This window comes from Meleagris gallopavo, chromosome Z (assembly GCF_905368555.1).
Source record: "Meleagris gallopavo chromosome Z, MGAL_WU_HG_1.1, whole genome shotgun sequence".
Lineage (NCBI taxonomy): Eukaryota > Metazoa > Chordata > Aves > Galliformes > Phasianidae > Meleagris > Meleagris gallopavo.
In genome coordinates, this window is record NC_139435.1 from 33680151 (window position 1) to 33824329 (window position 144179).

General features: G+C 38.4%; 4 protein-coding genes across 11 annotated transcripts in view; 2 read left to right on the forward strand and 2 right to left on the reverse strand.

Moving 5' to 3' along the window:
• The first annotated feature begins 8556 nt into the window (after window positions 1-8556).
• Window positions 8557-84002, forward strand: DENND4C (DENN domain containing 4C). 4 transcript variants are annotated; one of them, XM_085214372.1, is made up of 34 exons: window positions 8557-8698; window positions 9024-9163; window positions 28567-28884; window positions 35675-35927; window positions 36750-36819; window positions 38030-38199; window positions 39602-39843; window positions 40717-40783; window positions 41383-41441; window positions 42689-42833; window positions 43192-43367; window positions 45923-46023; window positions 47899-48117; window positions 49045-49190; window positions 49994-50029; window positions 50378-50508; window positions 51901-52033; window positions 52517-52723; window positions 53373-53501; window positions 55005-55149; window positions 55474-55620; window positions 57765-57890; window positions 58270-58410; window positions 59574-60721; window positions 63199-63379; window positions 64721-64830; window positions 69566-69741; window positions 70493-70675; window positions 72199-72388; window positions 73243-73488; window positions 74725-74842; window positions 76493-76646; window positions 77700-77764; window positions 79161-84002. In XM_085214372.1, the coding sequence occupies exons 4-34, from the start codon at window positions 35925-35927 to the stop codon at window positions 79295-79297; spliced, it is 5301 nt and encodes a 1766-aa protein (XP_085070498.1). In that variant the 5' UTR covers window positions 8557-8698; window positions 9024-9163; window positions 28567-28884; window positions 35675-35924; the 3' UTR covers window positions 79298-84002. The 4 variants fall into 4 exon arrangements, with proteins under 4 accessions (XP_085070498.1, XP_085070499.1, XP_010723997.2 ...); XM_085214373.1 differs by lacking the exon at window positions 9024-9163 and having other exon boundaries at window positions 8560-8698; XM_010725695.4 differs by lacking the exons at window positions 8557-8698; window positions 9024-9163 and adding an exon at window positions 18678-18818.
• A 2768-nt stretch (window positions 84003-86770) lies between these two features.
• Window positions 86771-91909, reverse strand: RPS6 (ribosomal protein S6). The gene is made up of 6 exons (XM_010725698.4): window positions 91759-91909; window positions 90883-91014; window positions 89801-90011; window positions 89071-89217; window positions 87531-87688; window positions 86771-86908 (listed from the first exon to the last, which is right to left on the reverse strand). Exons 1-6 carry the CDS (start codon window positions 91762-91764, stop codon window positions 86813-86815), a joined length of 750 nt encoding a protein of 249 aa, XP_010724000.1. The 5' UTR covers window positions 91765-91909; the 3' UTR covers window positions 86771-86812.
• Window positions 91910-94567: 2658 nt separating this feature from the next.
• ACER2 (alkaline ceramidase 2) lies at window positions 94568-114747 on the forward strand. 2 transcript variants are annotated; one of them, XM_010725699.4, is made up of 6 exons: window positions 94568-94758; window positions 100852-100966; window positions 101882-102023; window positions 105696-105833; window positions 110734-110871; window positions 111546-114747. In XM_010725699.4, exons 1-6 carry the CDS (start codon window positions 94651-94653, stop codon window positions 111730-111732), a joined length of 828 nt encoding a protein of 275 aa, XP_010724001.1. In that variant the 5' UTR covers window positions 94568-94650; the 3' UTR covers window positions 111733-114747. The 2 variants fall into 2 exon arrangements, with proteins under 2 accessions (XP_010724001.1, XP_085069512.1); XM_085213386.1 differs by lacking the exon at window positions 94568-94758 and adding an exon at window positions 94783-98539.
• A 17270-nt stretch (window positions 114748-132017) lies between these two features.
• SLC24A2 (solute carrier family 24 member 2) overlaps window positions 132018-144179 on the reverse strand; it is a 110888-nt gene continuing 98726 nt past the window's right edge. For all 4 annotated transcript variants that reach the window (XM_085213304.1, XM_085213305.1, XM_085213302.1 and 1 more), the window contains 3 exons: window positions 141934-142023; window positions 141348-141514; window positions 132018-139302 (listed from right to left, as the gene is read on the reverse strand). In XM_085213304.1, coding sequence (XP_085069430.1) covers window positions 139053-139302; window positions 141348-141514; window positions 141934-142023 — 507 coding nt within the window. In that variant the 3' untranslated portion in view covers window positions 132018-139052. The remainder of the gene's footprint in view (window positions 139303-141347; window positions 141515-141933; window positions 142024-144179) is intronic.

Here is a 144179-nt window from a genome sequence, read left to right on the forward strand (position 1 = left end):
TGTGTGTATTTCTGGTGCTTTTGGGACATGCTTCACTTACCAAATTTTTGGTATTTCCTGAAAACATATGCATGAACAACATATACATGGAGCATGTCTGCATATTTCATCACCAAATAACGACAAAATAATAATGTAATTAGGATGCCTCTTGGCCATGTGATAGGTAACAAAATTGAGAGAGAAGTTGAAAACTAACAAAGATTTAGGGGAAAAAAAAAAAAAGCACAACAGTTACTTTTCTAAAAGGAAAAAAAGAAGAAAATAAAAGAAATATATGGAGTAGAAAGAACACACACTTTCAAGGTCATGACTGGAACCACCACCCATGGTAAACTGCAGAGAACTCTGTTTATTTACTTCGGCAAGATGAAAGGCTGAGTCACTCATGAGCCAGTGACATAAACCTTGGGTAGGGTGATATCCTACCTCATTCCTCACTCATCTGATGCCAGAAATATGTTACAAGCAGGAGGTATAAAAACTGAGCAGACAAGTCTCTGGGAAAGCTGTGGTCTTTTGTGTTCAGATGAATACAAAACCTGTAAAGCTTGTGAAAAGCTGTGAAAAAAAAAAGTCTGGTTAGCATTCAACTAGCTGTTTACCGTTGGGGCTCTAAAAGAGAATAACTTCTGCACTTGAACACTCTCCAGTGAGAATAAACATTTTACATCTACATACAAACCTGCCTGTACACCCAGCCTTTCAGATCTGACCTCCCACTCTTTTCCCAGTAAAGAACCCTAGTAAATTGGAAAGGATCAGTTAGAGGAAAAATAAAACCACAAACACACCCACTTGATGTATTTACATATTCTCTGGACCTTGGGACCAAACTCCATTATTCTCACTGACTGATTGTTTCTGCCTTTGAGGGAAAAGTCTCAGGTGGATGCTTCCAGATCAAAATATCTAAGTCCACTTATACAATTTACTCTAAAGGTAAGGATTTTTTTTTTTTTTCAATAGAAACCTGAGCTGTGTGAATGAGGCGGATCTATCTGATGGCTCACACCTCAAACAGTGCTTATCTGCCTCCTCAGTACAACTGTGAGTATGCAGCTGCTTTTTTTGGCATTTTTTGAAGGACAACTTAAGCTGACATGCTAACTTGGGAAAAGAATGCTTCTGCCCATGCTGATACTTTTCTTCTGCTAGCAAAAGCACTTGCAAAGGCAAAAGAAAACTAAATTTGTTCTCTCTTTTGTCGTAGGTTAGTTGCTTGGTTTTATTCACTGCACACGTATGTCTCTTTTGCCAGCATAAAGGAGGTAAAACGAAAACAGTTGACCAGGAACTGTGATGTGATGGAGGCCTCCTCCTTTGGCTTGAAATATTTGTGCAATCACAGCCTGATTTAATGGGTCGCAGACTGCAATAAGACATCTGTCTCTGCAGACATACTAAATCCAATCTCTATTACTATGTGGCCAAACATCCCAGCATGAGAACAGCTTTCTCCCTCTTAAGTGTCCCTGCAGATACTTAAGATATTCCTACTTAAGTGGGAAGCTGAGGTTAGATAAGAAGTTGCAGCAGGGAAGATTTGGCTAGGGAGAAATACTGAAGCCGAGAGAAAGCTACAGTAAAGCAGCAGAGGTCTGTGATTAACTCACAGGGAGAAAACGTCCCACTCCTAGCAAGGAGTTACCAATGCAATACCATTTTCCAGAAACCTGGATTCACAAAAGGCAACCTTAACAACAGTTCCAGTTCCCAACCATTTCCACACTCCCTTCTCATATAACATTTTGTATGTTTTTAGTGTAACAACTACTGCTCCTCTAATTCTTGAATGCAAACAGCATGTGTAGGGTTTATGTGGGAAGATTTTGGTAGCAGAGGGACTGTATGGTTGGCCTCTGTGGAAGACCACAAAAGCTGCCCCTTGTCAGGTAAGAACCAGCTATAGCTGCTCCAAAAGGGATCTGCCAATGGCCAGAGATGAGTGATGAGCAATACTGAGTATACCACTGGAAGAGCACATTGAAGAAAGGGAAAAACAGCAGCTGGGAGAGAGGAGTAAGAAACTGTGAGAGAAACAGCAGCCTGTGGTTAGCTCACATTGGACCTATCAGAAAGTACGGGAAAGACCCCACAACGGAGCACTGGAAGAGTGAGGATGAAAAGTGGCAGTGATGAAGCACTGTGAATTGACTGCATCCCTGTTTCCTAGAGTCTCTTGAGGGCAGGAGATAGAAAAGATGAATAGGATGGTGATTTTAGTTTGCTTTCAGTAATCACTGCTCTTGCTTTTTACTAGTCGGCAGGAAATTGCACTAATCTTCTCTATGCTGAGCCTGTTTTGCCCACAGTTGTAATTGGTGGGGGATCTCCTTGTCTTCAACTCAATCCATGAACTTGTCCTTGCTATTTTTCTCCTTCTTTCCTTTTGGAGGAAGGGAAGTGAGAGAGGTCCTGCGTGGTGCTTAGCTGCCCCTCAGTGTTCAGCCACAACACATAACATAATGGTAATGTTTTTCCATGCTTCCTCTCATTTCATTTTCTTTTTTGTTCAGTTTTGTAGGAGCATGCCCATTTCACCAGTATTCCAGGAGTCTTAACAAGAAACACGCTATTAATGTTTACAAAGCCTTCCACACATATCTTTTACCTTTCTTTAAGGTTTTTTATTTTATTTATTCTTTTAAGAATAAATAAAATAGCACATGAATTTTGCTCTGTGTTATTCATTCCAATCAGTCCTCACCAGAATAACAAAAGGCTAGTTATGCAGGCTCTATTTCAAAATAAATAAGTTGAATGTTGGGAGCTAATGATAGATGTTAAAGCCAAGAAAAATCATGAACTCATATCACTTTCTTTAGTCTACAGAAGTAAACAACATTTTCCAGAAAACTATCCAGATGTGAAATATCTACATTTTCATTTGGTTCCATTGTTTGTTATCATACAGTAAGAGGTAAGAAAGTGTGTAATATTTCTCCGCTGAATTTGTATGCCATTATGTTCAAGATATTATTTCTTATGTCTCATTAAATGAAAAAGCCATGAATACTCTTTGTGAAGGTTCTTATTTATTTTGTCAAGACAACCCAGACCACATGACAAACAGTGCAAAACCACTCAGACTCTCCGTAAGACATTTCCTGAAGGCATTTTTTGTATTCTTGCCTGAAATAATTACATCTCTAAACTAACCTATGTACCTATCTTATCTCACACTGCTCTTTTCAGTATTAAGTGCCAACAATCTTGGCAAAACAGTAATCCCCAAGAACTGAGAACCCTTTCTTCCACATTTCATCATCTTCTGTTTAACATGAATTGATAGCATATTCTCCTTACCTTGATTGTTACTTTCTGTAGCTGTACTTCACATTATATAAGGTGATTACAAGTGTAACAGAACCTGAATCAAGTTCATAATCCTCTAGTTCAATGCTCTTTGTTGTCCTCATTTTATAACAGAAGTTCAAATGGGACAAATATAGCTACCCTCGATGTCTATTCTGACAAAAACAGTGGAGACTTTAGATCACAAGAACTATCAGAGCCTACAGAAATGATTCAAGTAAATGAATTTTCTTGAAAAATATAAAAGAGGTCATATTACTCAACATGAACAATAAGACTTAGGTAATTACCTAGAGGTCATAAGTGAGACTAGCTAGGCATAAGACACAGAGAATCAGCATAAATTGACTATAATTTAAAACAAAAATTGTGTTCAAGATATTCCTACTAACATATGATAAATTAAGTGAGCAATTACAGACAGATTAAAAGTCATGTAAGTCATAAATCTAAGCATACTTAAAAAACTACTATCTTTTGGGTATTTTCACTCTCTCAGGTTGAATGGTCAGGATCAGCATGCAGCAGTATATGAAACATTCAGTTGAGAAGAGTGAAGTAACAATTGTGTAACAACTAATTCATGAATGCACTAAAAAAAAAAAGGAGGAAAAAAAAGAGAAAAAGTCAACAGTGAAGACCAGAAATGGAGATTTGTAGAAGAAAGAGATATTAGAAAAATCTTCTGCTTATTAAAACTTTTTGCTTCAGGTTAACAAAACCAAAAGGTACTGTACTCCATACTTCTTAGTAGGAGTAAAATAAGCAAGTGTAAGGCCCATTATTTTCTATGCAGGACACAGAGAGACAGTACCTGAAATTTTTTAGTGGGAAAAAGAATACAACAACAGTTAAAAAGTAAAAAAAGAGAAAGGAAGATAAAAATCTTAACAAATCCTGCCACATTTAATGCAGAGAAGATAAAGATAACTTGATTTTGTGTACGATTTTAAGGTATTCCTCAGTTGAAGCCAGTATTTCAAGCAGCGTCTGTTAGTTATTTGAAGAAGACTGTGTCAAGAAAGGAGTGTCTCTGTTCCCTGGCTGGTATTTATTGCCTTCTAGCAAGGCAATCCTGTCTGACTAGGTATTTGATACTGCAACACAATAACAGGCAGTGAAATTCTGACAATTTTATACATGGATTGATGAAATTGCTGGAATAGAGCTGTCAACTACAGTTACACTTCTAATTGCAGTGAATCAGGTATAGATTTTAAGCTGGACCAATGTACAACAATAACTGTTATGTTTCTGTATGTCATTGATTAAATGAAGAAAGCCAGGAAGAACAAGTGAATCTTCAGTTCCTTTCTATCGTACAATCCAAGTAATACACTGTGAAATCATAACGAGCTGCACAATAAGATCAAACACTTAAGTCTCAGAGCCTTCTGTCATACACAGCTATTCAAAAATAAACAACGAGAAGGATTTTCCACATATTACACTGACATCATTGTTTCAAGCATTTTTTGAACTGATCTCGGCTAGTGCAATTGCTTAGGACATTTGTTTCATCTCCATTTTCCACTTTGTGGACAAAACATTCACTCCATACAACAGTTCCAAAGGCCAGAGGTCATGTGGTCATGCTCATAATTCATATAACTATAAAGAAGTGGATTAAGGAATGAAAACATGTATGAAATTAAGAAATAATCAGGTGCTTAGTCAGGAATCTGTAAAGAGAATTGCATTTCCAAATCGAAGGACTCCAAGTAAGGTTATCATAGGCCCAGCCTGCATAAACACTCATTTATGCATGTCAGAAGCAGCAAGAGTAAGCAAATCACTTGCTCCAACAGGGCTAAAAGATATCAGGGCTTTCCAGAGTTGTAGATGTGGCAAATTAATTTCACTGAAATTGCTTGCAGATTATCTAAACCTACCTTGAACACGAAATTTTGTGATATTGGAATAATTGAATCATTTGCTATAATGTTAAGATTATTAAAATACAGAGTTTCAGCATGTCAGCAGCTGTCTGGCATATGCATGCTACTGGATATGGGAATACAAGAAAAACTGCTGAGAGCAGAAGCTGTGGAGCAAGATAAACAGCATGAGAACCAAGGACACCTCTAGAAGAAGAAAGAACTTCTCACGGCTCTGATTGGATAAGCGCCTTTGTGAACGGTTGAAGAGTGTTTTGTAGAATGCTCTGTTGACTTGTAAAGGTGGATGGGAAAGTTGTAGGGGTGGATGGGAAAGCTAGAAAAAGAAAATTTGTGAAGGTATATAAGTGATGAGAGAATTGTAATAAATGATTTGGATCATTCGCATCTGAGTCCGTGCATCAGATGCTGCAACTGGGTATATTGCTTCTTAGAGTAAGTGTTCCTGCTAAAGACAAATAATGATGAATCAAGAAATCTGTGATGTTTCGGGGGGGGGGAAAAAAGTATTCCTCTAATTGCAAGGATCAGAGCTTAATTCTCTGGACAAGAGAGGCACAAAAGGACATATATTAGCTGCCTCTGTCTTGACCTTGTTCTCTCAGTTGGATAGGTGGAATTTAACAACGATTTGAGCAATACAGTCATTGCTACGAAAAGTATCTCATTTTCATCTCATTTTCCATGCCAGTTCTGCTACTCAGTGGCTGACTGGGGACTAAACCAGCAATGTGTGTTGAATTTCCTATTGTGTTAGTAAATTGAATGGGCTTACTGCAAGTTCTGGTGACTGTCAAAACTAGTATAAGGCCACGTAAACGTATGGCTAGAAGAAATGGGGAAGTCTGTTTAAGACATGTCTCTAGTAATTCCCACAAAGTCTCCAACACTAATGCACTCATCAAAAGTGAACAAGTCCTCACAGGAACTTGTCATTGTGAGCTGTGTACTTCAACCAGTGTCTATTTCTCTGTTTTCTCTGAGACAAGGAATGCTACTCCTTGTTTATATTGGTAGACTGAAATATCTTTAAGACTGTGTGGATGAACAATTCTTGCAGTACTGCATCCTCATCTTCCACAGGGACAGTAGATTTTGCAGTAAATTTGGCTCTGCAATGTTGCAAAATAATAGTTAATGAGCAAGGCTTAGCCTTTAATTAAAAAATGTGACCTTAACTAGTAAAATAAAAGGAATATTTTTAAACTCTAGTACTTTTTCACTTTACATAATTTAAATATAATTGTAATGTTTGAAATATTAGAATAAAAGCCTGCTAAAGCTAGAAAAATGTACTAACAGAAAGTAGTCAACATACATTTCCAGTATATTTGGCTCATGAACAATGACATCCTGGCTTGTAATAGAAATAATATAGCCAGCAGGAGTAGTGAGGTGACTGTCCCCCCTTACTCAGTACTGGTGAAGCCACACTTTGAGTACCATGTTCAGTTCTGGGCCCTTCACTACAAGAAAGACAACAAGGACCTGAAGTGTGTCCAGAGAAGGGTAATAAAGCTGTGAAGGATCTGGAGCACAGGTATTATGTGGAACAGTTGAGGGAACTGGGATTTTTTAGTCAAGAGAAGAGAAGGCTCAAGGTGGGCCTCATCCCTCTCTACAGCTCATTGGAAGGAGGTTGCAGCTAGGTGAGAGTCAGCCTCTTCTCCCAGGTAACAGTGATTGGACTGGAGGTAATGGACTTAAGTTGCAGCAGGGAAGATTCAGGTTGAATATCAGGAAAAACTTATTCTCAGAAAGAGTGATAAGGTATTGGAACAGGATGAATGCCCAGAGGTGTTCAAGAAATATGTAGATGTGGCACAGAGTGGCATACTTTAGTGGGCATGGTGGTAACGGGTTGATGCTTGGACTAGGTTATCTTAGAGGTCTTTTCCAACCTTAATGATTCTATGATTCTGCACTGATTATCAAGCAACACTGCTCTAGTTTGTGTATTTTCTTTCATTTTTAGTATCTGATAGCAAATACCAGTATAGATGACAGTACCAAGCCGTAGCCTCTTAACGAATGCAAAGTCTGCTCCGATATGTTCCATATAAATACTTTAAGTCTTGTAAAATCACAATCTTCCAGAGCACACCCTACAAATTTTCATAAATATTAAATCAAGAAAAGTTATTGAAACAGTCATTGCCTTGTAGCTCATATGATTTATCCTTCTGTATGCTGGATGTAAACAGAAATCCTTACACTGCACTTTTAAGAACAGTTAGTGGGCTACATATTAGCCTTAAATGTGGCCCTAAAACTTCCATCACAGCTATGATCTGGAGTAAAAAAAAAAAAAAAAAAACAACTCTGCCTTTCAAGTATCATATTTTACGTACAATACAGCCCATGGCTTGTTACTTAAGGCAGGGCAATTCTGATTTATCTTGTCCAAAAAGCTACCACGACAGCATGCTGCAGTGGGGTGAGGCATCTGCTTGAATAGGGAGTGCAGCCACTTCTGCACTCCTGGCCAAGGGTATGCAGCATAACCCACCTAACTGGTGAGGCAAATTCATGCATCAGGCACTCTATCAAAAAATACCATTCAGACTCTTGAGGGAGGGATTGCAAAGTGCTGTTCTGCTGGCTCTGAGGCGGGAGATCAGCTACAGAAGGACAAGGTAGCGATAGGACAAAGGGAGATGGTTTTAAACTAAAGGATGGGAGATTTAAATTAGATGTCAGGGGGATGTTTATCACTGAGAGGCACTGAAACAGGCTGTCCACAGACGTTTGGATGTCCTGTCCCTGGTGGTGCTTCAGATGAGGCTGGATGGGGCCCTGGGCAGCCTGATCTGGTAGGGAACAGCTCAGCCTAATGCAGGGGGCAAGAACTGAGTGGGCTTTTTAAGAACACTCTGCAACATGAACTTCCAACCTCCTGAGAAATACCCCCCTAAACAAGTACAGCCCTACGCCTTCCTCCCTCATGGAAATAAGGGTAAGAAACACCACCTATGAAGCAAACACTCTTGCCTGGGCAGGCAGCTAAAATGACCCACTGAGCTGAGGTACCAACCAACACCGCAAAGAAGACCTGGCCGGGACACACACCCACTCCAGTTCAAAAAGGGACGCCCGCTGAACCCCCACAGCCCGGCACAACTGCCCGGCGCGGCGCGCCCCCAGTCTCGGCCCCACGCGAGGTGCGGCCTCGCTGCGCGCTCCGAGTTCCGAGCTCCGGCTAACCCCGCCCCGCCGCCGCCCTCGGGCGCCCCCTGCCCGCAGCAGCCGCTCCCCTTGCCCTGGCCGCCGCCACCGCCTCTTTTGGGCGGGCCTGGACCCGCCTGTAGGCGTTTGCGGGGAAGAAAGTAACATGGTGGCCGTTTCCTTCGCAAACAGGAGCGGCGGCTCCGGCTGCTCCTGAGGCGGCGGCAGGAGCGGGGAAAAGCTGCGGGCCGAGAGCGCCGCAACCGTTGGCGCGGGGGAGGGCGTCGGCGACTCGGCGGCCGGAGGGCAGGCGGCAGGTGAGCGGCCGTAGGCGGGCGGGCGGGCGGGCGGAGGCTGACGGGCAGAGGCTGACAGGCACGGAGCGGGACCCGGCGCCTCGTCCCTCCGCCCGTGGCAGGAAGCTGGTGGGAGCACCCCGTTCGCTGGGCCCTTCCCCTCGCCTTTCCCAGAGCTCGGGAGGAAAGCTTTCTACTCGTCGAGGGGGCACGGAGGTGCGAGGTGTCTCCTCGGCGCCCGGGAAAGGCTCCCGTCTCCTCGTCGCCGGGGCGAGCCGTGACACCGAGCGGGGCGAGGAGGGCGGGGGCGTTTTCTGAGCTTTCCATTTTATTTTTCCTTTTAAAGTGCTCACGACTGGTTTCACGTTCCCTCTCGCCAGCTGTCCCCTGGAGAAGTCTTTGGCCCCTGCCGTCCTGCGGGCGCCGTGCCCCAGCCGAGGCGGGCGGCTCCGGAGTGCGGGAGGGCGGGCGCAGGTGGCCCCGCAGGTGAGCCGGGCCCGCGGGCAGCTCCGAACTCCTTCCCTCCCTCCTTCCTCTCAGCCCTTCCATGTGCCAGCTCCTCCCCTGGGCCCCACGTTCGTGAGTTTAACCCCCGCGGGCGGGGGGGTGGTGGGGCATCGGCGTCCCCCCCCTTCGTGACGCCCGGTGATAAAGGTTGCTAACAGCCACGCGGTGTTTGTGGAGCTGATTGTATCAGCGTCGAAACTAGCTCTGTTCGGCTCTGCGGGTTTAAGGAGCACCACCACCAACAAAAAAGTTGGAGCCGTGACTATTAATCATCCTCTGCCATTGTCTGGGGGTATCTGGTGTGTCCTTGCAGCATGGCTAGATTGTCTGTGAGCATCAGGGTTTGCTGAAGCATTCGTGTCTTTATAGATCAACATGGGAAAACCATCTCCACAAGCTATATGGCTTTCTAAGTGCTGTGTAAGCTGACATAATGCTATCTTCCTAAATGTCCATAAGTATAAGCTAACGTATTGTCAATGCAGCAATTGCAGAAAAAATCCAGAAGTTGAACAAAACTATATTAAATTCTTCATCTGCGTGGATTGTAATGCACTTTTCTTTCTCTGCTATGATCAAGTGCATTCCAAACACAGACTGTTGGGCTGATTTCAAACTCAATGCCTGTGGCTAAACTTTTAGACCTGCTGCATGAGGGCTTAGATAGTAAACAAACAGGATGTTTGATCTGCTTTCTTTTTTCCCTAAGCTCTGTTAGTGTGACTTCTGGGGGACTGGTGCTTTCTTGTATTTGTACTATTTTCTTGGCTCATTGAGGTGGTTTAGAACAAGCTAAACTCGAGCCTGCATAAGCTGATAAAAAGAAAATTATTTCCTTATAGTTGCTTTTGTTAGTTGTTTTTTTTTTTTTTGGTGTTTAATGAACGCAAGGTTAGTAGAAGTTTTTGCATCACTCTTTTTAAGGTATACTAGAAGTTAAGGGAGTAAACATTCTCCCTTTTTTTAGTGGGGGGAAAAATGCTGGAATGCAAATTACTTCACACCTATTTGGAAAATGAAAGTTATTTTGACTTTTCTGTGAAGGCCTGCCATGACCAAACTTAATTGACTGTCCAGACCAATGTATGTATTTCAAATGCTTGGCTCTAGGAACGCCTCTAAATAACCAGTCAACTACCACCAACAACAGAAAAAACCTGTTAGATAGCTTGAATACTTCTATTACGTGTGATGATTATAAGTTTTTTAAATAATTTCTTTAATAGTTGGCTGGCTGGTTATTACCATTCTGGTGAAACTGAAATGCTAATGCATTCTGCCTTAAATATTCCCCTTGCATGATTCCAGTAGAAACCAGAAATTTAAATATTTCATACTTACATGTAAATTTCCATGTTAAAATGGTTACTAACATGCATAATAATAATAGCTGTATAAAATAACAAAAAATCGATTTTTTTTTTTAAATATTAGTGTATAAATTAAGGTAGGCATTTTCTTAAATACATATGAATAAGAGTAATGTTACATTCGATTGTTCATTTTTTGATTAAGATCTGGCTCTGCGTAGCCTAATGGAATTGAAATGAGATCTTCATGGACTAAATCTTGTGTGCTTGTATTTTTGAGTGTTTGAATCATCAAAGATTGTGTGTGACATTTTTTTCTGATTAATTCTTTGGATCTCTTATTAACGAAGATGTTCACTACAGCTGCATTACCATCTAGATGGAGCAAAACTGAGATATCCAAATAATGATCTGGATAGCATCTCTGACTCAACATGTATGAATTCTCACTTGAGGTAGCAATGCCAGTGTTGTTGAAATATAGTTTTTTGGAATGGAATCTTTACGAACATGATTCTTTCTTAGGTGTGTCTTTGACAAGTAGATAATTTTATTTGGAGTTCAATCTCTGCATGCTGTAGGACAAATAGGTTCCGGAGTTAGCTTTGAGGACATATTTGAATTTGCTTAAACATATAGAAGGGTTAAAGTCTCAGTAAAGTGATGAAGGAAGAGTATTATTGCCAAAGATGCAAGAAGAAGGTAAGGGGGCCTTTTTACTGTAACTTAAAAATTATTTCTCTTAATTGTTGAGGTTTCAGATACGTTTCAGTGGCAGCTACAAGCATAGAGCAGTATGTGGAAAGACTGATATGTTCAGTGGTGTGTATATATATATACTGTTTTCATGTAGCAGTACCTCCTTTTCTGACACAGCCTTTTGAGTTAAAAAAAAAAAAAAAAAAAGGGAGCAAAAATTAACCTCTAATCTGGCATCTTTTTGTTTAAAGGTAACGTGAGCTATAGAAATCTGTCTCATGGAACCTTTTTTTCATGTAGTGGCCTGTTATCCCAAAGCAGGGAATGTCTACCTTCAGTATACCTTCTTTCTGAATGGTGTTTGAGATACTGCAGATCTTGATGTGGACAAACTGAAATATTTTATGGGGTTCATAGTCAATGTTTATTAAGTTACCTCCCATGTGAATTGCTAGGTAGTTGTCCATTTCTGCTTCTTCACATTTGTTAAACAAGTATCACTTTGCTGCATTGCAGCATGCGACCTACTTTTCTCAAACATTGTTTCTGTGAGACTGTAAACTGAAGCCTTTGCACTTTCTTCTACTTCTTAACTTCTGTCTTGCTACAGAAATCATCCCTGTCACAAACTCTGATTCTCAAAGGCACTGTCTCTGGTTATACAGAAATGCAATGCTGCTTCTTCCTTATGAGGTAAAGCAGTGTTGGAAATACTCGGTTCATATGATGATAATGATAGTGATTTGTTTCTGCAAAATTGTGGAGCTGCTGGCTCTCAACGTTGTCCTCTGTTATTAGAACCTTAGCAGGTTAGTTCAGGACTGTTTTTGGACTACAAAATAGCTTCTGGTGAAGTGTGTCTGTTTCCAGCTATTCCTTTGACGACATCTGTTATAAAAAGTATGCATGCAAACTTACTTATTTTAAAGTTTTAGGAAACACTTATACTGGGCTATATATTCCAAAGTGAAATAGAGCAGAAGGCTGGGTCTTGGTTAAATACATCTCACTGTATTTCTTTGTTTTTCCAGATTCTTCAAGGGTATATCTGGGGTCCTGGTGTTTACTGTTAGCTTTGGGATGCAGGAAACTTGAAAACAGTTCTCAGGATAGCAAATATCGTAATGGTATTATTTTTTATCCATGTGACTTAGCCTTCACTTTTTTAATAGTAGCAAACTGAGGATTGCAGGATTGTTGATACAGAAAACAGTAAAAATATACCTACACTTTCATGTCTAAAGTTGGCTTGTATGTCATTAAATGTTTCATTTATTTTCTTTCAGTTAAATATAATGAAGCAGTGCTGCCTCATTCTTTTCATCGTCATTTTGTGCCATTACAGCTTCTTTTCTTTATTCTAAAAGAATTCTGAAGAGCCTTGATGCATTTAAAGCATCAACCAAGAGTCTTTTTCTGGGGAGGGGTTCGGGGGGAGTCTGTTTAGAAGATGTTAAAAATAGTGTAAATCAGGAATTGACTTGCAAATTAAGCTGTTCAGCTCTGGCAGCAAAAGCTGAGTTTACAATTACGAGTCTCCAAGGTAGCTGAAGCTTTCTTCCTCTTGAAACGAAAGTGTTTTCTAGTTCTGAACGAATTGCAACTCTACTACAAAACTTAACAGTTTTCAGTAGAGAGGCAAAGAACTTCATGTTTTTGCTTTCTCGTGAACCTGCCCATTTCAGTGATGGCTTTTGTCTTTCTAATTAATTACAGACTTTGATCAGTAGTGCTTGAACTAAAGTCCAGCCACTGATGCATTCTTTAGTGCTCCTCTTCCCCTTTGCAAGTCTTTTGTGTTGAGGCATTGTGTTACTGGTGAAAGCAAAACTTTTTCCCCCTCGCCCTTGGGCAACCTAATGATCTATTCTTGGTGTCACATAACATGGCTCTAACCTTTTTTGTTATTCCTTGGGGAAGAAACTGAACTCTTACCAAGATAAGAAACCTGATATAGGTAGAAGTCTTCAAGTAAGATATCCTCTTGCCTCATCTCTGTAATGTGTACACTGCATATTACTGCTTTAAGAGGACACAAAAATGTGGTTGAAAATGGGAGAAAGACAACTACAACTTGAGAGCAGTTAGCTGGAAGCAGAGTATGAAGAAGTTAAAGCACTTAATGTTTCAGGAAAAGCGAGAAATCAAGGTGAAGTATGACTGGATATCTAAGCCCTGAAACTTTTACAGGATATCTGTCTCAGAGAAAGTTGTAGAAAGGAAACATAAAGCAAACTGCTGAGTCACAGCAACAGGTTACTCAGTCAGTTACTTTTAATCATTGCGTGAGACTATCTGGAAGCAGGTGCGTCCAGTTTTTCACTATTTGATCAACCAGCCATCCTTGGAAATAATAGCAATAGCTTGCCTAGACTAGGGCATAATTTAGACCAGTACTTTCACTGTTTTCTCTACACTTTGAATTCTTCTGCTTAAGTTTTAAGTAGTGAATGACCCTAATGAGAGTATGTTGGCTATCTAAATCTAGGTAGCAGAAAATTGTTTTGCTTGAAGATAATGTGAACCTTACTACACTGAGGTTTTTTATTTGTTGACTTGTGATTTTTTTGTTTGTTTGTTTTTAATGTGAAAGCATAGGCAATATCTTTTGCAGGATTCCATAAATCGTTAAAAGTATGCCATGTGTTTGCCAAAGGAAATCCCTTCAAGGGTATGGATAGTCTGAAAAATGTTTAATGCTTGTAAAACATGTATGTCTTGCAGCTGTTAAGCTTCTGAAACCACTGAGGGTGTGACTAAAGAAGAATATTTACAGAAGTTAGTTTTAGCTTTATAGGGAGCATTTCCCAGTAAAAACCTCACTGTAGCTGCACTGAATTAGCCTTTGAAGCTGCTCTTTGCAGTTCCTGTAGAAAGAAACCTAGGAAAGCTATTTGAGGTTAGACTTTCTTTTCTGAATAGTTCCCACAAACATCTACAAATAAAAACGTGGATTTAGCAGGAGGGGGAAGAGTAAAGTCACTTTCTTGTAAATTTTTCTAAGTCATGAATTATAGTGATGTATAAATGTGGTTTGTTAATGTGTGGGATAGAATACTGAAAATGTAACTGATGCAGCATGCCTCACTGTTGGTTTTTTTTTGCTGTTCTGAATATCAAAGTGTAAGCAGAACGTAACAAGGGAGAGCTTCCTAACTGCATAAGGAAATTATTGGTTTCTTGAAGTTCTGATAAAACAAGAAAAAACAAGTCTGCATGTCACCTTTACAGTGTTAACCTTACCCCTGAAGTGAGTTCTTGCAGTTAGACTGATCAGTGAAAGACTCGACTGTGTTCCAACCTTAAAATCATGCACTGCACTGGGGAATGCAATGGATCTTTTTTGCTGTTCTGTTTGTCTGTTTGTTTTTCCTTTTGTGTCTTAAGCTTGAAGTAGTAATTCTTACTATGTAAAACTGTTTGCTTTGTTCCCTGGATAATATAGAAGAAGAAAATAACTAATGTTTTCTATATTCATATGTAAACAAACTTGAAGCCCCACTGATATAAGAAAGTCACAATTCGTAAGTAGAAACAGACCTTGCAAATAAAAATTTGGTTTTGATTTTGTTCTACACTGAAACTTATACCACAATACATTTGTGTCTTTTCAGATAACTATTTTTTGTTCAGTCCTGGCTGAGCTAGTGCAACTCTTCTGGGTAAAAACAACAACAACAACAAAACAACAAAACAAAAACAAACCAACAACCCAGGTCTACATAATGCTTAGTATATGAAGGAATAGGTTGTGCAGGAATGAGTAGGTCAAAGAGAAAGATTGCCTTTCAAAATCACTTTATGTGCCTCATGCATATCCTTTTCTAAGTCTGATGTATGTGTCATTGCCTTTGTGCTTCTAACTTTTGTTGTATACTTGGTCTTGTAAGATAATTATATGTGAAGGCCTTAAATTCCTTTGGGTTATGATGACTCATTCACTGTGAATGTAGTGAGTAATGTGACATTTCAGTTTAATTTAAAGAAAACAGAACAAATGCTGCTCATAGTCATTTTCTCCTTTCTTCTTTGTGAGATTCATAGTGCATGTACACAGCATACACTTTTAACTTCAAAACCATTGGTCTTTAATCTTCCTGATTGAACCAATTCTGTTAGGGGGAAAAAGTCTTAAAGATAAGTTCTCTAACTTTAAAATACTTCCCTAGCTGTACTAACTGGTGATGCACAAATCGGAGAAGATTGTGCTTTGAGCCTTGAGTGCTTGTTGTGTCCTTTAAAAAAAATCCTTAACTTGTGTTTGCCTGCTTGAGAGAAATGAAAATTATTTTATAGCGTTGTGGCATTTATAGCACAGGTAAAATACTTTCCAAGCTTGAAATATGGCCTGCAATACTTCCAGCAAAGTTGGTGCTTCAGATGGTGCTTCTATTGATTTGTCTATCTATAGATAGAAGTTTCTTTCAGGTTTTGCTGTCAACATTTGGTTATCCTACCCAGATTTTTTTAATCCTTGGAGATTTGTCACACCTCTGTTTTGTGTGCTGACTTTCCTTAAACAGAAGAAGACTGGGTTGAACATCTGAGTTAGAGCGCCTGCTTTTGAATTGTTGGAGTGATAAGTACAAAGTTACTGCACATGACTCTATTTGTGTCCCTGCTCTTTTTGTCAGCACTCAGTGTTGTTGCTGCCCTAGCCCTGTTAACAGATGACAAAGGAAGAAAAAAATCTCATAAGAAAGGGAAGCATTAAAATAACTGCACTTTATCAATGGAGAAGAATGAAGATGTTACAACACGGTATACTTGGGAGGAGGTTGTGATAGCTGATGCAGTTTTTTTGTAGAGTGAGAAATTGTGAATTTCATTCCACTCTGAATGTTGATGTCCCATGTGAGCATATACCATAGCAGCTGGGCGTAGGTGGAGGGATGGGGCTGTGCTGATGAAAGTCATGTGGGAAATACTGTCTGACTTTTTTAAAAGAGTTGAGGAAACAAAACAGGTTTGTTTTTATTTTTAAGAGGGCGTATTTATTTTCATTATACTAAATTGTTTGCAACTAAATAAAAATCATTTATGAAGAGTATTTTACATTGGAGTACATACCTATCCTTCTCCTTGATATACATACATATCAGGGAGTTGGACTCAATGATCCTTATAGGTCCCTTCCAACCCAAGATATTCTATGATTGTGTGTTAATATACGCAGAAATGAATGTGTTAAAATTTGACAAAAAATAATAATGAAGAGTAATAACAATAATGTGAAGAGCACAACAGTTTTAAACAGTAAATCCATACTGATTTTTTGCATTGTTTCCTTTGCACTATGGATTCAGTACTCATCTTTGCTTCCAGAATGTTTTCAAAGTCCTATCATAGATTAGCTTTGGTTTCTCCGAAGGGATAGTTCTCCAGATTTTTAGATATGTTGGACAATGCTAATAACGTTGGCTGAAACCTTTAAACATGAGTTTCTTCCCTGCTTTTTGTGTGTTATTAGCTTAGCTGGTATGTTCCTTGTAATGATCTGACTTAAGCACTTTTGCTATTTAAAGGCTGTATATTTATTCCCAGAAAATCAAGTTTATAGTAAATGTTTTGTCTGAGAACTCCACCAATGTGGAGTAACACAGCAGAGATATTTTGATTGTTAGATGATATTATAAGGAATGTCTAAATATGGGTCAGCCTTCTCATTTACTTGCCAGCTGGTGAATAATAGTGTTTCATCACAGAATCTCAGTCTTGCTATTCTTCAATAGCTTTTTGTTGCTTGAGAAAAATGTTTATTGATATATTTGTCTAAGTAGTATCTTTATTATGCATAATCTTTCACGAATGTTTTCTTTGGGAGTACATATAATGATCTCACATTTCACATTCATTCAGGCTTTAATGGATACAGATATTCAGTTCTCCTGTATATATGCTTAGGGCTATAAGAAAGCACAGCAGGAAACAGAGGTAGGTAACTAAAGGCTTTCAAGAGATGGAAATGCAAGTTTTTAAAAATATGTTGCAGAGTTGAGAAGAGGGAAGAAGATTCCTTGGTGTTCTTGATGAGCTTCTGTGATTTAAAAAAAAAAAAAAAAAAGTATGTATATTTCTTGTTGCCTCACAAGTAACAGAACAGTTCAGCATAAAAGAAATAAGCAAATATACATTGGATATGCAGTGGTAATATTCTTATCTGTGATTGAAGGTTATCTTTGTCAGTGTAAATTTCAGTAATTTCTGTTTTTGGAGAAAGAAATGTGGGGGGCAGTTGTTGACTGTTAATGCTATTTCTGAGGTTGCTGTTACCCATTTCTTTATTATTCTTTGTCTGCAAAGGTTTTTCTTAAACAGTTGACAATGCAGAAAGCAGTTCTGAAAGCCGAAGGCACCCACTTTAAGGCATTTATGTTTGATTTGTGTTTGTAGTAATTTCACTGTAAGGTGACCTGCGAAGTGGTTGCTGCAGTGGAGTTGCAGAAATAGCATATAGGCTAGGCCTTGGAGCATTCGCTGCAGAAGGGCTAGCACAAACCCTCACTGCAAAACTGCTGCAGATCAAGAGTTTGATAAAGGCTGGTGCTGCATAAAGAACAAAAAAGACAGCTCCTCCTCTAGGCTCCTTATTGGTGAAGCATAAAACTAAAGCCATGAATATTCAAACTGCTATCAACCATGTGCTTTGGACTTTTCTAAAGCCATCTTGGCAAAAGAGTGTTTCTTAATGAGAAATTGGCAAGAGGATTAAAAGACAGTTTTTCTGAAGTGTTAATAAGCTCCTGCCAAGCTTCAAAAGCAGCAGAGAGAATGAAAATGCTGACATGAAACCAAGTGTTTTGATGCTGCTGTCATAAGCTGGATAGAAATGGGAGTCATCCTCTCAATAACTGGGAATGTGTTCAGTGGGGTGGGGATAGGCTGTGGAGTTCTGTAATTGTAGATGAAGCAACTTACGCTTGTTGTGATAAAATTTTCAGTGGAGGGATCTATAGAGAATGACAATCTACTGTTTGCTAATGTGTTTGTACTCCCAAAGATGAGAAGCTGTAAAACAGTGTTCCTCAAAATCAGCAAAAGGGATATTTTAAACCTGTGGTATCAGGAGATTTTCAAGAAGCATGTGCTTTTCCTTATTGAGAATAGCTAACAGAAACAAAATGGAAGTATGATTCTACGATCTGGCAAATCCATCTGTAGAGATTCTAGCAAAATAGTGTTAGTTCTAATAACTTTAAATGCTTAGTAGAAAGAACAATTATCAGACTTTTTCAGTTTTCTTTGGTTAACGTCTGAGCTGCATTTGAAACAGGACGTCTTTTTGTACCTCCTTTTGACCTCTCCACACAAACACTGTCCAGCCCTACCTGCTCAAAAAACAGTGAAGAAAAGCCATGGAAAAAAAAAAAAAAGCACCAAAAAATCCTACAAAAAAAGTCTAGGAGATTTGGGCTCCCAGATGGCACTTAACTGCTGGACTATTGTTTCTTGACTTTTTCTTCACTGTTTTATTTTTGTTTCAGGCTACTATATTTGACTTTGCTCCAACAGAGTTTCCAATTACAGAAAGCGTTCTCTAACAAAGAATGTTTCCAAGGCTGCAGATGTTTCACTCATTACATAATACTGAGCATGGCTAACCTTTAAAGCTTGCAACTGGGGCAGTAAGTACACTTTATAATGTACTTCCTTTGCTCTGAGAACTATTACTAGTTTTTTTATTATTAATGTTCTTTTGATATTTTTATTCCTAGTTTTCTCTTTTGTGCTTTTTTTTTTTTTTTTTAACCCAGTGGTTGGGTGGTTACTTTTTGTCATTGAAAGAACAGCCTGGTGAAACTGGCTTATTAAATGAGTATAGTTGAACTGCTTGCTGATCATCGTTCTTTCTTTCTCACATATCTTCAATTTCTTTTTTCTGTCCTTGGCTGTAGAAGTTCATTTACTGGTATCAAGCTTGTCTTCAATTGATTCCAGCTGCTGTTCCTCCAGTCTCTGAAGGTCACGTCAGAATTTGTGTTTTGGCCTCATAGTCTGTAACCACTCCAATTTTTGTACCATTGGACAGTTCATAATTACTGTTCCAAAAGAATAAAAAAATAAAATAAAAAAAATTGAACTATACAGTATGGTAAATATAGCCTGGATCAGGTTTTAGTTCTTTCATGCCCATTCCTCTACTCTGCCTCCAATTCGCTTTCCAAATAGGATATTTCTGAGTGGCATCTTCGTAGTCCTGACCATCCTGGGTCACAGGGTCTGTTAACCTAGTGACTTTGTCACTCAGTTGTAATTCATAAGGGTTCAAACCGTAAATGCAAAAGTGTGGTTCAGAAAACTTTTTTTTTTTCGTGTCATATGAGCATTTACATTTTAATGTCACCAACTCACTGTTCTGCAGCAACAGTAACTGGATTTGCTAACACCCTTAAAAAAAAAAAAAGTTTTGCATCCTAAGACAGAATATGATGTTTTCAAGTTATCTTTAATTTTTTTTGCTGAATAATTTCTATTTATTAAATATAAAATTGAAAATTTAACTAGTTTCCTCTCTTCTTTTGATTATTTTTTGTTCAAGCAACGCAAGGAATTGCACATAAGGCAGGAAAACGGAATGCAAGGAAAATTCAGAGCAATAGAGATCAATAATATATTTTTGTATATGTCTTGCAAAACTAGTTAATTATTGCTAGGTAATTATCACTTACTACAGTAGTGGATTTACAAAACTAGATTCATTTCATCATCACTCCTTCATAATATGAAGCACACTGCTGTGTCATTTCAAAGCCCACGGTTTGAAACTGGAAAGAAAAGCTACGTTGGCAGAGTAGAGAGACTTGTTTCCAATTATTTGTTGTGCATTTGCTACTGATGCTCATGGAAAATCTCAGTAATAAATCCTCAGAGATACCAAATGTCTGCCCTAGTCAAGCTTTAAAAAAACTATAGATATCTTTAGTTATATTAAATGTTATAGCTGTGATATTTTATTTAGCCTTTGGTCTTTGGGTTTAAAGTATGTCTTCTGATTTGGTGCTGGGTTTTCGTATTTCGTGAAGTTGTAAAATGCAGTTTATTTTTCAGTATTTCAGAAGCTTAAAGCAAAAACGTTTTTATTCTCAAATATTCAGTTTGCAGAACTAAGAACCTGACTGTTTCTTGGGGATGGGAGGAAGGCAGTTGTTTCATCTAGTTGTATTCCAAGACTTGGTGCCCTTACTTACAGAGCTGTTTTTCACCTGAGGTGATTTTGGTCTGATTTTTCTGCTTTCTTCCTAGTGTAGGGCTCTGATGTACTTGGAATGTTTTAGAAAACTTTCTCACTAAACTGGCTGCATTCATTTTGATTTTTATGCATATATTGCCATCAGGGACACAACTAGCTAGTACAGAGTTAACTTTTTTCTTTGACTTGTGCAAATTTCCTATGGTCTAGCGTAAAAAGCCATTTGAGGTTATTTGTACTGCCGAGCGTTGACAGAACTTGTTTTCTGGATGAATTTCAACTAGCTGATTTAAAAAAATATAAAAAAAAAAGAAGAAAAAACAAAACGATGAAACGTGCTAGAAGAATACTTCATTTAAGTAATTGACATGCTGTTTATCTCTTACTTTGTCGTCAGATTTGTTTTTGTGGTAATACAGACAACTATGAAATAGTCAGCTTGTGTTTTGTAACCTTCGTAGTTATGCAGCCATTACATTCTCAAGTGTTCATTTGAAAACTTTATGAAGGAATAGTCCCGTATTTGCATATGTGCGTGTTCAGACCCAGTCACAAGTGACATCCAACCATTCTTGTTCCACAGCTGGCTGTGTTAGGACAGGTAGGAGGTGGGCATTGCATGTCTGTGAAATTGTTTTCTTAACTTTGTTTTTAAATGAGCTTGTGATTTAGTCGAGTGACTGTTTCATTTCACAATTGAAAGTTTGACAATATAATATGCATTCTAAAAAAGAAAGTTTTTAAATGCGTATCTGGGGGTTCTTTTTGTTTGTTGCAGATTGCATGTGACTAATAAACTGTTAACTGTTAATGTGAACATGTTCAACATTGTTGAATGAGTCTATAATGTTCCATTCTGTAATAGTTTTAAATTGTCCACAGGTCATGTGAATGCCCGATTTCTGCTATTGCACACACACCAAACTGAAATGCATAGGAAAAGAATTCTTTGGGAACCCTGTATGCATTGTGCTGTGCATTTTGGTTCTTAAATTACTGGCGACTCTTATTATTTGTGCCAGTTACACTTAATCCTATGAGGGTACATCTGTGTGGTGCAATCACATCTGCATTTTGTGTTTTAGAGAAGAACGAGCTTTGGTTGCCAAGTCCATTATTGTATTCTTCGTTACTTTTCAAAGCAACTTCAATTATTAGTTTTCACGTATTAAGATCTCACTGAAGAAATACAGAATTAGAGTCACTTAGAATGAAAGCTTTTCTTGAATACAGTTAGTATTGAGAACTACCTTTCTTACTATGGGTGTGGAATGGAAGTAGGGTAGAATGCAGCCTGAAGAAAGTTCTATTGTTGGTTCACTGTTATGTTGTTGATGCTATTCCACCATCTGTGGATTTGTAAAAATATTGTACTAACTGTATCAGTACAAACTTCATGAGAGATAGTGGTTTCATCACAATTGTATTTCAGTTTGATTTCTTCCTTTTTTTTTCTTTTTTTTTTTTTTTAAACAACTTGAGACAGAGCTCTTAGGTGTCTGCATCCTCACTAGTGATCTAATGTACTAAGTTCAGGCCTTATGGATCTGCTTTCTCCTGTTCACAGTAACTAAAACGTATTGTTGTGATTTAATATCACTAATATTTGCAAAAATTGTTTTTTCTAGTCAATGCAGTTAACTTCTTTGCACAAATTTTGTCGTGCTTTTATCTTTGCAACTGCTGCAAGAGATTACATAGAGACTTTGGTATTTGAAATGAGTGCAGAAAGAAGAGGAGGTGCAAGCTGAAGGACTAGTGCAGCCTAGCTTTATCTCTTTGCTGTGCTTTGCCAATTGTGTATTTAGCTTCATGAAAGGCAATTATAAATCTTATTTTACCTTCTTTCCATTTTGAATTTTAGTGTATTGTTACTAGTTCAAGAAATAAGTTGACTTGCTAGTTACATATATAAACTCTTTGACAGTAGTTTGCTAAGTAGTTTTCTAATGTGAATCAGGGATGTTTCCAAAGTGACTCATTAAAAGAAATTCTGCACTGTTTGCAGTGAAAAAGGTTAAGATTTCTTAACAAGTATAATGAAGATTCTTTTACACAAAGGGAAAATAAATTGTTCTTCCCATTCCATAACCAATAATACCATTTACTCTTGAACAAGCCACTATGAGTAGAGAACAAGATTGCAGATATCTTCCCCCTCTGTACCGGAGAAGGGAACTTTTCTTTTTGAATTTTCAGGTTTTTTTTCCCCTCTTCTCCTTGTTTCACTGGAAACAGTGCATAAATTGTAAGTATAAAGACTTATTTGAATAGCTTACTAAGTTCTGTATTGTGGAGTTGGTTGTGTATGATTATCCCTTTTTGGTCTATGAAGTTTTGTTTCATGCAGTGGCTGAAAAAGCAAAGTAATGCTTCTCTCTACAAATTTCCCAAGTGTTGCATATGACCTGCTGGCAAGCCATCTTGTCCAGCATCTTTGTCTTTTAAGCTAGTTTAATAAATTTGCTGTCTTCCCTGGTCTTCAGGACAGCTTATTTTAGGAATAAATCAAGAGGATAGAGTGGAGGTACATTTTTCTTCTATCTCATTTACTGACAGTATTGAAGTATGATTCATTTGCAAAACTTAGTGTTTGTGTAGGACTCTTAAGTTGTGCTTAACATCTGCTTTGCTTAAAGATCTTAAGCTGGCTGCTGGTTGGCTGATTGCAGAATAGATCTTTCAGACAGAGCACAAAAAGTGATGAGATTTTCTTGAGTCTGGAGTGAAACTTAATTCCTTACTGGTCTTGTTACAAAAATATCTTCTGTTTTGAGGAAAGTATGCCATCTAAGTTGATTGGTCATTAATGTGCATGCAGTGTGCGTGCACACAAATAGGTGTAAGTAGTAGATAGTTTCCATACACGTTTCTTTGGTACCATCACTGTCTGAAAGAAGGTCGAAGTAAGTTTAATTGTTTGCTAAGTCATGCATTAATCATTTATTGCATGCAGAAATACCTTTAAAATTTCAGTTCTTTGACCATCTCTTCAGTGTTTTCAATTAATTAGATTTCTGGATTTGAATTACAATGAAAATAGGCTTTATTTTTGTCATTCAGGATCAAGAATATTTCAGTTCTTTGTGTTCTTGCGGGTAATGAAGGAAAGGTGATCAGTGTAAACAAATAGTCGATCTATCTTGTAAGCCTTCTGCTTTTTAAGGGAATTGTTGATGTTCATAGTCAAATCACACTATGCTAAGAAGTAAAGTGGGTTTCTTTGATTGCAGGAAGACTTGCATATGTTTTGTCTCTAAAACTGTCTGTTTTCTATTGAATGTTAGTCTTCTACTGTTCTGATTTCAGTTCTTCCTAGTGAACAATTCTTTAGAATTTGCAGATTTTTTTATAAAAAAAGTTTAGCTTAATTTAATGTATTTTTTTTTACTGTGTGCGATGTAGGCTTGGAAAGAACTTAGAAAATTCAATTTGAGGATATTAGTAGGTATTAAGTTTTCTTTGTGGGCAGTAGAGTATTCAAAGATGAGTAAATAAGAGGCTTTTACAACCAACTTGATTTTTTGTGTGTGGGGGGGTATATGCTAGTTGTCCTAGTGAGACTTTACTAACTTTTTGAGAAGATGTAAGATAATCATTTCAGTTAGATGTTAACTGAGTAAACCTTCTACATCCACACACACGCATTCTTGGCATAGTTTCATTTTAGTCTTCGCCTATGTTGATACCCAACATTTGTGCTACTTATTTCTGGAAGTTGGAAGAATCAAGTAGTGAAGGATTTGCCTGTGCATGAGCAGAGGACAACTGCTTGTGTACCCACTGCATGGGTGGATATTATTACTCCCAAATGAGTGCATACGCACAGATTTCGAAGGACAGCTTCTCTTTACTAGCATCAAGTATAAGTACGGATTTCTTTAAGTCTGCTTGCCCAAAAGCACTTTCTCCTGTTCTGTTGTTGTTGTTCCTGGACTTATGCTAGGTTACCAATCAAATTTTAGAGAATAATTGAAAACTGATGTTTTAGAATTAGGGATGACTTATACTTTGAATTAGATCATTTTATCACCTTTTCAAAGACAGATATCGTGAAGTGCATTGTAAGTTTTGTCACTTCATTGATGGAAAAACTCTTCTAGAAAAAGGGTCTCTAGTCTTTACTAGGATGAAAGTTCCTGGGAAGTACTGGACAAATTTTATTTTCTCCACCACTCTTTTTGAGCAGATCTAAACTATACTTTAAAAGCAGGTAATAAAACACTGAAGCAGTTTTGATTCAGCACAATTGGCTCATTTCATGTTGGGGCAATGTGTTACAGTAACAGTGTTTGATCCTGGAGATAAGACACTTGAAGTTCTATTTGGAGTTTTAAAACCAATGTTAAGTTTATACACTTGTGTTGCTTCTGTTTCCTGAGTTGGCTCTGCATCTGCTCTGCATAACACTGTTTGCTATAAACTTGGATTTTGTTGTGTGGCTGTCCAAAGTGTATTTTAAGTGCTTTCTGAAATACTTAAAAATCTTTTGAGATAAAAGCTTCCCTGCATAATACTCCTCCTAGCATCATTTCCAAGAATCTCTTATTAGTATTTTGTTTTCGAAAATAAATGAGATTATCTAAAGTTTTAGCAGGGTGAGTGAATCTTACACCTCTGTTACAAGCAAACATTCTTTGACTGCAAGTAGTGGGCATAGCAGTAAAGCAGATTATGTCATAAATGAATTCTATGCGGAAGGATCTTGGGAAAGCAGTTCTGCATCCAACACTGTTAAGATAAATATTTACTGTTACTCAGATTATGGCATGTTGAAGTTAAGAATTGCCTCCTTTTCCCTTTGTTTTTGTAGGTAATACAGAGTATAACTTTTTTTTTAAAAAATACATATTTATCTAAAGAATAGAAGTCTTCAGATCTGCTAATCTATGTAAAATGAAGGCTGAGGACTTTATCTCAATTTTGGAATTGAAAAGCTTATAAATGTATAATAAAAGCAATATAGCTATGAAATAAAATGCAAATGCAGTACTTACTTTTTCATTTTCACTTCCTTGTGACTGGTTGTATTTTACTCTCCATTTTTTTTTATTTCTTCACAAGAATGACTCTTGTTGCAGTTATAGCTAAATGTAAATTGAGAGAGTTGCAGTGTAGCTGTGTGGAAAGAAGCTTGTAACTGAATGCTTGGGGTGCTGCCAGTAAACACTGAAGCTATTTCTAATAATTTAGCCTTTTTTCATAATTGTGTCTTAGTGAGAAACCTTTCTCCAAAAACAATTCTACTATGAAATCTCCTCTTAAGAAAGGCTATGTTCTATATGAAGCTGATAGCTAACTTTTTATATTTTAGATATAACATTATAGAAGCATCATAAAAGTTACATTCTGGTTGTTAGGAAAAACTGTTGTCTTTTTTAGAAAGTTAAACCTAATGTGGACTGTATTTCTGACTTTGAGCAATGAAAAAAAAAAAAGTGTGCTTTTCTCTCTTCGTGTTTTTTGCTGAGCTACGTAGCCTTTGGCTTATATTGAGGTGTCCCTTTCTATGGTGTGGATCATAGATAATTTATGTGCCCAGTGACGTTCATATAAGGGTACTAAGAGTAGCATGTTTGCTAATTCTTGTATGAGGTATTACAAAAAGAGTGGAAAATGGCAGTGAATTCATCTTGAAGCCCTACAAGTTGTACTTTTTTGGTTGTGTTTTTTTTTTTCTTCACTGCAGTTCAGAAGGCAAAACTTCCTTAGAGTAACTGAAGTCTGAAGATCTGTTTCTATTTGTTTTGATGGCTGCTAATTTGTAGCTTAGTCTGCACTTACATTTATAAAGTGTTGCAATGCAGAAGATGCCCATGCATTGGTGAGATAGTTTTATAGCTTTTACTAAGCCATGGCTAAGATTCCTCTTGAGAAGCCATTTTGCTTTAAATCTTTGAAATGGGAAAACATTCTCAAATAACTGAGTTGTAGTGTTTACTTGAAACCTTATCATTTTGGAGAAAGGAACTTTAGAACATCTAAAAAAATTCCATAAATATTGTGCTGACATATGAAGCTTGTATGCCAAGTGTCTCAGCTGAATTGTCAGGTGACTCTGACTTCTGCCTGCCACATTACACAGATTTTCTATGAAATAAATCATAACCATAGCTAAGAAAAAAGTGTAAAATCATAGCTGTATTTGTGTGCTCCTTAGCAACATATTGCTACAGTTCATTGATCCCCACTGGAAAAATTCTGGAAAGGATTCTCATAATTTCCATTCTAGCCTTTCATATTTTAGTATTTAATTTTTTCAAGTCCTTTTCAATTAATTTCTTCTGTTTACTAAGGAAACCTACATTGCTCAATTTTAAATAACATCAATGCAATTTCTGTTACGACAGCTGTGGTCAAAAATAGAAACTGTTGTGAGCTTTTTGGCTTTGTATACTGTTACTGTTTTATTTCCTTCTCTATGTGTAAGCGTTTTTTAACACTGAGAGAACATGATGTTGGGCATTGAGTACTTGTAGGGGGTAGTAAAAGACTGGATAATTTTAACAAGAAATTTGACTTAGAAAAGCCATGCCAATCATTTTGGCTCAGGACTTCTTTTTTTTCTTTTCTTTTTTTTTTTTTTTGAAGGGAGAAGTTTTTCCCATTTACTTACTAATTTTTTTGTGTGGACAAGTTCAAGCATCTTCAGAAGTAAACTGAAACATTTTAGAATCTCAGTTTTATGATTAATCCAGTGCAAGTCAGTGCAGCTGCTGAAAGCTGCTGCTTTTCTGTTGAGATAAAGTCACCGCATAATTACTCTGGTTGAACACTAGACAGTCCTTGCCAGGTTAACGTTCAGCCAGAACAATTCTTCTTCCAGTTGATTTTGTAATTGCATAGACTCTGTTTCTGGTCAAAAGTGAGGTGGGAATGAGTAGTAACAGTATGAGGAGAGTCTTTTTAATGGAAACACTAATTTATATGAGGTTAACCTGAAGCCATTAGCCTGTGCATTTCATGATGACTTATGTACCTGCAAAGAGATTTATCACTAGTTTAATGCTGTTTATGACAGTAAGGAGGATGAATTGCAGTGAGCTGTGAAGTTGAAAGTCACTCAGAAGCTTCACAAGCAGATATGGCATTGAGGTCATTTTCTTGTTCTTCAAGAGATCTGGGGACAGAACATCTGACAATTGAACTAAACTGGAGAAAGGAGGCAGAATAGGCGTATACACCCCGACCACGTTTCTGTTAGTGGATGTTAATGTCTGCAATTACAGTGGCAACAAGGATCTTGTAAATAAGAGACACTTCTCAATTTTGGTGCACTCATGCACAGAATTGTAGAGATTGGAAGGGACCTCTGGATCATGCTAAATATTTCTCCATCAGCATTCAGAAGGATAGGTATTTAATGAAAACTGATACTTGAAATTGTACTTTTGATATTTAAGTGTAGTCTGCCAGATAGTTTTGCTCATAAAATAAATAAATAAATACATTCCACTGTTTTAAAATCAGGTGTTAAGTGAACATGCTGAGTATTTGGACAACAAATCTTTCCAAATCTAGAATGTGCAGCTGAACAGTGATATATACAGCCTAATCAGCTGATGAAATGTGGGCTTGGATATGTGATTTCTGTAAATTATTTCCGAATGTTCAAGTTGCCTGCTGAATGTGTCAAGACGCTGTTATTAGGCCTAAAATATGGAACAAAATGGGTGAAATATGCTGATGATAAACTAGTGAGCATATACTTTAAATTGTTCTCTTTTCTGAGAGGAAAAAAAAGTAAATATGATTCTGTAGACAAATTACTTAGTAAATGATGCCAGAAAAATATAGATCGTTTTCGTTAGGGGTACCTGCTTTTATTTATGGCCTGTGAAGAGCTTGAATGATCTAATAGCTAATGCCAAGCAATTTTTCTGTGCAGCTGCTGTGTTAGGAACTTTGACCTCTATATCTCACTTAAACTTCCTTGTGCTAAAACACTTCTGTTACAGTGCTAGGATTGGAATGTAATTGCCTGCCTATCGTTGAGTTTTTTTGTGTTTTTTTTTCTGGAGTTCCCCTAGAATTTTCTTGAATTCTCTGAGGACTATATAGAATTTTTTTTATTTGCTTAATTTTCTTAAATATTTTAAATAATGATAGCTTGACAACTATTTAGGAAGAAGGTTTTAGTTTGAATGCAGTGTGTTTGATTTGTTTCTCTTTATTTTCCTTAGGAGTACTTTCATAACCATGATAGAAGACAAAGGCCCACGGGTAGCTGACTATTTTGTAGTGGCAGGACTGACTGATACAGATACTTCAAACCTCTTGGACCAAGAATAAAGCCGTCATGAAAGCGGTCCGAAGGCTCCAATCACTGACATTGCTGTGATAATTAAATCAGCTGGTGAAACTGTCCCAGAGGGGTACACCTGTGTTGAAGCCACCCCTACAGCCCTCCAAGCCAATCTAAACTATGGAAGTCTTAAGAGTCCTGAACTTTTTCTCTGCTACAAAAGAGGCCGAGACAAACCACCTCTTATTGACATCGGGTGAGATATTTGTGACTCTTTAATTCCTCTTGCAGTGATGATAAAATCCTGCTCTTCACAGATGATACTGAAAACAGATATGCAAAAGCTAATCAAACCATATAGTTTGGAATATGTATTACTTGTTTCGTGTATCTGTGTGGCATTTTTATTCTAAAATAAGTTGTCAGTCTTCTAGTGAACTTGTCTTTCTGAAAGGAATGAGAAAGCTTTAACTTGACATTACACATATACCTAAATATGGAGCAAGTCAAATAGGAGAAATAAAGTTCTCTGCTGCAGGCTTTATGAAAGGTAAGATAACATTATAAAATCAAGGTATATGAGTGGTATTGTGCAAACTCAGAAATGTAATCTATTTCACCTGGAAGTGATAACTTAAGAAAAAAAAAAATCAGTTTTAGCTCACTTTAAGGTGAAAGATTTCACTTTAAAATGGAAGTACAGTGAAAAAAAAGATCTAAATTTAACTACTTAACCAAATGTCTTGAAGCCTGCCTTAGAAAGAGGTGAGAGATTTTACGAGGTTGCTTGTAAGTTCTGCCATAATGAGCTGCAAACAGTTTATATAGTCTGTTGACAACTCTATTCAGGCTTGTATCTCCAAAACAAAACAACAAAAAAAAAACTATTTTATTTTTGCCCAAAGTATAGATTTCTACAGGTTTACCAGTATACTGTAGTTGTAAGCCTTTAATATATTGTACTGTATCATGGCGTCTATGACATTTGCATGCTTCCTGAAATTATTCATTTTCTCTTGATTACATGTGATAATTTTTAAGTATATGCTTAAATAACTCAAACCTTTTTCATCTTCCAGAAATACAAAGGTTTTTTTTTCCCCTGAAGTCTAAACCGCAGCTTGTTTTAAGTCAGTTAACTTTAATCAGTGCTGACTTTCAGAATGGAAAAGTTACTGCTGATCTCCAAAACTTTTTAAAATATTAGGCTTACTTCTGAAATGAGCTTGAAAGTTGTACAGATGAGTGCTGTCTTTTTCAGTTTCAGTCTCTACAATACAAATATTTCAACTGCAATATATGCAAAATTGGTGCTTAATAAATGAAAGGGAGTTTGGAAGCTCTGAACTAATTTTATATTTAAGGGATTCCAAGTTTCAAATTTTAAGGTGTGTGATCAAAAAATCCCCCCAAAGTTTTGAGTTTTGAGGTGGTGAGTGTAATAATTTTGTACCATCTTGAGAAATGCTTCATCTGTAACAACTCATGCAGCACTGCAGTATTGTCCAAATTGCTCCATGTAGCACTGTTTCTTTGTTCCTCTGGTAAGGACATTGTAGAATTACTAGGAAAACAGAATTAGTAGAGCAAAAGAAAATGGAAAATTGGTGGGGGCAACTGCTACAATGGTGGTAATCTAATAAATTTGTTTGCTTTTCCTCATTTAGTAAATAAGCAATTAAGAATAAAGTAAAATCACATATCTTTGTCGATGGCAAAAGTAGTTAATGTCATTTATAAGCTTAAGCATGTCAAGCACAATGACTACATACTCTTTGGACTTAGAGTTTGTGAATACCAGCTGATGAGCGGAGTTGAGTTTGGGGAAAAAACTAGTAGTGAAATCTTGGTAACAAAGTGAGTTACGTGACAAGATCTGTGATCTGAAGATCATAATACAAGTTATATAGTTAACCTTATGTATTCAAATTTTAGTAAATCTTGGCTATCTAAACTATGTCCTAATGTTCTTCAGTGAAACTGTGATTTTAAAATAGTTGTTTTCTGTACGTGTGCCTGAAACTACAGGATAACTGTTGTGATATGTAGAACTGCAGTTTGTGACTGAGTTATGTGATAAACTCCACTAAGTTTCAGCAGGAGGAAAAACTTGCAGAGGAAAATTGTTGAAAGTGATATCTAAACCACCAGCCTTCATCCTATGCTTCTGTGGCAGGGACTCTACTAGTATGTGTTTATTTTCATGTCCCTTCAACTTTTGGAACTTGAGTGCTTGGATCAGCTTTTTGCTTATCAATTGACAAGCAAAATAGAGGAATATCTGTCTACTATGAGCTTTCCAGGTAGATCTGTTCTTTTTAAATTATTGATATTTGGCAAGTAGCTTTTTATTCTGTACTTTGTTATGCACAGATCTAGTAAGAGTGTCACACTTAATAAGTAGTGGCAGACTTTTCTCTCTGAGCAGTGGTGCATATGAATGTTTTTCCCTGCTGCTCCTGCTTTTTTGCAACTATTTTCAAAAGATGGTTCGAGCAATCTGCTTTGTGAATTTCAGTGTGTCCAAATACAAGTGAAATTTGGACAAGAGATGTATTTTAGGCCAAATGTACTCTCTGAAGGCTAATTTATTCTGTTTTGTTGTGGTTTTTTTTTTTTTCAGTTGGAAGTTATGTGTGAAAGAATGTTTTAGCTTTAATCGTCCTTTGAGTCAGCTGACACACTAAATAGACTTAGTAGAGGAAGATTATCTCCTCAAAAGGGTTAAATCCATAGTTGGATATTGTTTTAATGTGTAAACAAACAACTTTATAATGTAACATATACTACTATAAGACAGGCATATTCATTCAAATGATGAATATTTTTACTTATCTCACCATCTGAGCATTCAAATAAACATTGTATATGTGTGTGTATGTGTATATGTGTACAGTAGTCCTGAAAGATTTATATATATTTTTAGGGAAAAGGATTAAAGAAATGCTGCTTGGAGGAATGTGCGAAGTGAAAGCGTTGTTCTGCTGTTTCTTTGTCATCTTCCTCGTGTTCTGTTTTTCTGTGCCTTCTATGCTGTTTCCATCCCATTGTCAGACCTTCCTATTCTTCTCCTGGTTCTTAAGCTGTAGGGTCTGTAAGCTGCTAGCGACTTCCTATTATAGCTGCTCACTTTCATATTGTCTGCCAATCATTTGACTTGCAACTGTGATTGTTTTTAGTTGGAAGAATAAAGATTTTATGCTAGGTCAAGGATCTGTAAGGTCTTTTTCTTTGGTACAGTTTTAAAATTCAGTACTTTAAGTGTATGCATTGGTAAATAATTCAGCTACTAGTCATTCTGTTGCTTTCTTCCCAAATATTTTTCTTGATATTCCAAAAGTCAGCAAGAACTGAGATGTGAGGTTTGTTTCCGTTTAGGTACAGCGATACATTGAAATAAGATTTCTCTGGTGAGGGAGATGATTGTCTCCCTTTGTTCTGCCCTTCTGAGGCTCCAGCTAGAGTACTGTGTATAAGACTGGGGCCTCCAGAATGGAAAGAACATGGAGCTTCTGGAAAGGGTCCAGAGGAGGGTCATGAAGATGATCCAGGGCTGGAGCACCAATCCTATGAAGACAGGATGAAGGAGCGGGGCTTCTGGAAGAGAGAAGGCTGTGGGAGGAGACCTTACTGTGGCCTTCCACTATGTAAAGAGAGCTTATAGACCTGAGGGAAATGAACTTTTTACATGGGTAGATAATAGGATGAAGGGGAATGTTTTTGTACTAAAGGAGAGGAGACTGAGATTGCATGTCAGGGGTAGTTTTTTACTGAGAGTGCTGAGCTGCTGCAGCAAGTTGCCCAGAGAGGCTGTAGGTGCCCCATCCCTGGAGGTGTTTAATTCCGGGTTCAGTGGGCCCTGGGCAATTTTATATAGTACTTGATCTGGCAGCTGGCAATCCTGCCTGTAACATGGTGGTTGGGACTTGACGACCCTTGAGATCCCTTCCACCCAAGCTGTTTTGTGGTTGTCTTCTCACTGGATTTCAATTGTTAGGCATAGAGGAGAATTCCAGAAATGGTTTCTCACATGGAGGGAAAGCTGACAGATAAATGCATTTAAGTATAAGTGATTTTGATCTTTGTAACACTTTCTGTAGAAGAGATCAAACAGAGTCCTAAATTTCTTTCCTTAAGCAGAGTTTTTACATTACTGAGTAATGCTTAAGTTTAGTAACTAATGCAAATAAATATATGTAAATAAATACTAAATTTATTAATTAAATTGGAAGCTTTAGTTTGGTTAGAGCTTCTGTGTCAAGAGTGCATCTCATTCTGTGTAACTGTTTTCTGAAAGTCTGCATGAATTGATTGAGCTAATACTTTTCTTTATTAAAGATGTGAACTTGAGTTTCAGGGAGCTTGAGATAAAATGGAGATTATCTCACCAGCCAACATCTTCCATTGTTCCTTAAAACCCACTAGTGTGACAACTGCAATAGAGTATTTGGAACATCCCAGGATAATAAAGTACACTTACATGTTTAGATAAATAGTAATAGTAGTGCCAGTAGAAATAGAAGGTAACTCTTTTCCCTCTGCTTGACCCTAATTCTGACCCCCATTGTACATAGTGTATTTTCATTCTATAATATTTGTATTCTGCTTTATCTTAAATGAGATAAGAATTATGAAGAGTTATTTTGCATAAGGACTCTAAAGGACAGAAAAATAGTTGGAATTTCAGGACAGCTTTCATTTTTTCTCTTGCTTTATGGGAGAAGTGATTCCACTGTTACAGTCCTGAAAATTGGTTAGCCTCTTATATTCTAGAAGCATTTGTGCACATCAAGTTCAAGAAATTCAACAAGACCAAGTAATGGGTCCTGTACTTTGGCCACAGCAACCCCAGGCAGTGTTACAGGCTTGGGGCAGAGTGGATGGAAGACTGTGTGGAAGAAGTAGACCTGGGGGTGTTGGTTGACTCTCAGCTGAACATGAGCCAGCAGTGTGCCCAGGTGGCCGAGGAAGCCAATGACATCCTGGCTTGTATCAGAAATAGTGCTATGTGCAGGATATTCATTTCCCTGTACTCGGCTCTGATGAGGCCACACCTTGAGTACTGTGTTCAGTTTTGTGTCCCTCATTATAAGAAAGGCATTGAGGCCCTGGAGTGTGTTCAGAGAAGGATACTGAAACTGCTGAGGGGTCTGGAGCACAAATCTTATGAGGAGTGGCTGGAGAAGTGTGAGTGTTCAGTCTGGGAAAGAGGAGGCTCGAAGGAGACCTTATAGTTCCCTACACAATAGGGGAGGTTGTGGCGAGGTGAGGGTTGGCCTCTTCTCCTGTGTAGCTAGTGATAGCACTAGAGGGAATGGCCTCAATTTCAATAGGGGAAGTTCAGATTAGATTTTAGGAAGAATTTATTCTCTGAAAGAGTGGTCTGGTGCAGGAATGGGCTGTCCATGGAGGTGATTGAGTCAGCATCCCTGGAGGTGTTCAAGAAACATTTAGGTGTCGTACTGAAGGACACGGCTTACTGGCGAATTATTAGTGGTAGGTGGAGGGTTGGACTAAATTATCTTATAGGTCTTTTCAAACCTTGGTGATTCTATGTAAACCTGTTACATTGAACTGCCAGAGTCATCTAATTAATGTGATCTTCCATCTCAAAAGATGTCAGCTGACAGGTTTTTTTGGATAACTTTAAGTTGTTGTGTTCTAACGGAAATGCATTTAATTGAAATAAAATGTGACTGAAACTTCCGTTGGAGAATGGTCTGTTAATATTCTCTTTAGATACATTTAGTGGAGTACTATTTTGGAAGTGACACAGCTCAGAAATACTTCTGGTATGCTCTTTTTGAATCCAGGGTTACACCTTGAATTAAATGGAACAAAAGTGTGTTGAGCCAACTCTTTACGTCTTAAAGAATTATTGAAGGTGATCATGTTGTCTCCCATGAGCTAACCGAATAGATTTGTATTGCAGGCTAATGACTAGCAAATTGTTTGATCTCTTTGTTTTGTTTAAGAATTACAGGTTTATAGTTCTCATCCTCAGTACTATGACAGGATGTTTTGTTATGTGGAATCTGAATAAACAGTAATATTTATGTATGCATATATATAAATGCCTCTATATACATACTGTTTTAAAAGTGGTCAACAGTCTTGAAAGAGTTTTGAAAGGTATGTTATTTTGGTAGTTCAGAAAATTATTGTATTGTATTGTAAAAAGAACTTTTTTAGCTTATATCTCTGACTACCTTGAGCTTTCAACTAGTACTTACTAGCAGCCTGTCAAACATTTAGGACCATTTAACTTTAGGAACGTTAAAGATGCCTGCCTTCCTGTGGGAAAACTGCAGGTTGAATCTTTGAAAACTGAAAAACATCCATTACAGTTTCATTACATTTTTCCTAAATTTTAACATGAAAAACAGTTTGAATATGTCAGGTACTCTGTAGGTACTCTAGAGAATAAAGTCATTGCTATTTGGAATAAGGAGTGGAACACTGAGCTTGTCTTAATGTTTGTATGTTTAAAAGTACACACAGATGTGTAGTTTGACTTCCAGTGTTTCTTGTCATAGTCAGATTTCAAGGGCTGCATGTTCAGAAAGGACAGAAGTACAAAACTTTATCTCATTTAGGTAAGAATACAGCAATGTAAGCTATTGATCTGGCTAAAAAAGATCCAGATACTGTTTGAAGGCTTCAGTATGGGTGTTTAGGATATATATTCTGCTTTCTAGGAATACAGTCAGCTCTAGTTATTATGTATTATTTTTTCCTTCTCTGTAGCGTTGGGCATTTTTTTGGTGTGCATGTGCCTGCTATTTGTTTATTTATTCATTTTTGTTATAGCCTTGGAAATACTAACCAAACTATGAATATAAACCATTACTATCTTTTTTCCCCCATAGGAAGCAGACTTCTGTATCTCTTACATCTACACAATTTTTTAATAGGAATTGTTTCTAAGAAGTACTCAGATGTACTGTGTGAAGCAGATGCTACTGTCTACTAGTTCTTACATTTGCCTACATAGTTTTGTACGTACCTGAATGCAAGTAATATTTTTGTTTCCTTCCTGTCTGCAGGGTTCTATATGAAGGGAAGGAACGTATCATTTCAGGCTGCGAAGTGGTTCAAGCTACTCCTTATGGTCGTTGTGCTAATGTTAACAATAGTTCAGCTTCTTCTCAACGGATCTTTATCACATATCGAAGGGCTCCTTCAGTACGACCTCAGAATTCATTGGCAGTGACAGATATCTGTGTTATTGTTACCAGCAAAGGAGAAACTCCTCCTCATACATTTTGCAAAGTTGATAAGAATTTAAATTGTGGTATGGTGAGTATTTAGACGTTTTAAGTTTTGTTTTTTTTCTTTAATTGCAAATGAAGTAAGAGAAAAAAGAAAACAATCGCAAAAGAGGTAGTTCTTTGGAATCTTCTTGCCACTGCTCAGTTGGTGTTCTATGACTGCATAATTCTCTCTCTCTTTATACCATGTGTATGAACAATTTTATAGTATTTATTATTCTGATTTTTTTTTTCCTTTTCTATTAAAAGAAATTTCTTAATAAATTGTTTCTATTGATACATAAGAATGTTAGTTACTGCTTACACTTTTTTTTTTTTTTTTCAGTCACTTCATATTTATTTAGTCTGTTTTGTATTTAGTTTTCTCTGGCTGCAGTATGCAATTTTTTTTCCTCAAATGGTAGACAAACTACAAAAACAAAACAAAACAAAACACAAAACCCAAACCCTGTGTAAGTAGTCAGTTTATGGTAGTACGTTTAAAGCTTCTAATGATCTTGTTTAGAATTTTACCACCATTGATGAGTCTGCCTTTAAGTAACCGAGAGAACTGTGTGTGTGAAAGCTGTAAGTGATCTGCTTCACAATTCTATGTTCTGACATGGTAATAAGTCAAAGAATAGTGTGGTGGTGTGATTATTTTATGCAAATACACAATCTCTAAAAATTTGAGACTGGCAAATTCTTCATTCTATGAGTAAAATACACTCAGTAGCCAAACAGTAGTGTTTGTTCTGTAATACTTTGTTTCTGTTCTGTTTGTAAGTGGGAGTATATTCAAATGCTTATACTTCATTTCTTGCCTATTGTCATCTTTGTTGGTTCTTACCATGAATTTTGTGCCTTTCAGTGGGGCTCCAGTGTATACCTTTGTTATAAGAAGTCTGTGCCAGCTTCTAACTCTATAGCATACAAAGCTGGTAAGTAATTTCAGAAGCAGACTGTCTGAACGTATTAGCAGAAGAATTCAAATACCTTCTGAAATAAATAAAAAATTCTAAAAGCTCAAGTGTTATCTATTGTAATTGTCTTCCTAGAGCATGTCAGTTGAAATCAGCTCCTTTAATGCTTCCTCTGCTCAACTCAGTTTTTCCCAGAGGAATGGGGGAGGGAAGCCTTCATAGAAAGAACATGTTGTGTTTATTTCATTTATATCATGACAGAATAGGTAGCTTGGGAGTTTAAATGGACTGCATAGCAAGTACTGCATGTGTAATGAATTACTTCATATTTTGTGTTGTGTTGGTGGTGATGGAGTAGGAGTAATTGAGAATTCCAGTCAGCCTTATTTGTATTTCCTTTAATGTTTCATACCAGATCAACATCTTTCAAAGAATTTGCAAATTAAATGTGTTCATTTTAAGTTCTACAACTATTCTCTTATTTCATAGTAAAGGAGGGTAACAATAAATAAGTGACAGGAAAGCCTTTTAAGTTTGGGTTTTATATGTATATTTAATTTATTGCTATTGATTTTTTTTCCTGAAGAAGTTGAAAAAGCTTCCCAAGTAGTGTCTGCTGAGCATTAAATGCAAGAAATTCCTTTGAGACGAGTAAACTGCTAAATAGGAATTGAATGCATAGATAACAAAGTCAGTGTAACATGAAATGAGTGAGATGAACTGCAAAAGTGAACTGATACTTGTGTGTCCATTTTCTACAAGCAAGACTTAGCTGTACTGCTGAAAACAGAGTAAAGAATTTTTTTAATTGAACATATTAAGTGCTTAGCAGAAAATTTGAGGAGATAGCTAGTTTACCTTATTTCCAGTGGAGACACTGCTATACAGTAGGTAATTTATCACTTTCTTTATAGGGATTTCTTTGTAACAAAATCTGTTTCAGTGGCACATTTAAATAACAGATAATTCCCAAAGTCAAAATACTCAGTGGTTAGTTTTTACTATGTAGAGATACTTGAGCAGTTATTGAAAGAGAATTTTTCAGCATTCACGTGAACTTTCTAATTGTTACTAGGATGATTTAGCCTTACTGTTAAATGAGTTTATTCTGTAGGTGTAATCTTCAGCTGTTAAGTTCTGATAAGCAGCAGACATATTTTGGAGAATGTGTAGCTTATATAGGGCTTGCAAAGCAAATTCACTAACTTTTCATTTTCCCATATTGAAGGCTTAATTTTCAGATATCCTCAAGAGAACTATGAATCATTCCCACTGTCAGAGTCTGTACCTCTCTTCTGCCTTCCTATGGGAGCTACTATTGAATGCTGGGACCCTCAAACCAAATATCCACTACCAGTCTTCTCAACATTTGTACTGACCTGTTCTTCTGCAGAAAAGGTATAGCTACACATTGTGACTGCTTTTTGCTTTAATTTAATTTGCTGATTAAAATATCCATAATCTCTTCTGTGTTTGACAGCCACTACCAAAGAAATGATTAAATATTTCACTTAGAAAACTGTTATGTCATAAACCTTATTATGAGACAGATGTAAACGGAAAGGAAATAGATGAAAGAGTTTGTGCTATTTAGTCATGTGTATGTAGAACGATATGCTTAGTAAAACTAACAACACAGGACGTGGATTTTTCTGTTCTTTCAAGAAAAGTTTCTGGCAACGCAAAGGTAGCCATGTTGAAGTGATGATCACTTATCAAGTATCAAAAATGTTTAAGTTGTGGTTTCCCTGTGATTACCTCAAAAGCTAGCTCCTTTGAATTGGTATGAATGGATTCTGTAGCTATCTGTGTATGTGAGCAGAAAAATAGTTCCCAGAAAAGGGCACAGTGAGGAGAGGAAAGTTAGGTACAAAGAGGAAGTATGTGACAAGTGCTCAAGAAGTGTAGATCTCCTGTTGGAATTCACTAGGTTGGAATTCACATATACATGATGTTGGAATTCACATAAACAAGCGCACACAGGCACCAAAAATGTGCTGTGTGACTCAGGCCCATGTGCATGAAGTTAGTGTCTGCTCTGTGCAACAAAAGCAGGATTATACATAGGTTGCTCTGAAAGTAATGCCACATATTAATTTCCATGAAAACTACAGCAGATATACCATAGCACCATAGCAATACTTGATTGTGCAAATTCTGAGCTATGAAACAATGTTTGTAAACATTGTCAGCTACTAGCTATGCATTTTTGCCAGTGATGAACAGGAGCCTGCAAGCCTGCATGCTTATTTAAAAAAATAAAAAAAAAATCGAGCTGCTCTTGATGGCATTGTTGCTAAGAAAATGTTGCCCACGCAGTCCATCTTTCAATAGCCCAAAGAGATGAAAGCCGGAAGGCACCAAATCTGGTCTCCATGGTGGGTGTGATAGGACATTTTAGTCAAGACTGTCAGTGTACTTCATGATCTTTTCAAAGTGGTACAGTATTATCTTCTTTTAAAAGAAAAATGGTCGTCTCTGCAAGTTTGAGCCTTCAGCTAGTCAGGATGTGGTAGTCAAAGCTGATTGTTTGTCCATTTGCAGGTTGTCCCATCTTACTGAGTGCAAATACTTAAAGAAAAATGGCATGAAGAAGAGGAAGGGAGGTACAGGGGTCCAAAAATGTTATATATTTTCTTTTATAAGGATATTTACTGTACGTTGTATATAAAGGAAAAGTAGTTTAGCAAGCTACCAAGTATTGTGTGCAAGCACCAATGGCTTACGAATGGTTCAAAACTTCTAACCCAATCTCCCGTTAAATACTTGATTTACTCAGCTGTGTTTCTTCATCTTTTAGGTTTATGGTGCTGCTATTCAGTTTTATGAGCCTTATCCTCGGGAGCTGCTAACAGAAAAGCAACAATTGCAGTTGGGTCTCCTGACAGCTGTAGAGAGAAAAGTGGTTACTTCCAAGTCCATCAATTCTAATAAATGTATCTGCCTTCTTTCACACTGGCCTTTCTTTGATGCATTTCGAAAATTTCTTATGTTCATCTACAAGCTCTCTGTCTCTGGACCTCATCCTCTTCCCATTGAAAAGTACGTTCATTATTTTTCAAATCAATATGTATAGATATCAGCTTAGGTGGTCATCTGATCTATATGTCATGCTTTCATAGCTGCTATATTTGCCCTGTCTCTTGCACTGTGTAGCTTGTATTGTACTGATAGAAATAGTTGTTTCTTCTGGTTAATCTGAGTAGGTTTTACAGTGGTAGGAGTGTGAACTGGATTGTGAACCAGATTTTACCATTGCTTTTCTGCTAGAATTTCTGGAGCCTGTTTACCTGTCATTTAAAGTTCTCAGATTCAGAACATTTCTGAGCTACAAGCAACATGCCAGTGCTTACTGTTTTGTACTTTAAATTATTAAACACAAACGCAGAGACTGCATTAGCAATGTATGTCTGTGTCGGTATTAAAACACTGCAAATAATGCAGATGATTGCTCTGTTCCCTACATGTCTGTCTATAAAAATATAAAACTTTACAAAGGTTAATTTTTGTTGTGTGGAGTCCTAAAAGTTCACTGAAATCTGTTATCTTTAAAACTGCATTAGACTTCCAGCAATGAAGTATTTTGCTTTTCCTAGCTAAGCCTCGTTAGAAACTTTGTAGTTTGGAGTTTCACTACCAGTTTGCCTAAAGGCCATTGTGTTTTTGTATTTTGTGCACGTATTTGAAACTGCCAATATTAACTTTTTGCTTTTCATGAAATGTGGGTGAGTAGGCCTTCTTTGTTTCAATTTGTGTAAATAGGCTTCTGAATGTAGCAAAACAGTAAATAAATAGCAAATGCACTTCTAGAATGTACAGAAACATAGGTATTCCAGAATCATCTGACAAACACTGTATTCAGTCCCTGCTTAGTCCCCAGTTCTAGTTTTCTAAGGTCTTACCTTTCTTTTTCAGGCACATTTCCCATTTTATGCACAATATACCTTTCCCTTCACCACAAAGACCAAGAATTCTTGTGCAGGTAAGCAAAATTTTTGCTTTCAATTTTATTTACAGTATTGACAAACCCTTCTTGCCTTCAAAAGCCTGGATTTTTTTTCATGCTGTTTTTATTACTCAGTTTTGAATATACTGCTGTAAGGAGCTGAGGGGGAACTGGTGGGTAGAATCTTCTTCTCTTACACTTTTGTATAACAGTGGGTGATATAAACTGCAGAAGCTGTCCTGCTTGTGCTTTTGAAATTTCTGTAATACGTTGCTCTTTCATTTTATAGACATCATTTGCGTTATGTCACTGGGGAGTTGTTTATGTCACTTTTCCGCCAACTATTGTTGGTCAAATGTTATTCCCCTGTGGCACTGTCTCCTCTGCTTTGTTTAATCACCTAGCAGCAGTTACATGTTCAACACTGAGTCATAAACAGTTACCTGTAATTTACGAGAATGATCCTGGTAACTAGTACAAACTTGTTGACTTAGTGAACAGAAGCTCTGAAGATTTTCTGATTTTCATCTCTTGTGTGACATTGTGACCCTACCTACCAATATTATGGATTTAAATATTATACTTCGCTAAGTTTGGAATTGTTCTTAGTAATAATGCTTTTTTATGTGTTTCAGCTTTCTGCACATGATGCATTAATATTGTCCCAGCCAGTTTCTACTCCACTGCCATTAAGGTATTAATGCTTAATCTGTTTGCTGCTTGAAACATCCTGAGCCAAATAGAAATGAGGCAAACACTGCTACAGTATTATTAATTCTCTTAAGCAGAAAGCTTAATACATTTTTTGAATACCAGGCATTGTTTTTGTTTTGTCATAGACCCATGCCTTATGAAAGAATAATATTCTGATTCTGAAATGAAGACAGATTGCCAGATCATTGTAGAAGTAAGAATTAGGCTATGGGGAAAAATACAAGATATTGAAATACATATATCTTTGGAATATATGTAGCAAGCAATATTTTAATACCACAGAGACTTTTTAAAATCTTGCATTATTTATCCCTTTCATGGATCTGTGGGAGACAGTTTTATCAAGCAATTACTTGAAATCAATCAATGCGCAAACATTTTGGAAATGGAAAATTATACCTTAAAATTGATATTTGTGGTTGAGAGTTACTGCAGCCTCTGGGAGTACTGTCTACTCTTCTAGGGCTGGAGATCCCCATAGATGTGACTTGACTTTTTATTTTCTTTGATTTCATTTTTAAGTTAAAAACCAAAATATCCCTTTTTTAATTTTTTTTCCTTAAATATTAACATACATAATATTCCATATGCAGAAAGATCTAGTGTTTAATCACATCCATTACACAGCCATTTAAGGAAAAAATTGTAGCCAGACACCAAGCTGTGAAGTAAGATGTAAGCTATTCAAAGGACAGATTTTATATCTCTCTAATCCTCTGACAGATATCAATAAAATTCCTGAAATGTCTGAACAGTATCCAAACAAATGAAATGGAGATTGAATTGCAGAAACTAAACACATTTTAATATCAGAAGGATGGATTGTTTTTTTTTTTTTACTTGATTAGTATTAGTTTTGATACTCTGATACTAAAATGGATACTGCAGTGCATGATTTTTGCCTTTATCTCATTGTTTGGAACTATTAGTGTTATTTTGTACTTGTGTTAGTTGATAATACCTTAAATCTGTTGTATTGTTACAAAAACTTAGATGCCTGTGCACATATTATAGAGCTATAAAAAGCACAGTGTCAGTGTGTTATATTGTAAGTTTCTTTAAGAGTGAATTTTGAGTTTAGGTTTCTCTGTGGCAGTACAAGTCTTGTGTTGGCGTGATAGTTGTCCAGCTATTTTGTGTGTGATAATCGTATTAAGATTACTCAACTGCTAGGTCCAAAACAGCCATCAGAAGTTCTTTTTTTCCCCTTTTCCACTCACCCCTTAGTGGAGCAAACTTCAGCACTCTACTCATGAATCTTGGACCGGAAAACTGTGCTACCCTGTTACTGTTCGTATTGTTAGAAGGCAAGATCCTCCTTCATTCTCTTAGACCGGCTGTGTTGACAGGAGTTGCTGAAGCTGTAGTAGCTGTAAGTACAAAATGTTCGGTACAGTAGCGAGGGAAATTGCTGCAAACTCCTTTATTACTGTGAAGCTGACATAAATTAGAATGCTTGATGCATCAACTGATCATTTTTCCTAGCAATATCATTTAGTTAAAATACCCTAGCATGTCTAATTGTAACTATTGAAATGATCAATGTTTTTCATAAATATTTAAGAAATGTGGTGTAAAAAGTGATCAAATGTAGTCTTTTTTTTTTTTTTACAGTAAACCAAGGTTCATAGCAGTTTCAGCTTACTGCATGTAACAACTTCACCTTTTTTTATTGTGTAATAGCTGTTGTCCTTTTTTAATGCATTGGTTTCATTTCATTTTTCCTTCAGATGATATTTCCATTTCAGTGGCAATGTCCATATATCCCCCTCTGTCCTTTGTCTCTGGCCACCGTACTCAGTGCACCTGTTCCATTTATTGTTGGAGTTGATTCACGATATTTTGATCTGTATGATCCACCACAGGATATTGTGTGCATTGACTTAGACACAAACATGGTGTACATGTAAGTTATATGGGGTTTTTACATTTATCTGTAGATGCAGAGATTGGTAAACTACGTTAGAGAAGATTTGATTTAAAACCTATTTTGTCTAATTGTTTCTGCCTGCCCACTATTCTTTTTCTCATTTCACACGTTTCTTAGAGACTTAAAATTTATTGAAGCAAGGGTCACCACTTGGGGCTGCTGAAAAATACATGATGCAGGTACTGTTATAAATGAAGTAGCAATTATAATGTACTCAACTAGGAAAATGTGCTGGAAAAGCCATATAAGAAGATTTTATTCTTATTATCCCACTGTTTTATATGTTTTCATTTTGGCTCCACCACTTTGGAGCTTGGTTTGCATGTATTTACTAAGTATTGGTATGAACAGGAAAGTTTCAGGACTCTTCGTGGCAGTTTTCGATGCTGTCTTGCAGTGAGGACACTTTGTCAGTGTTAATAAAGTGTTAATTTTTCTTAAGTTACAAGAGCTGAGTTCTCAGTGAGATCAAACAAGCAAGATGCTTTGGACTGCCTACATTTGGTACATAATATTTTCATTTAATTATGTTTTAATGCCTTTTTCAAGTAAAGGTATTGCCTGACAAGTTTTTCCACATTTTCTCTAGGAGAGGCTTATCTAGAATAACTTCATTTTGTAGTAGATCGTAATGGGAGTGCTGGTAACTGAATTAAGAATAAGTTTTTTATTTTCTTAAGTTGCTGAGTTATCTTTCCATTTTAGTCTGTTAGATCATACGTAGAAAGAATTTCTAAGCTACTTAAAGATGAAAGTGTGTGTAAGTAAATAATATGCACATTTTTTTTGTTAGGAAAATACAATCATAACTTCATCTTGTATCACTTTAACTCTTGATTGTCATTTTTACTCACTTGAGTCAAAATTAGTTTCCTGGGTCAGTTGAATGCTTTTCTGCTTTCATTATGTCAAAAAAGCCCTTTCTGTGATGTTCTACTGAAGCAAATGCTTCTTTTAAATTGCTAAAGGTGCATGTTTTATTACTAGCACCAAAGAAAGTAGTAAACAGCAAAGCAGATTTTGTTCATTTTATTTGCCTTTTTCTTCTCCTCAGTCCTTGTTTCACTGTTTTATATCAAATCGTAACATATTATGAAAGAACAACATATTGAACAAATGCAATGAAGCTAAATTGTTTATATGAAGAAAAGTATCTGGTTGGTTGGTTGTTTATTCACGACAAGAATGAAGATTAAAGTCTGGGTTGCAGAAAAATGAAGCACATAAAAGTAGTAGTAGAGAAGAGAGAAAAATGTCAAGATTCTGTTGGAATGAGTGACAGAAAGATCGAGTGCAAACCTTACTGCATTGGTTTTTGGATACTGAGCTAAAAATATTCTAATTATTGACCTCATTTCTATTCATCTGAAAAGACTCTGACACTTTTTCCCTGTGTCTTATAAGTCCATTTCTTTTTCAGTAGCTTACCTGCTGATCATCTTTTGCTTTCAGTTTTCTATATATATCATTTATACCATTTACTTGACTTACAGAGAAATTGAATGTCTTACATTTGACATGAAGTAAATGTGAGATAGTGCTGAAGATCATATAGAATTTTAAAACTTTCAGGGAGTATTAATATTCGATTTTATTTTATGCACAGCTTTTACACAATTCAGGAAAAGCATCTGAAGAATTCAATGCTGTCTAGTACATCAATGTGTCTGACTTGGTGTTTTTAGGAGAGGTTTGCTGGTATCTTCCTTATGATAGATTGAAGCTTCATTTACAGTCAGAAATACTGAATGTCTTTTATTCATTCAACATCTTCCTTAATGTTTTTTGTTGGATGTTTTCTACTGTCTTTGTGAAAGTAACATCAAAAACTTGTTAAGGAAAGTATCCTTTCTTGGGTGCAAATTTGAGAATTTGTTTTTTTGTGTTTTTTTTTTTGCATTTTTGGAACAAAAACACACTGTTTAAAGGCATGCTGTTGTGATGGGGAAAGAATAAATAAAATGGGAGATGACATCTGCAAGCATTTTTAATTGATGAAACTTGGGCTCCCTTCTTAAGTGGTATGTCTATGCCATTTGAATGCATTGATGCAGAATGCTAAATTTGCAGTCTCTCCCTCTCTTTCAACAAGTTCATACTGTATTCCAAAATGATGTTAATTTGTATCAATAGCAGTAAGGAAGTATACTATAGTATAATTAGTAATCACATACAGATTGGTGTTCCTGGATTGTACCAGTGAGAGTGATAAAAATTCTGAAAGGGAAGTCAACAATGTGAAACTTCAAACAAAAAGTCTAAATCAAGTATTAATGCAGGTCCTCCTACCAGACTGAAGAACACTTGACTCATAATTCAGTTTATACTGAAAAGAAATTCTGAGTTGATATCAATCTTCTGCCTTTTTTTTTTTTTTCCAAATTTCATTTCAGATAAACAGGGGCAGTGGACAGATTTCTTTTTAAATAAATTCCTTTTTCTGAAAATGAATTAATGTAGTCCAATGTAAGTAATTCTTTTTCTATATGGTCTGTATTTTTATATATTCTTTTATCCACCTCGCTTTTTAGATCAGATGACAAGAAGAGCACAAACTGGAAGCAGTTTCCTAAGAAGCCATGTAAAAGTCTGCTCAGCACCTTAAAGAAGCTGCACCCACAGCTGGCAGCAGGTGAAATATATAAAATAAAATGGGAAGGGATAAGAACAGAAACTGCATAAGCAGGGAAAATAAATATTAAAAGAACTACTAAATTTTCTGATACACATCTACAAGTCTTAAATTATAATTAGCATATAAATGTAAGTACTTCTTTGTAAAATGTGATGTAAATTTCTCTTTTCTTTTGCTTTTTTTTCTTTTCCTGTGATTCCTCATATTTGGAATTTTTAAATTTTTTTAAACATTTGTATCTCAGTGTCAGCCATGTTCATGAATCTGATAAAAAAATAGTAGAGGAAATGACCAGTATCTTACTTACGTGCTCAGTGCTTCAGGTATTGTGCAGATACTGGTGAATATCTCAAATGCTGACTACGAAAATAATCAGGAAGCAAAATATTGACTAAGTATTTTGTCAAAAGGAAAAAAACTGGTCATCAAATTAATAATTTGGAAAGATAAAAACAAACTTGTATCTGACTAAGCGTATTTCATGCATAGCTTCTATCTGTCTAGATAGAATCTTCAAGATAGGATGGTTCAGAGTTTGTTCAGTTGCTTTGTTATAACAGGGATAGTTACAGCTTCATAGGTATACAACAGATATTCAAAGTTGGTGAGCTACAGAAAAATGCATTAATTAGGATTTGGGCTTTCTTGACTTGGATTTGTTTATTTGTTTTGTTTTTCAGATAGTCTTTACCTAATCTATTAGAAAACATCAATTTTTTTGTATTGTTTTGTCAGCAGGAAATCCCATATGCTCTACGTGATACAGGGAGTGCTCTAAAACTAATGCCTCCTATTTTGTTGTGTTAGCCCACCATATCAGAGGCAGATGGTGGTGGTATGGCAGTAGAGGTTGAACCTTCTCAACAATATTTCATTACAAATTATAATTGTGTACCTCTGAGCAACAGATGATAGCAGAGGGGTAGTCTGACAAAATGGCATCTGATATGAAGGTGTGGATGAAGCAAGGATATAGAACTGATTTCCTCCATGAGGAATAAATGGCATCCATTGACATTCATTGATTCTTGCTGAGCGTTTATGGACACCAAACAGCAGATATGAGCACAGTCAGGTGGTGAGTGGTGTGTTTTAGCAGTGACATAGCAGCTATGAAACAGTTGGTCATCCTGGCTGGTGCAGATTTTTATGAAGTTGGCATGCAGGCTGTTGTTCATCATTGATGAAAATGCATAGTTAATGGTTGTATGTTGAAAAATAGTGTTCTGTTGCTCTATCATATAGTGTTGTTTGCTCTGTGTAGCTGTTGTAGTTTCCATGGAGGCATTATTTTCAGAGCAATCTATGTCTATAAATGCTGCAAGCTGTTTGCCAATGTTAAGTGGAGCAGAACCAATGTTCTTTTGTTATTTTATGTTATTATTTACTTTTATATAAGTCTTATAAATCTGGAACAGTAATCTGTTGCAAGTTGAATTTTCAGCAGTTTCTGCTACTCTCTTTTTTCTTGAAGAATGCCAGAGTAAACTCTGGATGTCATCTACTTTTGTTCACCATTTGCTTCAATCACTCCTTTGTGTTTCAGTTGATGTATTACTGAAAAACAACATTTAGTTGGGTGTATGTGGTAGTATTAGCAGAGAATCTCTTTGTGATCTCAGGCCACAGAGGGCTTCATAAGTTAGGAAAAACACATAAGCAGCTGCTAAAGTAACTATTTCTTACATGAACCTGATCAATTGGAAAGTAATCATGGGCCAAGGGAAAATCTAGTTTGCAGTGTAGGTAATTTCTGAATATGGGCAATAAAAAAAAAATCAAAAAATCACACCTTCATCAACATCTTGCAAAAGTTGTCTATTCACCTGCACTGCGTTTTAATACAGGATTCTATGTATTGCTGTTTGCTAGTTCACAGGAAAACTCAAGAAGGTTCTGCAGTGGAGATGACTCCTATTGAAGCAGATTTTTCCTGGCAGAAGAAGATGACAGAACTCGAGATGGAGATCCAGGAAGCTTTCCTGCGCTTTATGGCATCTATTTTAAAGGGTTACAGAACATTCCTTAAACCTATCACCCAGGCACCTTCGAATAAAGCAACTGCTGCTGATTCTTTGTTTGATCATCAAGGTGAGGTTGAGATAAATCAGCCACTGATAACACTGACAGTGTTACAGCTTCAGAATCATGGAGCTGTTTAACTTCAAAGTTTAGATTTTTCTTTGGTTGTGAAACTTATGGCTATATTTAGAATTGCAGTTATATAAAATCAACTATTCAAAATTGATTAGAACATTGATATGTGTAAACAGGAATTCTCATTTTTTTTAAGAGCTCTGATATTGAGAGAACAGTGGGATGCCCTTTCTGCTTGGCATATCTCTAAGGGCGCCTCTTAGGAAATAAAGAATGTCTTTCAAATTGGACGTAGTAAAAATGCCTAGTAATGAAGAGCAAATAATTTTTTTTTTTTTTTTTTTTGGTGCGGATGGGAAAATAAGAGAGTGCTTAGCAGAGATCAGAAACATAATAAACAATTAGCAAATATCTTCTTATTTTCCTGACCTTATCACCTTAAGTTTTCTGATGTGCTCATGTGTTGAATGCCAGCTGGAATGTCACTGGTGGTTTTTTGTCTTGTTTGTTTTTGAGTTAACTAGAAGAGATTCTTATTCCAAGGCTTGGAAAGACATAGGTGTTTTCAGGTGTAACACCTCTTCTGATATCAGAAGTTTTTTTGTTCTTGTTCTAAATGCTTTACAGTGAGGTGGTCTTCTCCTTTTCCATGCATAAAAAGCAAACAAATCCAGCAAACAAATTGCATGACTACAAGGAAGTGGCTACTTGCCATGAATCATGAGCTCTGTGTGGGGAAAATTACCATAAAACATTTTATTCTACTCTTCTGAATGCAAGTAGTGATAAGAAGTTGTTTATGCTAAGAAAGCCAACATTTTATTTATTTGCATTTTAGATAGTTTATGTTGATGTGTTCTGTGTCAGTTTTTTATGGAAATTGTAACTGGTATTTAGTTGTGTGTTCCTTTTTCTAACCAGGATTTTTGAAAAGTAGAGACCGTGCGTATGCGAAGTTCTATACACACCTCACCAAAACGCAAATATTCAGCAGCTTTATTGAAGAGTGCAGTTTTGTGAGTGACAAGGACACAGGCTTGGCATTTTTTGATGACTGCATAGAAAAGGTGAAAAACATAGTAATTTTATTAATTGAATTTTGAACAAAAATTTGCCAAATGATCAAGCTTGTAGTCAAAAACTGATTTCCATAGATAAGACATCATTTAATTGCCTATAGTTGTATGAGTAAGATTGATGTTACCCAGTTTTGTTTTTTGAAACAAAGTCTCTTCAGCATGGCTCTAGTCCAGGTAGGTTATTGAGTTCATAGCTTCATTTGAAAAATGGCAAGTTCACAAAATAAAATTTAGGAGCTAAAGGACTTTATGCACTGTTAATTTGTATATGTATAGAACATTCATTTTTGCACCAAGTTCTTACAGAGTGAATCTCTTGATTCTGTATTGATTCTGATCATTTAACATTTTGAAACACCTCATGGGATTTTTAAGTTTCCATGCATTTTTCTTCTGAGTATCGAGCATCTAGGGTATGCATCTAGGCTGTGCTGTGTTTAATAATGTTAATAACTTAGTGCAGGTTATTAATGTGTCACAGACTTAGATTTTCATATTGAAAGTATCTGCTTAACAGTAGTTTCTTTCAATTAAGTTAAATTAAATTGCTTTCTTTAACAGATTTTAAATTATGTTTAGGCTGTAATTTTAACGTTGAAAACATGATGATAACTTCCTTTTCTTGACTTCAGTGAAGTAATTCTATGAAAGAGAGCATAATTGTTTCCAGAGTACTGTGGAAACTTAAGTGCTCATTTGATGCATCTGTAAATCATACAGCTGTAATAAGGCTATATAGGGTCTTCTTTAAGTTAAGAAAAAGCTCTAATTTTTTCTTTCTTTTTCCTTAGCTCTTTCCAGATAAAGGAACAGAAAAAGGAGATAAGGTACTTTGTCCCTCAGAGTTTTATCGTGAAATAAAAATGACAGGCCAGGGCTGTACACTTGAATGTTGAGAGCAAACATAAATGATATGTGTTTATATTGTGCTTACACACAATATATAAAATACATATTGAAAATGTACTTTACACATTAAAGTGTATTATATTTTAATCATAGATGTGATATATATATATAGTGTTAATATTAACATATCTAAACATATATTGTAATATATATAATATAATGTTAATTGTATTTATATGTGTATATATATATACAGCATATATATAATGTTAATTATATTATCCTGAAACTACTTTCAGAGTTCAGATTACAAATTCTGTTTTCAGGTTGATGTAGATTCTGTTGAAGATGCACGGTTGATTGAGCTTGATGAATCACAAAAAAGTGAACACACAGTGTTTGTAATGCCACCAGAACCTCCCCCTGATGATGGACAAGACCGACCTCCAAAATACAGGTACAGTTCAAAGAACAAAATAGAGAAGAACTGAAGTATTTGAATGCTTATGATGTTAAACAGTGCAAATGTTCCAACTCAGTTCAAAACTTATAATAAGATGTTATGAATAACATCAATAAAAATGTGATCTGTTTGGACTCTGCTAACTTTTTGAATGTCTAGAGGTCAGTATTTTGTGTATGTTTGAGGGCAAGCAGATTTTGGTTCTAAGCTTTTACTAACTGTTTGCCAGATTTATAACAATTCTTTGTTATGAGTGTGCCTTGAAATTAGTGCCTCTTATTTTATTATATTTGCCTATCACATCAGAGGCAGATGTTGGTGGCATGGCATAGAGGTTGAACCTTTTGACAGTATTCCATTACATTTTGTTGCCATGTGACAGAATGCAGCAGAGGGGCAGTCTGGCAAAGTGGCATCTGATATGGAAGTGCATCTGAAGCAAAGGGGTGTAACTGAATTCTTCCATGTTAAAAAAGTTGTACCTGCGTACATTTATAATGCTTGCTGAATGTTTATGGAGACCAAGCAGTAGATATGGTCACAGTGAAGTGGTAGGTGATGCATTTCACCATCATAGCAGCTGTGAAACAGTTAGTCATCCCTGCTGGTGAAGATTTTTGAGCTTGACATGCAGGCTGTTATTCATCACTGGTGAAAATACATAGCTAATGGTGGTAACTGTGTTGAAAAATAGATTTTTGTAGCTGAGAATTTGCTCTATCTTGTAATGTTATTGTGCTTTGTAGCTGCTGGTGGTCCGTGGAGATAGATAGGAAGCATTACATTTGGAGTAACCTATGTATTCAACATCTATCTGTCATTGAGCCATTTAGGTGTATTTTGTAGTACCTTGAGTACATTCTTTCTTTCACCCACAGAGGATGAGTAATGGATCTTCCCAATATTACTGATCTCTAAGAGATGAACCAAAAACAAAGAAAGAGAAAAAGCTTTTCAAATCCTTTCATTCAGTGTTTTTCAGTCCTATGCAGGAAGTGTGGAGTTTCAGCAAGTGTATATATGCTTTTTCTTACTCTTTCTTGGATGTTATAAAAGTTCTGTTTCTTGCTGTTGTCCTCATTAATTGTCATCTCTGCTTCCCTGTCCTCTGTGGTGTGGATGGCAGTCTTGTTCTTGAATTCACAGTTTACTAAAATTTAATATCCTAAGCATCTTATTTTTTTCCGTTTTCAGTATCTTTTTGAGTAGGACTCAAAGAATCTCGTCTTCTCACTCCTGCATGCTCACTTTCCTTTCCTCTTGGTTCTTTATTCTCTTTATTAGTTCTTTGTTCACAAGTTGTCTTCATAGGGCTATCAATGGATATAGGAAAAGCTTTTCTCTTTTTTTTTTTTTTTTTTTTTTTTGTTTTAATAATCTATATAGCTATAAAAACTTCCCACGACTAGATTTCAAGCTCTTTGACAGACCACAGGAACTCAAGCTCTCCTTCAGGAGACACCCAGCTGGATGCAGCATTTCAAATAGTCCAGCACTCATGGCAAAGAGGACGAAACAGGTCAGATATGTCTTACGGTAACCACTGTGTGAATACTGAAAGAGACAAAGTTTTTTGTAAAATTACCACTGCCTTTTTATACTACAAATTGTGCTATTGGAGAGTAGGTCTCAGTGTTGCTATTGGGAAGAAACATTTGCCAAGTAAAGAAGTGAAGAGCAAGAAATTAGCATCTGTGATGAAGGTTTATTTTCAAACAATTTTAAAGCTTTAGGCAGTAATATTTAAAGAAAAAAAAAAAGAAATTGAAAGGAGTGCTTGAATGAAAGGAGCAAAATAAAAGAGAGGGTGGGATTCAGATGCTGTTTTTTCACTTGTGGAGAACCTTAGTAAGAATGTTAAGAGAGGAAAATCAGTTTACTGTTTGTTGTTTTTAAATGCATCCTTTAAGAGTCTGTTTTTTTGAATTAGTAATGATTTCTAGATTCTGCTTGTTCCATCTCTGTTGTCTTTCTTTGTTGTTGTTTTGTTTCACCCTTACAGGAGATAAAAACAGCCCATAAGTTAGCCAAGAAATATTATGTAAGCCCTCCGCAGTGGGCTAAGTGTCTCTTCAGCCACAGTTACAGCTTATGGTTTATTTGTCTGCCAGCCTACGTCAGAGTTGCACATCCTAAGGTCAAAGCTCTGCAGCAAGCATATGATATTCTAATTAAAATGAGGAAAACTGATGTGGAACCACTAGATGAGGCAAGTGTAAATAAAATATCATTAAAATGAACATGGAAAACAAGGTGCAAGTATAGTGTATTTCACTAGCAACAGCAGGTGAAGCATTCTTACAGTTTGTCCCGTTTTAAAGTTAAGCTGAAATAGTCTTGTCGCCTGCTTAAGTAGTGAAACTGGACTTTTTTTTATCACTAACATCGTGTTAGTTTTTTCAGGTACTCTAACTTAATGTTGCTTGTATTCTTTCAGACTTCTTTCAGAAAGAAGTTCTTGAATATCCCTATTTTTAAAATGAACTTTGAATTAATACTCCACCATCATAGTGAACTGAAGGGGTAATTGATTTGTATGCAGCATTCTGTTCTTGTGGTAGAATGCACAGACACAAGCAAGTTATCCCACTCCTTTGAATGGGTGTGTATTTCCCTCCTCTCTTTTGCAAGCAGAAGAGACATCGGAGAAGCCAGGACTTAATAATGTCACTGCTGATGTTATTTCAGCTTGTGTGATTTTCTGTTTAGTTTTTGCTCCCTCTTTTAGCTGTTAGTTGTTAGTTACTTTCACATATCTTTCCTGTGTGCGTGTGTAAAAATTGGAAATCTGGGGAGACCTTTAGCTGTTTTTAAAATCCTTCTCATGAATTTATTAATGGATTTCTGTATCTTATCAGGTCTGCTACAGAGTTGTAATGCAGCTCTGTGGACTATGGGGTCAGCCTGTTCAGGCTGTGAGAGTCCTCTTTGAAATGAAAAATGCTGGAATACAGCCAAATGCCATCACTTACGGCTATTACAATAAGGTAGGAGAAATCTTGACAAAGGATACTGGTCAAATGTCTTCCTCGTTGCTGATCTCCTTGCCGTGTAGTACAATGTCAAGACTTCTGTAAGGATCGAGCCAAATTTGTTGATTCTGTTGGGTGCATTTAATTTAATCTGTGGCATTATGTGTATATATATATATATATATATTCCTGTGCTGTTTGTCTAATCATTAATTCTGTTGAAATATACTTGGGCTGGTAAGAAAGAAATCCTTCCTATTTCATTATGCTAATGGTACGGTAGTAGAGGTTGAGCCTTTGTACCAGCGTTCTGTTACATTTTGTTGCTATGTGACAGATGTTAGCCGAGGGTCAGGCTGACAAAATGATATCTGACATGTAAGTGCATCTGAAACAAAAAGGTGTAATTGAATTATTTCATGCTGAAAAAATGGCACCCTTTGACAGTGCATTTCAGAAAGACACTGTTGTAGCAGCTGTGGAACAGTTGATCCCCACTAGAGCTGATTTTTATGATCTTGGCATGCAGGTTTTTGTTCATCACTGGTAAAAATGCATAGCTAGTAGTGGTAATTGTGTTGAAAAACAGTGTTTTGTAGATGAGAATTTGCTCAATCATGTGGTGTTATTGTGCTCTTTGTAGCTATTGTAATTTCCATGGGAAGTACAAGTCTTCCAAGTGGAAGTAATAAATTTTGGAGCAACGTCTGTACATTAGTAGTTTTTCTATTACCAGATTTTTTATTTATATGCATTTATTACTTATTTATTACTTTACTTTTTGGTACCTAAGTACCTAAGAGGGTACTAGAAAGTGATTTAGTGATAGAATGAGAGAGAATGGTTTAAAAGTAAAAGGGGAGAAATTTGTGTTAGGTATTTGAAAGAAACACTGTACTCAGTAGGTGGTGAGGTACTGCAATAAGTTGTGCCGAGAAGCTGTGGATGTCTATCCCTGGAGGTGTTCAAAGCCAGGCTCTGGGCAGCCTTATCTAATGGATGGCAACCCTTCCCATGATAAGGGCTTTGGATCTAGGTGATTTTTAAGGTCCGTTCTAACCCAAACTGTTCCAGGGTTCTAAGGCCATCTGTTCCATATAGGTATATACTTTAAGGCAGCATGATCCATGACTGGTTGGAATTAGACTAGTTGAAGTAGCTTCCTCCTTTCCTTGCTTCGATGTGCCTGTACTTTTCTGATGTAGCTTCATAGTAATCTCTGTAATATAAGAAGAAAGGAATCTATACTATGATTTTTTGTTTTTTTTCTATATGATATGAATATGAATGAAATCCATCTTGAAGAAAACTTGATCCATAGTCAGTTGCCACTCAGCTAGTGAATCCACAGCTGTCACGTAAAAGGGAAAAGCTAGCAGAAATGGAAATATTTGTCGTCCTTCATACTGCTGGTAGATAATGTCTTTTTCTGAGTATGGAAAGAAAACATTCTCACTGTACTGTGTTACTTAGTGTAAATGTGTTACTATGTTGTTATTGCAATCTCTCTTTCTGTAGGCGGTTTTAGAATCTCCTTGGCCTAGCAGTAACCGCAGTGGCATATTTCTGTGGACAAAGGTACGAAATGTAGTTCGTGGCACAGCACAATTTAGGCAATGCCTAAAGAAAGCAACGCAGAGCCCACGCATACCTGTGATATCAGGTAATAAGTTAGATGAAATGAATTTTTCTGCCGAATGACAGCATGACGTGGTTTCTGAGAGACTGCAGCTAACTCTGGCTTTTACAAGTGGAAACTCTTTCCTAAAGTATATAAAAGTTGTCAACTTGATGCTCAGACTGTTTGTCTTAGAATGTCTTTCCCATACTGAAGTATGAATTATCTAAATTCTGTTGCTGGAATTTCATATTCTCACTTAATATGTGCAAGCAAAAGTGTTTACTGTTGTCTGAAGAGGTTAGATGCGTTTGAAAGTCTGAAATTTTAAATCCTCTTTTACTAACCAGCTCTCATTCATGTCTTTAGCTCTGCGGAATACCACGGGTGGAAGTGATGGGGACATGGTGAGCCATGGTAGCGTGGATAGTTCTAATGATGCTAACAGTGGGGAGCACACTCTCTTCGTCAGTGACTTAGTCAGGCTTGATTCCATTGATAATCACTCTAGCACAGGTACTAGATTCTGCTGGGTTTCACTACTAACAGTCCCCTAAAAGGCAAAATATTCTGTTCCCCTGCTGATTTTCCCCTTGACCACCACCATGTTCCCCTCTTGAGGCTGTAGAGAATGAAGCATGAAATTAATCACTGTAAAGAAGGAGATATACTGTCATTGAATATTATTCCTCTGCCACAGTCTGTGCACCTTCTTTACAGTGAAGTGTAGCAGAAGTACAGTTATTTTAAACTAAATACCATGCTGTGATCTCATGAACTTTGCTTTTTGCACTAATCTTTATAAAAGGTAATAAGCCTCTGGTGTTCAGTTTCTGCATATTTATTCATAGAAATGAATGATCAGTGAGTAAAGTCCTTGTTTGTCTTAAAGGAAAAGAGGGAGAAAGCTAATGCTTAGAAATGCAGCTCCTTAATAATAAGATGAGATGGTCTAGTTATCATTCCTAGAATTAGTACGTTATATTAGGTCATAGTAAACCATGCTTTTAAAGGCCATAACTGAGTTTCTCACCAGAGTTCACCTACTTTTAGAATAAATATATAAATGATTTTAATTCTTGTCATACAGTCTTTAGGAGGCACGCTGTGTAGATGAAAAGACAGTTGATAAGCTGGAGGAAAAACTTAGCCCAGAGTGCAGTGTGCGCTGGTGGTTAAACTGAAGTAGAAAGAGTACACAGAAAGTAACAACTTGAGATAAAAATCTGTGATTCTTAGTATCTGCTGCTCATTACCTACTATCTATGCACAGTCTCAACTAAACTTTCTTTCTGTTTTTACCTCAAAACTTACTGTACAAATAGTTCTTGCACACTCTTCATGTTTTTGATATCTCTTTGAAGAGAACTTGGTGTCTGATTCCTGAACTTCATCTGATATGGCTGCCTACATTACTGAACTCTCCTTCTCTCTGCCCCTTGTTGCTCTGCTTTTTGCTCTTTGCTGTCTCTGGGGTGCTGCATTTGTCCTTGACTATCATGGTGTGGGGTGCAGACTTACATGGTGTGAAGCCTTGGATGCACATGTACATTAATTCTACCCTTGGCTGTTACTTCTGCAGGTAATTTGCCCATTTATTGATAGGGTATTTTCACTTCAGTGAAATGCAGAGAGACTAACGTCACCGAGATGAGAATAGAGGGAAAATAAGGACTAAAGAATATCAGAAGTAGCTTTTGTGTATATAAGGTTATTTTGCACAGTAGTCAAATGTGATAATTGATGGCTACGTTTCTGCATTTGCTCTATGTTGGAAAAATTAACAGTGCATCAGTCATTCAAGTTTTGTGGAATCTTCTAATACCTTTTGTACCATTAACTTAGATTTTGTACTCAGTAACTTACTTATAATTTGGTCTTTCCAAATACTGTTCTGTATTCTGATAGGTACTCTGAGGCATATAAATAATCTTGCTTAGCATGCTGCTGTGGAATATGTCTCATATAATATTTGGATATTTTGTGCATGTGCAGCAGCACTTTTAATAAAAGTGAACAAAGAATGAGTCTTTTTTTGATTGTTTCCTGTGGTAGCTTTTTTGGACTGTATTTTTATTATTTCATAAAAGAATGAGTCACAAGTGTCAAATATGACAAATACCATGGAAGAACAGGCTGTTTTAAAAGCTTAGTTTTTTACTTCTTTTCTGTTTCTTTCTGTAATTTGTACTATACTGCAAAAACATAGCACAGTTTGCAGTAGAGTTGTTTTCAGGGCTGTTTTCATTGCTAGAAGTTGATTCAATTACAACTGTAATTGTAAATCTCTTGTAAATGTACACGAGATATAGACTGCCCAGCAGTGAAAAAATTCTTACTAATGAGAAGGGGAAGGGAAAGGAATGAAGGGAATTACCATGTGTTAAAATAAGTGCACTTGGAGAAATAATGCTTATATAGTATTAAAGTAATTTTATGTAAATTAGAGAATGTTGATTGCACTACATAGTCTAATTATCTCTGTTGTCACCATTACCAAGTAGATCTGTGCACAGATTAGGCATTTTGATGATTCTTGCTCTGAACATTTCTGGCAGGATAGAACATGAAACAAGTTAATTTCAGCTTTTTACTTTCCTACTGAAAAATTCAGCAAGGAAAAACTAATCTGAGGCTGATATTTTTATTCCTTTGAACAGGTGGTCAGTCAGACCAGGGCTATGGATCTAAGGATGAACTGCTAAGGGGTAATGGAGATAGTCCTCATGCAACTGAAACACAAATAGAAAAAGACGTTTCTTCTAAAGCTGAAGAACTAATAGGAGGTTAAGTATGCGTGTTTATACTGATGATGTTTTTAATATACTTTTTTCATCCATTAGTCTACCGCAAATACCTAATGTTTTAAATTCATAATGATACCAAGGTCAAAATATAACATCATAGAATCTGCTAGACAATTGCTGTGCACTAGACCAAGGGAAGAAAATGGCACAAACTATAGCCTCATGAGCCACACACTCTCTTTCTCATACTCTCTACTGTTGTCTTCTAAGATATACTGCTCCCAGAAAATGCTACCTACTGGTAGGACTGACCTTTCAGATTGTAACTGCATAGCGGAACAGAGTATTTGTTTTCTGTAGCAGCATACATGGAGTTGTTCAGTTTAATTAATTAAAATTCACATTATCTTTCTTTTAGATGTTTGCATTGAGGAATCTGATGAGAAGAAACAGCTAAATATAGAAGTTCATAGTCCAGCAGATCTGCCTGCTTGGGGTAACAGTATTGTGAAAGTTCCATCTGGCATTTTTGATTGCAGTGGAAGGAAAAACAGTGGTGGTGAGTCACTGGCTGAAACAGAACTTGCTGAGGTCTTGTGCTATAATGTTTTGCAACATCTTCAGTGCTACTAAAAAAATATTTCCAATAAAAGTGCAAATGTCTTACACAATATTTAGTTTCCACTACTATCCTTTTTAGATGATTTTTAAAAGAATTTGTGGATATTAAGAAAACCAGTAGTGCTCAGTAGATTGAACTCAAGATCTTTCTTGTCCCACACTGACAATGTAAGTTTTAGTAATGTACTAGGAAGCCAGGAGAACTAGAGTCTTTACTTTTGACTTTCGGTAACCTGAATGTTGGTGACTTTGGACAAGTCACATACATTCAGTGTTCTGTGCTGCTAGTGTATAATCTGGGATCAGTACATATCTTCTCAGTGACACACAAGATTTATTTACAAATCTGGTGCTTTTTAATGAGGAATACTAATGGATATATGACAGACAAATCTTGGGGCTCTTTTTCTCCCTCCCTTTTTTTATGCCTATCTTTGACTAAGGCACTGTAGTCCATATTTAGTAGTCAGGTACAAAACAGCAGGACTTTTTAAGAGGGTTGTCAGCATTTAGTTTGATATCAAAGACTTGAGTCTTAGACAAGAAATTGATCAGAAGTTTTATGAAGTTATGAGAAGAAGCAGCAGCATCAGTAGAACACTCAAATATTCTCAAGCTGACAACCCTCTTTGTCCTGTTTGTTGATATCTTACACATGCTGAATTTAATGTTCTTCTATGTATTTCTATCATAAACAAAACCATGCTTCTTTGTTGTGCCTGTACATGATACTTTTCTTCAGAATGAAGTATGGAGTTTGATGTATGAATCTGTGAAGATAGCTCAGGGGAAAAAATTAATTAGAACACAACTGTAATTGCACTTTCCTTCAATCATTGAAGTATTACCTACTGTCTGCTAGGGGAAAGCACAAGAAAGGAGGTAGAAGCCAGAAAAAGCTTCAGAGAGTCAAAAGATAAGATTTTTGATCTGCAGGGTAACTTTGCAGCCAGGAAAATAGCATGTTAATATCAGTTCAACTTTCTAATGGGATCTTGAGATTTTATTGCCCACTGTCTTCTCAGTAGAAATGCTAGATGACTTCAGAAAGCAACAGTTTTGATGGTTATGGATACCACATTAATGCCATTTCTCTTTTAGAAACTGGTTCAAGCATAATGTCCATAACTCGGGATTCAGTTGAAGATGCAGTCTTTGGTGATGTTCCTCCTAAGAAAACAAGTGAGAAAGGACAGAAGAGGCAGAAACTATTTTCAGAGAGAAGCTGCAGTTTCAGCAGTGAAAGCAAAGCAGGAATGCTGTTGAAAAAAGGGAGCTTGGATTTGCATTCCAAAGAAATAGCAATAATGATGGGAGAAGATGCCAAGATTTTAACGGCAGCTTTATCTGGGGCCAAAACTTCACCCTGTAATACAAGTATATCCTACAGCTTTGATAGTGCTGTTGACCAACAGGTTTCTGCCAAAAATGGCACTTGGAGTCATGCTACTGATAGTGATTGGGAATTGGAGCATAGAACTTCACCAGTGCTGGAGGAACCTGGGGAAGGGCAGGAGCATCTTGAAAATGGAAGAAATGAAAATGTGACCATGGTAGAGGACATCAAAACTGAACAGCTAGCTGAGTCCAAAAACCAGAAAGTGGAATCCAAAGATGCAACTACTAAAAGGAATAGCTTTTATGGGGTGGTTAAGCCTATTGAAAGGGAAGATGTTGAAGTTGGCTTGGATCCTTTATCTTTACTGGCTACTGACTGCATCCAACCAAGACTCCCAGAAGGTGAAGAAAAGCTAGTGTCACCAGTTGCAGCACGGAATTTGGCAGATGAAATTGAGAACTATATGAATCTCAAGAGCCCAATGAGTAGTAAGTTTCCCAGCATGGAACTGCACAAGCCAAACAGGGAAGCAGAAGCTTCTGGTACATTTAGTCACAGCCAGGAAAGGAGGTCAAGCTTGCCTTCGGATCCCATTCCACCACTCCCTGAGTCTTATGAAAATCACAGAAGTCCTTCTGTCTCTAGATCCAAAACATTTACTGGACGACCAAAACAACAAATGCATCCACGAGTTCAAAAGGAGCGATCTTCATCTTTGACAGGACTGAGTCGTTCTTCTCCGCATGGCTCCTTAGGATCAGTTGTAACAACTTTGTCTAATCTGAAGTTAGACAATATATGGTCTGGACCAAAAATGGATGTTCTAAAATCAGGCATGAAACAGGCTGCCAGTGTGGCCAGCAAGATGTGGGGAGTTGTAACTTCAGCATATAGCTACTCAGATGATGAGGCAAGTATTTTTCAAAAATGAAAAATTTCGGTAGACAAAATTAAGAGTGCTCACTTCTATGCCCAGATTGCTTCACGACGTTGTGTTTTTATTAAGTAATGAATTTTATTAGCTAATTTAAAAAAATGTATGTTGGAATTCACTGCTGGCACTGAAAAAGTTTTCAGTCAAAAATGAATTAAATGGTCTTGATGTAGTGAACTCAAAACTCAACATGTTGTATCCTCAACATTTCTTTCCTGCACTTTAGATTTATTTATTTTCAAAGAAACTGCCCCAAGAAATACCAGTAAGACATTATTTAATCTTAAACTATTTAATGTTGCTTAAAAAAAAAAAGGTGAAAAATTGAATTCCACAAACCTAAGAAGTCAAGTTGTTGAATATTAAAGCTGAATGCAATAAAAGACAGCTCAAGCTCTAGTAAATACACTCTTCAGGAATTTGGTAACGAAATGTTGAAGTTCCTGTGTGAGCACACTTAATGAAGAGTCTTTTTCAGTTTTAAACATTTTAGAGCATAGTGACATAAACGTAAGAAGAAATGGATATTATAATGTAATCCTTTTCTATATACATCTTATTACTGTACTTCCAAAAGTACTTTTCTGTCTTTGGAAAGACTTCTGTTTGATATGGTTAACTCTTTTATCTGGTGCTTTGCTCTCTAAAGATTTGTGTTCTCTCTGGAGGCTGCTAAGACAGTTTGTTTCCTTTTTCAAATTCTGCCACCAACCTCATCTTCTACAACTGGGTGATGAGACTGGTAGACAAGGGAAAGGTTGTTGATGTAGTCTACCTAGACTTCAGCATGATCTCTCACAGTATTCTTCTGGGGGAACTGGCTGCCTATGGCCTGGACAGGTATATCCTTCTTTGGGTAAGGAACTGGCTAGAGGGCCGTGCCCAATGGGTAGTGGTGAATGGAGTTAAGTCCAGCTGGCGACCCGTTACAAGTGGTGTCCCCCAAGGGTCAGTACTGGGGCCATTGTTTAATATCTTTATTGATGACCTAGATGAGGGGATTGAGTGCACCCTCAGTAAGTTTGCAGATGACACCAAGTTGAGGTGGTGTTGATCTGCCTAAGGTATGGAGGCCCCTACAGAGGGATCTAGATAAGCTGGATCACTGGGCTGAGATGAATGGGATGAGGTTCAACAAGGTCAAGTGCTGGGTCCTGCACTTTGGCCACAACAACCCCATGCAGCGATATAGGCTTGGGACTGAGTGGCTGGATGACTGTGAAGAGGAAAGGGATCTGGGGGTGTTGGTTGATGCTCGCTGAACGTGAGCTGACAGTGTGCCTAGGTGGCCAAGAGGACCAACAGCATCCTGGCCTGCACTAGAAATAGTGTGGCCAGCAGGAGCAGGAAGGTGATAATCTCCCTGTACTCAGCACTGGTGAGGCTGCACCTCAAGTGTTCAGTTTTGGGCCCCTCACCACATTCCAGGGCCTCAATGTCTTTCTTGTATTCAGAGAAGGGCAACGAAACTGGTGAGGGGTCTGGAGCACAAGTCTTATGAGGAGTGGCTGAGGGAGCTGGGATTGTTCAGTCTGGAGAACAGGAGGCTCAGGAGAGACCTCATTGCACTCTACAACTTCCTGAAGGGTGGTTGTGATGAGGAGGGTTTTGGCCTCTTCTCCTAGGCAACAAACAGGACCTGAGGAAATGGCCACAAGTTGTACCAGAGGAATTTTAGGTTAGACACAAGGAAGAATTTTTTCTCTCAAAGAGTGGTCAGGCACTGGAATGGCTGTCCAGGGAGGTGATGGAGTCGCCATCCCTGGCAGTGTTTAAGAGGCGTCTGGATGAGGAGCTGTGAGGTATGGTTTAGTAGCTTATGGTAGCAGTGGTGATGGGAGGACGGTTGGATTAGATGATCTTGAAGGTCGTTTCCAATCTTGTGATTCTATGATTCTGCGATTCCCCAACTCTGTAAGAAATGGGAAGAAAGGAAATAGCTGCATAGTTTTATTTCTACTTGAAACAGATTTAACTGATGTTGCTAATATGGTCTTTTCTACTAAATACAAAAAAATACATTTCTCTTTTTTTGACCAGTTATTGCCTATATTTTTCCAATAATAATAAATACTAACTGGTTCTTTTCAGAGATCTTCTATTTCTTCGGGTTTTTTGTTTTGTTTTGTTTAACTAATGGCCTAGGTTTTCTTCAGAGTCTTTTTTGTTATGATGATCTACTCCTTAGAATTTTGGTGAAGGGAACATCATAATTCCCTTAATTTATTGCATTTTCCTTTATCCCGTGGTTGTTTTTCTTTTTTTCATTCTCATTTCTCCTGAAACAAGGAAGTTAAATATTTTTTTCTGTTTTGTCAGTATCTCCTCTTTTTTAGAGGAGAAGGTTGTCTTCATGTATCTTTCATGTAAAAATAATAACTTAATTATTGATGAAGATAAAGATGGAATTATCCTAAAAAAAAAGTGCTGATTTTTCTTTTTTAATATTAAAGGAGGAAAACAGTCCAGGAGACTTCAACTTTCCTGCTGGTTTTGCAGATAGTATTTTAGGGGATAATCTGTCATCAAGAACTGGAATCCCAGGACTAATTGCAAATGAGCTTGCACAAAGCACTACTAGTCTTGGCAGTAGCAGTAGCAGTGGAGAAGCAGGAAGACAACATTACAATGCAGGTGATTTTTTTTTTTTTTTTCCTCCAAAATCTGTGTGTTAATATAACAATTGAGTGGAACTGTTATGTCTGAAATCATTCAAAACAACAGACGCAGTGTTACCATGAACTGAACTCATTTCAAGCTCTTAAAATAAGCACAGACTTTTTATTTTATAAATACCATTCCTTTCCAGTAGTAAATAGCTAATCCTTCTCTTTGCTGAGTATATAAAATGCTGATACGAAACACAGGACTTAAGTGTAAAATACTTCCTCTGTATTCAAGAACTTCAAATAGTTGCATAACTAATGGAGGCAAAGCCGTCAGCATTCACGTGGAATAGGAGTTACTGGATGCAGTCTTGATTTGAAGGAAAATAATTGACAAATATATGCCTGTAAGCCAAACTATTATTTTTTTTTCCTCAGACCCCAAACTGGTTGAACTAGATCTAATCATTTTCAATTCAGATTTGACCCTTAATCTGTGAAAGTGTTTTGCAGAAGCACCTTTGTGTTTGTTTTACCTATCTCTGTTGTAATTTAATTATATAAGTATGATAAATTCCAAATACATCAGGAGAGGAAGAGGGCTTGTCATAAGATGGCCCTTTCTAGCAAAATCTGTTAGGAATGTTAAGTCTGAAGATAAATTTTCTAATCCCAGTTGGTTAAGAAGGTAGTAAGAACTAACAAACCGTTTCAGCTGTCCAGGGTATGTAAATTTTATATGAAGAAGCAAGGGAACCTTCTTCAAGGTGACTCTAATAAGGATTTTAGTCAGGAGAGATTTTGATTGTTAATTAAAGTAATGCTGATAGTGAATGCTTAATTAAACAGATTCCAACCATTTACTTTTGGTATTCCAACTGTTTTTCCCCTTCTCATGAAAGCTCATAACCCTGAACCCTAGCCTTAATGAAGAGAAACTATTTGTTTTATGACAACGTTAGCCAGAGAATACTTAACCACAGTACTGGCATATGTGGTACTGTGCATCCCACCTCGTACTATACTTCCGTTTGTTATTTACATGTTCAAGAAATGCTGAACACCTTTTCTAGATTATGTATATTGAGCAGTCTTACCTGCCCCCTTGCCATTCTTTGTTCTTTGTATTTTCAGATTTTATTCACTGTTGCTTTTTCATTTTACCTGACTGTTCCATATTATTAGACAAAAATAAATTTGAAATGTTAATCACAATATCATTGTATGTTGCAATTCCAGTAAAGTTACTGAGCTATGCACTTCTTTTGAGATCTGATACCTGTTTTTGTCTTGGCTGAATAAAAGTTCTGTTTTGGAATTGTTCCTTTCTTTTCTTGAATGGAGACCTGAACTACTCTTTTCTGTACAGGTGAAGTTTCATTCCCAAGAAGTATGAAAGTTCCAGATTCTGAGAAGTCAGAGCTCAGCTCTTCTCATAATACTAGTTTATCCAGCATATTCCAGAACTACGCAATGGAGGTAAGATTAATACATTCATAAATTAAAGACACAATTACTTGATATGATTATGTGAATTAATTCTGTTCAGTTGGATTGAGGTTGAATTTTTCCTTATAACATTTTCTGCATGTTTATGCTGCAGAGGGGCTTGATGTGACAGTAATTTTGAAAAAGTGTTTAGAGTGCTTTTGTGTATCTCTCATGTAGAGAGAAGAGATAATTTAGGGAAAAGATTAAAACTTGAAGTGCAGCGGAAGTTTGTGTGAAAGCAAGACTCCTTTTCCTTTCAAACTTTTTTTTCCTTTAAGAAAATTATTTATTTGTACTAGATGTGTGTTGTCTCTACATGTCTCTAAACCCCTTTATCCACTCATCCCACCTCATTAGAATGAAGGAGAGAATCTGAAGGGAAGAAGCAAGAAAAAAATTTGAGGGTCAAGATGAAGACAGTTTACAGAATCACAGAATGGCCCAGTTTGGAAGGGAGCTCAAGGATCATGAATCTCCAACTCCCCCCACCACATACAGGGCCAGCAACCTCCACATTTAATCCAACCTGGCCTTGAACACCTCCATCCACAACCTCTCTGGGCAGCCTGTTCCAGCACCTCACCACTCTCATAGTAAAGAACTTCCCCCTGACATTCAACCTAAATGTTCCCTTCCTCAACTTAAAACCATTTTCCTTTGTCCTGCTGTTATCCACCCTTGTAAGGAGTTGACTCCCTTCCTGTTTATAGGCCCCGTTTGGGTACTAGAAGGCTGCAATGCAGTCACCCCACAGCATTCTTTTCTCCAAGCTGAACAAGCCCAGCTCCCTCTACCTGTCTTTGTAGGTAAGGTGCTCCAGCCATCTGATCATCCTTGTGGCTCTCCTCTGGAGGATCTCCAACAGTTAGCAGTTTAATAAAAATGATATTATTTCTTAACTGGGGAGAAAAAAGAGAAAAGGAAACACTAAACAAATGATGCTAACTCTCAGTCACTCACCACCAGGAGACTAGTGCTCCCTTTGCAGCAGCTACCTTGGAAAACCTATTCATCACACCCAGCTTTTTTGCTGAGGATGATATTATGCAAGATGGAGTATCTCTTGCTGTCTCCTCTTCCAATCTCTTGCTCACCTCAGCCTACTTGCTGAGGTGGCAGAGAGAGGGCCAAAAAAAAAAAAAAAGGCATTGGTGGTGTGTAAGCTCTGGACAGCAATAGTTAAAATGCTGATGTGTAGTCAACATTATGTTGTTCATAAATTAAAAATTCAGGGCAGTAAGGTCTGCTATGGAGAGGAAAAAAAAAAAATTCTGTACCAGACTAGCACTGTACAATGACATGATTTGCCTCCCTATTTCAGTTTTTGCTTGTAGATACTTTCAGAGTTCAAAAAATAGGCAATGGTCTCTTCATCTGCTTTGATCACTTTTCTGTAGTGTTGTTTTCTTTAGGTCCCATGTAATTGTCTTTTATGTTTGATGGGTATGCCTAGGCAATTTATGTAAGGTGCTACCTTACAATTCTGTATATATACTATAGCCTTTATGTAAAAGAAAAATGTTGCTGTTGATCTAAGAAACATTACATTATGTGTTTGGTGGTGTTTTTTGTTATTTCCTGTGCAAATGAAACAAAGAAATAAGGGGAAGCCTGTAAAAGAGCTATTATAAATCATTTTTCAGCTACTACAGTAGTATTTTTGAGCATGTTTCCTCCAGTCCTCGATCTAGTTTAGTAATGAGACCTTTACAAGGTAAGAACTAACCATCTGCTTTTTCCATTACAAAGGTTTCTTTTTAATTTCTACTTCTGTGGAAACATAGATATGCAATTTGTATATGCTGATGCCTCCACAAGTAGTGAGCAATTGCAAGTGGTAAATTCATGTTATGCTTCTTCTAGCTCTCAAAATACCTAACCAAAATGATTACTGTTTGCCTTTCATAGTAGAAGTTATGAGGAGAAAATAACTTAAGTATAGTCAGTAGCAGCAATAAACTCAAGTCTCTAAACTGGCATTCTGATACTTTTGTGATTACCTTATAATTGTAAGACTGCTAGTTCTTTTATCTGCCTAAGGTATGCAGCTAAACTTGCAACCTAACAGGAAATCAAAGTTGCTTTGCTTAGCAACTTTAAGAGGAAAAAAAAAAAAGTAAGGGGAGTGGGAGTGGAGAGAGAGAGAGAGAGGGAGAGAGAGATGGACAGAGAAAGAGATCACTGATCCAGCCAGTTGGAGTTATCAGACTCTTGGAGCACTCATCCAGAAGTCCTGTCTAAGCTTCTCTCAGGCATCCTTTTATGCCTGCTAGATTTGCAGGGTCTGCATGTTTGGCATGCCTGCAATCACACCTACAATATCTATTGGTCACTTCTAAAGATCATTCTGTCCCCCTTGAACAATGGAGTTTTGGCCAGACCAAGGCCATCCTGTTTTGACAAAACTTCCTCCTTCAACCACATCTTTAGTCATTAATGTTTTGTCATAGTCTTACCTATGTGTGGTTGAGACAGTTCTAAGCACACCACATATGAAGAGTTCTTCATTGGTGTGCTACATTACCTCATGGCTCAAACAATTAATAGACCATGGTTATGTGAATATAACAGATTAAAAAGAGAAAAAAAAAAAAAGAAGAGAAAGAACAAGAAGAGAAAAGAAAAGAGAGATAGTATTCTGGAGTTCTATAGTATTGTCATAAGAGATGTAATTATTACAGACAGGAAAATATCTAGAATCTACTATTTATGAATTATCTTCCCCACCCCATGAATTGTATAAAATTTATCAGGGAACTGGCTTAGGATCCAAGAATTCAGTCCCACAGTTGCAGTGATTTCTCATGCTAGCATTGTCCTCCTCACCAAGATTTGAACGTCTCACAGGTCATCTTTGATAGTGTTGATTTGTACATAATGCATGGAAAATAAGAAAGAGAACAAGCAGTCTTTACGCATGAAAATGCAATACAAAGTAGAAGCAACACAATAATAATTACAGTTCCCATTTGTAGAAGCAATACTAACCATCCTTTGGATGAAAGTGTAAAAATGCAAAAGAATTTCTCTTACTACCCTCCATCATCATTCTGTTGGAGGTGTTGAATAATAACTTTTAATGTCATTGAGATTGTTTTAGATGGCAAATTGATTCATTGCATGTATTTAAACAACCCATCCGTACAAAATCATGACATCTGTGATTATGCTACAGTAGCAAACGGTATGTTACCAGTTTATTTACAATCTGAGTTTACAGGAGATCATTAAAAGTAAAAACAGAAACCCAATTCTTACAAAAACTGAGAGTCCCTGAAGGACAGGATTCTGTGCTTCTATGATTTTTGACATTTGGCTGACATATGCAGCACCATTTGGGTAATCACCTGAGGGCCCCCTCCACCTTTACTATTATTGGTGGTCTCTGTTTTAATAAATGGCCTCATCTGCTGCCTCCTCCTCTTCAGGTAAAATGTCTTTAACTCATTTCTAACTTCTTACTTCCGTATTAGGGTGTCTTGAATCTGACCTCTGTTTTTGCACTGTTTTAGGCAGGCTGGAAAATTCTGGTTTGCTTTCTGAGACTATGTCAAGGCCTATTGCTTGTTCCTTTTCTTCTAATTCAGACCACAGAATTTTTTTTCCCAATCTGGTATATCATGCCCATTGGTCTTACATTCTACATCCATTTGATCCTGTAACACTTTCACCAACACCTGTAGGAACATTTTTCTTTTTCTTTTTGTTCAAACACCTGTCTTCTTGAGACACCATCAGTGCTAATCCTAATAAAGCATACACTGTAGCTCCTAATGCACACACACACACTGTTTGCTACAGAAGGGATGCCATCCAAAGGGACAGGCTTGAGCAGAGGGTCCACGTGATCTTAATGATGTTTAATAAGACCAAGTGCTGTGTGCTGCAGTTGGGTTGGAGCAATCATAGATGTGCTCAGACTGGGAAGACTAATTGAGTGCAGCCCTGCAGAGAAGGCCTTGATGATCTTGGTGCATGAAAAGCTGTACATGAGCCAGCAGTGTGCTCTTGCAACCTGGAAGGCCAACTGCATCCTGTGCTACATCAGGACAGCTGTGGCCAGTGGGGAAAGGGTTGTGATTGCTCCTCTCTGCTATGCCCCTATGAGGCTCCATCTGGAATACAGTGCTAGACATGGGACATGGGACCCACAGCTCAAGAAAGAAGAGCTGTTGGAGTGGGTTCAGGGGACAGCCTCAAAAATGGTAAGAAAGCTGGAGCACCTTTGCTGTGAAGAAAGGTTGAGGGAACTGGGATTGTTTAGCCTGGAGAAGAGTAAGCTCTAGGGAGACCTCATTGCTGACTTCTTACACTTAAAGGAAGGAGCTTATAAACAGGAGGGAGAGTAGCTTTTTACCATGGCAGATAGTAGTAGGACAAGAGGGAATGGCTTTAAACTATAACAGAGGTGGTTTAGATTAGTAATTAGGAGGACATTCTTTACTCAGAGGTGAGGCATAGAAACAGGTTACTCAGAGCAGCTGTGGATGCCCCATCCCTGGAGATGTCGAAGGCCAGGATAGGATGAGGCTTTGGATAATGTGATTTAGTAGGGGGCAAGCCTGATTATGATAAAGGGGTTGGAACTGGGTGATCTTTAAAGTCCCTTCCAGTCCAAGGCATTCTGGGGTTTTATGAAACCCATGTAAATGCTAAGCCAACAAAGGTAATTTTAAAGGAATCCTAGAAGAAGAATGATAATATTTGTTCCTTCCTGTTCTAGGTTTTGATGTCAAGCTGCTCTCAATGTAGAGCTTGTGATGCTTTGGTTTATGATGAAGAAATTATGGCTGGATGGACAGCAGATGATTCAAACTTGAACACTACCTGTCCTTTCTGTAAAAGTATTTTCCTACCTTTACTTAATGTTGAGTTTAAAGACCTACGTGGCTCTGCAAGGTTTGTGAGCTTCATCGATTTTGGTTTTCAGCCTTTTTACCTGTATGTAGTTATATTTTTTCATGAAAGTATTTTTGGTATACTTTCCAGTATTTTTGCCTAGATATTTTTAAGAATGTAACTGTCCAACAGTTTCGATTGTTCTGAAGGAAATTACAGATTGTGTGAACTGTTCACTCTTGTAGTTAAATAGTCAAAAGAAAAGTGGTTGCATTTTTTACTAGTCTTGATACTTTCTTCTTAAGCCTTATTGCACAGTGGGTAGTGAGTCTGTTTTCGTTTTGTTTCTTTAATGATGAAACAATAATTGCTAGTATGTGTTCTCAGAATACACTTGCAAAACAAGATCATGTTGCTTTTTTCTTGTATCCATGGTCAGACACAATCTCCTACTTTCTAAAGTTATGTTACAGTAATAGCTGCCTTTATTGATACTTCTGGTACTGATACACTGTTACTGATTGAGAACCATTACAAACTAAGTTTCCTTATAACTATATATCCTTAGAGTATAGGGTAGGATTTCTTATTTTTTGGGTACAATCTATCTGTATTTTCATTTAGTTTTCCTTTCTAAATTACCATGGAGAGAATAAGATGAAGATTATGTCACCGTTGTCAAGCTTTTAAATGTTCTTCTTCTTGATTTTTGCTACCTTTTGAAAGTAAATGTTGAAAATACTAATTTAAATGAAGATATGTTTTTATCTTAGCTTGTTTCCCCTCATGTCTCATTCGTGTTTTAACTTAGCTTTTTCCTGAAGCAAAGTACCTCAGGAGATAGTTTACAAAGTAGTAATACTCCATTAACCACGGATGTACTGGAGCAGAAGCTGCTGTCCAGTTCAGCTGTTACTGACTTGATCAGTTTTTCAGACCACCCACAGTCCAGCCACACTATAGCTGAAGAATCAAGCTCCACAACTGAGCAGAGGTAGGTAGAAAAGAGTAATTAACTCTGTCAGAAATGTATCAACACTTTCCAGTGTTCTTAATCTATTTCTAGAGTGAAAATTGCTTAAGCACCATACATCGTGGAAAAATCCAACTATAACTTGATTGTCTGTTTCTTCTTATTCTTTTTCTGTGTTTTAAGTGTACCATTATCAATATAATGTGAGTCTGTTCCTGTAAATGAGTGCCTTCTAGGCATACAACTGTCTGCAGAAATAGAACTTGAATCTTTATGTTTGTCTGCTATAAATAGGTAAAGCTTCTACTCAGTACTGTTAGAAGGCCTTCAGTTTTTAAAGACAAAGAAATTCTGGTATTAGTCTTCCTTTCTCTGTTTAGAGTCATAGCAGGACACTACGTAGTGTGGAAAAAAAAAAAAAAAAAGTATATTTGCTGCAGAATTCTTTGAGAGAAAGCCTTTGGAATGATCTACACTTGCATTGAGGGAGTACTGTGACAATTCTGATGTAAAATTAAAACTCAAATTCAAACTGTAAATCTTTTTGGACAATATGAGGAAAGAAGCATTAAGTAAAAGGTGCTGTATTGGAAGGTGAAAGAACTGAGATATTGTTGCTGTGAAGGTTGCTGGGATTTGCTTATATTTTGGTGGAATAGCTTTTTCATTGTTCAGTTTGGAAGCCTCGAATATCTCTTATTAATGCTTCTTTTAGACTGATAAAACTTACATCAGTTTTCATCATAGCAGTTGGTCTTAGCTCTCTTAAAATGAAAGGTAGAATGTTAAACTCTTTTATCTTTGGTCTTATATTGTTATTAAATCAGACAAATTAAAAATCCACACCTCTAAATTAATCATTTCTATCTGTTTGCAGATCATTTGGAAGCAGACAGCTTCTGTTTCTCTTGTTATTTTATAGTTCTGTGTTATAGTTGAATTACTTTTATGCACTGCTTCAGTTATAAAGCATGTAAAAGGTGTATTCTGCAAGTAGTTGGATTTCATTCATAAATTCGATGACCAATAGTACGAGTTTGCTTTAATTATCTTGGTGAAGTTCAGCACTAACAACTTTTGTTTTCAAAAATCTTTTACTTCCTTTTTGGCAGACACACTGCTTTGTTTTCTGTAGTATTTTTGTCAAAACAGGATAATCTTTGTGTATTGACAAAACTTTACATTGCTATTAAAACATGCTGGGTTTTTTGAGCATGATAAGGCTACCTCGGAGGCCTGTATAGAACTGCTGTATTTTCAGATTGATGCTTTAGGCATACCTATCCTCTTTTTTTTTTTCTTTTGTGTGTTGTGTGTGTGTGTGTGTGTGTGTGTGTGTGTGTGTGTGTGTGTACGCGAGACTCATTAACTTAAGAGACATATTCTGTTTTTCCCTAAACTGTGGAGCTAATTGAGCAAATTCCTTGTTGATAGAGAAACTTGGTTCCGTGCATTTACTTGATGGCCATTCTCTGCTCCTTTCCTGTTGTTAATGGAATATTGAATCGTTCACACTAGCATATTCTCTTCTAAAATTGAAACAGTGAAGCTGCAGAAGAACAGAGCAAAGATCTCAGAACCATGAAGATGTCTGCCAATAATCCACCAAAAAGGGGAGCGTCTTTAACTCGAAGCCACAGTGTTGGAGGTCCGCTGCAAAACATTGATCTTTCCCAGAGACCATCTCATGGCTTTTCAACAGTTAGTCTTCCAAATAGTTTGCAAGAAGTTATGGTAAGTTTCGAAGTCACATGCTGAGTTGACAATGAAGTGTTGAATACAATGGATTTAAAATGAATAATGTTCTGCTGCTAGCTTTGTTGCCTGAGGAACAAAAATGTTCAAGTTTATTTTCATATTCTTATGACAAATCTTGGTGTCTTCCTGGTTCAGTTTGAAGAACTTAACTTTAGTGTAATGTGTTCTCTTTGTCAGAACTGAGCTACTCTTTGTCTTTCTAAAGCTGGAAAGTTATTTTAAAAATAACTAGTATGGAAGATTAAGCACATAGTGTAGACAACACAGCAGGCCATGAGTGAAAGACTGTTCCTCTTTCCTGCTTTTGCTTAGACTTCTCCTGTATATTCTAGTAGACTTACTTGATGGGTTGGTTGGAAAAAAGTAGGAGGCATATTCAGACTATTACATTATTTTTTCAATAAAATAATGAGCTGAAGCTGAGTTCCTCCTCTCTCTTAGTGCTTTTTATAGGCAAGAGGCTGTCTTAACAAGTACTGATGATTAAGTACCATACATGATGTAATTAAATATTTTTCTGCTGTATCCATTTGCCACTGGCTTAGTACAAGCTTAAGCAGCTTGAAACTGTGTAGTCAGAGACAAGTTATAACAAATCAGCATTTTATCTTTTTCATACAAGAGAAAGCAAATGAGCTTAGTTGATTGTGCTGTAAAGGTAAGACACATCTCAACAGTCAAAACTGCTGATTCTGCTAGTGTGTGTTCAGTACTTCCAGAGGCTTCTTCCAAATGTCAAAAGGAATGCTTTGTGTGAGTGGGGGATTTTCAGGGAAAGTAATTCTAAAGTAAAATTCTAGTAAGAATTTTTGTTTTTGTTTTGTTTTTAGGATCCTTTAATTGAAAGACCTAATCCTCTCCCTGTATCAGTACCCTACTTGAGCCCTTTGGTACTGCGTAAAGAGCTTGAATCTCTATTGGAAAATGAGGGAGAGCAAGTAATTCATACATCCAAATTCATTAATCAACACCCCATAATTTTCTGGAACTTGGTTTGGTATTTCCGAAGGTTGGATCTACCTAGCAATTTACCTGGACTTATTCTAACATCTGAACATTGTAATGATGGAGTGCAGGTTAGTAACTTTCTCTATTTAGAACTAAAGCTGTTATAGTACCTTAAATGTGAGAATTTGGTTCAAAAAAATAGGTAGGTCCTTTATGAACAGTTTGAATTTAATAAATTATATGTTAATATATGTTATATGTTAATATGTTAAATAATAAGATTAACAAAAGGCAATATGTGTGCTTGTGGAGATCTTGTTGTTTACAGTATGTTATGTGTATGTTGTGGATCCCTTGCTTTGGTATGTATGTTTTTGAAGTTATTAGGCAAGATTCTTTTTCTTTTCTGTTACTAGTTTTTGCTATTCACACAGAGGGAATTTCGTCCATAAACGGAACTAAATAATTGATGCTATCTTTTGAATATTTTGCTTTTCCCATTTAAAGAAACAGATATTTTCAGATACATATATGATCAAGTACCCAAATTCCAAGGATATTGGTATACAGCTCTTGTGATGAACTAGTGATGTCATATCTACTTATAAGCACTCTGTTTTTAAGATTTTGTTCTTCAGTTTCCAAAAACCACTTTGGAGCAGTTTTTATGAAAGTGTAGCTGAAGACCAATACCAATAAAATTTGAAGCGTTTGGAAAAATAGATTAGCAGGGAAAATCACAACATAAAAAGATATGAAATTTTGCTAATTGAAGTTCATACTTTGCTGGTGTGGTTTTTTTTGTCTAGTAATTCCTGTATTAGTATTCACTAGTATTGTGTATTAGTGTTGTTGTATTAGTAATCACTAGTGTGTTACTGGTTGTAGAGGTCTTAATTTGATCGAACAATTATGGAGCTATTGCTTTCAGTCCCACATATTTTATAATGGAAATAAATGTTGATATATGTATGGAAGTAGAATTTCTAGTTGTTGGTATGATCAGCACGTAAATATGCTTACCAAGTCTTACTTGAATCAAAAGACACTAAGTTGTATTTTAATAAGTAGTACAAATAGAGTAACGTATTTGACACACACAAATTAGTTTAGGATGCATACTCAAATATATTCTGCAAATTTTCATAGAAAAATAAACAATCTTTGTATGTCCAGCTAAACTATAAAATGTTGCTGTACCTTGCTCCTGTTAAATGCAGTTTCCTCTTAGAAGATATCAGTTTACTTGTTTGATTCGAGAGAAATGAAATATTTTTGTTTGATTGTTTGCAAAATGAGTACAAGAGGAGTTTTATACAATAAGAGCGTGCTTTTGTTCTTTTTCCTTTTCCTCATGTTTATAGCTTCCTTTGACATCTCTTGCTCAAGATAGCAAGCTAGTATACATCCAACTTCTGTGGGACAATATCAACCTGCACCAAGAGCCAGGGGAGCCTCTGTATATATCCTGGAGAAATTTCAGTAAGTAAAACGAATGTTACAGGAAAGCAGAGGGAGTAGAGGCTGCAGAAAGAAATTGTTGTTTTGTAGTGTAAAGTTTGTAACACTCATAGAGCTAGGTATCGTTTTTAGTATAGGAAGTATTTACAATCCCTTAAATATTCAACATAGTCTCAAGAGTAGAATTATTTGTGACAGTGTTTTTTGATCTCTGTGGAAAAGAATGTAACCAGTCCTTCATATGCTATACACTTATGCACAGGAAGGGAGGATTTGTTCTAGATTCAGTATTAAGTAAGCTTCACTTGATTTGAATGTTTGGTATCATCTGGGTATAGCTGTACAGTAATTTAGTAGAAAATGGTACTTTGAAACAGTATCTATAGTATTTATAAATGAATGAAAGTTCTCAAATCCCATTAATAAATGCATTTGGCAGCCTACTTGGCTGCCAAAAACTAAGATCCAAGAAAACCTTTCTCTACTATAGTTTAGTTTGGACGGATGAAAAATCATCACATGTGGCACACTGGTTCTGAGAATTCCTTTACTTATGATCAGTAAAAATTGTCTTGTTGACCTAACTTCTCGTCCTGCTTCTTAATTTTTAAAACTTGTGCGTTTTCAGTACATTTTCATAGCAGCATGCCAGTTCTAGTTTTGAAGTATTGAAAAAGCTTTTGTCCAAAGTAACCTAAGTATAACCAGATCAATCAGAAAATTAGTTGAGAACACAGAATAATATGTATTTTCTTTAACTTGCACAAAGCACATTGATTTGAGTGTAATATATGGAAAGCATCCCCAAAGTACACAGTTACGAATGAAGACGTGTACTTATGTGTATTTGAGCAAATAAGTAAATAAAGAAGCAAAAGGCCTGTTTAAAATGGGCTGAAAGAAAGGCAGTCATTGCAGAGTGTCTTTACAGAATGTATTTAGAAAACCATGATACATGCCAATTTTTGAAACTGTCAGGTCAGGTTTAGTCTATATTTCATTTACGTGTCATATGCTTACTACGTAATCAGTAGCCTTATTTTTTTTGCCAGTAACTGGATTATATTTTCTCGTGAGTCATTGTTTTAAAAAAATAATGATGTTACATTAGTTGCAGAGTAAGCAACAAATCACAGTAGTAGATGTCTTGGTAACTTTTTCCTGTTTGATGCAACTGCACATTATTCTAATATGTAGCCCAAAGTTATCAGTGAATTTCAAGAAAGTGAATTTCATAGGAAATGTGATGGTGTTTTCTTTTGGAAAAAGAAGGAAAAGAAAAAAAAAATCTAAATTTCACTCCAAGAAGATTAAGTACAGCAGTATATCTAAACTATCACAGCTAACATATGAAGCTGGAGACTCTACAGTCTCTTGTACTTTCTGTCATCTGGGATCTTGAGAGTCTTGGTACTTTTGCATTTGTGGTGAAGCCTAGAAGCAGAGCCTTTCTGTGATGATGCATTTGTGTAAATTGAGTAGAGATTATATATATATATATATATATATATATTATAAAAAATATACATATATTTTATATAAATATATATATATTCATATATATGTGTATCTCATTTTCTGAAATGCCTCCTGCACATTGAACTGGAAAAAAAAAAAAAAACAATCTTTATCTTTGCTGTACTAAGAATCTAAACTGCTATATTTAACCAGATTCTTCTGAAAAGAAACCCTCTACAGTGGCAGAAGATCAGCAAGCAACAAACACTTTGTTGGAGAACATTAAACTGAGTATTCAGCATAATAACGTTGTTAAACCAATCCATCTCCTTCTACAGAAAGTTAAACCAGATGTGAAACGACAGAGGTAAAGTGAAAATCTCTTCTTACTTTCTTGCCACTCAGAGTTAAAGATCAGACCATATACTTTTCACACTGAGAATTCCATAAGGACTTCTAGGGAATATTAACTTTCTTTTATGTCCACTCAACACTGTGTCTAATTCTTAATGCTGTGTTTCCAAACTGATGCATTATGTAGCCAAAATTCATCCAAAATCAAATGAAGAAATGTAACTATTTAATCAGAATGAGCTTTTAAAAAATGAATTATTAAAAATATAGGTACTTTGTGGATTTTGATGTTGCCCCACATCTAACTAAGTGCAGAAGTGCAGCATGCTGTTGCATAATCTGGAATAGTCTACGAACTGCCTAGATACAGCTACAGAAGTTTTGCCAACTTGTAGAAGTGGCTAATAGAATGGGATGCGAAATAATCCCAAGTGAAGTGAGACACTGTTTGCCATCTGTGCAGTAATTCAAAAAGGGCTTCATACAAAAGCACAGTCTGGAGTATATAATTTCCACAGTGTGTTCAGGAGTCTATTATGTTAAGTTGAACTTTACTTGTGTGGTTTGTAGTTATTAAAAAACAAATGAGATTGATCTGCCTAAAGGAGAATCTTTCACAAGGTAAATATTAATACCCAGTTTGATAGTACCCCTTCTGAGAGAGATCTTTACTTTCTGAAACAAACAACAAAAAAGTATAGCTGATCTGAGAAATAAGTCCTGTGTATTTCATCCTCAAGCAGCAATGAATTAATAAAGAGTTGAAGCTTAATTCTACATTTCTTGTTTTTCTGGAGGCTTTATGAAATGTTCGACAGGGAGATTTTCAGAGCCACTGTAACTACTGAGATCCATGGTTAATACAGCTTCATAATCTAACGGCAAATATTTAGGTTTCAGAAAACCTCAAGCTATTGGACATGTAGATCACGTACATCCTTCTCAAGCATGATTAAAAGAAAAGCTGCAGAAACTATATAATGGAAGAGTAGTGTCTTTGACAGTGACTTTTTAAACTGAGAATAGTTGGCAAGTTCATTTATTTACCCCTCAAAATATTTCCTAGGAGTTTTTACAGAGAGATTCTTTTCCTGTCTCTGGTATCTCTTGGAAGAGAGAACATTGACATTGGTAAGTGAAAAATACTGTGAATTTTGTACTGTATATGGTATGTGTACAACATATGTGAATACTCTATATGAAAACTAGTGAAGGAAATTGACATCTATATATTACTTAGAAACTTTTCACATGCTGCATTTTAAAGAAAAGTGCTGTGCTGTCACTCTTGAAGTAGGTTTCACTTCTCTGAAAATTCAGTCCGCATGGGGCCATTAATTTTGGCTTTGATGAAATGATTACCCCTTGCAGTGCTACAGGTTTGGGGCAGAGTAGCTGGAAGGATGAACAGAGGAGAGGAACCTGAAGGCGTTAGCTGACAGGCAACTGAACATGAGCCAGCAGTGTGCCCAGGTGGCCAAAAAGGCCAACGACTTCCTGACTTGTATCGGAAATAGTGCAGCCTGCAGGAGCAGGGAAGTGATTCTCTGCTTGTACTCAGCGCTGGTGAGGCTGCACCTCAAGTGCTGTGTTCAGTTTGGGGCCCCTGACTACACGAAAGACATTGAGGCCCTGGAGCATGTTCAGAGAAGGGCAGCAAAGCTGGTGAGGAGTCTGAAACACAGGTCTTAATGGGATGTGGCTGTGGGATCTGGAATTATTAAGGAGGAGAAGAGGCTCAGGGGAGACCTTACATCTCTCTACAACTACCTGAAAGGAGGTTGTGGCGAGGTGGATTTTGATCAATTCTCCTGGGTAACCTTAAGTTGTGCCAGGTGAGGTTTGGGTTGGATGCTAGGAAGTTTCTTCTCGGGAACAGTGATTAAGCATTGGAACAGACTGCCCAGGGAGGTAGTGGAATCACCATCCCTGGAGGTGTTTAAGGAAAGGGTAGATGTAGGTAATTATGGAGGTAGTTGGCAATATTGGTGGGAGGTGTATGGTTGGACTAGATGATGTTAAAAGTCTATTCCAGCCTTAATGATCTCTGATTCTGTGAAACAAGTATCATTTTAAACAGCATTTTTCTTGAAGCGTTACTTCAAGACTGAGAACTTGCTCCCAATCTTGTCTTTTTTTTCCCCATCTCACATATCTTGCACTAACTCTGTGTTTTCTATGTATCTGCTTGCCCATCCCATCCTGCTGTCCTCTATGATTTGTTTGGCAACATGCAAGTAATGGGACTCACTCACAGCCATGTGACATGAAGTATCTTGGAAGCAGAATTCCTTGCATGTTGTGCTTTCACTACAATGCTTTTTGATGTTTCAGCCTGTAAATGCTTTCTAGTTTCTTTGATAGAATCTTTTTGGAAAAAAAATCTGGTAGCTAGTTCAGTTATCCTAAGATAATATTTTTTTATTCTATAAAAATCACCAGAAATATTTTTATAGGAAAAGAATTGTGCACTAGACATCTATACATGGTTTCTTAAATTATTTTAAGAATGCTCTTTGTATTTCAGAAGTCTTTGATAGCGAATACAGACTTGCACATAAAAATCTGCCAAAAGATGTTCTTGAAAGGATGCAGAAAATAGATGCACCACCAAGCAGCAGAGTGGAGTGTTGTCGGAAGTACTTTGGAGCACCTTTAATATAAAAATGAGGAAACCACATGCTAAACTTCATCAAGACAAAAGCAAGTGAACAAAAAAGGAGTACGGGGATATACATACATGCTTTCAAATCGTAAAAGGTGATAATTGAGCAATTTTGTCATAGTAATTTCATGGATCTACAGCATATAACCTTGTATTTCATCTCATGAGATGCAGTGTAAAATATGTTAAAATGTTTGTAAAATGTATTAATAGGGTGAGTTGATTTCAGTGACTTATCTGCATTTTTTCCTGTATATGTTTTTCCTTTCTTTTCCTTAAATTTTTGCCCCTTCAATATCAACTTGTTCAGAAAGGTGATAATTAAATAGGAAACTACAGTTGGTGAGTTTCCTAAGGGCTATCAATACCTGTGTATTTTAATGAAAGACCTTCCCTGATACAGACTGCTTAGGTCCTTCAGTACTTCTTTAAAATGACCTTTACTTCAAGGGGATCTTTTGCATTGTTGTTTAGTATATGTGTATGAATGTAAATATTTGAGTCTTTGGATTGGAAATTGCAATGCAGTTGCTTCTAACAGATCACAGTACCTGAAATTGCCAACCTTATCCTTACCCTTGTTCGAATTAATATTCAAAATGGTCTTTGAGTGTCTGCCTACAATTGTAAAACCTAGAAACATCCCAGTTGTCATGTCTTGTCTGTCAAACAAATTGAAGATCCTGTGTACATACTGCTGTTTTCTGCAAAGAAATTATAGGCTTCTACACTAAGTGGCTCAGAAGTTGAAGGCTTTCTACAAGTAAGAAAGGAAGCTTAGATGACAATGGGATTGAGAGAAGGTATGTCAAACAGACCTTATCTCAAAACATGCTTTATACTGCATGCAAGTATGCTTTGAAAATTTCTTTCTCTTGAATTCTTTATTACCTTCCCCCATGGTTTCATACTAGCCTGTGGGTTAATTGTTTTGCACCGATAGTTCAAATTTATTATTTCAATTAAAATTTATTTATAAATACGATCTTCAAGGTGTGACTTTACATAAATGAATTGCTTGAATGAATGATCTAAAAAGGTAAATCCACCTTCAGTTTGCTTCTGTTAGCTAAGATGCTTCCTCACCTCACATACTAGTTGACAACAGTGGTCATATCTTTGAAAAAGAAGAGCCTGGACACAGCTGTGTAGTTTAAATTTGTCTGTTACTTGAGAAATATGGCAAGATTTATTCCAGTTTTTTGGTTTTTTTTTTTTTCTGAAATTTACTGATGGGTTTTTCTGATACAGCTGTTCCTGGAGAAAGAACAGAAGGATATGTAGCATGTTAAAGGAGCACAGCTAAAACTGTAGTTCCATCTGAATATGAATGCATTCACTTCATACCAATCTTTCTTAAAGGTTGTTATTCTTGAAAATGATGAGGGAGTTTCTAGCTGAAACAAAAAAACAACTTTTCTTAAAAGACTGAAACAGTGGATTTGCACTCTTTGTGACAGGATATGTTTGCATTACGGACTGATTCCTTGCCATTTGTCTAAAAGTGTTGGCCCTAATTCAGTATAGGGATATTGCCTGGACAGATTCTTTCTTGATGAAAATGTTTGTGCTATTTCAATAATTAAAAGAAAAGAACACAACTTTTCTTTTTTGTTGTTTATTCTTTGGCTTTTATGAACAGTTGCTTGCAGATTTCAGACCTCCATCTCAGTGGAAGAGTTGAGCCTGATTCTTTATATTTTATCCTCTTCTCCTTTTAGACAATTTACATGCATGGTTCCATCTTCTTAAACAGACTAAATCTCTAAAGCATTCTTCCAAGTAGTTTAATAATTCTATATATAAAAAGGCAAACTTTGTATTTTCATACTGATCTTAAACATACAGCTATGCAAATATAATTGAGTGTTCATTAGATAAACTTTCTGATCGTGACACAACATACAAGGAGGCACCTTTTTAGAGACTGTCAAAATCTCCAAGCTCGTTAAATTGAAAAGAAAGTGTATACATTAAGTGCTTTTTTACTTAACTGGTGATATTCGAATTACTTTTACACCATTGCAAATGAGATAATAATAAGTAACAGTAGTATGCAGATTACCTTCATTGTAGAACAGCCTTCTCACCTTTTGCTGAAAATTGGGCAATTAATTGGCAGTAGTATTGTAGAAAATGCCAAAGTAGATTGTATCACATCATCTAGTGCTAACGTGGGTACATGACAAAACGAGAGCAGAAAAAATGACAATGGTGAGGAAAAAGGATTGCTGCAAGATGTTAGGTCATCTTTGCAGAGAGTTTACCTTGTTTTGATATGCTTCTGCCTATTGATGTTTTTGTACATTACAAATTAGCTCCTATTCTTCTGTTTTGTACCTGAATTTCAGAATGGTGGAAGTCCTGCTTGGAATTACTTGAAGTCGTGAAACGCCTACTGAAATTAATTCTTCTAACATAGATACAGAGTCAAAAGTGAGCACTTATTCTTTGTAACTTGGATTTTTGTAACAGCTGGTCTTTGATAGCTAACAATTCAGCTAGTTCTTTAATGAAATCCGTAGTTCAAATGAAAAAAAGAGAACTTGGAATTTTTTTAAACTATTTTTTTCAGTTTTCAGATAAGGAGATGCTTTTTTAAGAAAACAAGACAACAATAAAGCTGCAAAAAGTGTTCACAAAAAAAAAAAAAAAAAAAAATTGAACTAGGAACCAAAGGTTTGCTTCTCTGTTGCTTTCTTTCTGGTACATGATGTACCTGATTGTTCCTGCTTTAATATTAGTCAATTGGAAAACACTTTTGTCCCTCTGAAAATGAATCAGTAAAGGCAGAATACATTCTTCTCTGCAGTTATCAACAGTGTGAACTTCTTGGGCTACATAGGAATGACCTAATTACCTACAAATATTTAAATATTTTTGATTTATTTCACACCTACTCCTAGTATTCCAAAGTTATATGAATACATAATGCATACGGGACAGAGGTGCTGAGGAGGAGGGAAGGAGATAAGCTTGGTTTTTGCTTCTGTTTGCCTCTCAGTGTAAGCAGAAACAGTAGCATTTTCTCACAAAATCCTTGCCTCTGAATATTAGTCTGGCATGTAACTGAACTGAGCTAGTGTTAAGGAGGACATGGTTCTTTTGCATGTACTTTGGAATTCCTACATATGAACTTGAAGAAAATGTTTGTAGACAAATATAACATTCAGAACCTGTGGTGTTGGTATGGAATGAGGGTGCTAATCAACCTGTTAACATATGCAGGAGCAAACTCTTAATGGAATTGCAAGTGAGCCCAAGAAGTTGGAAAGTTTTTTTTGCAATAACAAACCTTACAAAGAGAAGTTCCCTTGCCCTAAGAATGCTAAATTGCTGTCAGTTACACTGGGAAGATAGCTAGCACCTTTCACCCAGATATTGTAAGCAGTTTGTCTGCTTCTAACAAAATACCTATTTTTTGCAGAATTGAAACAAGAAATAGAGATCTTAATGTTTAAAATCAGGATTCTAGAATGCCAAAATGTTTATTTAGTTGTTTAGAATATATTCTGGCACATTACTAACATATAACTGTCAAAATCCAGCATGCACAGGAGACTGATACAGCTGTAGTATGGGCACACTAATAGGTACCAGCTTTCACATGTTACTACAAACATCTGTGTATCACTGTCTTTTATATATACATTTTATATAACCAAATCTTAGCTAATACAATTTTAATAGAAAATAGTGTATTTACTACCTGTATTTTAAAACTAAGTTTATTCACTTTGCAAAAAAACTTATTATTAGTGGAATTACACATTGGTTAAGCTCAAGCTACGTTGCACTCTAATTTTATTCTACTTTAACTGTGAATGAATGGCTTTTTGTATTGTTGCAGCTAGAAGAATATGCTTGTCTTTGCATTTACTATTTTTTTCAATAGCTGCAACATAGTGGCATATTTCCAAGATGTGTGCTAAATCAGATCACAGAAATGACATTTTTAAAATAATTTGCTAAAATATAAGTGGGTAAAAAATTCACAATAGTTTCTCATTTTAAAATTCAAAAGTTCTCTGCTTAAAGTTAACTGAACAGCTACTTCAGTGCAGATAATTAAGTGTTAAGCTGGGTATCTTATTCACAGATACTTTTTTTTTCAGTTCCAACTAATAAAAATTTCAAAGTGCCTTCTTTGTATCAGCTTTTCCTCGTTGACCTTTTTTTAAAAAACAAATGAGACACCCTTCTAACTTCTAAGGCTTGAGACTGAAGTTCTGAATGGAACTCTAGTTCTGTTTTCCACTGTGCTGTATATCATGCATGTGAGGAGAGAAATTGGTTGCTTTTCCTTTTTGTCTTTCAGTCTGCATCCGTCAGTGGTGCAAATAAAAGGGACTGTTTGCTGTTTTTAGAAGCAATTAAACTCCTTTTAGGAGCTTAAAATAAACTGTATTGTAATGAGGATGAAAGGATGTGGTGTGAATAATTATGAATTTATTGAGTTGGAAGGTTTTCTGTAACGCAGTAAAATTTGCACTGGTTTAGAGACTGTTTTGAACTGTTGAAAAATGGCATCCATTTACTGTGCTTTGATTAACAAGTGTTTCTCTGTTAATGTTTTTGTAAATTTGAAAAATGTTGCTTGAGTTTAAAAGGGCACTCTACATATTCTGAATTTTGTATAGATATCCTAGATAAAGAAACAATTTTTAATGTGTTTTGCAAAATAAAGTAAGTACAAATCCCTTATGAAGTCTCAATTATTCAACTGTTTGGCAGAATTTAATCTTAATGCAAGTTCAGCCTAGAGTTCTGCAAAATCAGACTTTCACTTGCCTTTTGGGACATCTTAATGAATTCTTAATGGTGGGAAAGAGCTAGAACAGTTGAAGCAGGACAGAGAGAGAAAAAAAAACACCCAGATTTCTAGGACCATAGAATCATTAGAGGTGGAAGCGACCCTTAAAGGTCATCTTGTCCAAATGTCCTGCAATGAACAGGGACACATACAGCTTCATCCAGCTGGACCTTTAAGTGTCTCCAGGGATGGGATATCCACAACCTCTCTGGACAACCTGTTCTAGTCCCTTACATCTGTTTGTTTTTTGTTTTCAATAATAACAAACAAAAACAAAATCACTCAAATAGCTCCATCTATCTCCTGTCCTGAGGACTCCACAACTTGATGCAGTATTCCAGGTGAGGCCTCACCAGTGAAGATTGGAGGGTCAAGATCACCACCTTGCTGCCCATGCATCTTTTGATGCAGCCCAGGATATGGTTTGCTTTCTGGGGTGTGAGGGCACATTGCTGACTCATGTCCAGCTTCCCATCCACCAGTACCCCCAGGTTCTTTTTGACAGGGCTGCGCTCTAATGTTACATCGTCCAGTTTGTACTGATAGCAGGTATTGCTGTGATCCAGTCGCAAGATCTTGCACTTGGCTTTGCTGAACTTCATGAGGATCTCCTGGGCCCACTGCTCAAGTCTGGGTCTCTCTGGGTGGTATCCCATCCCTTGGGTATGTTGACTGTACCACACAACTTGGTGTCACCCACGAGCTTGCTGAGGGTGCACTCGATCCCACTGTTGATTGAGGAGGTATTAAGCGTGTTGGTCTCAGTACCAGCCCCCAAGGGACAACACATCACTGATCTCCATCTGGAACTTCAGCCACTGACCACTGTGGGTACCATTGTCTTGGGCAGATTTTGTTTATAAGAGAAGATGGCTCTGAAGTACCATAAACAAACCATATATACATAAGACTAGCATAGCTAGAGAAAAAAATTGTAAAACAGGCTGAAGGAGGCAGAGGCTGTGTTTACAGGGAAGATATGAACCATGGCTTTGTAATTAGTTACTGCTCTCTGCTCACCAGGAAAAGCATTGTTCATCAGGTACATGAGAACAGGATCGTGACTGCAGGTTACTAAACACTTGCTGTGAGGTCTGTTTATTTCACTGATGATCCTGAGTTGGATTTCACTTGCTTTCAGTGATGCACCCTTGCAGATCACAAGAGATGCTGGCAAGTCTCCTACCTCCTATTTTCATGTTTAGGTTCTAAATAACGATGAATAAATATGACACTGAGATGAAATTTGAACAGTAGATGTTGCCAATTACTCACAAGTGCTTCATGGCTTTCTGATTGAATGTCTTTCAAACGCTTTCCCTTATGGTGGCCAGTTCATTAATCTGCTAGTAAAAATAGCAGAACAAGACACCTAAACAAACGAGAATGAATAACAAGAGCAGCTTGTGGAGGTCATCAGGCGTTGGGAATTGTAAGAAGTTTGTCTTTCGACCATTTCTTTTATAACCTTGTTAGCACTAAGACTTTGGGTTGCTTTTTTTTGTTCGTTCACAGATTCTCTGCCATCTTCAGTAATGTTGTTTGCTAAAAATTTTACCCCTGCAGAGGAATAACCTCACGTACCAGCATGGGCTGGAAAGCAGCTTGGCAGAAACCCCCTAGGGTTCCTAGGGGATACCAGCATCACCATGACTGAGGAACATGCCTTTACATGAAAGACAGCAATTCTAACACAGGCAGAGGTGGACAGTGGTGATCTCTCTGTGCTACTCAGTGCTTGTGAGAAAGGGCTGAAATCTGGGACTGTTCAGCCTAGAGAGGATTCAGAAGGCTGGATGAGGAACATCTCATTTGGTGCTATCTCCTGAGGCAGCAAGGGGGAATACACTGCTACAGTTCCCTGTGGTGCTTTGCTGGGGTGATTTCACAGATAGCTAAGCTCCGCTCTCTCACTTCCAAGTACAACCCTGCGGCAGTTACTGTGTGAGGAATGACCTCAGTTCCATGGTTGTGGAGATCCAGGTAGCAATAGATCAAGTTGTACCCAAAGTCTATTACTTTCCTGAAAAGTCAGGTAACTATTTCACAGCTGAGTAGATACTGACTATTTGAGGGCTCCTAAAAATCTCCTTGCCGCATCCTATTCCAACATCAGTTAATTTATATGCCATCACAGCAGAATTCCTGTAAGACTGATTGATCTCCACGAAATACAACCTAGATATATTCTAAATAGATGCAGACTACTAGGATTAAGTTAAAGAGTGAAATTATTAAATGAAACATTTCAGTAGATGGCTTACTAATTCTGTGTACCAGTACTGATTTAAAGAGCAAAATGGTGAAATATCTGCACTTAACTCTTCCAAGAATCACCTAAGGCAGTAGAGTTTACCATATACTCAAAAGCAAACAGCTTTCTCCCTCACCTGGAAACACTATTTAATGCTTAACTCTGGGAAAAAAGCAAACCACTTCTGAAACACAAAATCAGGTTTTGTTCTAGGAGGTAAATCTTGCTTCTAAAGATCCATACGTATGCACGAGGTAAACTGCAGCTTTTCACAAAAAGCATTACAAGTTCTTAAGAAGAACAGACTGAGCTTCCATATAGGTCTGAATGCTGCAGTTAGTCCAGACTACCATTTATTTTAAGACATAGCCAGGAATTATATTCACTGGAGGTCTCACAGTAAAATTTAACCACAAAAGGGTTTTATTTTCAGTATCATGTACATCTTTACTTCTGACTTGACTCAGATTTAGATGTAGAAGCTCTCAATGAAGAAAGCCGGCGTCTCTTAGCAATCTGCTCCTGGCGTTTTTCCTTGGCCTCCTGAAAAACAAAACCGTCAAGAAATGTGTTGGGCATTATCAAGCACATAAAGAAAATCCAGCATTAAACTCCTCCCAGACCAGAAGAATTCTATAAGTACCAAACCTGTGCAGACCTGCTGTTTTCATACAGATCAGTGTCCAAAGTAACAGTGGAAATATTAATGAAGAATTCAGGACATACAAGAGGTCTGTCTACCTTCTATCACAATCTGGAAGTCACAAAACACTCAGTACTGTGCTAAATATCCTAGCAGTATTACTTCAGCCATCACTGTTGCTTTACATTCAAACACAAACTTTGGTTTCTAACAGAGCATCCTAGTCAGATTCAAATTAATTTGAGCTAAAATTCATACTGCAAAAACATATCATTATCATGGGATATAACTGCCCATTATTTTCTTCAAAATTAGCTCTCAGAAACAGATCAGACTCATCAACTCAACTGCTTTCCCAGCACTGGCAAAAGTGAATAGCAACTTTCACAAAGTTGTTTGCTAGAAACATTCACACTTGCATTCAGATACCAGTCAAAGTTATCTACAGTACATTTTTAAGCGTATAAAATGCCATGATTCTCAGATATGAGATAACAGCCATGTTATGAGGGGTACACGCACCTTCATTCTCTTTGCCAAGAGCTTAGCATAATCTGCTGCCTCCTCCTTGTTCTTCTGAGTGCGTTGCTTTTTCAGGGCAATACGTCTGCGCTTGTGCTGCAGAACTCGAGGAGTCACTAGTCGTTGGATCTTAGGAGCCTTGGTCCTGGGTTTCTTGCCTTAAAAGAGTTATTTATCAGTTGTGTGACAAGCTATTTTCCAGAGAGGATATAAGCCCCTCTAGCCACTGTAAAACAGCACATTCCACTAACTAACACTTACTATCACTAACTCTATGTGACCCAATCGTCACACATAGCATTAAAAGACTACAGTCTTAACACTGATCTGTTACCAGCAGGGAAACACTAAGTAGTACATCTCTGAATTCCTGCAGTTTTGTGGAGATTGAAGATACCTTGCTTCTTAAAATACCTGTCAGAAAACATTTTTCCTACACCGAAAACATTTTAATAATTGGGAAAGTTATCATCTCAATTCCAGAGCAAGCTTTCAGAATTCTACTACAAACAATACACACTGTTGGGCAAACGAAGGCAATGGCAGAGCCTTTATTTGAGGAATAGGTGCTATAAAAAAAAAATATATCCATGAGGAATCAACTCACCCCTCCCAATAACAGTCTGGAGAAAAGGATGAGCTGAGGAATGTGACCCTATACCCCTACACTGCAGCAGAGAAGGATGGGGAGAAAGGGGACCCACGCAGACTCAAATGGCACAGGAAGTATCATGGAGACAGAATGGGTGGCTCTAAACCCCCGCCCCACCTCCACCTGCTGCAGGAACTCACATAGCTCACCCATCGGTTCAGGCTGTGATCTTGGAATTCCACTACACATACACATCTGTAACATTTCACTACTCAATCCGGCTTAACTACAGTAGACACAAGCACTGTCTTATGTCGACAACAATCACAGTCTTTAATAAACTACAGTTCCACTGATGCAGAAAATAAAATTTCACTCTTCAGTCTTTTTCCTAACAAGCTTACATACTGCCAATTCTTTATCATGTTTATTATTTTAAAAATCCTTATTGTTTTTGTTACCTGATCAAATGCAACAGAAACATATATTACATGCTCTAAAAACAGATGTGTAGGAAGCAGAACACCACCCTCTCAAGAAAGGATAATTCTGTAGCTTGTTCTAAGCACTGGGGAAAAGTCTTAACAGTACCTACTATACAATCCTGCTCTTCTCCTCCACCTAATGTACAACTTTCAAGGACATTCTACTTCAAATTAGTCCTTAGTTTATTAAAATTGCTTTCAGAATATTAGAACAAATAGTAATGACACTATAGTCTGTAAAACATTTAGACTCAAACTGCACTGAAGCAGACTGAGAGAAAAGTGGTGGGATGCAAATGAGGGAAAAAGGGGAATGTCTATTTCTTTAAATTAACAGCTGACAGAGCTTTAATACTATGACAGTAAACCCCCTGCTGTACTAATATACATCATTCATTTCATGAAACTCAGTATCCGCTGAAAATGACATACAATCAGAGTGCTGTAAAACCTGAGCTCTTACCCTCTTTGTTCAGAGGTTTCCTCACAACATACTGGCGAACATCATCTTCCTTAGAGAGATTGAACAGCTTGCGGATCCTGCTAGCTCTCTTGGGACCAAGACGACGAGGCACAGTTGTGTCTGTCAGCCCTGGAATATCCTTTTCACCTTTCATAAAGCAAGTTTAGGTATGTTAAATAATCCTGCATCTACTAAACATCTCTTAAATTGTAGTTGCTTTTTAATTTAAAATGCATTATAAAAGCAAGATGCTATGAGGGCTGCTGCTAAAGTAATGCCTCCTATTTTACTGTATTTGCTCTTGCTCATTGCTGATGAAAATGTATAGCTAATGGTGGTGCCTATGTTCAAAAGTCGCATTCTGTAGCTGACAACTTGCTCTATCAAATAACGTTATTGTGGTCTTTGGATCTGTTGTCATTTCCATGGAAAGACATAGGAAGCATTACTTTCTGAGCAGCTTAGGTAGTTAGATAATATCTGGGGTACACCTGCCAGTAGTACGACCTCTGACTGCACTTTCTGATTAAATGCAATAATGTTGTTGTGATAGTGAAAATATTTTGGTTCCCAGTTATCAGTTTTAAAAGATACAATACACTGTTCAGAAAGAACTTCAATGTGTAGTTAGACTGTTAAAACTGAGACAGTTTGTATTCTACAGAATTTTACAGCCACTAGCAAGCAGGTTCTTTCCAGGGGCCTACTTCTATCTACTGCTTCATCTTACCCTTTTTCACAATGACCAAGTTCAGAACACTCAAGTTGGCATCAACAATGCAACCACGAACAGATTTGCGTTTTCTCTCTCCAGTTCTCCTGGGGCGGTAGCAGGAGTGGCCCTTGCTGAGCAGAAGGCGGACACGTCCATGAGTAAGGACACCCTGCTTCATAGGAAAGCCTTGTTTGTCATTGCCACCGCTGATCCGGACAACATAGCCCTGCAGAAACAGAGAAATACACCTCTTAGTTGCTCACATCCCTATCAGTTCAATAAGAACAGGCAGAGATGACAACATCCTGTTTCTAAGCAATGCTGTACCATTAGAAATGTTAGTGTAACTACAGACACTAAATATTTATTTAACAAACATCATTTCAACAGTTCAGGCTTTTTACTTAACAGAGACATGAAATGTGTCTTTACATACCCCAAGTAGCATTTATTGCCTCTTCAAAAATGTATCCAAGCAGCAAATTCTTATTTATTACAAGTTAGCATAAAACATATCAAACTAAGCCCTGACCCTTCCTTCCAACTTTTTCTTCTCCTTCATACTGAATCTAACCAAAGTCTGTTAACATTACTAACTGCATATATGCATACAACAGAAGAGTTTCTATTAAAGAGGCAGGGGTAAAAAATAGCTTTTATTGCTTTCCTTGAGGAGACAGCAGCAACAAATATCAGCTTATTCAAGCTCAGCTGGATTGCCCATATTGACATTTAGCTAGTCCAAACCTATCTGTCAAGCTCAACATGCCTTTTCTCATGTGCACTCAACAGTTTAAACACTCTCTGAACTTGTTCAGTATACAATTAAGGCTTCTGTGGTACAGTCTTCATTTGTCTTGAATGCTGGTAGGGTACCCAAATCAAGAGCAGAATACTATTTAAAAATCCAGCAAAACAGTCTAACAGATGCGGGTTTAAAAAAAAAAAAAAGAAAGAAAAGAACAAATCAGCCTATTCATTAAATTTAATATACAAGATGCTTTCAACATCCCTGCCAGATGTGTAACACAGAATACCCTATCAACTGGAAAACTTACACAACTTGACTGCACCTGATACATCTTTCTGACTCTTACCTTCCACTCCTCGCCAAGAGAATCAGCCGCAACCTCCGTGGCCATCCGCTTCTCATAGAATGTTCTCAGCTTGCGCTCATCATCCACTTCAATAAGCTTCTGGCAGCCAGTGGCTGGGAAAGAGATGTTGAGCTAACAGCAGGAAAAAAAATAATAAATGATTGTTGAAACTTCTCATGTGATATTTGCCGAGAAAATCAGCATTGAACTGCTGCTGGCTTCACCTTGACATTTCAAATCCAAAAGCTTCTATTTGCTTACTAGCAATAACCTGTTACTACTATCCTCTGCCCCCTACAACTATCTTCACCACAAATAGAGCACTATGCCCTATAAACTGATTGCCACCAAGCAAAGGACGGTACAAATAACAGAAAGCTGTACTCCGTTCCTCACATTTTTATTATTAAAGAAACAACACAGGCAACCTGAAACATCCGTGCTATACCTTTCCTCACCTGTCTTTCCCGAGGGCTACCTGCAGGGCCAGTAGCCTCGGGGGCAGCTGCCTAGCACTTCCCCAGAGAAAGACCACAGGAGCAGGCCCAGCTCCAATACCTCCTCGCTGGGCCTCCGCTGCTGCCAGTGCGAACCTGCCACTCTTGCTCGCCGTAAGGAATCCCATAACAGAGCGTCTCGACTCATAATCCAAAGCCCGCAACCCAGGAAGAGGCCCCAACATGGGGCACGGAGCCGCGCGGCCGCCATCTCGAAACACCCGCAATCCACCGTCATCCAACCCACAGAGCCGCCCCGATCCCACTGCAGCAGCCCATCGGGCCCTATCAACAGACCCAGAGACAGCGTCAGGCTCATTTGTGGCACAGGAACCCAGTCGCCCTGCAGCACCACCTCGGCCGCCTCCACAAGACTCACCTTCATCCTCGCCGACCTGCGCCGCCGCACAAAAAGGCCGCACTTCCGCCTGCAACCCGCACATACACTCGCCAAGCCTCGCGAGAGTGATCCGCCGGCGCCGCGCCCGCCCTCAAGTGATCGCGGCTGTCCAATGGCGAGCGAGGTCTCTCTCCAGGAGGCGTGGCAGGAATCAGCTTCCGGTCCGTCAGTGCTAGGCTATGGTCGAGCTGCTTCCGGCTGTCGTGAGCGCAGGTTGGGGCGGTCGTTGAGCAGCGGGGTGCGGTGCCGCCGTTTTGTCCCAGAAAAAACTCCAGGCCTGCCTAAACCTCGGCACTGCCGCAGGCGCGGGCCGACGGGCAGCTAAGTAACAGGACGATGTGGGGCAGCCCGGCCTCCTAAGCGGGCACGTAGCTGCATGCTCACTGCAACTTGTGTAACTGCCCCTTGTGGAGACTGAGCGGATGGCTTTGCTAATTGTTAGAAATGTACTTCTTTCCTTCCACTTCGTGCTTTTGCTTTCCAAACTTCAGAGTTTCGGCTAATGTGACTGTATCCACTGTGCAAAAGAGTTCAAATTTAGCAACCATACTATCTGCTTAGAGCAGGAAAAGGAGAAGTCCAGGGCTGGTGCAACTGACAAACCACAGCCGGAGTCTCCAGGAGTTGCAAGCAGCGTGCTTCCGGGAAAGGGATTGCTTAAAGGAACTGGGAATACTGGAAAAGCTTAAGTGTCTTCAGGGAAGCAAAAACTTGCTCTAGAGAGAGCTTGCAGCATTTGAAAATCTGTAACAGAGATTATCCAACTGACACCTAATTCCAAAATGTGGAGCATGTCTGTTCTCAGGTACAGATACTCTCCAATGTTGTTAAAAAATGATTTTTTTTTTCCAATAAAACATGTGAATGACACAACCAAAATCCTAGAGTGACAGCCTGCATCTTTAGGAGAACAATGCTAGCTTACTGAACAGTAAGACACAAAATAGCATGATTTTATCACTCAGGTATATGGATGAAAATGGTATTTCTTAGCAATTTTCACTTTGCCTCATGTTGTTTAGGAAGCAGAGAGGAAAAGAGCACAGTTATTTGGAGAAGCATTACACACAGCCTTAGCATTACACTTTTGTTGACACAGTGTTTGAAAACTAGAAGATTTGAAGAATTGAACTATTGACTATCTACATACTGTTAGCAACTGGCAGGACAATGTGGCTAGCAGGCATGATACATAGGACACTAAAAAGATTTTTAGGACTGCATTGATGGCTAAATCATGTGAGCAACTGGCTGACTGCTGTCAAATACTGCTGCATGGGGAATCCAACAAGTGCCGTGAGAGATCTTCAGAGGAAAATCCTGCCTTGCATCTATGTCATACAATTAGATTGTCCAAAGAAGGGCAACAAAGCTGGTAAAGGGTCTGGGGCACAGTCTTTTGGGGGGCACCTGAGGGAATTGGGATTATTTAATGTGAAGAAAAGGCTCAGGGAAGCCTTACCACTCTCTACCATTGTCTGAAAGGAAGCTGTAGCAAGGTGAGGGTTGTGTTCCCAAGCATCTGGTGATAGAACAAGAAGTAATGGCCTCTAGTTGCACCAGAGGATGTTTGGATTGGATATTAAGAAGAATTTCTTCTCTAAAGGAGTGATGAGGTATTGGAACAGACTGCCCAGGGAAGCGGTGGAGTTACCGTCCTTGGAGGTGTTGAAGTAAAGGGTAGATGTGGCAGTGAGGGACATGGCTTAGTGGACATGGTGATGGGTTGATGGTTGGACTAGATGATCTTAGAGGTCTTTTCCAGCCTTGATGATTCTGTGATTGGGAATCAAGATGTCTTGCTCCAATTTATAGCTTACACTTTATATCGTTTCTTTAGTATTCCATTCAATTTTACTTAAAATAAGAAAAAATGCCTTTTTCATTAAAGACAAACAATGCAGTCACAGTGTCTTGAGTTGCTAGATCTGTCCTAGAACTGAACAGTTGATATGGCTGAAACGGGAAATACCATCATTGTGTGCAAATTGTCTTCTCAGGGGGAAAGACCAGGTGTTCCTGCACACAGACCAGCTTCCACTTAAGTGTGCTTCCGTTAAAAGGCAACCTGGCCAAGGCCTGGCCTGAGTAAGCCAGAAACCTTTGCTTCAGATGAAGTAGTTGAGTTCCAGAGGCTTGCTCTCTTCTGCCTGTCTGGTGCACTGTCTGTGACTACAGGGAGAGACAGACGGACAGTGGGAAGTGTGTGTGTGTGGATGTGAATGCTGGGCCAGCTGGTGTACCATCTCCAGCCTAAGAACCTGGAACTGCCTGCAGGAACGCATCTAGAGTACCGTGCTCAGTTCAAGAAAGGAAGCTTCTTGAGCGTCCAGCTGAGGGCGACAAAGATTATTAGAAATCTGGAGCATCTATTTTGTGCGGAAAGCCTGAGAGACCCGGGTCTGGGTAAGTGGCTTCTCCCACAGAAGAGAGGGGATCTCATCACTGCTTATAAATACTCAAAATGCAGGAGTTCAGAGGATGGTGCAGCGAGATGGTGCACCGGGCTCTTTTCAGCCTGGTGCAGCGAGAGGAACAAGGGGTAAAGCAGCGCAGAAGAACGTGAGAAGCCAAACATTTTCATCCAAGCGTTAGAACGAGTACTGTTAATGCACACAAAGGAGGGCGGGCTGGGAGCGGGCAGGAAGGGAGGCGGGCAGGCTGCGCGCTGAGCAGAGGGCAGGGAAACAGGAAAGAAACGCTTGCGGAGCGCCCCATGGCACGAAGCAGGCCCCGGGAGCCACCGCCACACAAGCCGGGCCGCCCCGCCACGAGGGCTGGGCTGAGGGAGGTGGGAGGGAGGAGAGTCGCCCCGCCCTGCTCCGCTCCGCCCCGCCGAGCACGATCGCCGGGCAGGGGCGGGCGGGCGCCATGGGCGCGATGCTGTGGTGGGACCAGCTGCGGGCCGGCAGCTCTGAGGTGGACTGGTGCGAGGACAACTACACCATCGTGCCTGCCATCGCCGAGTTCTACAACACGGTGCGCGACGGGAGGGAGGGTCCGCGGGCCGGGCACAGCCGCTGGCTGCGAGGGCGGGTCTGTTGTCTGCCCGGACACGGTGCCCCTTGGGCTGGCGGTGCTAAGGGGCTCGAGGAAGGGCTCCACGGGTATCCCGCTGGACGCGGTACCAGGAGTGACAGCCAGCTGTGCGGTTTCGTATCGCAGGCGCAAAAATCAGGAGGCTTAGACAGGGCTGCGAGCTACGAGCGAACGGTGTGCACGTCCTGCCCGGTGCTAGCCGGTCCGCAGGTGCTCCGTGCCGGGCTGCCGCAGTTGCTGTCCCGTGGTGCAGGTATAAGTCTGCCCCACGGCGTGCCGGGCAGCGGCGGGCCGCTAGCAGGCACGCTCGGTGTTTGGAGGCAAAGCCGTGTTTTAGAGCTTTGCCTTCTCCCAGAGCCAAACTTAGAGGAGCAGTTTGACAGAGGGCTGCAGGGTGCAGTAAGCGCAGTGCTGCTGGGAGGAAGAAAGGTGAAAAAAGGAGGGAGAGGAAAGAGGACCGAAGTAATTGTTACTTCCTCTAGGAGCCCTGGTTCACTCCTGACTCTTGTCATCCCAGCCCGGGAGCTGCTGGGGAGTGCTGCGAGGGAGCACTGGTGGAAACGTATTCCCCACAGCAGAGATCTGGGAGGGGAGCGCTGCTCCCAGCATTCTGTTTATTCATCTGAGGATTCGCAATGACGAACAGATCCAACAGGGAATGAGATCATACAGCGGGCTTTCTGGTGATGTGCTTTACCATGTCACCGGGAGGGAGCCCTGCAAACAACGTGCCTATGGTGTTGCTCTGGGATTTATGTTCTGTGGCAAGTGTGAGGTGGGATTTCTGCTTTGTCTGACTTCAAAATGGCCTTTTAATTTCTTCCCCAAATTCTGTCCTCATCTGAGCTCCCTTTCAGTCTGTGCTTCTTGACTGCTAACAAGAAGTGCTGCACTTCTGTGAAGGAAAGAAAGAGGTGTCTGAAGTGTTCATCCCTCACAGGAGTGTATACCCATTGCACTCCATTTATAACAAATAATTCAACTGTGCATGGTGTACATGGCTGACCTGTTGGTTTTCCTTGTAGCTCAGCACTAGAGTCATCTGGGTGGTGTATCGTCTGTGTTTGAGGGTGTGTGGTGAAATAGTCTGCTTTCTTTGTTTCTGATGTCACTGTGCAAGAACCAAAAACAAAGGGAGGAAAAGGTCAGGATAAACAATAAGTTTCTTGAAGAAGCAATGTGTTTTGAAGCCAGCAATGCAGGGGGTTGGATATCATTCTGACTGTGCTCAGCTAATTAGCTGTGGCGAGAAAGCTTGCAAAATGCTGGGAGCTGCATGTATGTCTAGGTGATTAACTCAACTTCCAGACTAGCAGAGAGGCACAACACAAAGTTTGCCCTGAAACTCCCTGTATTGCAGAAGCTTCATCCAAATCAGCTAACTGTACATCAAAAACATGGGGAGTAGAGGCTGTGTTGAGGGTAGACATGCTTCAGTAGTGAAGAGATTATGGAGACTGACTTCTGTGTTTGCAGCTTCTGAAAATTAATTCGCAGTGAATTCTTGGGGGCTGAGCAATTGTGTTCCTGGAGACAGAGATTCTTACGGGGTGGTAGGAAAGATTTGGCCCTGACTGGCGCTGCAAGTGGACTCTGAATTTTATTCCTTCTTAGATGTTTCTGTTCTGACAGACTCAAAACGTTTAGAAGTTTCAGGTAACGTTCTTCAGCAGACCTGAATGTGGGATCTGGGTCTTCAAGCTGTAGATTAAAACCTTGCTAATCCGCATTTTAGACTGCCACAGCTAAGATCAGAGATGTCGTTGAGGTCTCATGCAGTATATAAGCAGAAAACTGGAACAGCTTATCTGAAACATATTTAGAAAGATCCATTTAATTATTCTTGTGGGACCCAACCTTAACATTATGCGTAAATTTAACTTGATCTTGTTAAAAATCAAATCAAAGTGCTCATCAGGATTAAGTGAGTAGAAGAATATCTGTTCAGCAGTTTTGTACAAATTAGTCACACAATTTTTATAAAACATAGACGTCCAAGATGATTTCATGTTACACACTAAAAATATTTTATAATTAGGAAATTATAAGAAAACTAGCTTTTTTTTTTTTTAATTTTGCTATTTAATAATTAATCCTTATACAGTGTAATCTTATTCTTGAACAAAAGCACATACATCCACACACTTAAAAGAGATTGCATGTACAGAGGTATTTGCAAAAGAAAACAAAACAAAAAAAAAAGAATTTCTTTTTCTGGAAAAACTGAAAACTCTAATTTTTTTTGTTACTAGTAAAATTGGTACTTTTCAGTGTAGTGTTTTATATTCAATTGTGCATCTATTTATTGCCAAATATCCGTTAAAGAGCATTGCCAGTGGTTTTATTTCTTGTCTGGTCTGTAGTAGCAAGGAGATAAATGTTTTTAGAGGCTCTTAGATTGAGAATATGCTTATTCTCTAGCAACACCTTTTTACTACTTAGTCTTGCAGTGTATTTCTGTGATGTGTTCTTGTGTCAGAATGCTGAACAAATCCTCTAACTTCACTGAAGAGATATTCCGTTTTTGCTTCCCATTCTCACAAAACATGCAGCCTCAGTGGCTAAATGCTGCAGCTGTTAGCCGTCTGACATAGCAAATAGTAATAATCTTTGGTAAGACCATGGGAAATATCACATACAGACTGTGTGGCAAAATTATGTGGTCGTGATCTAAGGTGGCTGTTGGAATTCCATCTGTGTCCTGTGTCCTGTATTCTTTTTGTACAAGTAAGTAGTTGGAAATTAAAAGTAGATGTCCAGAATTGTTTAATGCTGGAGAATGGACTTTTATTGATGGGCTTCTCACCTTTAACTTTGAATTGTAACTTTTGCAAATCCCCCCAAAAATTCTCAAAAATTGTAGGTACTCCTTTTCTTTAAACTTCTTGCACTGATCTTAACCTTATAGACTTTTGAATTGTACATTACCAAATCATATAGGCCAATTACGTATTATGTGAAAACTTATTTATGCAACATACTTTCTAAAACCAGAGCCCAGTGGATAAGTGCCTCACTTATTTGGGAAACCGGGCGTTAATCCTGGCAGTGTTTCTAAGGGAGTGGTTCTTCTACGGAGCCAGGCTGGTAGCAGAGGGTGAAAGCCAGCTAGTCAGTTCTCATGTTGATGTACTTAACTGTGAACTTGAAACTAAGAGAACTTAAGCAGCATATTTCAGATCATGTTCCAGAGCTCTAGTATGAATACAACTTGTGGAAATTACTGTGTATGGAATATAAGAAACAAAACTGAGTTATTTCATGAAAGAGAGGCATTACTATCATGTTTTATATCCAAACTTAATAGAAAAGAATTTTGGCATCAAAATTCTTTCAGATTTTAAAATGATACGTAATTTCCCTGTAGGCCATTGCAGTGAGTATAAATCTAGCCATGCTCATTGTGATTACTTAGTCTGATTTACTCCACTGTTCAATTCTAGCTATAGAGATGAAAAGATTTTTTTTCACATTCCTTAGATTACAACCTCTTTTTTTTTTTTTTCCTTTGACCTAACCTTGGCTTAAAATGTTTAGAGCACTCTGAGGCTCTCAAGGGACTTGCTTATATTTCATCATCCCTGCTGCCAATTATTGCTTATGTTTCCAATCTGCTGTGGGATAAGGAAAGCCTTCCCACTCTCTGCTTGTAAAAGAAGGTAGCATACTACAACTCCATGTGTATGTTCCAGATGGCCCAGTACATCTTTGCTGCACAGAGGTGGGTGCTTTTTATGTGAATGGAAGATGTTTGCATGAGTGTGTTTGGGTGAATATTGAGGTTTTGTGGGGCGTAAGCAAATCTGATTTAGACATTGTCTGTAAATAAGTCTTTGGTCTTTCTGTTGCATCCTCAGGGATGTGCTGCACTCTGGCATTGCTAAGTGCCTCCTGCCATTTTAGTCGTGGCAAAATTTGCTGTCTTGGTGGATTGAGGAAATTCTGTAAATGTTCTGTTGCTACGTAGGAGGTGCTTTGTCTATGACACTGCAGACAGCTTTTTCATACCTGGTTTGTGAGGCTAGTTTCATACTTCAGCTTGCAGAAAGAGAGAGAGTATTCATTAGAGGACACTTTGTAAAGGCGTTTAAATGAAACTGATAAGGCTCTGGCCTTCTCTGCACTCGGGCAGCTTTTACCACAGTCTGGAGGAGTCTGAGAGCCAGGCAAAGTAAACTGGCAGTTCAGAGCTGAGCAGTGTGAGTGGCTTCTGTGAAAATGTGTGAGTCCTTGAGAGGCCTGGTCTGTGTCAAAATGAGCTGTAGGAACAACTGATTGGCCAGAGGATTTTGTCCTTCCTCATGTGGTCAATCCAGTGGGAGCAGAGCAGTGGCTCTGTTCTAGTGTTTCCCCATTGAGACTGGTCATCATTGTGGCCCAACTGCTAGAAGTGTGGTGACTTCTCCTCATGGCAGGCCTGGATGCTCATGCTTTTTGTCTCCAAAAGCTGCCAAGATCTTTTTCTATCCATCCCCTCTTTTTGTCTTTGCACCCACCATTAGGCAACCAGATGCTCATAGCTTTGAAACTGTCTGTGCGCTGAGCCTTTTTATGGAGCCTTAGGACACATGTGCCCACAGATGTTAGTTTGTTAAGGTGTCTAAAGATGGTGTCAATACAGAAATTTCTTCCTGCTGGTTTTCTAGTGGCTGCTCTAGCTTTGTTCTAGATAGAGAAGATTTGGGATTTTACAGCTCTTAAATGAGCGTGTGATAGATCTTTCTAAGTGTTTTACTTAAATGAATTTTGAAAGAAATGCAGCTTATCTTTGAAGAGGCACCTTCGGTGTGAAGGAAAGTGGCACACATGAAGTAGGTGGTGCTGAGAAGCTACTATTGTAGTTATTGTCAGTTTGGATGCCAAACTAGGAGTATGTTTTGACAAGTCTTGCAAAAGTCAAATTAGATGTGCCCATTTTAGTCGTTGCAATCTCTACTCTCACACTGTCTGAGAGTGTTGAATGGTGGATAGTTATGAAATGAATAAATGCCTTCTCTGTATGCCATTCCTGAATCCTTTTGTTTGATTTTTATTCATGTCATTAAGTGTCCATGAGTGTCTGAGGGGAGGAAATCTATCCCAAAGGAATGCTGTTTATCACAGAATTCTTTTATAAGTCCATTTTAGGGGACATTGCTAGAGATTATTTTGTCACATGCCTGGGTTAGCTACTGGGATTGTGAGGAGATCAAGGCTGAGAAGTTCATCCTTGCCCTTGTCCCATTGTGAAGTAGCAGTATGTCTGTGGCTGGCCTTCAGCATACTTCTTACTGAAAGAACTGTGTAATACTGCAGTAACAGCTCCTGCTGGTGACAGGTAAAGCATTTTCAGCATGTAACTAAATAATGATGCTTTGGATTGTTGCTAAGCAATTAAAAACGGATCTTTGTTCAAGACTTATATGCTGCGTTAAAATAATAATATTACCTTACCAGCCTTTTCACCTTTCTATTACTAGTTTTCAGTTGTATTTTTTCACTTCTGTAATGGAGAACCAGGGGAAAAAATAAAGCATAAGAGGATTTACAACTTAAAGCTTTCTTAACCCTACAAAAGATGGTTCTAACTATTTCAGCTTAACTTTGTGTTTCAGATCTGCCGAACAATAGCAATTGTTCAGTGACCTGACTTCAACAAAACTTAACAACCCATCTGGTGCTTTTACCATGCTGGATTTGACAACCACTGAGAAAAAATTCAATTGCTAGAGCTCCCTGTTGCTAATCTGTTTGCTGTTGAAGGCTTCCTGAATTACAGGAGAATACAGCAGAGTATTTGTAGACTTCTAATAAAATTCCTCTGGAAATAGACTTGAAAAGTCATTTAAAGGTGTAACTAGCCTCAATTTACATTGCTTGGAGTTTTATGCTCTTACTAGCTTATGAAGTTCAGCTTAATGATGCTTTGCAAAAACTGATCTGCTTTGGCAGAATCCGAGAACCACACTTTATTGAGCTATCACTGAATGACTCTTTGTAGATGGATGCTAAATGTTTATTTTCTGTCTTTGTAATACTTTTTTATTTTTATAGATAAGCAACGTCTTATTTTTTGTTTTACCACCCATATGCATGTGCTTATTCCGTCAATATGCAACCTGCTTCAACAGCGGAATATATTTAATATGGACTCTACTAGTTGTGGTTGGTAAGTTGATTAATCTCTGTTTGCCTGCTCATGCATGAATGAGAGAGGAAATCAGTTTTTCCTGCTTGTGCATGATTGTTTCTGCGAAACAAAACAATATTGATGTCTGTAGAGGAGTTTGCTTGCACTTGCTTGAAGCAAAAGCAGATGTAGTTTCTGAAAGGAAAATGCCTCTTGCACTTGGAGTCCAGAGGGACTTTGACCTTAGTTCTGCACCCTTTTTGTCTTTCCTTCGTATTGTATCCAGGCTTACTCTAGAGCAGTACTGACTCTCTATCCTCTGATGCTGAATTAATGAGTTAATTGCTAAGAGTTCTTAACAAAACTGGAGAAGATAACAGGTTTTGCTTAGTAATTAGACATTTTAATGATTGGTCCACAGATTTAGCCATATTGTAGATGGGAAATTCTTAAGCTTTTTCAATTCTACAAGCACTGACAACTTTAAAGGGATACTCAGAGTCATGTGGGCCATGTGCCACTTTCCACCTGTAAACTCAGATCATATAGTCATCACATGCTGCTTTCCATCTTCATGTTATCCATCCTTGTGTTATTGAGAAAATTGAGAAAATTCAGAAAGAGCATTTGAATTCATTTCTTAATCACATTTACATTTAAATGTACTGCAAGATGTTTTTTTGTGTATATTTACTTCTCCACTTGGAGATGGCACCTTTAGCTCCCTCTTTGGTACTGTGTGTGTTTAATAGTTATTTATGTTTATATATTGATTTATTTAATATGAGGTACTGATGTTCTAGTTTGCTGCTCTAGAAAAGCTGGTGTTTTGTTTTGTTTTTTTCTAGACCAAATTGTATGAACTATTTGCTATGAATTCCTGATAATGAGCATTGTGTTTCAGTCTGTACAGCACTGTAACTATTGACTGTAACTTCTGACCAACTCTTACAGGAATTGGATCTGTTTACTTTCATGCCACCCTCAGTTTCCTGGGCCAGATGCTGGATGAGCTGGCTATTCTGTGGGTTCTTATGTGTGCTCTTGCCATGTGGTTCCCTAGAAGATATCTACCAAGAGTTTTTCGGAATGACAGGTAATCATGCAGCGTAGTACACATGCTTGTCTCTTGAAACATCTCATCTTATGTTCTTTTTGTTCAGAAATCCTGAGTCTATGTTCCTGATGTTGAGTTTCATGCCCTGAAACTTCTAGTTTTGGTATGTGATGATTGACTCTGAAAGTATTCTTGTTAGCTCTAGAAAGACATGAATAGTTTATGTAAGTTGCACCTAAAATAAAGTAACAGATACTATCTTCTCCTGTTCCTTTTGTGTATCCAAGAGTGTACATATGAGAGTGTATCTGTGGAAGTCCACTGAATGTTTATCTGAACATTTAAGCCAGACGTTAAGTGTAGTTTTTAAGTATTCAAAGACTAAGTATGCTGTTTGTTTAGAAATCTCTCATTGCTGCAATGGGTTTTTCTTTATTGCAGATTTAAAATAGAATCACAGAATCACCAAGGTTGAAAAATACCTCCAAGATCATCCAGTCCAACCATCCACCTAGTACTAATATTTTTTCTAAACTGTGTGCCTTAGTACAACATCTAAATGTTTCTTGAACACCTCCAAGGATGATGACTCAACCACCTCCCTTGGACAGCCCATTTCAATGCCTAACCACTCTTACAGAGAAGAATTCTTTCCTAATATCCAATGTGAACCTCCCATGGTGCAACTTGAGGCCGTCTCCTTTTGTCCTGTCTCCAGTTATGTGGGAGAGGAGGCCAGCTCCCACCTTGCCACAACCTCCTTTCAAGAAATTGTAGGGAGCTATAAGGTCTCCTCAAGCCTCCTCTTCTCCAGCCTAAACAATCCCAGTTCCCTCATCTGCTCCTCATAAGACATGCTCCAGACTCCTCACCAGCTTTGTTAGCCTTCTCCGAATGTGCCTCAATGTCTTTCTTGTAGTCAGGGCCAAAACTGAATGCATTACTTGAGATGTGGCCTCAAGAGCTGAGTACAGAGTTACGATCAGCTCCCTGCTCCTGCTGGCTTCACTATTTCTTATATAAGCCAGGGTGTCATTAGCCTTCTTGGCTACCTGGGTACACCGCTGACACTTGTTTAGACAAGCATTAACCCACAGCACCAGGTCCATTTCTTCCACACAGTCTTCAAGCCATTCTGTCCCAAGCCCTCTCTGGGCTGAGGCCAATGGGATGAAGTTCAAGAAGAAGAGCATTATAACCAGTTTAAAGAATCTGGTTGTGATTTTTCCCCTTTACAGAGAAAATATGTTGTAATTTTTGTGCATATTGTTCTTTTATGCATAAAAAATCTGACATAATGAAGAGGTTGGAATCACAGTGCCAATGTTCTGCTCTCTGAAAACTGCTAAGGCTCCTTCCTCTTTCTTTCTCATATTATTGTCTACTTTACTTTTTATTTCCTTGACATATACTCAATTAGAAAATGCTTTCATGGAGAAGGTTGTTGCCTGCATTGAGTATTCCTCAAAATAGCTTGCACTGTGAGGAGTATATCTTGAATTATCATATGTAGTCCGTAATGCAATAGCTTTGCCAAATTACTGTGAGTTCAGTACTTTTTCATACTGTAATGTAGTCCTGTTGTAAGACACCATATACTTGAAGAGCAAACAGAGGTTTTCCTGAGGTTATTTGGTAGATGACATGATTTTTAGACATTTAGTTAAAGTGAAGGACTGTTCAGTCTTTTGAATAATTTCTCTGACTGCACATACATTGTTCCTCACAAGCCTGAAGGAATTCTTGCATGTTATATATCACCATATTCTGATAATTTGTTTCATAGATCTCTAGTATTAGCCATAAGGTTAAGCGATATCCTTTCTAAAAGGAGTAGTGTCACTTTTGTGGAGAAATCCTATTTCAACTTGGTGATAAAGCTAAAGTGATACATAATGATCTGGCTGTTTATAACTGATCCATAAAAATACAGAGGTGAGCTGAAGGATGTACCCCATCCTCATGTTTTCACAATACTACTTTCCTAAAGACTGTCAGTATTTGTTAAGATTTTGATTTCTTTCTGAAGTGTGCAGAAAAAAGAATTTTAACGGACAAAAAGTCTATCTCAGAATAGATCAGATTTATGCATAGATATATAAAGGAAGGTGATCCTCCTCCTCTACTCTGCACCGTTGAGGCCACATTTAGCATACTGTGTCCAGTTCTGGGCTTGCCAGTTCAAAAAAGACAGAGATCTCCTAAAAGGAGTCCAGCAGAGGGCCACAAAGATGATAAAGGGCCTGGAGCATCTCTATTATGAGGAAAGGCTGAGTATCCTGGGTCTGTTCAGCTCGGGAAAAAGAAGACTGAGAGGGGATCTGATAAATGTTTACGAATATCTGAAGGTTAGTGGGGGGCAAATGGATGAGGCTAGGCTCTTCTTGATGGTGTGTAGCAATAGGACTAAAACCTGAACTTAGGAAGTTGCATACAGTCATACAGAAGAACTTCTTTATGGTAAGGGTGACAGAGCGATGGAACTGGTTGCCCAGAGAGGTTGTGGAGTCTTCTGTGGAGATATTTGAGACTCATCTGGACACCTACCTGGTTGACTGTACTGTTTCTGTAGAGGACCTGCTTCACTGGGGGCATTGGACTTCTTGTTCTCTTGAAGTCCCTTCTAACCCCCGCAATTCTGTGATTTTGGGATGTTTATATGTATGTACACATACATATTTCTATGTTTTGTTTTGCTTAACTTATTTTTCTAGAATTATGTGTGCCCAATACTCTGCTCTGATTTTTTTACATTCTTCATCCTTCACACACTCAGATTTTGAATGTTGAAAATGCTGTTATCTACCATGACTGATTCATGGTGTCTTTAGTCATTAAGGCACTCACATCAGATCAGAACTTCCTGCTTAAGTAACTGTAGCCTTCCAACTTTAAAACACTTTGAAACAAGAGGCCCGTGAAATGAGTTTGGTGAAGATGAGGATGATGATACTGATGATCAGAGAATGGTGATACACAGGTGTACGGGGGTTCTATTTGAGATGTGGAATTAAGGAGAAAAGAGCTATCCCCGAACATCAACTAGTTTTATAGAGTTGTGGATCAGTAGCCTGGAGGCAGTCCTGTATCTTCCACAGTCCTGTCACAGACTAGAAATGAGTTGTTTAAAGTCCAAATTTGAAATTTAAAAAACAATATATGTTTGTTTTAAAAGTTGTCAACTGTCCATTTGTGGCCCAACTGTGATTTCATTGATACTAAGAACATATTAAACAGAATCTAATGTGGCTCTAAAAGCTAGGACAGTAATAGTAACAAAAAATATCCTAAAAATCCATGTTAAAAGCAGGAAGAATCGTGACACAAAACTGCTTTGAGGAAGTACAGTGCTAGATACAGAGATGATCTTGTTCTTAACTTCTTGTGGGAGAAGGAAAATTGGAGCAGGATCTTAAGATTTTGAAAACAGTGATTAGTGTGGGTCTGTGTATGCACACACATGGGTATATATATACAAGTCTGCTTTGGAAAATTGTAGTTCAGGAAAGGGCTAGTTACATGATTAACTCTGTATGCATACACAAGTCAGTGCAAGATCCTCATCCATTTTATATGCGCATTGTCATTGCACTCCTGACCACACGCAAAAAATGTAAGTTTTATTACGCTATTAAAATTGTGTTAAGATTTCTGTCTTTACTAAAAGCTCTGAATTAAAAGCATTTTTCCTCCTCACAAAAAAACTTTCAGGAGCCGGTTTAAAGCTGCTGTTGGTGTCCTGTCTGGAGTTACTACCTGCCTTGCCTTCATTAAACCTGCCATCAACAACATCTCACTAATGACTCTGGGTGTTCCTTGCACAGCTTTACTCATTGCTGAGTTGAAGAGGTGAGTACATTTCTCCTGAATGCAGTGTTGCCTTCGGAGATCCTTAGGCCACCATACAATGATAGAGTAGATCTTGCTTCATTGTTTGTGATAGCAGATCAGAAATGCTTCTCCATTGTACAGATCTGGCACATTTTTGGCAAGGATTTTTTTTTTCCCTAGGCGATTATACTAGATCAGATTTTGTCTGTCTTCTTGCATTGTATCTCTTTCCTCATCCTGATCTTAACTCTATTTATTGTGGAGTTTTGGCAAGTTTCACTCCAGTGACAGCTTTTCTACTGTGTAGTCTGCACAGGAGTGAGATGATCATATGATCACAGCCTGGGTACTGCAGGGAGCAAGGTCCAAGCATGCATGGAAGATATGCCAGCTCTCAGGGCTTACTGTCAGTCTTACATCACACAAATAATACGGTGGAGCCAGACTGACAAAGATAAGGTTAATCACTAGGTCACAGAGGGTAGCTTTCAGTCACCTTAGAAGCTGTGAAACCAGAATGCAGGTAGAAACAGTCTGAGCAGGGCAAAGGGAAATTTGTTTCTGGCACTGAACTATTATTTGAGCAGCCATTTCAGTTTTCCAGGCATGAGCTCCTGAGAAACTTGGGAGGATGAATAGTTAAGTGTGTTTAAGGTTTGAACGCTGTTGGATCGTATCTAGGAATTAATATGCCTACATGTACTTGCTTTTTGAAATTCCATGTGGAATGTTGCATTAAAATATGTGGAGTTTACATATCAGTTTTTTGAGAATTACAGACACAGACAAATCTTCCTTTGAAATGATGATTAAAAATGGACCTAGAGTGATATATGGCTCTCTGAATTACCTATTTGGATAATGTAATAGCTTTGATATTTTTTGATGTAAAGGTAGAAGACAGATAATTATAGATTTCATTTTAAGCTATGCTGATCCCTGATAAATTTAAATTTATCATTTAAATGGGATCATCCCATCTCTTTTTGCTGAAGAAATAACAACTGAGACATTATTTAATGCCTGTGATTCTCCTGTTCTCCACTGCTGCAGTCACTAGGGGGATACATGGCTGAGTCCTGGCAGGCTGTTATGGTTCTCAGTCTGTGACACAGATATTTTGGGAAAGAAGGAGAAGAAGTTGCTGAAGTAGAAGCTCTTCCTTTGGAGAAGTTTCTTCTGTGCTTAAATAAGTGCTCTGGTATAATATGTCACAGTGTTATTCCCTTTCTAGACTGTTATAAATCTTGTATTGAATTCTAGCAAATCAGAAACACTTCGTTTTCAAGTGAGAATTTTCTGCCACTCATTCATCTCTGGTGAGGAGAGACTATTTGCACAAAAGAGCCTTATGCTCTTAAGCGCAGAACTCGCGGAGTAGGGTGCTAAGGACATGCTGTGGATGTAAGATGATCAAAAGAGCAAAAGACAGTTAAAAGCATACTCACTCCCGAAAGACAAGACATTATACATTTTTTTTTTCTTATTTCTGTTCAAACAAATTCCTTCATGGGTGTCACAGGGATGCAATCAGATAGAAAGCAGCTGTGGATTATGTTGTTTGCTGGTCCAAGCCAAATAACAATGAAGATTATAGCATCATCAGATTAGTATGATTTACTGGGTCCTCTTCATGCAAGTAACTATTTTTCCCTGAGCAGATAGGTGGTAGGATATTCTTGTTCAGCTGACATCTCTGTCTTGAGCAGTGAAGGCTCATACTGCCTTCATGTTTGTCTGTGCGTATTTGATTCTGCTACTAGCAGTCTCACTGTGGAGGAACTTTATTTCATTGTTGCAGCTTGCTCATTTCGCTTTTCCATTGACTAAAAGGTTAAACTAGTTAGAAGTTTAAAACTAGGATATAAAGGCAGCCATCTGTGTCAAAATCAAGTTATTAATCAACATCCAGCAGCTACACTGATTTGAAGAAAAGTTGGTAAGTTTTGTTAAGGGTGCCAAGACATTGGAAGATAGTACTGTTGGAAGTGTGCATCAACCTGTCCCTCATAGATTAAATGTCTGGAATACACCATGTTTGAAGTAATGATGACGATTACCTCTCCCCTTGGTGATAAAACTACTCAGATACTGACACGCGTGGTCACTGATTAAAGGAGCTGTCTGTTTGAGTTCAAGCCGCTTACTTTAAAAGGAATACAGTTGCACATATTTATTTACATTCTTCAGACAGGTCCAGGAAAGGCTCCATATTGTCTGTACACACAACTGTGGGGGAAAATGTGACTGTGAGCAAGTCAGCAAAGAGTTTATCAGACTCCTTGATAGACCCTATCACTGAAACCTTGGGAGTCTGGAGTGTAAGACAGAAAGCAAACAGTGTCTGTTTGCGTCTAAGGGTAAACAGGAGGTCCTGTTTGTATACATTGTTAATCTTACCACACTTAAGGAACCTTTCATTCTTTATCATTGTGTTTTGAGAGAAGCAAGGCCAATTAACTGACTAGAGGGACAGGAATTCCTGGCTTGTAAGTGAATGGTATATAAGAAGAATGTTGAACACAATAAAGTAGAACTATTCTGATACTACAAGAAACTGTGAGAGCTCTCTAACTCGACTGAGCACCAGCAACAACCTTTGCTCGGTCAGAATGCAGAGTTACACAGTGTAGCAGTATAGTCTTACCTGTTGAATGGGAAGAGAGTTTACCAATATGGTTTCTGTTATAAACCTGTCAAATTGTATTTTTCTCACTGGCTTGTTTCACAAGAGAAAGAATTCTTGTAGCTGTGCTCTAGAAGTCATTAGGCAACTCAAAAATCTCCTTAGTCTTTTCTTCATGCTTTTTATAGCCTCTTAGAGGCTATTTGTCAAATGAACTGGAGAATTCAAGTCAAACAAAAAAGCTGTTTTGTTCCACAATGTGGAATATTGACTTTTTGTGGAAGTCATGTAGGTGTCCTTGTCATGGAAACAGAGATTGTGATACCTAAAGATTAGTGTGATTTTGATTATGACGTTATTTACAGATTACTTCAAAAAGGAACGCCTGACCCTAAAGCTAATTTGTGCAGAGGACACTGGGGAAAATTCTTTTCCAACAAGATTAAGCAATAGATAGTTTTTCTGTCATTAATGCACTAGCTATAGAGGTGCCTCTTACTCAGTTTTAGGAGTTTCTTAATCCCAAACAGCTCAAAAATGTCAACTAAAACATTCAAGATTAAAAAATCTGTAGATTTGTGGAGAAAGCTGTGCAATTTGCTTAGCTTGCAATACACCAAAGCCAGGTATACTACTGGTTCTGCAGTGTATTCAGAAAAATGTTTCTGTAGACAGTGCTTTGTGTTTTTATTTTCACTTTTTCTGACTGCCTAACTGGACTCCTTTAGCAAAGCTGTGGTAGCAGCTGCAGTTCTGCTTTTCCTCCACAGAGAGGCAGGAGGCATTATCTGTGGGAGCTAGTACTTAAGAGTGTCTAACATGAGGAAGAATGTAATGAAAAGTTTTAGCTTGAAGACGGAGTTGGCATTACTACTAGTAGTACTCCTAGTAGAATGCAAAAGAATGTAGTGGGCATTGTCTCCCTGTGAAGGCTGAGTATTTCTTGTTATACTGGCTGGACAGCTGGCTCACTGATTTACTGTTGAGAACTAGCTAAAACAAGTAACTTTAACAAATTACTTTGTCACCTCATTAGTTGATTTGGATCAGATGCTTATTGTATGCATCACTGGCATAAGAATGACTGTGCATTAAGCAAGAATTATCTAGTAGCACTTCAGATTCTTATGAAGAACACTAAGAGTTTAACAATTAATTTGAAAAAAATGGGGGAAAATCCTAAATAATAGCTTTGTTTGCTCAGAAGGCAGGGAAACTGAGCCACATATTCCTTGGCCACTAAGACTACCTATGTTTCAAGCTAGCTTTGCATTATAAGTATCGGGGCTGCATATAGTGGTACAAAGAGTCCTAATCTCAAAATAGCAAGTGTGGGTAGAGAGCAAACTATTAACTAGGAGAGAATATTGATGCTGCCTTTTTCTTTTTTTATTTTAGTCTCTTGAGCAAAGCTGCACAGTTCTTAGTGTAATTCTAAGACATGGGAAAGAGCAAAGCATCATATAGGGGAATAAAACTGTGAGCTTTTGAATAGACCTGCAACACAGGGAGTGCTAGGCACATACTCTTGCATCTCTTACTATATTTGGTGATGATTACCTGCAGACCTCACTGCATGTGATCACAGCAAATGTTTTCACATAGTGTACCTCTATGTTAACAAGTATCGTTTGTTGTGGATGGAGAGAATTGCAGGTTAGTCAGAGAGAATTGCAGGTTAGTCAGTGTGAAGAATTCTGTGTGAGATGTGCATGCCTGCACTGTCTACCAAAGCACACTTGTTTGGATCCTATGCCTCTGCTCCTATGCCATAGTAGTTATTTGGAACTGCAATATTGTAGGGGAAAAAAATCAACCAACTAATTAAAAAAAACCATCCTGTTCCTCTTTATTACCAATCTTCATGTAGTTGCAATTCAATGGAAGATAGAATGTGAATAAAATTGACTGATTGCTGAGTGGTTAGTTGTTACTAATAGGATGTTTGACTAATTAGTTGTTCTACATATCCCCTCAGTGCTTCAGTGTCTGCTCACCATTTGCTCTTAGGTATTTAAGATAATGCCCAAAACACAGCTACTGATTGAGAGGTTTATTTTGTAACCTCACGTCTGAGTCATATTACTGTAAGTAAAGCTCCACCATTCAGGACATTTATAGTGGAGGTGTTTTAAAGATGTGCCTTCCCTTTTTCTCCCCTCCCTCCCCCTACTCTCCTCTTCTGCCCCCTCCCCTCCCCTCCCATATTCTGCAACTTAGAGTCAAAGAGCATCAAGAATCAAGCAAATACTGCTTTGTTTTACAGTAGCTTCTTTTCATTTTTCTCCTCAGGTGTGAAAACCTGCGTGTGTACAAACTTGGTCTGTTTTCAGGTCTTTGGTGGATGCTAGCACTTTTCTGCTGGATCAGTGACAAAGCTTTTTGTGAAATTTGGTCGTCATTTAACTTCCCCTATTTGCACTGTGTATGGTAAGTGTGTATAATCTCCACAGTTTGATTCAAGCGTGACAGATCCTCACCACAGTATCATTCTATGCTGTGTCCATAGGCTGCTAGTGGCTATTTCTAGTTAGTGCTAAATGGATTTACTGGTAAGATTGTAAGCCAGGAGCAAGTCTCACGCTATCCAGGGTGCAGATTTAGAAGATTCTTTTGCCTGATCACATTCTTCAGACACTAAGTTGATTAATTGCAACTGAATTTCCTGACCCTACTGGCTACTGAAAATCCAAAAGCACTGCTAAACTGAAGCAATGACCATAAAGGCTCAGGCATCCACTGTTAGTAGCTGAGGATGAAATAGAAGCAGTGAACAGCTTTGATATATTTTCTCTTTTGTCACAGCAAATTGTGATCTCTTATCCAAAGTGCTATAATTCATCATTTCTAAACAACTCTGTAAGGTGGAAAGAGACCAGAAAGCTGCAGACAGTTTATGTAGAGGATGATATCCAGTTTTGTAGCTTTATGTATTCTCTGTATTCTTCGCCTGTTGGCGTATAGTAGCACTGCTAGGGACTAGGAAAAGAAGGAGGGTAATAGACTGATTTTAAACCATGCTGATGTATTTGATAACTTTAATGAAGTCATGTTACTGAATTTTTCTTTTTTTTTTGGGGGGGGTGGTTTTGCTCTATTCTCAGGCACATTTTGATTTGCCTTGCGGCTTACCTAGGCTGTGTCTGTTTTGCTTACTTCGACGCTGCCTCCGAGATCCCTGAGCAGGGCCCTGTCATAAAGTTCTGGCCAAGTGAGAGATGGGCATTCATTGGTGTTCCATACGTCACGCTCCTCTGCGCACACAAGAAATCACCGGTGAAGATCACATGAAGTTAGCTATGGAGTGGGATGGATTTTCAACATTCATTCCAGCTCAGACAGTATCTAAAATAATGATAAATGAATAGGGTTGTATTTTATCTTCTTCTTAAGATAAGCAGCCTTCCCGAAATCGTAGAAACAGGTGGCAACTGTGTTCTTTCTCCTCCTTCTGGAGAAGAGAGGTAATAGGAACATGAAAGCCCTTGAACTATTTTCTCGGTTGGCTCTATTTTGCACTTTTTTTTTAAATGTAGCATTTCATTTGATAAAAATTATTTCCCTCTAGTGGCTCATTTTTGATGCTTGGTTCAGTTTTGTTAACCTCTGTCTTGAGGCATTCCTTATAAGAGAAACTTATCAAAGAGGCCTGCTGCCATTTTTGTGTCCTCAGCTCTGATGTATGTGTCCTTCTCAGCTGAGAAGTAGGTGTAATTGCACATCGGCCACAAGGGCGTGCTCATGTTCCTCCCATCCTGGAGTGTAACACGGGGAGTCTGGATGTGCATCAATTTGGATCAGAAAGCATTTGATTGTTTCCCCAGGTACAGCAGGAGACCAGTGCAAAATGATTATCACTGAATATCTAGCTCAAAGCAATAAGACAGCGTAAGTGTGGGAATAGCTGGCTGAAGATCCAGTCCCTAAAACTAAATAGGAATTCAAGGGTTTTGAATGTTCCTATATTTCCGCTGATTTGTGGACATTAATATGCCGCACATTTTCCTTTTACAGAAATGTTGTGGAAATCCTTCTTTACCTCTGCAGACATGTTTGGTATTGAATTTGTTATTGAAGCTTACACAGAAATACGTCAGAGCACAGATCACCAAAACAGATCACCACTAACAGTGTGGTTAAATTGCTAAGACTCCTGGAGTAACTAGTTGTATATTTAATTTGAGAGTTAACTTCTCAACAAAGTTTTGCAAAGTGACATAAACAGTAGTCCAGTAGTGCTCTGCTGATGATAGTTAGGAAAAAAATAGGTAGTATAGGTACCTGCTTAAAAAAAGACAGATTTCAGTAATCAATGAAATGTGATATTCAGTCTTGCAGTGTTAGAAGGGAATAGTAGATTCAAGCTTTCTGTTAGTTTTCAGCTTGTTTTGTAAGGGGTGCAGTTAGTTTAAAGTTTTACATTGGGATTGAAGTTCTGGAATGCCTGTGGTTCTTGCAAGCTATTAATGCTAAATCTGATAACAAAACAGTGCAAAGTGTAGGTAAGTTTTTTTAAATATTAGTTGTGACTGTTTGGAGAAAATGGGGTCTACTAAAATTCTACCAAATATCAGAACTGTAGGTAGGTTAAGGATTTAGATGTGCGTTTTTGGTTAAGTGATATTTCCTTTTTGGATACTAGACCAAGAAATAACATTTTCTCTGTGCTTTTCTACTGAGTCTCATGTACTTATTTTTTATGAATATGAGTATGTACTCTGTACAATATCATCTTTAGGAAAATGGCTTTTAACAACATCTTTGGGGTGAATTAGCTTTCAAGTAAAACCTTTTAAGTAATTTTGTATTCAAATTTATGCTGAGAAAATGGAAGCTGATGTGTAGGCTATTACCCTTAAAGCAAAGTTGTTAGTAGGGGATATAACTTCTTGAGAACTTTGAGATGGGTAAGTAAGGCTACTGTCAGATTGATTAATGGATCACAAAAGTAGACAAATCTGTTTACTTCATTGCAGCAATGAATATTTATACCACTTGCTTGTAGATTTGTTGGACAGAAACATGGTTTTGGGCACATATTTTTGTATGAAACTTGTTTGTAACTATACACACAGCAATGTTTGTTACTCGTTGAAAACCAGCTACTTTTTCCATTTTTTCTTCTTCTCTCCTTGATTCTAAAATGCTCAGTTTTAACCAATTCTCAGGTATTAATATTGTGATTAGATTCTTATACTGATAGACTTACTGGCTGGAACCCAGCTAAGGTTGCTGTTTTCAGATAAAGCCCTACTTTGAGTTAGATTTCTTCAATATTGCTTACTAAATTATTGTAATAAATAAGATATTTTCAATATTGCTGGGGGAATTAGTAACTGCAAATATATGTACTGTTCAGAATGACTGGAGACTTACTGCTTAATATTTTGTTTGAAAGAAAACTGTGACTTGAGGGCTTTAACCATCCTGCAGACAGCTGCTGTCTTCTGCCCTAGAGTCTGACTGCTCACAAAGAAATGATTTTATAATTTAAAAACTGTAGGGCAATCAGCTATTGCAGAAGTGAATAAATGCAGATGTAGTTCAGAATAATCTCAAATTTAAACTAACCTCTAACCCTCATACTTTTCATAAGAGATGCTGTGAACAAATATTACTATCCGTTGTACGAAACTACACTGTAGATTGGGGGTATTCCAGTTATAAGGGCACTCCATTGTCAGATGTAGTTATTGCACTTTACCTTAAATTATTATTAACTTCTATTCCAACATAAGCCACATTTATTTCAAAAATGAAAAAAAAAAAATAATGCAGGTTTTGCATATTCACAGCTTTACAGATTATACTTTGAACTAAGGCTCCAGTTTAGGATAACATCAGTACAGAAGGAAGTATGTAATTGGCACACCAAGGTGTTTGTACACTGCCCTTATCAAAAAGATGAATAGAAGTGTGCACAAATAGGCCTGTTATCCTGGCGTATGAAGTGATGATTTTAAAATCCTGGAATGCTGCCTTCCTTTGCTGGCAGGAAGTTATTGGGTTTCTTCTCTTTCAACTAGCATTTTAGTTTAACTAGTGGAACACAATAGTGTTGAACATAATGTGGATTCTTTATAGATAGATGTTGGTTATGTGAGGTGCATCATTCTCTGAGTTAAACTTTAAAATATTTAAGAAAGGACGTTTAGATCTGTGATGACAAACACTTGCCAAGTTCACAATCATTCAGTAAATAATATGTAAGGAATTGTTCTGTTTTGCATCTCATTTGAAGCCTGTATACTGAGTATTTGTGGAAAGCATGTAATACTTGGAACATTAAATTGCCTTCAGAATAAATAGTGTTTGCCTTTTCATGCTTCATATTTGTGGAGAGAAGTACAGCTGCCAGTATAATGCTTTGAAGAAGGACAGTCTCTGATGAGGCTAATTTATCTCAGAAAGGTAAGAGCAGTTTTGAATCTTAGAGGAAGAGAGACACTGCATTAAGTACAAAACCTCCAGCTGTTTTTGTTTTTGTTTTTTTACAATCTAAATAGAACAAATACTTGATTCACTTGCAAGCATGTGAATTAATGCAGACATGTAGCAAGAAACACCTGAAAACAAGTGGCCTCTATTCCCACAAATCCAGAAAAGTGGTTCTGAGTGAGTATGTCTGGGAGAACAAAGTGCATGTGTTCTATACTCATTATCTTAGATTGTGTTTCCACCTTAGGGAAATAATTGGTATAAATAGCTTTCTACCTATACCGCTCCTTATAATTGGTTTTATGACCGTTTCTCTCACTCCACAGAAAGTAATAGAATCGTAGAACAGCATAGGTTGGAAGAGACCTTAAAGATTGTCTAGTTCCGGTCTCACTCCTTACTTGAAACATTTCTGGATTCCCATAAGCCGGTGTTGGACTTGAAATTGAGTAAATAGAAAGTATATCTATAATTCAAGATACTATTTATTCAGAGTTAGTATTTCTAGTTGGCAAGATGTCACAAACAGATGGATTGTTCTGTCACTCATCATGCTTTGTTTGAAGATTACTGACTTTGTTTGCCATGGAAAGAAGGGGAACGTGACTGTAATACTGCATTTCTCTAATGAATTCAGAGCTCCTTGCTCATTTTAACCAAATATGACAGAACCAAGAGCCTTAGAGCTAATTTCTTACGCACTGTAAAAAATTGTCAAGTAGAGTTGTCATGCCTATGAGACAAGCTGCCACATGAAACTTTATTAAAAACCAGAAACCTACTGGGGGAGGAAACTAAAGAGATACTCAAGTTCCTGATGAGCTCTAATTGCAGCTCATACCAGCCACAGCATCTGAAACTAGTTGCACATGGACAAGTATTATAGGAAGAAATTTGGCTAGTGTTCCAGGGATGACAGAATTACTACTACTTCATAACATGTGGAAACTTGCTGTTTTCTCCAAACTTGAAATGATTCAAACAGAATCATTAAGCATCTTCAGCACCTTTCCCAAAAAGGGGCAGTTGAAAATCTCAGATCACCATGCACCCTTTTGGGTTAAACACAATGCCACCTGAGAAAGATAGAAATCTGGATGAGTTGGCTTCTGTGCCAGCAGACTCAGGAATGATAAAAAATGTGTTTGCAAACTCCCAGCATATAGCAAAGAGCTAAGTAGAAGTTTGTTGGGAGCAAACTGTGTCTTCGTAACTTAGTTTTCTTCAGCAAAGGGGATATTTTCAGTCCCTGTGGCTATGGAAGAGATGGTATTGCATTAAGTTTCTGAGACTGATGAGATTTCTAGCACTGCTTGACAGGACATTATTATAAAAGTGCTAGAAAACCTGGGTTTGATGAAAATTCTATGAATTAGCATGAAATTGTTTGGATCACTGCTTCTGGGCCGTTCTCAGTGGTCTATTACCAAACTAGAAAAAGGTATCAAGTGGTGTTCAGCAGGATCTCCTAGGTCAACTTTCATTCAGTTGTTCAGTACTATGCCCAGGGAAGGTATCAATAAAGTAAAGCCAGGGAAGGTCCACAAATACCTTGAAAAACAGATCTAAAATCCAAAGACAGCTTGCTGTATTGTAGAAAAGAGAACAAAATTGAGTGACAGCAAAGTATTTTATAGGCATGTATTTTTGTTTATACACAGATGCTGGACACAAAAATTTGTTGTAAATGGAGTCCTAGATGAGAATTTTAACTGATTTCCCTGAGAGAGAAATATCAGCTGTAAATAAGAGTATCTGTGCTCTCCATAGAGACTGGGCTTTGTAAATTGTCAGTGCCTCTGCTCATTTCCCATGAGCACAACCATGGCAGACCTCTTTGTGCCTGAACTCTCCTAACTTACAGTCCGTATAAATCATGGTGGAAATCAGTTAGCAGTAATGCTAATTGAGCTGACCACTGGAGAGGGATAAAGGTGGAACCCAGAGGAAACTCTATTGCTATGTACCCATAGAACACATGTTTAATCACCTTCCTCATCCAAGTTCTGGCTGTCCCACTTTCTGATTACTGCTTCTGTTGTCTCCAGTGTGCAAGAAGTAGGTTAGAAAGGCACGGTCCTGATGGGAGTTTTTAGTTTAAGTAAAGCAAAGACCTACAGAGAGGGAACCCAGACTTTGTTTTTCTCAAAACACAGAAAAAATATTGCATCTGCTTGTCCATGCAAACCTTGCAAACAAACAGTGTCTTTTAAGGGTGAAGTTGCTATTTGTCAAATGTGCAAATGACATATAATGTATTTCTCTTAATAAGTTCCAGAAGACACTGACAGACATAGCATCAGACCCTATAGTATCTGGATGCAATCTGAACCTTAGCATTGACAAGCAGTTTGTCCCTGGACACTTTTTTTCTAAGCTGCCAGGACTTGCTCATGTTGAGAAGCTTTCGTCTACTACAGGAGACATGACACAGGGCTTCATTCAATATTCTAATTACTTCAGGGCTCTTGAATGTTCCCTGGCACCTGGATCATGGTTTAGTTTGGAAAAATGTGCCCCACGTGTTGTGTGTAATGGCTTCTTATTGACTGTAGAATCACAGAGCCACAGGACATTCTGAGTGGGAAGGGACCTGTAATGATGATGGAGTCCAGCTCCTTGCTCTGCAGCGTGACTCACTTGACTGACAGTGTAGAACCTAGATTGTATCTGTCATGGTATCACATAGGTTATTTGGTTCAATCTGTGACATACCAGCATTTGTCTTTCTGAAGCACTCCTTGTCAGCTTCTAAAGTGTCAAAATCCGGACTCCTTTTTAAAATATATAACCTACTTCTCTGCATTGTTTTTAGAATTCTAAAACAAGCCTTGAAATCTGCAGTTTGTTTTACATAACTTAGTAACTAGTCATATATCTTCTTTGTATGCTAGAATTCTTTGCATCCTTTAGTTGTTGAATCTACTTCTGCCATGGTCAGAGATCGTGTTGAGAAATAATCCCAATTACCTTTGGAAAGTTTCCAAAGGAGTTGCTCCACCTCTTACCCGTAACACCTTACAAAACATTGAGATACTCTGGCTCTGTCTCTCTTTAAATACCTTTGGTTTTGCCAGGATTCTTACCTCAATGCCAAAGTAAGCAATAGTGCCTTTAATTTTGTTGCATGGATTCTGTTAGTTCAGTTAGTTCTGTAAATTTTTTTTTTCTTGTGTTACACAGATTACATGAAACATACTCTTAAAATTACAAAGTTATCAGCTTAATACATGCTAGAGAAGAAGGAAAATACCTGCAGCTTATAAGAGCAAATATATATATAAATCTGATAAGTTATATTAGTTCTCATGTTCAGTATAACCTTTGTATCAGCAGGAAGCCTGGAGAATTCAGGGAACTTAGTGACGCTGGAAGTTCTTTTTGAATGACTTCTTTGGGATTGGATTGAATGTAAAACATTTGGATAAAGAAAAAACTGCATTACAGACAGAGCATAGCAAACTCACGATAAAAGAACGTAATCAGTAAATATTCAAGGACAGAATGAAAAAAAATGTGTAAAGAGAAAGTAGACATTTCATGTAAAAAGATGAAAGTCATTCTAAAACATCTTAGTGAGACGGTGCTTTCTGAACAATATAAAACCAGCTGAATTTTGCACAGCAAACTTAATGACTGCTTCAGAAAAAAGTTCAAGACTGGAGGAATGCTATCTCAGTGCTAAAACCGTGTTTTAGTATTTCAGTAACTGTTAACAAAGCTATCTTGATTTGTGTAAGGCAGTTGGATAGGGTGATACGAGGTGAAGTAATTAAATATGAATTTTAAGGCTATATCTCTGGGCATCAAGCTGGCTTTCATGACATTTTCCTATCATCTCTATCTCATTTCTCTGGCACAACACAGTATCTGATTGGCCTCATCACTGCTGGAAAAAAAAAAAAAAAATCCTGTCTATGTGGTTCAGCCTTTTTTTCCTTCTATTCTACCTCTAGGTATTATTTCATATAATCTCCTATGTCATTTTCTGCTAAATGTGCCTTGTGATCCTAGATGTCCATTATTTCTGGCACGGATATGGAATGAGGTCATCTCTACTCAATTTGTTTGAGTTGTGCAGCTGTGCGGAGAAAGCAAATATGCTAATCTGAAGGATGGGAGGAGGCGGTGTGAAGAGGAGAAACCCAGAGCTGCAGGGAGCCAATCTGGGTGCTCCTGTGTTCTGGGTTGTAGCACAATCTTATTCCGAGGAGAGCCTTTGGAGGCAGTCTCCACGTTGCCTGGTAGCTCTTCTGTCAGTGAGCTCCCAGAGGTTGCCAGGATTTGCCTACATGAGAAGAAAAAAAGACACCACAAAGAGAAGGTGTAAAGGATATGTATGGTTTTTGCTCAGAAGTAATATCAATTATTGACATTAATGGGTGCTTGAAGAAATCACTTAAAAGCTGGAATGCAAAGCAAGTACTTTGCTAGAAGTCTTTGGGAAAAAAAGGGAGGGCTGCGGAGGAAAGGACTGTCAGCTCATGGAAGATGTTTCACTGACACTGAGAAACTGCTAAGTGGCTTATGAAAGAGTGGAAAGGAGGCCGTGAATAATAGCCTTACTGGTAGTCAAGAGGGAACAAATCATAAGCAGACAGCTGGCTTGGGACAGACTGTGAGGGCAAAAAGCTCAGAGGAAAGGTGGGAATTGTGAGAGGACTGCAGAGAAAGGAACATGACCTACTTTGTAGTAGAAAGCCATCCAGCACTGCAATGCGATTTTCCACATAAGCATGTTGGATAAACATGCCTACAGGGATGTGATCTGCTTAACTGACAGTGCAGAAAGCAGTGATCACAGGGTCCTAAACAAACAGATAACAGGATTTGTATTGTACCATCTCAACCTGCACAGTGCTCCACAGAGGACTGGTGTGGTCCTGCTGACCACAGTGTCTGGGTTATCTTTACTATTTGCTCTGTAATTTCCTTTGCTAAGAGGAGAGTTGACCAAAGTACTGCTTTTAAGTAGTGATAGAAAAATAGAGCTAGAAAGGTTCTTCAGAAGTCATCTAAGTCTCTACCAGCTGAAAAGCAGCCTCAGCCCTTCAGAAGCATCCTTGGAAGATACTTTTCTAGCCTGTTCTTCAGAACTTCAAGGGCTCCAACTGTCCATATCTTGTTCCAGTCACATCAGCAGAAGGGAGCACTGGACAAAGAGGCTGCAATTGTTTCACTATCAGCACATTTGTATTGCATGTTTAGATTCCACAGGGAAAGGCCTCTCTGCTGGTCCTGCTCCTGCACTCCTGACTGTGCCAGAACTTTGAAAGCGCAGATACACCCTGATTACTGGACCAGCCAATTTGCCACCTCTGTAATTATAGTAAAAGACATAAGTCAGGCGAAGTCTGGGAACATTCCAATTTAGTCCCAAACTCTCTATCTCCAAATACCCTCGCTTGTGTTTTTCCAGGAATTCTTGAAGCTGCAGTCTTATAAAGAGCTGCTGAACTGAAAGTAGTGTACCACCTTTGCAAGGCCAAAAAAAAAAAAAAAGAGAAAGTCCTGCCTCTGCTGGCATGAGATAGAGAGTTTCAGTGCCTTGAAAGCAAATGATCAATGGGATTGGTCTGCCACATTCATCTGTGTGTTTGTGGGAATCCTTTCAGCTGCCGTTGTATGCATATCCCACACCTCCAGGGTCTTGCTGATTAATTACCACCTAATGAGTCTCTGGCTCACTGCTCGTATGTCTTTAGGGAAATCTCCGTAAAAATCAGTGATGCTGTTTTGTGTATCAGAAATCAGAGGATCAGATATGAAGACAAGACAGACAGCCTCCAGGTGTACAACTGTGAATCTTTCATTCATTTTGAAAGACAAAAAGTTGTGTTGAAATGCTCCTTTAACCTGTAGAGAAGTGAGACTTCTAGTGCTGGATCACATGCATACATGGATGGAATGTTTCGGACTCTCAGTCCCTCATATCAGAGCACTCTGAATGTTTCTGTTCATTACACTGAATCAACGGCTACACCTTTGAACTAGAGGGCATCAGTGATGTTTCTGTGGTTACAAAAATCAATCTATGCAGAGAATTAAGGCAGATCATCAAGGATTTTGAGCGACCTTCCCTTCAGTCATTCAGGAGGACGAGGCTCTTGTCTCCTGGCTTCAGAACTGCAGCACAGTGTCAACTTCCAGAGACTACAAGCTTCTCATGAAGCTGCAGGGATGTGACCTTGTCAAAATGAGGCTTGCATATCACAGGTTCATAGATGATAATTACAGAAGCCTGTGCCAGGTTTCCACCACAGGGTGTCTTCACTCAGCTGAGATCATGGGCAGCAGAGGGAGAGAGCAGCACATCTCCACAGGCACAAGTGAGAGGAACGGAGTTAATGATACAGAACAATGCCTCAGAGCACAGAATGTGAGGCACCCAGCAATGGGGTGGCTGCATCTGCCATCTGTCAAACAAATGCGCACTTCTGACTTCATGCTCTGTGTTCCTTTCATGTCATTTCCTAAATTGTGATGGACAGCACTGTGTATTTTCACAGAGGGAAAGGGATGATTAGTCTGGGAAGAGGAAAAGCTTAGTATGCGTTTTGGCAATACCAGTTTTTGCTTGTCTGCACAAAGGAAGAAATGCTGTATAGAGAAAAGCATACAGAAAAGGGAAGAAAAAAGGCAGTTTCATAACTGATGTTGTTGAGATCATTTATGGTGATTTGCAGAGATCATGGCACCCAACAGCCTAGTCCTCTGGCATTTTTCTGTGCTTTTTCCTCTTATCTTACCACATTGTTCTGCCGCTACCTGATGTGTGGTTGTCTGGTTTGATATTTCTTTGAATTACTTCAATTTTCCAAACTCTTTTTCTCTCTGCAGCAAATAAAACTGCCATGTCCTGGCTTTCGAGACAGTGTCTATGCCAGCAGTTAGTCAGATTTTAATTCTTTGCCTGTGCAACAACTATCAGTGACTGCAGCAACAAAAAAATATTACAGAGAAGGTCCAAGGAGTGATCTGCCTCTGCCTAAAGGAGCTGGATCTGTCTTTAAAACCAGAAAGATCTAGTAAGCCTTACAAGTTCAAAATACAGATGAGTGGATGAGACATTGCTTTCTAGATACACCTCAGTATCTGAGTAAGAAAGGACATGTGTTAGCTGATAAAGAAAGTGAAGCATATTTGTATCATATAATGTAGGTAGTTCCTTGCTTCTCATGTCACGGGGATATGGGTGTGGGTTTTTGTTTTTGTTTTTGTTTGAAGATGTTAAACTCCTATGGAATAAAAATGGAATATTATTGGTGCTTCTCATCATCCAACTATGCAAAACAGCAGCTGTGATATGCGTGATGCAGGCAAAGTGTTTCTCTCAACATCTCACCTTACTGACTCTGGAAGAAGCACCGGGTTCTGTTCATTTCAGATTGGTTTTGTGACAAGTGAAAGGGTAAGAATCATAGCTGCTAATTGCCATTGGATCTGAGCCTTATGAATAGCCCAGCTGCACCATCTCACTTTCAAAAAGTTTTGGTCTAAACTGTTCCCAAGCACAGCCCCAGGGGAAGGGAGCTCTGAGGCTGTGATCCTGTGGGAGTCACACCTTCACCATGGAAAGTCACTATAGGGAATGGAAGAACTTGGGAACTTGAATGTGAGCAATAAATGCCAGCCCAGTAGCCTCTTCTGATGTAATCCCTGGCTGGGTAGACAGGGGAGAAGAGGTGGATGTTCTGTTCTTCAATTTAAGCAAGGCCTTTGTGAGAGAAGGCATGGCATGGATGAGTAGACAGTGAGGTGGGTTGAGAACTCCCTGACTGGTAGAGCTCAGAGACTTGTGATCAGTTATGCAGAACCTGGTTGGAGGCCTGTAACTAGCGGTGTTCCCCAGGGGTTGGTACTGGGACTGATGTTGTTCAACATCTTTGGTGATTTGGATGAAGGGATAGAGTCTACCCTCAGCAAGTCTGCTGATGATATGAAGCTGAGAGGAGTAGCTGACATGTGGAAAGGCTGTGCTGCCATTCAGTGAGACCTGGACAGACCGATGATGTTTAACAAGAGCAAGTGTAGAGTCCTCCACCGGGGAAGGAATAACCACATGCATCAGTACAGGTTAGGGACTGACCTACTGGAGAAGAGCTCTATGGAGAAGGACTGTGGGGTCCGGGTTGGCCATGAGCCAGCAGTGTTCCCTTGTGGCCAAGAAGGCCAAAGATACCATGGAGTCCATTACAAAGTGTGAGGCCAAAGCGTGGGTCTAGAGTGATGATCTTCCCTTTCTCCTCTGCCCTGATGAGGGCACATCTGCAATAGTGTGTTCAGTTCTGGTCTGGGCTCCTCAGTTCTAAAAAGACAGAGAGAGTCTAGTGGAGGGCAACAAAGGGCCTGGACCATCTCCTGTATGATGAAAGGCTAAGAGACTTGGGTCTGTTCAGCCTGGGGAAGAGAAGGCTGAGAGGGGATATCATCACTTTTATAAATAAAGTGCAGCACTGCACCCATATCACCCATTACTGTGTGATAGCTAGGGGGAACACTTTTTGCAAGGATCATCCTATTCTGAATCAGCATTGGGGTGAGAGCTCAAGCTGCAATAAGCATCTTTTGAGGCTAATTCTTTTGTCACTAGAAATCTGTAAGAAAACCAAGAAGAATGACAGATAACCACACATTTCCATGGAACCATTGGAGAGAGAAAGCTCATCATTTTTGTCCGTAATAATGTGCTTCACTGTACTTTAGTCAGAAAACTGAGAATTAATCCAATAGGCAGCCAGCCAAGTAAGGAAAGCAAATAAAACCCTGGGAACTGATGAAGTCAGGTGTCTTACAGTTCTGTCTCTTGCACACCGAATGGAAGACTTAGTGTTCTTAAGGTATTTATCAGGTCTCTGATTCTCTCTTCCATGGTTTCTTTGTGTCTAACTATGCAGAAAGTGATTCACTTGTTTTAAGCAGAAGCATGTGATGGTAACCATTGCCTCTGCACTCAGATAAATGTTCTCACAAAGCTCATGGGACCTGAATTATCTTCAAGACCTTTGCCTTTCACTCTAATCTAACTGAAAACAACCACTGAATAAAATGCAAGAAAAAATCTTTGTGTGGAGGGGGACAGGCATCCCACCTTTCCTTATAAAATCGTATGAGTTTTTTCAAAGAAATGGAGAAGACTGAAAGATTTGGGTAATATGTTTGCTATTGATCCTGTATTGCTTTGACTGCATCAGAATTCATATTTTCAGAATATTTCTTCATTAATGTTGCAAGACAGAAATAATTTGTCTAAGCTGAACAGTTGTCTTTTTTTTTTTGTTTGTTTTCCTACAACCCTATAATGAATTTGAACTCCGTGTACTATCTCCCCAGCCTCTTGGTTCACTAAGCATTGCACAAATTTTACTCCTGTGTGCTCTTAATCTGTTGTGTCCACTAATGTATAGAATTGATACTATTTCTGAAATTAGCAGCTCAACAACAGCTGACTTCTTTAAAGTGCAACATGACTCCTTTAGGCTCACTCATGGAAAATCTACTGCATCTCCCACTGTGAAGCTGACAGAGATTTTGCTGAGAGCAAGACCAGGCCTGTAGAGGATGGGCTGTGGGAAAGTCTAGCTGGATTTACTCAGGCTGCACTATAACATTAAAGAGAATGCAGGCTTCAGAAAGAGCAATGCACAGTAATTAAAGGGCGGTAAAGAATTATAGTGATGAAGAAACAAAATGAGATGCTGTGTCACACAGATGTTCCTATTTCTGTTATATTTCCTACCTGCTTTTTCTCCCCCTCACCTCTTATCCCTGTAACCACAGCGTGATCATCACTCATGTGGCAGAGCTGTGCTGTCTGCAGCTTTGACTCTAAGGATTTAGAGAACCTGATCAGTGAGTTCTCCTTTCTGAACATTTTGCCGTTGTTCTTCATACAGAGGCACTGAAGGTAAGGTGAATAAATGCTTCTTCAGACTTATTAAATGAACATTTATTTCACTAAGATTCCCACTATTGCCCTTGGCACAGAGAGCATCCTACATTTGGGGAACACATAAGACTTTTCCATCTTCAAGTTCTGAACATCCCTTACTCAGAAGTGCCTTCCTTCAGACACAGTCTCATAAAAAGATGCAATTATGGAAATACACAACTTATTTTCTTAATAAGCATATTGGGGACAAGAGATAACCATTTGTCATGAGTTCTCACCAGCTGCTGTGAAAAGAAAGCTGAAATGCATAATAGAGAATGTGGTATCTGATTAAAGAGAGCTTGTAGAAGGAATGCTGTATTCAAGAGATATCACTTATCTAAAACGCTGTCACTTAGTGTATATTGCATTGAAAAATCAACGCTGTTTTCGAGCAGCATTTTCTTTTTAAAGTGTAAAAGCTACCACAGCCTAATAATGCAGATAGGAAATACATGTTTTTGTTCTGCTACATTTCCACCCTACATTAGCTCAACGCCTCAATTAACAGAGTATGAGGGCAGAAAGATGGAAAGGTGATGGAACAGCTTGTGCTGGATACCATCTCCAGACAACTGGGAGAAAAGAAGGTTATCAGGAGTAGTCAGCATGGGTTCACCAAGGGGAGGTCGTGCTCGACCAACTTGGTGGCCTTCTATGATGCTGTCACATGCTGGGTGGATGGGGGAAGAGCGGTAGATGTAGTCTACCTTGATTTTAGAAAGGCATTTGATACTGTCTCCCACGACATCCCTATAACAAAGCTGAAGAAGTGTGGGATAGACGAGTGGACAGTGAGGTGGGTTGAGAACTGGCTGACTGGCAGAGCGCAGAGGGTCGTTGTTGGTGGTGCAGAGTCTGGCTGGAGACCTGTAACCAGTGGTGTCCCCCAGGGGTCTGTGCTGGGTCCGGTCTTGTTCAACATCTTCATCAATGACCTTGATGAGGGGATAGTGGCCACCCTCAGCAAGTTTGCTGATGATACGAAGTTGGGAGGATTGGCTGACATGCCTGAAGGCTGTGCTGCCATTCAGCGAGACCTGGACAGGCTGGAGAGCTGGGCAGTAAGAAACCGGATGAGGTTCAACAAAAGCAAGTGTAGGGTCTTACCCCTAGGGAGGAATAATTGCATGCACCAATACAGGCTCGGGGATGAGCTGCTGGAGAGGAGCTCTGCAGAGAGGGACCTGGGCGTCCTGGTGGACGACAGGTTGGCCATGAGCCAGCAGTGTGCCCTCGTGGCCAAAAAGGCCAATGGCATTCTGGGGTGCATTAAAAAGAGCGTGTCCAGCAGGTCCAGGGAGGTGATCCTCCCCCTCTACTCTGCCCTGGTAAGGCCTCATCTGGAGTACTGTGTCCAGTTCTGGGCTCCCCAGTACAAAAAAGACAGGGATCTCTTGGAAAGAGTCCAGCGGAGGGCCACAAAGATGGTGAAGGGCCTGGAGCATCTCCCCTATGAAGAAAGGCTAAGTGAACTGGGTCTGTTTAGCCTTGAGAAAAGAAGACTGAGAGGGGACCTGATCCAGGTTTGTAAATATCTGAGGTGTGGCGGCCATAGCGGTGAGGCCAGTCTCTTTTCAGTGGTACGTGGAGACAGGACGAGGGGAAACGGACATAAGCTGCAGCACAGGAAGTTTCGCACGAATGTGCGTAAGAACTTCTTCACGGTGAGGGTGACGGAGCACTGGAACAGAGCTGCCCAGGGGGGTTGTAAAGTCTCCTTCTCTGGAGATATTCAAGTCTCGCCTGGACGCCTACCTGTGCGACGTGGTGTAGGGAACCTGCTTTGGCAGGGGGGTTGGTCTCGATGATCTCTAGAGGTCCCTTCCAACCCCTACAATTCTGTGATTCTGTGATTCTGTGAATCTCAAAAACTCAGTACTCACAGGCTAGAAAACATAGGCAAGCAAGACAGTTACACCAGGAAAATACTTAGATCTTCAGCAGTAATGTATAGAAAATGGAGGTAGAGATGTGTACCTGTAAATTAAAAGGACTCTGCTATCTGAAGTTTACTCCCAGTTAAGGACATTAAATACAATAAATCACAGAAATATTTTAATACTTGTTTTGTAATTCTGATTTTAAAAAACCCAACAAATATATTTTTCACTGTTGAAAATATTTTGAATAGCTGAGATTCTTAGGCACTGATTATGTTTGCAAATTTGATACCACGAAACAGATGGCATTTATCATATACCACTGAAAACACCTCTCTGTCAGTGTGCAGAGTACCTTCCTAGCAATAAATTCACACACCCAGGTGGTGGCTCCTACTTGCATGAGATTTCAGTTCAAAATCACTCACTTAATTTTTCCTAGTTCTACTTAGTCAGGTTTTCAGGACCCAAATAACGGCAGAAGCTCTTGGGGCAAACTCTGTCCACTGTATGAATGAAAATTCAGGGAAAAAAAAGTGGAGATGTGGGTAGAAAAATAACTTGTCCTAAATTAACTTGGGTTTTCTGGTTGCTAGTTCATTCAAACTACCTGCATTTTAACTGGCATTAAAGAAGATGCTAACCTATGGAAAAAGAGATTCACTAAGGACTCTCCCATTTGTATTTCCATCTAAGTTCCAAATGAAGATGTATTTCCCTGTCCTTTCTTCTGAAAGACTGCAAAGCCCTTTTCACTCTGCTGCTGACTCATTGGCTGTCATCAGGGAAAAGCCTGTGTGGCCTGCATGCACCTCCAGATGCAACTAACCTGGATAAACCACTGCTTGCATCCTGCTGGTCGGTTGTGTGTTGCATTGAGAGTTCATGCATCTGCTGATGATGGGCAGATGGGTGTTTTCACTCAGGGCCTGCCTTCTGATGTGTGAGCATCTCCACCAGCTACTTCTGAGGAAACAATGGAATACAACTGTGTGTAGAAATAAAACTGTGTAGAAAGAAAACAACAACTGCAGGTCTTCGCAGGTATGTTGTGGGGCTGAAGAAATTCAGCCTACATAGCTCCAGTTGAGAAGCCACTTACTGTGTGGCTAACAAAGACAAGCAGGTTCATCACTGTTATGGTTTTATGATTTTTGGTCATCAATATTTCACATCATAACATCATGTAGTGCACTGGGAGTTAAAGTGTTAGTGCTCCAGTTCCGGGTACCTGTCTGGAAGAGAAGAACTACATTCCCCAGGGGGCTTTGTGGTCAGAGAGGAGATATAACCCCTGGCAAGGTCACCTGATGTACTCTTTCTTCGGCAGCCTCTCCTCCCTGCTGCTCAACCGGATTGCGCATCTCACCTCAGCGTTATGGTGAGGCCTATCTACCTTTCGGACACTCTCATTATATTTGATTTATTAGCTTCAATTTGAATTATATTGTATTATAGTGTGTTATCTTGCATTCCGATGCTATATTCTGTAAATTAGTTTGTTTCTCCTCAGATCGTTGCCTCTGTTTTTAATTATTTTGGGGCCCCTGTTTTCCTTTTCTGGTGCTGTGGATTTGCGAAATCCCTCTGCCCACTAGTCACGGAACTGGGCCGAACCAGACCATAAACTATTGACAATCATTTAAGCCAACCCCCTTTGTCCTACCCGAGAAAGATATGCTTTCCACAGTGGCAATTTGGAGAAAGCCAGAATTTTGTGTAGGGACCTGCTCTTTATTGGCAGAGGTAGTCAGTGCTCTCTGTCAGTTCTCCGTTGCTGCCCTTATTGTGTGACATTCAGACCAGAGGATGATGCTTTGGTTGCAAGATTGCCAGCAGGGGTTTTGGCTGGTGAGTAGGACAGCTGCCATAATGCTAAAGTAAGTATAAATTTGGAACAAGAACACACTGACTCCCTGCTTACTCTCTATGCCTTGGCTGTACGTTGCTCTCTCCTGCATTAGGGATTTTATTGTTTTCTCCTTGACAGCAGGGATGATTGCCTTCAAGGGTCCTCAAACACACCTGCTGCTGGACACTTTGGTATTGATACAATTCCAAGAAAATGAGGGTTTTGACAGCCATGCGTTGCCATTTATTAATCCAGATGAGACTGCTTGTGTTGCACTGAGGACATGACCTTGTGCTGCAATCCACCTGCCTCTCTTGGCACTTCATAGGAGCAATGCTTCTCCGGGACTTCCTGATGCTGTTTGTGGTAGAACTGATGGCTGGTAGATATCTTTTTTGCCCATTGCCGGAGTCCTCTTCTCATAAGTCCTGCATCTTGAATTTTGTGGTTACAGCTGCTTCAGCCAATCTACAACAGATGCCAGGGCACCATTACGCCAATATATTTTTTTTCTATTTCTCCTCTGTAAGCCAGGACTGATGAGTTCACCAAGGCAGGTTAAACAATGAGTGCATGTAAACTGGTAACACCTTCCTCCTGATACCCAGACTTTGGCACAAACCCGCTGTGAAATGAATGAAGACATGAATAGAGTGATACTAATCTAAGTTTCTCCCTTTTCCTTCCATGACACCAGGTGATGATTACAGAGCTAACCCTCATCTCTGTACTTTCACTTGCTTACTGGTACCAAGGACAGCTAAAAGTAGCACGAATTGTGCTGTCAGGTGGGCAAATTGGCCTTGCCTGAAGGACAGCAGTGCCTGGAGTGCACCTGGAGTATTTTGTTGGCATCAATCCCCTACTCTGCTCTTTCCTGTAAGCAAGGCTACATTTCTCCTTGGGGTCCAATAGATTACATAAACACAGGTGGCCTGAGATACTAATTAAGCTGAAAAAGTTTGAAACTCTGAGGTTTAAAAATTCTCAAGCTGAGAATCGGAGTTGTGCTAAAGCTGTTTCACTCCCATTTGTCCAGGACAAATTCTTGGTGAGGATCCTTCCCACTGCCTGAATCTTAAAACAAGACCTAAGATCCTCATGCTCTGGGCATTGCCTGCCTTTAATCATGGAGTACGGTTTTATGACAGCCTTTATTTCTGGGCACGGTGGGGAGTAGAGATAGCAGAGGTGTGGAGAGGCCTAGAGCAGTAGAACAGTAGAAATGGGGCTGAGGACAGGGCAGATTTGGCTCCACTGTGTTCTTGCCTTTACCAGGACAACAACCTAACAGGTTTAAATTGACCTTTTTTCCTTTAATTTTTTTCTTATTTTCTCCAGTGAGTTAATGAGTTTTCTGATGCCTCTGATAGAGCCAGAAACACTGAACCATTCAGCACATTACCCTGGATGGATACAAGTTTTCCAATACCAAAACTAAGTCTTCCAAAGAGTCTTGCATATTGTGAGGTCCATAAGCTCATTAGAGTTCGTATTGGCTGGCAACATCTCCTCGCTGCAAAGAATCATGCTGCAATCCCTGAGACGAAAAAACTGCAGATGCCAAATTAGCGAGAGTTGGCCATTGCCATGGGAGCCCAAATCTACCCTTGCAATATGGCATGCTATCAGGGCAAGTAAATGGGAAATGATGACACATGTAGGTATAGATGTTCATAGGGAGTTAGAAAATTCTTGAGCAATTTTCCTTTTCTCTCATCCTAATTAGTAACCAAGAATATGAAATAAGCATGTGAGATCTGTGTTTTTTGCTGTCACCAAACTGATAACCATTCTGTCATTTTATAGTACAATTAAACCAATCTGCAGGGAGACAGGAAGGAAAGCAATCTAACAAGAGTAATTCTAGAAATAAATTATAACTGATAACTTTCTTATCAATTTTCCTTGTACTTCCCTTCCCTGCCCACCCGTCCTGTTCTCTGCTCTGTTCCTGGAACTAAATGTTCAGTGCTGTGGCCTGCTGTCCCTGGCAATACACCTCAAACTGCAAGACAGGCCTCCTCCAAGGCTCAGACCCAGCTCTGCTGCAGGGACTCACCCATTACTGAGAAACAAGCACGTCCCATTTTTGTACATCTGATGCAGCTGTCTGGGGAAAGCTGTAGTGGAGGGCTTGTATTTGCACATTTACACACATCATTAGCTGTAGACTTGTGAAACATGGATGCAGGTACTCCATAGATCTGGAGGAAACTCTGGTTCATTCGAAGATTCTCCCCAGTCTGTCACTGAAATGCCTAACTTGGTGCCAGGTAGCATTTGCATTTGAGGCTTCAGAGAGAATTACTGTAGGTTTAAGGCCTAAGCACTGGCACCTCAAGGCCCCCAAAAAACCCTTGCCCACAAAAAGTGAATGTCATACAAAACACTGATAAGGAAATTTGCATAAACAGGAGATGACAGAATGATTCAAACACCCTGTAGAGCGATAGTCTGTATCTGTGTATTCTCTACAAGTGTTTGGCACAAATATTTATTTCTCTTAAAGAGGTGCTGACAGAATTCCGTTTTAAAAAGAAACTCTGAAGCCTTTCCAGAGAAGGGATCAAATACTCAGTTTTAACAGCACAGCACTTTTCTCCCTTTCAGTGACCCCTCCAAATGAAAGCCCTTGTCAATGAAACAGCAATAGTGAGTGAGCAGAGGTTTTTTTTTTACCAGGCAGTGTGGATGAGGCAGAGAAGTACTTGCCTGCAGCAGAGAAAACATAAGGCAAGGAAATTTTCCATCATTCTCCTGGAGAGGACTGAGGAGGTGATTAAACATGTTTTTCTTCCTCCCCTACACCATCAAGGCCTGCTGTGGTATGGAGGATTTCAAACCCGTTGCCTCCTTTAAGGAGTAGTGGCAGCTGAGGCAGGGATCAAATGCTGGCACGATTTGAGCATACTGCAGCTTTGTTTTTTGTAGGATGTGTTTCACTTTCTTGTTTGTTTTTTTCCCATTTGGCAAGCATGAATATCTCAGGACACTGCTCTCAATGCATACTGTACTTGTAAACTTCTTGTGCCTTTCCAATCAAATATCCTAGTTTGCAAGCATGTAAGACTGAGCAGTAAACAACAAGGTGTAAATCTGAAGAGCTGCTTTTAAAAGAACCTATGAAGAAACATGTCAGTGAAGAAATGTAGGGAAACTCAGCCCCAGTGGGGCAATAGGATGACAAACAAGCTTCAGGAAGTTGTTGTCTGGTAGATTCACGCTGGATTGTTAATGAAAAATTCTCATTTAACTAAATTTTAAGCTCACTCAAACACAAATGCCGTCCTTGTTCCGTGTACGCACAGCAGGTAGGACAGTGATATGGCAAGAGGCACTGAGTGAGGCTTTAACACTTACAATTAAGAGTAGCCACGCAGATCCTCATTCAGCAAGCAGTTAAAAAACCATTTTCACAGCCATGCTGGGTCCAAGAAAATTAAAACAGAAAATACTGAGCAAAGTGACAGACTGTCAAGCATTTTTATTATTATTTATTGTTGTTACTGTTATTCACACTTAGACAACTTAATTACTTAAAGTGATTTAGATGAAAAGCTGTATCAATATCATAAGGTTCACATATTTATGTGGAAAAAGTGTACACAACACAGTGAAACATTCTGTAGATGCAGTGAAGTAGGACAGTTGATAAAAGGGATTATTTCTGAGAGCCTATGTACAAATAAATATAGCTTTCATACTATGTACAAACTTATACTCACAGAGAATACAATGATTCAGAGATAAGCAAATTTCATACAGTGAGTAATGATCCATACACATAAACACAAGAGATAAACTGGAATTTTCTGGGGCTTGCTTAGACCAGCTTCCACGGTAGTAATTTTTTTTTATGATTGAAACAAGTAAGATGGGGGATATCAGGTTTTTATCACAGTAAGTTGAAAATGAGAGATGGGAAAGTATGAAAACTACAAATTGAAACAATCAAGCTAAAAAATCTGTATTACAAAAATAGCATCTGATTGTCAGTTATAGCATGCTATGGTTACTTTCACATGACAACACAGAGGCCTGATCTTTCCACCTCTAATGACAGAAAAAGTTCCCACTCACGGGAATCAATTCCCCAGAATCAGGACTGCAAAATTAGGACTGTGTAACAGAGATCTCGGTAATGGAAATGAACACAAAACCAAACAAATTCCTTTTGACATTACCTAAATTTGACAGGGGATTAAAAGAAGTGTTTGATTGGTTGGATAGCCTGACCATAAAATACTTACCTTTTTTTTTTCTAGAAAAGATGTGACAGGAATAACCTGGATTATATGCACTTTCTAAATTATGAGGGCCTTCCTTTACAGTGGTCTTGGTGAGACAATGTGTTGGAGTAATAGGAGGATTTAACTGTGTCCTTGGGCCTGACTCTGCGAGCATTGTATTCCTTTTTCTGGGGTGAACACGGACGGCAGGACTGAGCTCCTGCTGCAAAGGCAGTGTGCAGCATTTTGTACAGTCTCACAGGGAATCTCAAGAGTATGAGCAAACTCCCTCTGACTTACTCACAGCTCCACTAAGGCAAAACCAGATCCTGCTTTACTGTACATTTGTTTGATGGTATTTTACATCATACCTTAAACAAAGATGCGAAATGGATTCTTCACTTTAAAATTATCCCCTTATTTAGAAACCCAAAGCTAATTTTCTGGGCTCTTATGGCTTCTCTTTACATTAAGACAACTATGTGACATAAAATAAAAGTAAAAAAAAAAAGTAGTAAAGTGCAAGATCTTTAAAAACGCATACAAATTTCACCGTTTAGATTGGTTTTGTGTTTGATGAGGGGTGAATTTGCAATTAATCTACATGAATGTAAAGTTCACTTACCATTTTCTACTTACATCATTTCTTACTCAGTTCTTGTCCTTGGCCACTTATGGCTCATTTGGGAACGAGTGCCCAGCTGCGCATCTCTTCTAAATGTGCTCTAAGTGGTTACATGGCTTCTAGGTTGGGGCTGACTCATATCTGGCTGACCAGGAACAAGGGCTCAGGTGACTACATGGCTTCTGGAGAAGAGATGGCTTATGTCCAGCCAGGCTGGCTCACAGGCAAGGAGAAAACATGAGCTGCCTGCACACATCCAGGTGATGCCTGGATGAAATGAAAACCCACAACCACGAGCAACAGACAAAAGCCTGTGACCTGTTCCTGACAATTGGCAACACACAGCGGGTCCACATTACTTGTATGGGACTGTGATCCATATATGACTTCTGTATCCGATGGTACAATAACTTCAGGCTGGAAGTTAATCTACTCAGCCCAAAAAGAAATGACCAATATCTCAATAATGATATTCCCACAAATAGCAAGAAATCCAAGAAGAAACAATCTTAACATCGCCCAGGAGTGAAGCCCACATCTGCTGGACTCTGCTCCACACCTCTCAGTGCAAATTATCACAATTGGAAATGTGGAAATCGCCTTCTGCTGATGTATCTTCTGTTACAATTTGATGCAAGAACTGCATCAAACTTTTCAGGAAAGCAAGAATAAACTGCTCAAAGGAACTAACCATGCCTCTTTCTCAGTTAGTTGTGTCATTGTTATTTAGAAGAGGTAAAATGGTTTCCAAGAACAAAGGGAATGCCTTTTTTTCTCCTTTAATACAGCTCCCAGGACAAATCAGTGTGTTGTAGGACTGCATTTGTGAAATGCAGGATCCTAGGATAAAAACCTGTCTGTAACTGGCAGAAATAGTCTGGATTTCAATGGGCTGGTTGTTGGCGAAGGGATTATTTCTTTGTAATAGGTTAAACCCATTTGATACAGACACATATTTGATTCAGAACATAAGTTATATGGATCCTAAGATGCTATCTTAAGGAATTACTACTGAGAGGAGAATCATTAAAAAAAATGTATTTCTGCTCTTTCCCAAAATATGTAAAGAAATGAAAGACAACCAGAGAAATAATCCCTTAAAAAAACGCCCAAAAGGTACAAATATTTCTAAGCATCTATTTCTTATAGTACTTAGATTAACCACACATTTAATCTACCTCTTTGTGGACCTTCATATCCACACACAATGGTACCATGAGTGACAGTTACCATAAACTACTTCAGAGTAGCATAAGTGGAAATTACACTGCAGGTTCATTGCCAGTACAAACATCAAATGACAGTTAGATAAGTTTCTTTGTCACTCACTGTGCTTCATGTTTCACAAGGATTACTCAGACACCAGCATCTACTGAATAAATAGGCATAGGCATACAGGCACAGAGAGCCTGTCTGCAGTACATAAAAGCACTACTTCTCAGTAAAACAGACAGCTAAAAAATGCCCAGGCATTTGCTGAAAGATTTTTCCATGCTTATATGTAGCTCTTAAGACAATCATCTTCAGATAACACTTCTTACCACACTTCTATAGTATCTACCCTAATGGTTCTACAACAGTATCTTCTGCAAATGGAAGCTGGCTTTTTTTTTTTCTTTTACTGCAGGTGTATGTAAAACAGCACATTCTCACAGGACTTTAATGGTATTTTGCATTCTCTTCTTTAATTCCAATGAAGTCAGTGCTAAAAATGCACACAACAGGCTATAATCGGATTCATGACCTTACTTGTTACTGGAAATCCCTTCCAAAAATAATGTCCAACACCAACTGTGCTCAGGCGTAGTGATGCCATGGAGAGTTGGCTACTCATCCTGAAGCCTTATTGCGTATGCTTACCTTACTGTGCTGCCAACGTGGGACTGGCCAGAAAACACTAAGGAATAACAAGATTTTTATTTTAATGCCAATTTTGATATTGATAATACCTTTAAGCCTCAAGAGATTATGCAGACATTGGCTGAATAAATAAGCTCAGGCATATGAGTGCATCAGGCTTCCACATGGAGTAATGCAATGCAGGATTTAGGAACCAGTTCCCTAATAAAGTCATTCAGACCTTCTTCTGATTGAAAATAGCAATTTGATCTCTACGTGTACAATGCTGAGAAATGTTCACACGTCCAAGGGTGAAATGGTTATGGACAGTGGGAAACACCTTCTACTGGGAAAAGAGTGATGCCTGAGAGAAAAGGGTGAAGTAAAACTATGACAGTTCATCCCTTGGTAAATCTGCTCTCACTATGAAACACGGGTGTCCTAGCAACTGGAGTGCTCTGGGCATCCAGTGACTGCTGCAGCAGCTCTCAGCTTCCTGTTCAGCTCCTCACTTCATGGCTTTCAAATTCCTCCTGTATGGGAAAAAGAGTCTCCATTCTCCCTCTCTTTACCCTACCAGAACAGCTACTGCCTTATAACCAAAGACCACACAGTTATCCTGCAAGTTTGTTCCAGCAATTATACAACTGGCTTTCAGAGCCAGCCTCTCATGGAAGCACTGCAGACCTGAAATCCCCCCTATCTCTGGAGCTGAGTTGTTGAGACAGCAGTTATCCTGCTGCTTGAATAACGACCCACCCAGCAGATGCAAGGCAGTGGGAGCTGTGAGCTGTCTCCTTCCCAAGGGGAAGAAAATTACTTCCAATACCTTCCAAGATAAATGTGTTGATAGGGGTAAGCAGACAAAGACAGCGTCCTCCAGGAAAGAAATAGGTCAGTTATTTTAACAGTGTATGAATGCTACTATAGAATAGCAGACTTAGCCACACACAGTTATACCTCCAATCTGTAATCATGCCATCTTTGGAATTATATGCTCGCAGTGCACAGGGCTTTCAACCCTTACTCCTTACTCCCTGCCTGCCCTCAGTGGGGCAGCACTCTGCTGTTGGTGCCTGAGCTTTGCAGAGCACATCAGTGTGCTCTTACAGCTCCTATTAGGGGTTTTTCCTTTTCATTCCAGGGATTACATTGGGATGCCCATGTATGTGCAGGAGAAAAAACAAACAAACAAAGAAAACAAAGAAAAACAGAGTAATACACTGAACATAGATCAGATTCTTGGTATTTCTTGGTTTCTTGATCTAAAATGTAAACCACTGAATCTGAGTATTCTGTATATTGTAAGGGGCCACGTATATTCTGTATATTGTAAGGGGCCACGTACACTGCACAGACCCATCTCAATCCTGCACACGCTCTCGTAGGTCATACTGCCTTACTCTGCTCACCTGGTAAAGAATCACTTGGGTCACACCAAAGGCTGCCTTGAACACTGTCATCAGAAAGCATTTGGTGGTTCTCCTGGGGCAGGCTATACTGCAGAGTCAGCTTTGTTGCGACACTGGCTCCATTTGAGCTCAGAATTTGGGTCACGGATTTTCTTTTGCAGAACTGCTGCTCTTTTCAGCAGAGAGGACTGTAGGTATGTCTGCACCAATCTTCTCCTTATGTACACATATACACAGAAACAAATATTAAGAGGTCTGTAGCACTACGGTTAATACAGGTGAGGATTCTGGAGCAACAAAGGGTTTTAAATACAGTTCTTTGCTCCCAAGAAGATAAAAGCTTGCACCAAAATGCACTAAGAAGCAAGAGATGTTGCAAGTGTATGCTGAAGATCCAATGCTGCTTCTGAATGCAGTTAACTAGGACTTAATATCTTAGAATAAGACATGAGGAACAGACATTGTAACTCCTAGTTTTCTTGCTTTTGCTCAGTAGTATTTCACTTTTTTTTTCACAATATCTCACAATATTAATATTTCAATAGTTTTTAATATGTATTTCGTACTGTTTTCTCTACCATTGTGTTCTCTCAAGTCTTTACTCTTTAGCCAGCTACTGTTATATACAAACACATGTAATAGAAATACAGTAACAACAAAGGGATGAGTGAAAAGCAAACAGCAAGGAACACAGGCAGGAAAACATGATGACAGCATCAGAAAAAACAGACGAGACAAAATGTGCTGAGCCTTCTGTTACACAGCTGTGAGCATTTCAATGTCATTGTGAGCACAATACGAATACAGAACAATTCTGAAACAGGTCACAGATATATATTGAAATTTCATGAACTCTAACTGCAAAGAAAGACTTGAAGAAGGAAACACTGATTATCTGAAATAATTTCTTAACATCCGTTCCAGTTCTCCCATTTTTTAATCATCCAGGGAACATGAACACTGCATTGCTTTCTCTCTCCCTATTGTTATTATGATTATATATTTTGATCTAGCTTTGGACATTCTCCTCTCCTCTCAGGATTTCAGTAAAAGAATATTGCATTTTCACTCCTTCCCAGGCTTCTTTGGACATTTACACTTCCAGCAATAATGAAGAATTTTCATGTAGGTTTCCTGCAGTTCCACTATATTTAAACTATTTTTTCATACCTAGTATAAGGATTTTATGAACTGCCTCAGCTCTGTACAGCAGCTGAGTATTTCTTCCAATAACGACTATCTGTAGCTGTGAAGGTCTTTACACTTCAAGTAGTGGAGAAAGATAACTTGTAAAGCATATATCCACCTCAGCAATTAGGCTGCCATTTTATAACTATCTTTATTTTCTGTATGAAATACTATGCATAAGCAAATTAGCCTTTTACTTCTGGCATCAAAAGGCAAACTCATCATGGTAACAGCATCTGAAAGCCATTGGTACTGTTGGTAGTATTGCTGCGTTAGAAAAAAATGCTGTGTTCACATATCAGTTGTATCATCTCTTTGCATGCTGCATTGATATTAGAGAAAACAGCAAATCCCCAGACAGAAATCCCCAGACAGGCCTTGCCTGTGAATAGAGTGAAAATCTGCATCAGTCACATACTGGCCAGCCAACACAGTCCCTTCAGTGCTAGCACTGGGGTTTCAGCAGTCTGAAGAGCTTTGCAAGATGTAATAAATCATCACTGACATCCTGCTGATGGCCTTTGTAGTCCTGTGATGCAGAGGATCAAACCACTGGTAACTCCCTGGCTCTGCTGAAATCACAACATGTTAGTCCACTTCAACGAAGAGACATGCAAGATCTTCCCTCCCTGCAACTCATGCACTCAGCAAATGCTTTCCACTCAGCAGCATCAGGAGATCAACAGATAAATCCCATACCATGGTGTGTGGGAGGTGGTGCCTCCCCAAAGTCAGTATTAGCATTCCCCTTTAGAAGATTATATCTTAAAGAAATGAGCACTCTGTATATCTGTGTTCTATGACAGAGAAAAAGAAGTCTGTGGACGTGTACCATAGGCATTGGAGAAAGAGTAGCTTTCACCCTTTCAGTGCATGTGCAGCATCCCCAGTGCTGAGTGGTGAGGTTGCTCTGCAGCCAGCGAAGAACACCTCGGCACAGCTGGCCTCAGCTCCATGTGCAAGCGCACTGCTCTGCAGCAATCAGTCTTTACTCCAAGTTCCTCTTTGTCTATCATTTTCTTTCTTTCTCTCTTTTAAAACTGAAGGGTAGGGTAAGAGGTTTACAATTTTTCCATCGTGGCTTTTTTTTTTCTTTTTTTTTTCTTTTTTTTTCTTTTTTTTTTTCCTTTTTTTTTTTTCCCATTTCATTTTTATATATATACACTGAATAAATATCTATATCTTTGTTTCTCAGGAATCAGCACTTTCCACTAGATGGAGACAGGACACTGGATCACTTTGTCCTCCAGGAGGACGCTGACAATCAGGAACACGAAATAAAGCCCAAACATGAGAAAGCCCAGGAATTTATTCATCCTCCACTTGCAGAAAGCGATGGAGAGGATGACAAAGAGCAGCATGATGAAGAGGAGGACGATCGCACAGAACAGACCATTGCTGCTGACGGTCACTGGGGAAAAGTTGTTAATCACAGCATACAGGAGCCACGGGAGAGGAAGGCTGTTAAAAAGAAAAAAAAAATAAGAAAAAAAATAGAGAAATTGGAAACAGAGATCTAGAAAAGGGAAAGTTTCTGGAGGGACTTCAAATTTCAACCGAAAGCTTCGTGTATAAAATGAGGCACGAAATTTTCCAATGTGTGCAAATATCTGATTTAACAACATGCTGGTGGTAGCATGGGATTCAGGCTCTCCACTCTCCTTCCACCATGACATTGGTGGATGGTATTTCCCCCAGCTGGCAGAAATCATTGAACATCTGCCTGTGAGCAGGGAGACTCTTTTGTTTGTCTCTGGACTTCACACCATCTGCACAAGAACCTACTTCCAGTGCCTTCCCAAAAGCCCACCAGCAAAAGGATTGCTCTCCTGATGTATTCTTCCCATAAAGAACCAGCACTCCACAAAACATTACCCACAAAATTCATCCCTTCAAAGTCATGAAGTCATTTACTATAAAACCTGCACAAAAATGTGAACTTCTACTGAACCTTAGCTTAATTTCTATTTCTGTGTTTACCGTCATTACATTCCTCATCTCTGATACCACAGAATGAGGCAACATCCCTCAGGAAGATGTCAAGCTGAAATAAATATTTAAGCCCAACTAGAGCTTAGCAGGCTTAGGATGCATGAAGAGAGATGTCAGAATCTCACAACATTCAAGCTTTGAATAAGCAGCTCAAGAGAGAATAATTCACTACAGCCTCAATGCTAACTAAACCAAACTGCAGCTACACTGTGCCATTTCAGTTGTTCAGGTGCTAAGTCTAGCAGACTGTGCTACAGGACAACAATATTTCTGCTGCTAGGGAGACTAAAATATATATTGCAGAAATGAAGTACTGCCGAAGAGAAAAGTTCTGCCATACACCCTACACACTCTAGATTGAAAAACTCTGTAATGCATAAGGTTTTCAAAAGTCTTGCAGGTCTGTTGCTAAAAGAATTTATTTCAAACCCTTCCTGCTTCTGGATTAATAGAAAGAAAGATGGCTCATTTTTTATGCAGTGTCCAAAGATACTGCATTAGCTAAGAAATAGAGTAAAAAAGCTGTTTCCTTGAACTTTGGGATCTCATTTAGTATACCAGTGCAGCTGCTCGTATATTTTCAGCAGCTCACACCTATACTGTTCTTCTGACTGGACTTCAACTACAAAGAGGCCTGCTCTTCTGCAAGAAACAGCCAAAGATGGAAAAATAGAGCATGGACATGGTTCTCAGTGCCTCTACCTATGCTGAAGATGGGAAAGAATGCAGACAGTTCTGTTTTTACATCTCACACATAATTTTGAAATACCAAGGCACAGATTACAACATGGGACGGACCAGGACTAGTTTGATTTCAGTGGATCAAATAAGACCTTGAATCCCAACTACATGCCTTACATCCCTTCCCTAGGGCTGCTGTGAAATAGTAAACAGAGCATTTCCACAGAATTCTACATTGGTTCACATTGTTAGAGCTATACAAAAGCACCTTTGCATTAAAGAGAATTTTTGCAATTGTTTATAATTTGGAATTTGTCAGATATATAAAAAAATCACAAAAATAAAATAACAATAACAAATAAAAAACAACAGCTCGTGAAAGCTACACAAGACATTGATGTCTATTTGTTTTTAACAATGCACTGAATACTGCAAAGACAATGAATTATTTGATCAGTGATTATAAAGAAAGCCCGAGCAAAGTTCAATGCATAGTAACTCAAGAGAATGACCTGACAAAAGCATAAAAATATTCAAAAATTCCTTCTTGGAACAAAGCCTTTGAATTTCTTTAAGTGTAATTTACTTGCCTGGGCAGTTCTGCACTGAGTAAAAGAGTCAATCAGGCAACAAGTTTGTAGCAAGTCCATCATTCAAGTGTCTGTAGACTTCTGAACACTTAAAATTATAACATCCATTGCTTGTTTTCATCACTTAATTTTTCAAACATCAATAGCAGAAAACTGTTGCTGGTAATGCCTTCACAAATCTAAGGCAACAATGCTAAGAACAAAAAAGTTTTTAATACACAGCTTTGTTGCTATAGGACTTACCCCACTGTGATGTCAAATATGTTGCTTCCAACAGAACTGGATACAGCCATGTCCCCCAGACCTTTGCGTGCTACAATAACACTGGTAATAAGGTCAGGAATGGATGTGCCAGCAGCTAAAATAGTCAAGCCCATGATTTCTTCACTAATACCAATGGTTTCTCCAACCTAAAAAGGTTTGAGCAAAAACAGAAAAAAAATACATGAGTTGCAGTCCTGTGGTGGAGAAATGCTTTCTGCTGTAAAGCTGCTTAATAAGGAGTATTATCCTGGAGCTTCCTGACTGTCTTGGAGAATGCAGTCAGGATTGGAGAATTACTGTTTTCACGGAAAATCAGTAGGCATTGACAAGCAGCTGCTGATGGCTCAGATGTTACCAGAGTGATCAAATCCTGTGGTCAGGACAATCACAGCTCTCTCAACTACTTTCCATTTACTGAGTACTGATTTACTTCATCCACTGTTGCAGCTCCTGAAACAGGGGATTTCTCAGCATGAGAGACACAATGGACTCTGATTCTAAGTGGTTTCTCACAGTGCAGAACACAATGCAGGACCTGTATTTTGTACAAGTATCACCCTCTTACCTGATGCGCCCACCAGACCATCAAGTAAGAAAAAAATGCAATCCAACTGATTGAGCCAAAAAACGTGATAGGAAAAAATTTTCTTGACCTCTGCAAAAGAAACAAAGACAAACAGTAAACATCTATGTTGAAGGCTGTTTTGCTGAATTCTTATTTATTCTCTAAGTGACCTCTTATTTCTTCTGATCACCTGTTCTATCTTTTCTGATCAGCATCATATCATCAAGATAAAAGTCAAGAGCATTAAGAAACTGATTTTCCTCACTGCTGTGTGTTTACCTGTGCCTCATTCTTGTACTGGCTTCTGCTATAAAGTAGTCTATGACAAGATTCATCTCTGAACAACAGCTTTCATAACAAATGGCAGGTTTTCTGTTGTCTATTTCTATCACATGCTGTTACACTACAACTTGCCAGTGTTGAGCTGAATGAAGATTTAGAATCTAAATTTATTAGTAACTTCATGCCTATTGGCAAAGAATATTTTCAAATGTACAAGTATGCATACATTTCATTCACATATTAATAGCTTTCTGCAACATCACTCGCAGTCACTATAATAAATGTCATATGGTGGTTAGAAAAATACATATCCAAAATTTATTGGGATATTAACCTTTCTTGGGAAAACAGCCCATTTTCTCAATTAGAAAAGAAGATACATTAAGGATACATTTACAGAACTTAGCTTTGTGGAGAAGTTTGTTGTAAAAAATTATAAAACGCACCCCCTAAAATCCCCCATTGAATTCCAAGATCTGCATCACACCAGAGAAACCTCATTTTCATTTTCTATGTCTCCTTTACTAATATTAAACTTTGAATAAATAGTATAATTGCAGCTAACTAATAGGCTATATTCAGATTAATGATTTATTTTGGTTTTTGTTCTTTCCAGTCTTCTGCATCATTCATTTCCCACTGGCTTGCTAGATTTATGTAACAAAAAGTGATAACTACTATAAGAAGTAAACGTGACTGCATTTAAGCAGCAGATTATCATTGTATAAGTCAAATTACTATTTAAAATGAAATTTATACCGTTACTGAACGCTACCAATTTTGAAAGAAACCAATTCTTTATGGACATTCACCAGCTGAAGAAAGATCTTTACTGCAGATTTCTGACGTGCTGTTAGCAGAGTCCTACAGATTTACCTCAGTAACTAGTGGGACTGCCAGACAAGGTCAGTTATACCAACCTAACCACCTGTTTGAGCTGCTTCTAGACCCTATGCAACCTCCTCCCATTTTGCTCTTGTTCCACTTCTTGCTGTGCATATGGGCCTTTTATGGAAGTGCACCTTGCCTGCAGCACCACCAGGCCCTGCTGGGCCCTATAGGATCTTCCTGGCTATTCTGGGAACAGACAGGACTGAAAAAATTTCCATCAACACAACTTCTGCAGGGAAAATGTGTTGTGAATCTTTGGCAGCTCAACTCTCTCAAACTGTGACAAAGCAAGGGATGCTATACACACCCACTGAAAGGACAGGTAAGACATCTAGATCAGCTTTACAGCAGGTGCACTTATGGGTTGTACTGTAGAACACTTCCTCACTCCCTGTAGTACTTCTCATAAAGCTAAGTGTCCTCCTGAAAAGTGGGTTGCAAACACTGACTGGCACATCTAAAACAATCCTGTAATTGAATATTCACAGCAACATTAATGATAAAAATTTAGCAATGCTTTCCATTCCAATACATAAACAAGAAACTGAACTTCAGCTAGAGTAAGAAAATCATTCCAGCAAACTGTTTTAAATGAATTGTGTTTAAATACAGGGATAAATAACCACAACAGCACCTGAAAACGTATTTTTAATATACATTTCACTATTGTCACAAGCACCGTTTCTAATCCAAATAACTTTGGTTAACCTGCTTCTTAACTCTTTATGGAGCAGACAGAGTGACTTTTTTAAACAGAATTCTGAACTTCTATTAATTTAGAAAATCTGGCAATGAACTAAATTCCAGTGTTTAAACTTATTCAGAAATCATATGCCTTTTTGATTCTAAAAATCAAATTTTTAAATGCACTAGGACACTAAGAACCTTGGTCTGAGAAGGAACGCATATTTAAAGGAAAAAGAGGACAGCCAAAAGAGCAATCTGACATCAGAGAAAGAAGAATCAAGTCCAGAAGGGATAAACAAATCTAAACAGCATTTTCATTTTTTAAATTTCAAGGCTAGTAGATCTTTTTTCAGCACTGCTAGCAGTCAAGTCTTTCAACATGCAAC

Bases quoted from the DNA above. Each gene is read 5' to 3' on its own strand.
- DENND4C (XM_085214372.1), top strand. The intron at 38,200-39,601 runs GTATAGCTACAC...TTCATCTTTTAG, and splicing joins CCTGTTCTTCTGCAGAAAAG to GTTTATGGTGCTGCTATTCA. The intron at 40,784-41,382 runs GTAAGCAAAATT...TATGTGTTTCAG, and splicing joins GACCAAGAATTCTTGTGCAG to CTTTCTGCACATGATGCATT.
- RPS6 (XM_010725698.4), bottom strand. The intron at 90,012-90,882 runs GTAAGAGTCAGA...CTGTTTCTGCAG, and splicing joins CTCTTGGCGAGGAGTGGAAG to GGCTATGTTGTCCGGATCAG. The intron at 89,218-89,800 runs GTAAGATGAAGC...GCTTTATGAAAG, and splicing joins CTTGGTCATTGTGAAAAAGG to GTGAAAAGGATATTCCAGGG.
- ACER2 (XM_010725699.4), top strand. From the start codon at position 94,651: ATGGGCGCGATGCTGTGGTGGGACCAGCTGCGGGCCGGCAGCTCTGAG. The intron at 94,759-100,851 runs GTGCGCGACGGG...TTATTTTTATAG, and splicing joins TCGCCGAGTTCTACAACACG to ATAAGCAACGTCTTATTTTT. The intron at 110,872-111,545 runs GTAAGTGTGTAT...CTCTATTCTCAG, and splicing joins CCCTATTTGCACTGTGTATG to GCACATTTTGATTTGCCTTG.